Consider the following 144,179-nt stretch of genomic DNA (forward strand, 5'->3'; position numbering starts at 1 on the left):
AGAATATGCATAACAACTGTAAATAACTGCCAACAAGGCAAAAGCGGAACACGAACACAGAACAAGTTTACTAAAAAACTAAACATCAATAATTTATTTAAATATTAACGTCATAAAGAAATTATTTAGCTATTAACGTCAGGATATTGACACCCAACAGAAGAGACAGAAAAATATATTGTTCAGAAAACCAAAAATTGTAGGCTATGAAATCTTCCCAATGAAGCAACTCGCAACTTTTTTGGACTTTTTCATAATATCTGGTATTATAAGCGATAAACCTACAGAATATAGATTCATTAACATACTTACGGATCCTCATAATGGAAAAGTAAGTCTTCTATCATTGTCTCTTCATCACAATATCAAGGCTACTCTTCCAATTTCACATGTTCTACCAACAGCAGGTATCAATTAATTGGACATATAAGCATTAAGTAAGCAGTGACAAAATATTAAGCCATATTCGAAGTCTAAGGGTATTTTGAATTGAATATTTTTTTGTGCTATTCAAAATATTTCCTGCACCAAAAATAAGAATTTACACTTTAATAGTAATTCATCCCGAAATATCATACCCGCAGGGATGAATGTGTACTCTTTAAACCAAAATATGATGACTATATTTGGTATAATCAGCTGTCCGACACCAATATAAATTGTGCTGTCAACGGACAATTGCCATCCCAACAAAATTACAAGAACAACAGTTCGGAGCAAATTGCAATATACAAATAAGTGATTTTTGAATCTTCAATGATATAAAACAGAAACTACTCTCAATAACATTAAAAATATCGGAATATTATAACACCTCTCCCTACAAAATCGGTCCAGAAGTATCGATTAGTCTTTATAAAAACAGTTGAATGAACTCTGAAACATTAGCCACAAAAAATACTCTCAACAAGAATACCTAATCATTCATTAACATACAACCAATGGTTAAAATCATTCACTTTCATCGAATTTTTAAGTTACCTTATTTAATTTAAGTTCATTCCATCGGTGTTTTTGCATTATAATGTTATAAATACATGTTACACATGTTATGTTATAAATACATGTTTCATTCATAATACATAATAAACGGTTTTTTTCGTATGAATTTATATAAAAAAAGTACTTTTTTCTTGTGCGTGTACATAGGTGCGCCACCAAGGAGATTGTGTTTGATGGCATATTCGATTTGTCGCAAATTGTCGTTTAAAAGATATATTCATATACTTTTCCAGGCTTTTCAGAAGGAATGTTTTTTACATATGTAGTGTCAAATTTTCTATATGCAGAATCTACACATACCGTGTGATAAATTTCAAAATACGATAAAATGTATTTGAAAAAAATTAAAAATATATGCGCGGTCATGGTCAATGGACAATTGGACATGGACAATTTTTAATAAGGAAGTTAAAATAAATATAGCTCTACATATTCCTTTGAATTGAAAAATAACGCAGGGAGAGCGTACACCTCATAATCCGGATTATGGGAGGTTAGTAATGTTAAGGAACTCCGGCTACAGTAAATACATCAGTCGGTTAAAACAAATTAAATGTTAATTAAAACAATGGAAACACAACACAGTAACACATATGCCTGCCAACTACTTGCATCCAGAACTAATGACACAGTATAGAATTCTTGATTACATGTGTAAGTTCGGACAAAGCAATACGATTGTACAGGTTGTTATATATTGCACATAATAATCTGAGTGGATTACTTAGCTCATGTAATAGTTAATAGTTAAATAAATTATTGAACGCTCTAATTACAGTTTTTACTTTAGCAAAGCACTGGCAAACGCATTAAAGGTTCTTCCTAATCGAGAGTAAATTATCTTCCTTGATAATAACTATATATTCTGTTCAGTTTAGTAAATTGTACGCGTTTAATTTAGAATTGCATTAAATTTTTCTTTGTACTGACCCTTGGTTTGGTCCTTAATTATTCGTTAAAATGAACGAGCTACGGTTTATTGCAACCTTGTCTAGCGCATTTGTTTGCCGCCACCTTTAGACATCAGTAGTATTTTGTTGTCATTCGGACAGACAACGCCGCCAATATCGTTTGCATAGACAGGCATATTGTTGCCACAGATAATATCGTTACCAATCAAACTGGCAATAAATACTTGTTTATATATAAAGAAAAAACCCTTGTGTTTTGGTTTATATTTGCATAAACCTACGGTCCATTGCTCGACGCAATCGGTGCATTACTCCTACCGAAGGTCCAAAGGTCGTTTTACAACGTCACATCTTTCTCTTGGTTTGTTTCGCGCCAATAATTGGCTTCTAATTTGGATGCTTGCATTCGGCAGCATAAAAATCAAAACAAAAATCGAAAATAAATATGTTGCAAAAATCGTTTGTTAATTTTCTCTCTGTTTTGGTTCGTTTAAAACAACAAAACATTCAATATTTCGATTCGCTGATACTAACAAAACCTTCTTCAGTCATCGTCGTCGTCAATTTTTAGTTTGGTGTGCTTTACTACCTAAAGCAAAGATTGCAGTATTATTCTTTTTGTTTGGTCTGTCCGCTTTAATATTGCATATTGTTGTTGTTCCGTTTATTCAGTCAGATTCATTTTCTGTTTGGTTAGTCGCAAACAACAACAACATTGCTTAGACATCAATCAATATCATTGCTTGCTTTGCCGTCATTCTCTAATCAGCACTTGTTGTTTGTGCTTTGTTAGATCAGTGAACGAACATAACAAACGCAGGAAGAATATTTTTGTTATACCTCTTTCTGTCGTGTCCGTTTAATTTGAGTAGCTACACTACGTTGTTGGGTCACTGTTGCTTGTTATATTTGTTTGTTTAATTTTCTTATTGATTGTTATTTAGAAAATAGTTTTAATGAATTGTCCTGTATTTCTAAACTTAGAAGTAGAGTAGGATGATATATGTCTTCGGGCTCAACAAATGGTAAAAATCTACACAGCGAAACGTTCACAAGCGAAGAAAGGACTAGATCAAGATCATATCTTTAATGTTTCGAATATAATTTACTTGGTGTAGGCATCGACCGTAACCGCCCCAGAACACATCCATACCGGATAATGTAGCATTTGGCAAAACTGGTACATAATCAACTTAATTTTCACCTGAAACCCATGTAATTTGAGGTAAATTAAAGTCACCGAAGCAAATCAATTCAAATTTTGAAGTTTGTAACTTCGAGATATGTTTTATTAATTCTGCATGTCCAAGGTACTTTTCTACATCAGAATGTGGAGCAATATAGGGGCATGTTAAAATAATGAATTTACTTAAGTAATTTAATTTAACGAATACAAATTTTATATTATAGTTGTCAGTAGTTACTATAATGCGTTTAGAAGCAATGGAGTTATCATGGTACAAATACGAAGGTAATCTCATGCTATCACACAATTACAATTTTTGTTGTTGCAAAATGATCAGGCCTAATCCCTTCATTGTTGTTTTTTAAAAACGTTTGTTTATTAGTGGAGAACGATTGCAATGCTTATCAGGGGGTAAGGCGGGGAATACCTAGGTTTCGGAAAGAGCCAACAACCCTCATCAGTTCCCTTGTTTTTTTTGTGGGATATTCTCCCAAAAATAACTTCTATGACAAAAAACTTTTTTTTTACCCAAGTGACGAGATCGTAAGCTCAATAGAAGAGGAACCAAGGAATTAAATAAAACTAAAATTCTTTTGGGAAATCTTCTAAATCTTACGACCGCACTTATAAACATTTTCATCTTTCTCCACTTGTTATGCTTTCCTTTTACATGAACGAAGTAGCATAACCATGTAAGTTGGTTTTGTCTGTTACAACAAAAAAAAAAGTTCTCCACTAATACACAAACGTTGTTTTTATAAAAACAACAACAAAGGGATTAAGCCTAATCTGAAAAGTCATGTAAGACTTAATTATGGAATGGTTGGATTAGGTTTCTCTTGGGACAAATATGAAGACAATATCACGCTTCGTTTACTACACTATTGGTAAAATATTGTTATCCCTCACTTTTTACTTGAATATGAATTAAATTCGTTACAAGAAATTGTCCGCGTAAGTTTTCATATTAGTACAGGATCTATATAGAAGGTATTATGATGATTTTGACAACATTTTGCAGCTGATAATTCTTGGGTTTGATCCCAAGAACTAACATTGCCGAAAACGTTTCCTTAAGACGAATGGTTTGAAATCTCTATCTTTATATGTTTAAGCCCAAGAACACATAAATAAACTTGGTATACTTAAGATATGGAGCCTATAATAGTTATTTCTGTAAAATCTGCAACTTGTTTGAAAATACATTTTATTTCAAAAATGTCAAGGTAGAGTTCGTAAGAAAAGAGTTGCCATATAAAATTTAGCAAATGAGTTTACCTTTTTGTTTTGCCATGGGAGTTATTAACAGCTTTCAGAACTCCCCCGCCATTCTTATTTAATTTGTCTTTTCTGTGAATTTGATATTGATCAGACAAAATCTCAGTGTCACCAAAACCAAAACATTGAAGTCACAGCCAAAAGTTTTCAAATAAATATTTTTAAGCTTAGTATTAAGGCCTATAACGTTTAGGTAAAGTTAGGTCAAAGATTTAATTAGTTTTTGTTGCAAGCAACATAGGGGGAACTGTTAAGTTTACAGGGTTTGTTCCTTTGCTAAAACACCTTGAGGCCAAAATGAAAGATTTAATATATTTTCAAACATGTAAGATGGAACAATTATTTTAAAGAATTTGTATTGAAGAGTTGAGCTTAAACATTTTATAATCATTATCACTAAGATTCTGGTATTTTGGCTTTATATAATTATCAATACTTTCTACAGAAGTATTACAATGGAGTCTAGATATAAATATACTTCTGCAAAGGGCAACAACTATTATATCGTTTTGTTAGTGGAAGGAGAGGGCTCAGACACTACAATAGATGGAGGATCATAAATTGATGGTGATGCACCAACTGATACTGGTTGTATAGTAGAATAAATTTCGCATCTAGGAATCCCAATCGTTTCTGAAGAACGAACTCCGATGGCAGGACTTTTTACAGACGAAGGAATATGATTTTAAAATTGCGAATTAACTATTAACCATTCTTCATAATACAAATAGAAAACTAAATAAAAAAGTTTGCTACTTGAAAAATGTAGGATCAGACTTGTTTCCGAAAATGTTCCAAATTTCAATTTCAAAAAAATTGATGCGAATTTTCCTTTTTTCGTCTGCGAATTCTAATCGAAGCCATCACGAAATTCTTATGCTCTTTTCGAGTTCTTTTTCGAAAAAAAAAACGTTCAGAATCTTGGGCAATCCCACACAATTTTATTCCGTGTTCGTTCCGAATAGGATATCAGAGTCGGAAACTTGTGCAGATTTGTTTTCCGAATTCGGAAAAAATGTTAGCTGCTTTTTTAACACTATACGCAGACTCGGCTTGAAACAAAATAAAATTATAGTATACTTCTACGAAATTATTTTTACTATTTTTTATTTGTACGCTAAGTCTTAGTTTGTTGATATTTCATTTACGACTTGGATTGGAATTATTTATTAAGCTTTTGCTCTCTTCAATGTTAAAAATAAAAAATAACAAACTAAATAATTGAGTCTGCTACTTGAAGAATGCGGGATCAGCGTTTGTTTAAAATGAAAGTATTGCAACCAGGGCGGTGATACATCGAGTCAGCACCTGATTGTAATATTTCATATTAAAACAGGTAGTTCGTTGTTAACTTACATGCAGTAATAAGCACGAATAATAAACGTGACAGCACATATGTAAAATTCATTTCGTCTAATTTCACAGATTACAAATTCACTATTATTACATACATACCTGTTTCTTATATGAAATAATTTTGCTGTGGAAATTCAGGGAAAGCCTTCGATCGGGTAGACTACTTCTGTTTAAGGAAAAACTTTGCACTTTATATAAATTCAATATAAATATATGTTAATTGTTGTAGTACTATTAAAATTGAAAAAAAAAAAAACAGTTCGTCTATTTCAAAATCACCTTTTCCAGTGTCCTACTAAGACTAGGGATTCCTATGATACATACTTTATTATTCATGCTTATTACTGCATGTAAGTTAACAACGAACTACCCGCTTTAATATGAAGTATTACAATCGGGTGCTGATTCGATATGTCTTTGCCCTGGTTGTAATACGTTCATTTTAAACAAACGCTGATCCCAAATTCATCAAGCAGAAAACTCATTTAGTTTGTTATTTGATTTTTATTTTTAATGGTGATTAATTTGCAGTTAAAATAACAATTATTTTTAACATTGAAGCTTAATAAATAATTCTGGCCCAAGTAGAAAAAGTAGTAAAAAATTTCGTAGAAGTTTACAATAATTTTATTTTGTTTCACGCCGAGTATAGCGTTAAAGAAGCAGCCCAGCTAACATTTTTTCCCAAATTGGGAAAAAAATCTGCACAAGTTTCCGACTCTGATATTGGATTCGGAGCGAACACGGAACCAAATTGTGGAAAAAAAGAACTCGGAAAGAGCATTCGAGTTTTGTGACGAACTCGATTAGAATTCGCAAACAAAAAAAGGAAAACTCGCATTTTTTTTATTTGAAATTTGGAAAATTATCGGAAAAAAGTCTGATCCCACATCTTTCAATTAGCATACTTTTTTATTTAATTTCCTATTTGTATTATGATGAATGGTTAATAGTTAATTCTCAGTTTTAAAATCGTATTTGTAACTTTAAAGAGGGCTAAAGCTTAGTCTAATCTTGCAACTCTTGTAGCATCAAGACTTATTTTTTCTATGTCAAATAATTCGTACAAAGTTGTTGAGTTTGTTTCCTGTTTCGGTGAATTTAGAGTTGAAATTAGCAAGAATCCTTTAATTGTCTTAGTGCACAGTAGTGAAGAATGTAATTTCTCGTTCCTGTGACGTTTGTTGTATTAGTTTTTGTTTCCCTGTTCGATTGTCTGTAATTATTGTTGTACAGTTATTTTTATTGTAACAATTTAATGAAGTATTAGGTTGAGCCTAATTTCAAGCATGGATTTAACAATGGCTTGTTTAAACAAAGAGTGTAATATAACAAGTTTCCAGAGCGTCTAATTACATGTTGGTTGTGCGAGAAACATGCTCATTTAAAATGTGCTGGTTTAAATGACACACAGTTTGATTTCATTAGAAATAGAGAAAAAGGTCTTCGTTGGGCTTGCATCGATTGTAGGTAGATGTAGATGTCGATATTTATTGATTTACAAAATTTGAATGCAAAGATGGCTCCCCGAAGAGAATGAAAACTTCGGCTATTGCTCACGGTGATAATTTAATAAGTCTAAATTCACCGATTGTGGCTCCGCCACGCAATAATGAAGAAGACTTATCTTCTAATAATCAATTCGTTAATATGTATTCAATATTCAATTATAATATAAAATTTTTATCCGTTCAGTAAACTTAAGTAAATTTATTATTTTAACATGCCCATATTGCTCCACATTCTGATGTAAGATAGTACCTTGGACATGCAGAATTAATAAAACATGTCTCAAAGTTACGAACTTCATAATTTGAATTGATTTGATTTGGTGACTTTAATTTACCTTAAATTACATGGGTTTCAGGTGAAAATAAAGTTGATTATGTACAAGTTTTGCCAAATGCTACATTATCCCGTACGGATGTGTTCTGGGGCACTATTTACGATCAATGCCTACACACAAGTAAATTATATTCGAACCCTTAAAGAGAGAATTCTTGATCTAGTCCTTTCATTGCTTGTGAACGTTTCGCTGTGTAGATTTTTACACTACTACTCTACTTCAAAAATTTAGAAATACAGAACAATTTATTAAAACTATTTTCTAAATAACAATCAAAAAAAAAATTAAATTTTGCCAAAACTGATTTTAAACTCAAACTATTTATCTAAAATGAAGAGACAAATCCCAAGACTTTCTATAAATGTGTTAATTCAAGAAGAAGAATCCGACAATTCAAGAAGAAGAATGGTAGTGTAAAATTTGATAATAAAGTAGCCTGTTGAAAGCCTGTTGAAATAGCAGATAATTACACCAATATTTTCAATGATTTATTAGCTTCAGACGAGATATGCCGTATATATATATATATATATATATATATATATATATAATATATATATATATATATATACATATATATATATATATATATATATATATACATACATATATATATATATATATATATATATATATATATATATATATATATATATATATATATATATATTATTCGTTTCTTACATTTATATCTACATATATAAATGTAAGTTGTGTTAGTTACTACGCTTATAACTTAAGAACCGCTGGATTAATTTTAACGATTCACACAAATTCGGAGTTGTCTACTCTCCGAAAAGGATAATATCCAAAAAAATCGCGTAAAAATGTGATATATTAACATTTTCATTTTGACTTTTCAAATGTACAATAGTAATGTTTTATTTTGCATGATTTTTTTTCCATTTTGACTTACTTTTTTCTAATGTACATTTGTAGTGTTTTTTTATATTTTATTTTTGAATTCGAATATTTATACCAATTTATTTAATTGACTTGATTTCTTGAGAACTGAAATTGATGGCGGGTTACATGGAAGTGTAGTAGCAAATTATGTGGTGGCGAAACGGAATAGATGATATCGAAATAATTTAACGCGGTCACACCAAAGTTAAAAGATAATTACTTTTTCTAAATCGCTGAAAAATCATGAAAAAGAGATCTCATTGCAAAAATCAAAAAAACATTTTCAATGGAATCGAATTTTAAAGTAATAGTACATTCTATTGACAAACTTTGTAAGGAAGGATCTTAAAACATTTGCTGTAAAAAATCAGCGAAAAAGTTGAAGACTTTTTCAATTTGTTATTCTTTTTTTTTGTCAATTTTTTTTTTTTTTTTCAATTTGTATTATCATATTGAATTCAGTGGATTTTTTGTGAACAAAATAAAGAATAATTTTTCACTAAAAAAATTAAATAAGTGCGAAATAGGATGTTAACTGACATCTACCTTTCAACTCCAGGGCCTACATCGTGGGTTAGCTGAAAGATGCGAACACATTTAAACAAACAAAAATGACCGAAAAAGCTTAATGGGGCTCATTTCAAAGCGTGACAATGATCCGTCCAATGAGAGCTCAAAATGCAAAATTCTTTGGGAGAATAATAAGTAATATACCAATATTGAAATAAAAGGTGCAAAATAGTAGAGCGAATGGGACTTTTAGTAAGAAAAGGTTTTATATCCTTCCAGAAATTCTTCCCAAACATTCAAAATACCTAAAATCACTTTTGCAGGTCTTTATATCGATCATAACTCATGGATAAGGGAACAACCCGATTTCATATTTATATAACCATCTATGATTTAAGTTATTTTTGGGGTCTTGGCCGGCCACTTTTTTCATTTTTTGGCCCTTATTTGACATTTTTGTTTCTAAGGGGGTAGATAACCTCTTCGCATAAAATTTGAAATTTTCAGAGTAGGGCCCATATTGGTATTGACCAAATTCATCAATTGATTTGGCTAAAAAATTTTATTTATGCCACCCTGGGGTAGGGAACCATCATACAGATAATTGCCACATAGGAATTTATTTAAGTAAAGTCCCCACATTGGAGTATCCCCAAGTCCACTTTCACATCTAATGTGTGGTCAGAAAAGAAAATTTTGTATTCTATTGAATTTTTAACCCCCAAGAGAATATTGGTTGGGAACGTAGATTTGGGATGTGCATCCATATGAAATAAATTGTGGAAACATGAAGAAATTACAAATATAAGAAAGTAGCACGGGACCGAATATTTGTTTAATCATCATTGAATTATCCTATGATGAAAATATGGACTTTAAGGGGTCTCCAACTTACAATTTAAATGGCAAATAAAATTAATTCCCATCTTATCATTCTGCCCTCAATTATGAGGTGGATAAAACTATTTTTACTTATTTAAATCACGCGAAATGCTATGACATGCTATATTGTTCTGCTATATTTTTGATTTGGCCTCTATTTGTCATCTTGGATTATAAGGGGTAGAAGAAAGTTTTCAATGTAGGTCGATATTTCGGAGTAGTGCCCATATAAAGAAGGTACCTCCTAATTTAACCACATTTCAAAGAATTTGGCTAATAATGCGTATTAGGGGGGTGAAAATCTTACACTAAAATTTCAACATATCTACAAATTTTAGAATTTTTATCCATGTTATAATACCCTCTCAAGTCCACCTTTTGGCGGACAAACAGACTGACATGGTTAGGGGGACTTATGAGGACTCTAATGCACAATCTAAGTTGCTAATGGGTTTAAAAAAGTAATTAACTTTGGCTATTCTTAAATCATTCAGCCCTCAATTATGTAGTATACAAAATACAGCAAATTCCAAATTACTGCTCATTTGACTGGAAGATTTTGCTACGATTTTTACCATATTAAAAATTAATTTGATTCCTTATATGGCGATAAGATTGATATATACTTTTTAATAGATTTGTATAGCACATCCACACAGTTGAAGCCCACGGTTTAAATATTGAAGCCCACTGGTTAAAAATGGGTACAGGTATTTTAAAACACTTTAAATCGACCTGTACGTGAACACTTATATCAGTCATATCTGTGAATAATTATGCTTGGGAATATATGCATAATAGACAAAAACTACGGGCCGGCAACGCGGACCGGGCCAGCTAGTATCTATATATATAAATGTAAGTTGTGTTAGTTACTACGCTTATAACTTAAGAACCGCTGGATTAATTTTAACGATTCACACAAATTCGGAGTTGTCTACTCTCCGAAAAGGATAATATCCAAAAAAATCGCGTAAAAATGTGATATATTAACATTTTCATTTTGACTTTTCAAATGTACAATAGTAATGTTTTATTTTGCATGATTTTTTTCCATTTTGACTTACTTTTTTCTAATGTACATTTGTAGTGTTTTTTTATATTTTATTTTTGAATTCGAATATTTATACCAATTTATTTAATTGACTTGATTTCTTGAGAACTGAAATTGATGGCGGGTTACATGGAAGTGTAGTAGCAAATTATGTGGTGGCGAAACGGAATAGATGATATCGAAATAATTTAACGCGGTCACACCAAAGTTAAAAGATAATTACTTTTTCTAAATCGCTGAAAAATCATGAAAAAGAGATCTCATTGCAAAAATCAAAAAAACATTTTCAATGGAATCGAATTTTAAAGTAATAGTACATTCTATTGACAAACTTTGTAAGGAAGGATCTTAAAACATTTGCTGTAAAAAATCAGCGAAAAAGTTGAAGACTTTTTCAATTTGTTATTCTTTTTTTTTGTCAATTTTTTTTTTTTTTTTTTTTCAATTTGTATTATCATATTGAATTCAGTGGATTTTTTGTGAACAAAATAAAGAATAATTTTTCACTAAAAAAATTAAATAAGTGCGAAATAGGATGTTAACTGACATCTACCTTTCAACTCCAGGGCCTACATCGTGGGTTAGCTGAAAGATGCGAACACATTTAAACAAACAAAAATGACCGAAAAAGCTTAATGGGGCTCATTTCAAAGCGTGACAATGATCCGTCCAATGAGAGCTCAAAATGCAAAATTCTTTGGGAGAATAATAAGTAATATACCAATATTGAAATAAAAGGTGCAAAATAGTAGAGCGAATGGGACTTTTAATAAGAAAAGGTTTTATATCCTTCCAGAAATTCTTCCCAAACATTCAAAATACCTAAAATCACTTTTGCAGGTCTTTATATCGATCATAACTCATGGATAAGGGAACAACCCGATTTCATATTTATATAACCATCTATGATTTAAGTTATTTTTGGGGTCTTGGCCGGCCACTTTTTTCATTTTTTGGCCCTTATTTGACATTTTTGTTTCTAAGGGGGTAGATAACCTCTTCGCATAAAATTTGAAATTTTCAGAGTAGGGCCCATATTGGTATTGACCAAATTCATCAATTGATTTGGCTAAAAAATTTTATTTATGCCACCCTGGGGTAGGGAACCATCATACAGATAATTGCCACATAGGAATTTATTTAAGTAAAGTCCCCACATTGGAGTATCCCCAAGTCCACTTTCACATCTAATGTGTGGTCAGAAAAGAAAATTTTGTATTCTATTGAATTTTTAACCCCCAAGAGAATATTGGTTGGGAACGTAGATTTGGGATGTGCATCCATATGAAATAAATTGTGGAAACATGAAGAAATTACAAATATAAGAAAGTAGCACGGGACCGAATATTTGTTTAATCATCATTGAATTATCCTATGATGAAAATATGGACTTTAAGGGGTCTCCAACTTACAATTTAAATGGCAAATAAAATTAATTCCCATCTTATCATTCTGCCCTCAATTATGAGGTGGATAAAACTATTTTTACTTATTTAAATCACGCGAAATGCTATGACATGCTATATTGTTCTGCTATATTTTTGATTTGGCCTCTATTTGTCATCTTGGATTATAAGGGGTAGAAGAAAGTTTTCAATGTAGGTCGATATTTCGGAGTAGTGCCCATATAAAGAAGGTACCTCCTAATTTAACCACATTTCAAAGAATTTGGCTAATAATGCGTATTAGGGGGGTGAAAATCTTACACTAAAATTTCAACATATCTACAAATTTTAGAATTTTTATCCATGTTATAATACCCTCTCAAGTCCACCTTTTGGCGGACAAACAGACTGACATGGTTAGGGGGACTTATGAGGACTCTAATGCACAATCTAAGTTGCTAATGGGTTTAAAAAAGTAATTAACTTTGGCTATTCTTAAATCATTCAGCCCTCAATTATGTAGTATACAAAATACAGCAAATTCCAAATTACTGCTCATTTGACTGGAAGATTTTGCTACGATTTTTACCATATTAAAAATTAATTTGATTCCTTATATGGCGATAAGATTGATATATACTTTTTAATAGATTTGTATAGCACATCCACACAGTTGAAGCCCACGGTTTAAATATTGAAGCCCACTGGTTAAAAATGGGTACAGGTATTTTAAAACACTTTAAATCGACCTGTACGTGAACACTTATATCAGTCATATCTGTGAATAATTATGCTTGGGAATATATGCATAATAGACAAAAACTACGGGCCGGCAACGCGGACCGGGCCAGCTAGTATTCTATAAAAATTTATGTTAATTATGGCAGAAATTAATTGGACTGTTTCAAAACCACTTCTTCTAGTATCCCCTTTTATTCGTCCCTTTTTAAAGGAACCGTATGCAGCAGCTGAAAGCTATGCTGATTATGCTGGGATTATCAACACATAAGTGTATTAAATCAAAAATACATAGAGTTATGATGGATATGAGCGATTGGATGTTATTAAACCGACTTTTCGACTTAGGAGTTACTGGCTTCGAATAGGAATGTTTTTAATATACAAATAATCTTTCGGACAGAAAATATTTTATTTTTATTAGCCATTAAAATATAAAATATCTTGTTAGATAATAGCAAAAGCATGCAAAATGTCCAAAATAGTAATTAGTTAATTGGTAAAAATATGCAAAGTATTCAATCATGCGAAACTAATATCATCAGCAAAGAAGAAAGTCTGAGATGTTCCCAAGATTGACATTTAGAATATTTAAATTAATGAATTTAAAATTAATTGAATGTTTAAGGACAATAATGATTGAATTGAGACCATTTATCGAATAAAGTGAAGGTATTAAAGTTGATGTATGCGAGAATAGATGACATGCAATGTTTATACCCTATGCTACTCTTTTATTTTTACGCATACAATATCGGAGAGATAAGTAAATTTATGAGAGTGTCCACATTTTCAAGTGTCATCTGGTAATGTCGTGCAGAAATATCGCTTCTTAATCAAGGCGTGTCATATCTCGGAAAAAAAGTTACAAAATGCATCTTAAGACATAAATTCTGAAACAAAAGTAAAAGTTAACAAGTTAACAAGTAAAAAAGCTGTAAGTTCGGCCGGGCCGAACTTTTAATACCCTCCACTATTTGGTACAAATTTGGCAATTTCCAAAAAAAAAACCATTAAAAATTCTGTTAAAATCTTAAAAATACCGAATGCTTATACGACGACGTGGGCCTGCATAGGCAACTTTTGTCATAAATTATTACAATATTTAAATGCGAAACTTGATGAAAAATCTGTTTATAATGTAGCTAAAATCGTCAAAATACCGAATATGGGGGGTCCCGTTATATGGGGGCTATACGAAGACGTGGACCTGCACAGACAATTTTCTGGCATGGGCTGAAGTATCCATTACGAACTTCACATGCGAAATTTGAAACAATACCTGTAAATAATGTCGCTAAAATCATTAAAATACCAAATATCGGGCGGTACCGTATATAACTTGGTATATGATAACTTGAACCTACATGGCCCATTTACGAACTTAACCTGCCTACTGGGAAAATATACATGTGTGCAAAATTTTAGCCTTCTATCTCAATTTGTTCGAAAGATAGCGTGATTACAACAGACAGACAGACGGACAGACAGACAGACAGACAGACGGACATGGCTAAATCGTCTTAGAATTTTACGCTGATCAAGAATATATATACTTTGTTGGGTCTGACATGAATATTTCGAGGAGTTACAAACGGAATGGCAAAATTAATATACCCTCCATAGTATGGTGGAGGGTATAAAAAGCAGTAAGTTCGGCCGGGCCGAACTTTTAATACCCTCCACCATTTGCAACGAATTTGGAAATTTTCAAAAAATAAAATCCTTAAAAAATTCTGTTAAAATTTTAAAAATACCGAATATAGCCGTTATATTGGGGTCTATACGACGTGGACATACATATGCATTGTTTGTCATAAGCCATTACCATATTCAAATTCGAAACTGGAGCCGCACCGACAATTTTCTGTCACAGACTGTAGTTCCCATAACGAACTTCAAATACCAAATTTTAAGTAATTCCGGTTAATAATGTCGCTAAGATAATCAAAATACCGAATATAGGGAGGTACCGTTATATTGGGGCTATACGAAGACGTGGACCTGCAAAGACAATTTTCTGTCTTAGGGTGTAGTAACCATTTGGAACTTCAAATACCAGATTTGAAACAATTCCGGTGAATAACGTCGCTAAAATCATCAAAATACCGAATATAGGGGGGTTACCGTTATATGGGAGCTATATGAAAACGTGGACCTACATGGCCCATTTACGAACATAACCTGCCTGCTGGAAAAATAAAGATGTGTGCAAAATTTTAGTCATCTATCTCAATTTATTCGAAAGATAGCGTGATTACAACAGACAGACAGACGGACAGACAGACAGACAGACGGACATCGCTAAATCGACTTAGAATTTTACGCTGATCAAGAATATATATACTTTGTTGGGTCTGATATGAGTATTTCGAGGAGTTACAAACGGAATGACAAAGTTAATATACCCTCCATAGTATGGTGGAGGGTATAAAAAGCAGTAAGTTCGGCCGGGCGAACTTTGAATACCCTCCAACACTTGGAACGTATTTGGAAATTTTCAAAAAATAAAATCCTTAAAAAATTCTGTTAAAATTTTAAAAAGCCGTTATATTGGGGTCTATACGACGTGGACCTACATAGGCATTGTTTGTCAGAAGCCATTACCATGTTCAAATACGAAACTTGAAATAAACGTTGAACCGTGTAGCTAAAATCATCAAAATATCTTATATAGGGAGGTATCGTTATATCGGAGCTGTGCGAAGACCTGGACCAGCATAGACGATTTTCTGTAACAGACTGTAGTTCCCATTACGAACTCTAAATACGTAATTTGAAACAATTCCGGTGAATAGTGACGCAATATTGGGTGGTACCGTTATATGGGGGCTATTTGAAGACGTGGACCTGCACAGACAATTGTCTGCCCCAGGCTGTAGTATCCATTCGAACTTCAAATACCAAATTTGAAACGATTCCGGTGAATAATGTCGCTAAAATCATCACAATACCGACTATCGGGAGTTACCGTTATATGGGGGCTGTATGAAAACGTGGACCTACATGACCCAATTACGAACTTAACCTGCCTACTGGCAAAAAAAAGACATGTGTGCAAAATTTTAGCCTTCTATATCAATTCGTTCAAGGACAGCGTGATCGCTAAATCGACTTAGAATTTTACACTGATCAAGAATATATATACTTTGTTGGGTTTGACATGAGTATTTCGAGGAGTTACAAATGAAATGACAAAGTTAATATACCCTCCATAGAATGCTGGAGGGTATAAAAAGATTGTTTGCGTTTGCTGCAAAAATGACACATTTCACATACGTATGTGAAAACTAGTAAAGAACAAAGCCTATCCGGCCGACAATATTTGTCCTTTGCTTGAAGAGTGTCAAATCCTAAAATAATCAGTTTGGAGAAGAATGCATTTTACGTTATCGATTGAAATTTGTTTGAATAATCTAAACAATATAATAAAACAATATCACCGTGTAACAATGCTATTTTCCAATATTTAAAAAACAAGCTATGATTTCCGAGAAATATTTCTGCCATTTCTCGTATACTAAGTCGGTTTTATGAAACTGGTTCAGTAGTAACAGTTTATAACGAATGAAGGCCATGAAATACTTCAGCCTGTACTGATTTAAGAGTTGAACTGAATTGGTGAGAGAGCTATCATTGGATATAAGCTCGAGATCAGTACGTAGACGGGTAGTGGCAGCTGGTCTGCATGCCCGTAAGCCATCAAAAAAAGCCATTTATATCGGAAAATATCGGAAAGTCTTTCGGAAACGATAATACTAATTGGAATCTATCCCAATGGAAAAAATTTTATTCTGGGATGGTTCACGTTTAATATTACAGGCTCAGACATATATAATTTTACGGTGAGAAGACCAAAAAATGAAAGACTCAAGCCGTAGTGTTGCAAAGGTACAGTAAAACATGAGGCCCTGTTTTTCTTTCTATGGACTTGGGCCTATCCATGAAATACAGGAAGTTATGGATCGGTATGTTTACAAAGATGTGTTGGACATCACGTTGTTCCTTTTTGCTGAGGAAAATATTCGGCTTATTTGGGTGTTACAGCATTACAATGATCACAAACATGCATTAAAACTTGTCAAAGATTGGTTGCGGGAGTCAAAAATCGATGTTTTGTCATAAACAACATTTATAAACAATAAACAACATTTACTAAAGACTTAAGGGTGCCTGGGAAAGCATACTCAAGGATCAAATTGAGCGTGTTATAGATTCAATGCCTCGTAGGTGTGCAGCTGCTATCAAAAATAATGGTTATGCTACTGACTAGCCAAAATTTAATAATTTTAAAATAAAAAATCAAAAAGTTGCTTTAGTCTTGACCAAGCAAAAATTGAGTCTTTTTAGTTTTCCATACATTATTTTTCATTCAAAATTATTTTTGTATTTTCATTTTTAGTTTTTAAGTGAATAAAGAACCTCATTATGTATTAAAAGTTTTACCTTGAACATCATATCAAAGTAATGACTGAACCCTGGTTAAACGGACGGATTTTAAACTCAGAAATTCTGTAAAATAAATACAATATCTTTTGACGTGACATTGGAAGCAACGGTGGTGTGTACTTATAGCTGTTCCTATATGTTTTTTTTTTTTTCATTCGAATTATTGAATTTTGATTATTCCGTTAATATTAAGTTTATTGCCGTCGAAGTCAAAAACAATTTGAAAAAAAGGTCTTCAGAATACGCTCTTATATTCCTTCTTCATCTCCGCAAGTAGTTTTTAAAAAAGCATAGCCGGAGGATTTTAAAAGCCGTTTTACAAAAAGCTAAACCAGAGGATCTAATTTATATACTGGATCGTTTTAATATGCCAAACACGTGTGAACTTTTTTACCTGAGGATAAATACCATTCGTCCCGAAGACTTGCGCCAACCAAAAATTAAAATTAATTTTTCATTTCCTACTGGGAACAAAACTGCCCATGAGCCAAAACGAGAAATCATTATGCTTCTTAAAAACAAGCTATAAGCAGTTACGTGATCTAATGATAATATAATGAATGGCGCTATCGAAATTTTTACAAAGGTTTGATTAAAGCTAAATATGTGAAAAATAAACAATATAAGAAATATAAAAGGATCTGCTATTGACTACCGAAAATATTCCGCAGCACAATCTAAATATACTATTCTGAATAATATCTGCTATTCCAATTATCTCACCAAATCCAAAACAACTTTAAATCAGAATCTGAAATCTTTCTACAAATTTGTCAATTCGAAACGCACATCCCGTTATTATGCCGAAGCATATGATAAGACTTTATAACAAACTTGTTTGCAGATTTTTTCAATACATCTTTTTCTACTACAACATATAATTGCGATACCTACCCCTTCGAAATTAACTCTAACTAATTGCACTATTGAACGCACTTTGATATCTAATAGATTGACATATTTAAAATATTATATTATTTAACTTGTAACAACAATTTGAAAATAAACGTATTAGCTGTTCACTATTGTGATTTGACTTTGTTTAAATTTTAAACTGCAAAATCAGAGATTGACGTATTTTTGCCTACGTTTTTTTTTATTTATGTTCAAGTCAGATAAAAAACATATAGGGTAAGTGTGCCTAAGTTCGGCATGTCCCAGTAGTAGGCACTTTTTAGTTTTAAGCCCAAATAAATGAAACTATTATAACTAAATGTATTTTGTTTACTTCAAATATATTGTCAGCTATCTTTGTGTACAATTTCGCTAAGAAAAGATGATTTATTCTAATAGGCCCTCAACAATCCATATTCTTAAGAAAAGTACAATAAAGACGTCAAATCAGTTTAACTAAACAAAAATATAATATTTTAATGAATTAATTTATTATTTTTATTTATTATTCTTACAAAAAATTTGGTTTGCCGACTGTTGGAACAATTGGCAAGTGGTGCCGACTACTGGCAAAAGGCATTGTTTTAATAAAACTACAAATTTATTAAATTTAATAAAAAGTTATTAAAACTTTATTTATTATTGCAAAAACTATACAAAATTTCGAATCTGAATAAATTAACTTTGTAATAATTGAAATGGTGAGCGATTAAAAACGCGAAAATCATAAACGTGTTGACTACTGGTACACTTACCCTATTATTATTGTTTATGAATTTATTGAATTATTTAAAATTAATTGAATATATTTTTTATTTTAAATATATCCTCTTCTGCATAACAAATAATAAATTTTGCCGTTTTTACAAATTTTCATAGTGTTTGTTGGTTTAAGTCAGTTGAGATTTGTGATGGTTTTTATAGCGTTATTTAGTCTTAGTCAGTAGCGATTTATGGTGGTTTTTAAAAAAAACTTCTGTAGCGATTTTTACGTCAGTTGGCATCCCTGAAAATATGACTTCAATTTCGGACCAGATAAAATCCGAGTTGCATTATGATGAATTGCGCCGATGCTTTTCTGTTGCCTCTTACTTTATTACAAAATTAAGTGTGAATTTACAACTTTTCGAAAAACTAATTACGGAAATCCTGAACCATTGTATCAGTTCTATGTTACCTTCTTATCAGCACAGATTTCAGAAAAAGTGTCCAACAACAAACCTCCTTCCATTCACAACAATAGTCAATGGAGGATTTCTTTATTCTTTATTTATAAACGATCTACTTTCATCTATTAAATTCTCAAATATTTGGATATATGCCGACGATGTGAAAACATTTCTTATCTACAAGCTAAATATATAAACTAGTTTCATTAAAATGATTTGCATTCATTTGTTAACTTATGCAATTGTAATCTTAAGAAAATTAATTTTCTTTTTTATTTTTTTTTTTGGCTTAAGGCCAGTAGAATAAAAAATATTTAATTATGATAATATTCTAGACCCTCCCTGAGAAAGTTGCCAACTCTGGAAAGTTGCAAGAATATGCTAAATGTCTCATTTCTTTACAATGGGTGATGTTTCAGTCGGGTTTCTTGTTATCAATTTCAATGTTCCTCAACGTACTACCCGCCACTACGTACCACTGGCAATTCAATTCTCCAGAATGAGCTATGCAAATGCTGATCCTTTTACAAGAATGTCAAAAAATTTTAATGAATTTTATAATTTAATTGATTTTGCATTGGGTCTTAATATTGTAAAAAGTACAAGAATACATTTATAGTCTGTAAGAAAATATCCAACTAATTAAATAGGTTAAAAAAATCAGCTCATATATATAATCGACTTAGAATTTTACACTGATCAAGAATATATATACTTTGTTGGGTTTGACATGAGTATTTCGAGGAGTTACAAATGAAATGACAAAGTTAATATACCCTCCATAGAATGGTGGAGGGTATAAAAAGATTTTTTGCGTTTGCTGCAAATGTGACACATTAGGATTTTGCTCGATTGTGTCAATAAACACATACGTATGTGAAAACTAGTAAAGAAAGAACAAAGCCTATCCGGCCGAAAATATTTGTCCTTTGCTTGAAGAGTGTCAAATCCTAAAATAATCAGTTTGGAGAAGAATGTATTTTAAGTTATTGATTGAAATTTGTTTGAATAATCTAAACAATATAATAAAACAATATCACCGTGTAACAGTGCTATTTTCCAATATTTAAAAAACAAGTTATCGCAGAGAATGATTTCCGATAAATATTTCTGCCATTTCTCGTATACTAAGTCGGTTTTATGAAACTGGTTCAGTAGTAACAGTTTATAACGGATGAAGGCCATGAAATACTTCAGCCTGTACTGATCAACAAATTGTGAGAAAAATAAAAAATAACCATTTCAGAGTTGAACTGAATTGGTGAGAGAGCTATCATTGCATATAAGCTCGAGATCAGTATGTAGACGGATAGTGGCAGCTGGTCTGCATGCCCGTAAGCCATAAAAAAGCCATTTATATCGGAAAATATCGGAAAGTCTTTCGGAAACGATAATACTAATTGGAATCTAGCTCAATGGAAAAAATTCTATTCTGGGATGGTTCACGTTTAATATTACAGGCTCAGACATATATAATTTTACGGTGAGAAGACCAAAAAATAAAAGACTCAAGCCGTAGTGTTGCAAAGGTACAGTAAAACATGAGGGAGGGTTACAAATGGTGTGGCGCTGTTTTTCTTTCTATGGACTTAGGCCTATCCATGAAATACAGGAAGTTATGGATCGGTATGTTTACAAAGATGTGTTGGACATCACGTTGTTCCTTTTCGCTGAGGAAAATATTCGGCTTATTTGGGTGTTACAGCATTACAATGATCACAAACATGCATTAAAACTTGTCAAAGATTGGTTGCGGGAGTCAAAAATCGATGTTTTGTCATGGCCGGCACAATCATTGACCTAAACCTCATAAATAACCTTTGGAGTATCGTAGACAGGAAGATCAAGCGAGATTCTTAAAGAAATAAACAACATTTACTAAAGAATTAAGGGTGCCTGGGAAAGCATACTCAAGGATCAAATTGAGCGTGTTATAGATTCAATGCCTCGTAGGTGTGTAGCTGCTATCAAAAATAATGGTTATGCTACTGACTAGCCAAAAATTAATAATTTTAAAATAAAAAATCAAAAAGTTGCTTTAGTCTTGACCAGGCAAAAATTGAGCCTTTTTAGTTTTCCATATATTATTTTTCATTCAAAATTATTTTTGTATTTTCATTTTTAGTTTTTTTTTTTTAAGTGATTAAAGAACCTCATTATGTATTAAAAGTTTTACCTTGAACATCATATCAAAGTAATGACTGAACCCTGGTTAAACGGACGGATTTTAAACTCAGAAATTCTGTAAAATAAATACAATATCTTTTGACGTGACATTGGAAGCAACGGTTGTGTGTACTTATAGCTGTTCCTATATGTTTTTTTTTTTTTTTTCATTCGAATTATTGAATTTTGATTATTCCGTTAATATTAAGTTTATTGCCGTCGAAGTCAAAAACAATTTGAAAAAAAGGTCTTCAGAATACGCTCTTATATTCCTTCTTCATCTCCGCAAGTAGTTTTTAAAAAAGCATAGCCGGAGGATTTTAAAAGCCGTTTTACAAAAAGCTAAACCAGAGGATCTAATTTATATACTGGATCGTTTTAATATGCCAAACACGTGTGAACTTTTTTTACCTGAGGAAAAATACCATTTGTCCCGAAGACTTGCGCCAACCAAAAATTAAAATTAATTTTTCATTTCCTACTGGGAACAAAACTGCCCATGATCCAAAACGAGAAATCATTATGCTTTTTAAAAACAAGCTATAAGCAGTTGCGTGATCTAATGATAATATAATGAATGGCGCTATCGAAATTTTTACAAAGGTTTGGTTAAAGCTAAATATGTGAAAAATAAACAATATAAGAAATATAAAAGGATCTGCTATTGACTACCGCAAATATTCCGCAGAACAATCTAAATATACTATTCTGAATAATATCTGCTATTCCAATTATCTCACCAAATCCAAAACAACTTTAAATGAGAATCTGAAATCTTTCTACAAATTTGTCAAATCGAAACGCACATCCAGTTATTATGCCGAAGCATATGATAAGACTGTTATAACAAACTTGTATGCAGATTTTTTCAATACATCTTTTTCTACTACAACATATAATTGCGATACCTACCCCTTCGAAATTAACTCTAACTAATTGCACTATTGAACGCACTTTGATATCTAATAGATTGACATATTTAAAATATTATATTATTTAACTTGTAACAACAATTTGAAAATAAACGTATTAGCTGTTCACTATTGTGATTTAACTTTGTTTAAATTTTAAACTGCAAAATCAGAGATTGACGTATTTTTGCCTAAGTTTTTTTTTTATTTATGTTCAAGTCAGATAAAAAACATATAGGGTAAGTGTGCCTAAGTTCGGCATGTCCCAGTAGTAGGCACTTTTTAGTTTTAAGCCCAAATAAATGAAACTATTATAACTAAATGTATTTTGTTTACTTCAAATATATTGTCAGCTATCTTTGTGTACAATTTCGCTAAGAAAAGATGATTTATTCTAATAAAAATTAAATTTTTGTCTGTGAAGGCCCTCAACAATCCATATTCTTAAGAAAAGTACAATAAAGACGTCAAATCAGTTTAACTAAACAAAAATATAATATTTTAATGAATTAATTTATTATTTTTATTTATTATTCTTACAAAAAATTTGGTTTGCCGACTGTTGGAACAATTGGCAAGTGGTGCCGACTACTGGCAAAAGGCATTGTTTTAATAAAACTACAAATTTATTAAATTTAATAAAAAGTTATTAAAACTTTATTTATTATTGCAAAAACTATACAAAATTTCGAATCTGAATAAATTAACTTTGTAATAATTGAAATGGTGAGCGATTAAAAACGCGAAAATCCTAAACGTGTCGACTACTGGTACACTTACCCTATTATTATTGTTTATGAATTTATTGAATTATTTAAAATTAATTGAATATATTTTTTATTTTAAATATATCCTCTTCTGCATAACAAATAATAAATTTTGCGTTTTTACAAATTTTCATAGTGTTTGTTGGTTTAAGTCAGTTGAGATTTGTGATGGTTTTTTATAGCGTTATTTAGTCTTAGTCAGTAGCGATTTATGGTGGTTTTTAAAAAAACTTCTGTAGCGATTTTTACGTCAGTTGGCATCCCTGAAAATATGACTTCAATTTCGGACCAGATAAAATCCGAGTTGCATTATGATGAATTGCGCCGATGCTTTTCTGTTGCCTCTTACTTTATTACAAAATTAAGTGTGAATTTACAACTTTTCGAAAAACTAATTACGGAAATCCTGAACCATTGTATCAGTTCTATGTTATCTTCTTATCAGCACGGATTTCAGAAAAAGTGTCCAACAACAAACCTCCTTCCATTCACAACAATAGTCAATGGAGGATTTCTTTATTCTTTATTTATAAACGATCTACTTTCATCTATTAAATTCTCAAATATTTGGATATATGCCGACGATGTGAAAACATTTCTTATCTACAAGCTAAATATATAAACTAGTTTCATTAAAATGATTTGCATTCATTTGTTAACTTATGCAATTGTAATCTTAAGAAAATTAATTTTCTTTTTTATTTTTTTTTTTGGCTTAAGGCCAGTAGAATAAAAAATATTTAATTATGATAATATTCTAGACCCTCCCTGAGAAAGTTGCCAACTCTGGAAAGTTGCAAGAATATGCTAAATGTCTCATTTCTCTACAATGGGTGATGTTTCAGTCGGGTTTCTTGTTATCAATTTCAATGTTCCTCAACGTACTACCCGCCACTACGTACCACTGGCAATTCAATTCTCCAGAATGAGCTATGCAAATGCTGATCCTTTTACAAGAATGTCAAAAAATGTTAATGAATTTTATAATTTAATTGATTTTGCATTGGGTCTTAATATTGTAAAAAGTACAAGAATACATTTATAGTCTGTAAGAAAATATCCAACTAATTAAATAGGTTAAAAAAATCAGCTCATATATATAATCGACTTAGAATTTTACACTGATCAAGAATATATATACTTTGTTGGGTTTGACATGAGTATTTCGAGGAGTTACAAATGAAATGACAAAGTTAATATACCCTCCATAGAATGGTGGAGGGTTTAAAAAGATTTTTTGCGTTTGCTGCAAATGTGACACATTAGGATTTTGCTCGATTGTGTCAATATACACATACGTATGTGAAAACTAGTAAAGAAAGAACAAAGCCTATCCGGCCGAAAATATTTGTCCTTTGCTTGAAGAGTGTCAAATCCTAAAATAATCAGTTTGGAGAAGAATGTATTTTAAGTTATTGATTGAAATTTGTTTGAATAATCTAAACAATATAATAAAACAATATCACCGTGTAACAGTGCTATTTTCCAATATTTAAAAAACAAGCTAACGCAGAGAATGATTTCCGAGAAATATTTCTGCCATTTCTCGTATACTAAGTCGGTTTTATGAAACTGGTTCAGTAGTAACAGTTTATAACGGATGAAGGCCACGAAATACTTCAGCCTGTACTGATCAACAAATTGTGAGTAAAATAAAAAATAACCATTTCAGAGTTGAACTGAATTGGTGAGAGAGCTATCATTGGATATAAGCTCGAGATCAGTACGTAGACGGGTAGTGGCAGCTGGTCTGCATGCCCGTAAGCCATAAAAAAACCATTTATATCGGAAAATATCGGAAAGTCTTTCGGAAACGATAATACTAATTGGAATCTAGCTCAATGGAAAAAATTCTATTCTGGGATGGTTCACGTTTAATATTACAGGCTCAGACATATATAATTTTACGGTGAGAAGACCAAAAAATAAAAGACTCAAGCCGTAGTGTTGCAAAGGTACAGTAAAACATGAGGGAGGGTTACAAATGGTGTGGCGCTGTTTTTCTTTCTATGGACTTAGGCCTATCCATGAAATACAGGAAGTTATGGATCGGTATGTTTACAAAGATGTGTTGGACATCACGTTGTTCCTTTTCGCTGAGGAAAATATTCGGCTTATTTGGGTGTTACAGCATTACAATGATCACAAACATGCATTAAAACTTGTCAAAGATTGGTTGCGGGAGTCAAAAATCGATGTTTTGTCATGGCCGGCACAATCATTGACCTAAACCTCATAAATAACCTTTGGAGTATCGTAGACAGGAAGATCAAGCGAGATTCTTAAAGAAATAAACAACATTTACTAAAGAATTAAGGGTGCCTGGGAAAGCATACTCAAGGATCAAATTGAGCGTGTTATAGATTCAATGCCTCGTAGGTGTGCAGCTGCTATCAAAAATAATGGTTATGCTACTGACTAGCCAAAAATTAATAATTTTAAAATAAAAAATCAAAAAGTTGCTTTAGTCTTGACCAGGCAAAAATTGAGCCTTTTTAGTTTTCCATATATTATTTTTCATTCAAAATTATTTTTGTATTTTCATTTTTAGTTTTTTTTTAAGTGAATAAAGAACCTCATTAAAAACTGGAGAAATAATTACGATTTGTTTATTTTTTGTAAAAGTAAAAGTTTTACCTTGAACATCATATCAAAGTAATGACTGGACCCTGGTTAAACGGACGGATTTTAAACTCAGAAATTCTGTAAAATAAATACAATATCTTTTGACGTGACATTGGAAGCAATGGTGGTGTGTACTTATAGCTGTCCCTATATTTTTTTTTCATTCGAATTATTGAATTTTGATTATTCCGTTAATATTAAGTTTATTGCCGTCGAAGTCAAAAACAATTTGAAAAAAGGTCTTCAGAATACGCTCTTATATTCCTTCTTCATCTCCGCAAGTAGTTTTTAAAAAAGCATAGCCATGCATTAAAAGCCGTTTTACAAAAAGCTAAACCAGAGGATTTAATTTATATACTGGATCGTTTTAATATGCCAAACACGTGTGAACTTTTTTTACCTGAGGATAAATACCATTTGTCCCGAAGACTTGCGCCAACCAAAAATCAAAATTAATTTTTCATTTCCTACTGGGAACAAAACTGAGCCCATGACCCAAAACGAGAAATCATTATGCTTTTTAGAAACAAGCTATAAGCAGTTACGTGATCTAAAGCAAAACACCGACTGGTATTTATGATTTGAATGGCGCTATCGAAATTTTTACAAAGGTTTGGTTAAAGCTAAATATGTGAAAAATAAACAATATAAGAAATATAAAAGGATCTGCTATTGACTACCGAAAATATTCTGCAGCACAATCTAAATATACTATTCTGAATAATATCTGCTATTCCAATTATCTCACCAAATCCAAAACAACTTTAAATCAGAATCTGAAATCTTTCTACAAATTTGTCAATTCGAAACGCACATCCAGTTATTATGCCGAAGCATATGATAAGACTGTTGTAACAAACTTGTTTGCAGATTTTTTCAATACATCTTTTTCTGCTACAACATATAATTGCGATAACTACCCCTTCGAAATTAACTCTAACTAATTGCACTATTGAACGCACTTTGATATCTAATAGATTGACATATTTAAAATATTATATTATTTAACTTGTAACAACAATTTGAAAATAAACGTATTAGCTGTTCACTATTGTGATTTAACTTTGTTTAAATTTTAAACTGCAAAATCAGAGATTGACGTATTTTTGCCTAAGTTTTTTTTTATTTATGTTCAAGTCAGATAAAAAACATATAGGGTAAGTGTGCCTAAGTTCGTCATGTCCCAGTAGTAGGCACTTTTTAGTTTTAAGCCCAAATAAATGAAACTATTATAACTAAATATATTTTGTTTACTTCAAATATATTGTCAGCTATCTTTGTGTACAATTTCGCTAAGAAAAGATGATTTATTCTAATAAAAATTAAATTTTTGTCTGTGAAGGCCCTCAACAATCCATATTCTTAAGAAAAGTGCAATAAAGACTTCAAATTAGTTTAACTTAACAAAAATATAATATTTTAATGAATTAATTTATTATTATTATTAATTATTCGGTTTGCCGACTGTTGAAACATGCCATACCGCCAATTGGCAAGTGGTGCCGACTACTGGCAAAAAAGCATTGTTTTAATAAAACTACAAATTTATTAAATTTAATAAAAAGTTATTAAAACTTTATTTATTATTGCAAAAACTATACAAAATTTCGAATCTGAATAAATTAACTTTGTAATAATTGAAATGGTGAGCGATTAAAAACGCGAAAATCCTAAACGTGTCGACTACTGGTACACTTACCCTATTATTATTGTTTATAAATTTATTGAATTATTTAAAATTAATTGAATATATTTTTTATTTTAATATTTCCTCTTCTGCATAACGAATGATAAATTCTGCCGTTTTTACAAATTTTCATAGTGTTTGTTGGTTTAAGTCAGTTGAGATTTGTGATGGTTTTTTATAGCGTTATTTAGTCTTAGTCAGTAGCGATTTATGGTGGTTTTTAAAAAAACTTCTGTAGCGATTTTTACGTCAGTTGGCATCCCTGAAAATATGACTTTAATTTCGGACCAGATAAAATCCGAGTTGCATTATGATGAATTGCGCCGATGCTTTTCTGTTGCCTCTTACTTTATTACAAAATTAAGTGTGAATTTACAACTTTTCGAAAAACTAATTACGGAAATCCTGAACCATTGTATCAGTTCTATGTTATCTTCTTATCAGCACGGATTTCAGAAAAAGTGTCCAACAACAAACCTCCTTCCATTCACAACAATAGTCAATGGAGGATTTCTTTATTCTTTATTTATAAACGATCCACCTTCATCTATTAAATTCTCAAATATTTGGATATATGCCGACGATGTGAAAACATTTCTTAGCTTGTAGAAGAAATATATAAACTAGTTTCATTAAAATCGACGATCATCATCAGGGATTGAACTTAAAAACAAATAACATGCATTTAAATATTTTATAAACAATTAGCAAATACAAGTAATTACTTTTGTTATATTCTCAAAAACAATTTTGCTTCCACTTCACCTTACAGAGATTTTCAGACTAAACTTTTTTGTGTCTTTCTATTGTATTTCTATAAAATTGCGCACAGTGTCCTGTGTCCGATTTATAGTTCATTCTATTTTCTACAGGGGCATTAATTATATGAAGCATTTTCAACATGTATCTTCGCTTGCAATTGTTATCTTGTGTTAATATTTCAACATTTTTAAAGTTAGGAGTGTGTCCGGTTGTTGCACAGTTTGCGGCAAGTCTTTAGCTTTTTGGTCAGATTTATTACCACTTAACCGGAAAAACGAAAATTAATTATTTAAAACGAAAATTAATTATTTAAAATGAACACTTATAACTTCTTACAAACTCGGTGACTTCACTTCGTTGATCTTGGAGTCATATTGGATTGTAAACTTAACTTAAATTCACACATTTTTGTATCTATAAACAAAGCAAAATCAGTTTTCGATTTTGTGAAACGCTGGAGCAAGTCTTATGTAACAAAAAAAATTATGCATGTCAATTGTTGGGCCAATTCGGGGATACCCTTCGGTCATATGGGACCCTATTTATAAAAAATGCCTACTTTCCTACTTGCGATGTTTGAATTTTTATTTGATAATATTCTAGACCCTCCCTGAGAAAGTTGTCAACTCTGGAAAGTTGCAAGAATATGCTAAATGTCTCATTTCTTTAAAATGGGTCGGGTTTCTTGTTATCAATTTCAATGTTCCTCAACGTACTACCCGCCACTACGTACCACTGGCAATTCAACTCTCCAGAATGAGCTATGCAAATGCTGATCCTTTTACAAGAATGTCAAAAGATTTTAATGAACTTTATAATTTAATTGATTTTGCATTGGGTCTTAATATTGTAAAAAGTACAAGAATACATTTATAATCTGTAAGAAAATATCCAACTAATTAAATAGGTAAAAAAATCAGCTCATATATTCCCTTTGTTTTGTTTCCCCCCAATCTTCGGCTTCTAATTTGGTTAATAAATACCCTTGCAATGATATATGTATTTCGTAGTAAGCTCTAGCTCCGATAGCGGAACATTGTATACATAGGTCCACGTTTTCATATAGCGTCCATAAAACAGTACATCCCGATCTTCCGTATTTTGTATTTTCCGTTTCTTAATGGTTTTAGCCCCGGTGCCGGAACATTGTATATATAGGCCTTTGTTTTCGTACAGCCCCCACATATCGATACCTCCCGATATTCGGCATTTTGATGATTTTTACCACATTTTGCGACAGTTTCTAAAAATTGGTATTTGTAGTACATAATGGGTTCGGTGGCAGAATATTGAATATCTAGGTTCCCGTTTTCCTGTAGCGCAAATATAACGTTACCCACCGATATCCGATATTTTAACAATCCTAGTCACATTCAACCACGAAATTGTTTCAAATTTGTTTTGTTTTATTGTAGCAAAAGGAAAATTTGTGTTCTGTTTCGTTATCGCAGACAATAATTCTGTTTTAAGATCTGTTAATAAACCTATTAGTAGTATTTAGTGGACCTCAATACAAACACATAATTTTGAACTGACACTTTAAATCCAGATTGGTTTTCCTTTCAAGCACATGAACTTGAAGGAAATCGTCGATTAATGAACTTTAGAATGAATGCTGTAATTAAAATTTTATGAAAAAAAAAAAAAAAAAAAAAAAAGAATGAAGTAACTGTATGCATATCTTTGTGTGTATATTTATGCTTCAAAATGACAATGAATGATAAACAAACTTGTTTTTATCATGCAGTTGGGACCATCTCCATTATTCCAACATTTTTATAGCGATGAGGGTAGTTTCCGTTCCACATACTATTGAAGATTCAATGTCGGTGGTGGTAGCAAAAATCCATTTGTTTTGGTAATGCAATTGACTTCAATTATTACCGGACACATATGCTGCAATGTTTGCCAGCCAGATTACAGTGATTTTTTCAGATAAAAAGAGTGTTAAATCGTTATACACTAAAATTTTCCATTCTGCCGCATACAGTTTCACCGGTCCTATTTTCAAAATACAGTCCCGGATCATTCTGAAATTGTTGAACTTGTACGTTGTTGCATAGAGCGAAAAGAATTTGGAATAAAGTTAATAATACTGACAAAAATATTGGGCTACTTGCAAGTTTTGGTCTTTTTGCCAGAATGATATTTCTTGTATCTTTGCCTTCTAACGATTGCCTCGTTGTCAAACTTTTATCACTTTGCATTGAATTTTTATGTGTTGAAGCTTCATCTTGACTTTTTCTAAATAATGGAGCCAACCTGTGAATGGCTCGCTTGAATAATCCAGTGGATGTTTTTTTCTTCGGCGACTCTAACAACTCCGTCACCACCGGCGAAAACATTTAAAATTCTACCCAAAGGCCATTTCGTCGGAGGAAGATTGTCTTCCTTTATAATGAGCATATCTCCTGTCATAAGATTGTTTTGTCCTTTTCTTCTGTTTGTAACGTTGTAGCAGTTCTTGTAAATATTCCTCTGACCACCTTTTCCAGAGTTGCTGCTTAATTTGTGAAACTAACTTCCAGTGGGAGGTGCTGCCCATTTCAACGTATTTGCTCTGCTGTCTACTTGCGAATTTAGAGCTTTTCCTATTAGAAAATATGCCGGCGTCAGTGCATCAAGACTCTCTGTATCGTTAGATAGATGTGTGAGAAGCCACGAATTCAGGATAGCCTCAATTTCCATGATAATAGTTTCTAATTATTCATGTGTTAGTGATTCTGTTGATTTCACTGCAGCTTCCCATAAACCTCCGAAATGAGGTGCTCTTGGTGGAATAAAATGAAATTGTATAACCCTAGCACTCGCAGCGGAAATAATTGAATCTTGTACATTCTTTGCATAAATGCTTTCAGATAAACTATTTTTGTCTCCGACAAAGTTAGTAGCATTATTAGAAAATATGTTTTTGTAATGCCCGCGGCGAGCAATAAATCGTTTGATGGCACCGATGAATGATTCAGTGGATAAGACAGAGACCAGTTCTAAATGAACTGCCTTTGTTGCAAAGTAGCAAAACACAGCTACATATGCCTTAGTTGGTCGTTTGACCCTCACCTTGTAATGTATCCAAAATGGGCCGCAATAGTCCACTCTACAATTTATGATTGGTCCAGCAGGAACTCCCCTTGTTAGTGGCAGATTGCACATTATTTGATGATATAGTTGTGGTCGCGCTCTGGTACACCTAATGCATTTTAAAACAGTGGATCTTGCCGTTATTTTTACTTTGATTGACCAAAATCGCTGCCTTATTGTGTTCAAAAGTGCTTGGGGTTCACAATGCTTGTTCTCCTCATTAGTTATCTTAAACAGTAATTTTACCAGCGTATCGTTATATGGCAGAATTATTGGGTGTTTTGCCTCTAGGTGTAGCATAGAGTGTTCCAATCTGCCTCAAACACGAAGAATACCTTCTCGCGAATCTAAGCACGTATGCCACAATCCTTTGCAATTTCCTGAAGGAATTTTTGTGTTCTATTTCATATATTAAATTGATTTCTGCATTGACTATTGCTGTATTAGCTGCAATTTTTAACTTCAAATTATTATTAACAAGTAAAATAGTATCAGTCGGTTTTGCAGACAGATGTATACCCCCAGCCTTGAGTTATGAATGTGACAGATTTGGACTATATCGGCTACTTCTTGTACTTTATATGAGATAGGTGCACATTTTCGGAAATATGCGTCAGGTAACAGATATAGCGGACCGAAGTATTCCATTTTCCTTCTTCATCTAATACAGATAAAATATATTGGTATGTGCAAAATTTGATGGAAATTGAACATTCATATCCAATTTTATGCGAAATCATAAATTCTGACAAATTACATATTCATATCAGAATACTGGTTAAGAGAAATATTTAGAAATAGCAAGTTGTTAAGAATCACCGAATCGTTTTGCAAGTTATGACAATTATAAGTTGCCAGATCTTGTGTTGATGAAAATATTGAGAAGCTCCAAGTCTGAACAGAATCGGATGTTAATTTTGCGTTTTATGAGCTTCGTGGATACTCAAAATGTTGATCCTTTGTGGGGGAGGTACCAGAAGGAGTGGACCGATATATTCCATCTTAACACCAGACCTTGGGTTACATTAAATATTGGGATGTGTGAAATTTGAAGACAATCGGACTCTTACATCAATTGTATGAGAGTTTTAATTATTGAAAATATTGACCCTTTGTGGGGGAGGTACCAGAAGGAGAGGACCGATCTTGTCCATTTTCACACTTCACCTAGTACTGACGCAAATATTAAGATTTGCAACGTTTGAGCAAAATCGGATTATCGTTTCTCTTTCTGTGCAAAAAAAAATATTTTTTTTTTTCAATTTTTTTTTAATTTCATTTCATTTATTTTATACAATTCAATATAAATAAGCCAACATGGAAAATCTTATACTAACATATACTGTTGTACCAAATTAATCTAAAAAACTAAATAAATAACAAAAATTATCAACGAATAGTAAAATATATACAAAAAAAAATAATAATAATAATAATAATAATAATAATAATTTAAATTTAGTAGCAATTTAGTAATTAGACCCTCAGACACAACTCCTCTACCAAGCTGAACAACAGTTTAGCAAGGTAGAGAGGAAAAAGGCAAGAGGCATCAATACACTTAAGCGCTAATCATCACTCGTTTCCAACCGAGCGAATGTAGCTACTACAAGTATAGCAAAAAAATCCTTAAAAAAGAAAAGAACAATAAAATTATGTACTACGTGGAAAATAAACAACCATAAAAATGGCCCCCAGCCAATAACTAAAAAGAAATAACAAAAAATAACCCGCAACCAGAAACTCAATGAACAGACAAATATTCAAAACACCTCTTCTTGTACATATCAAAAGAACAGGTAAAATTACGAAGGGTCAGAGGGAGCTGATTCCACAATCTCACAACAAACGCCTTCTCACCAACTACAGACGAAAATCTTGGAAACAGCAATTGCGGATTTCGAGATGATCTACAAAACACAAACTTATTATATAAAGGATAATTAACGTTCCTCATAATTTTGTAATGACACAAGGCGGTATTCAACATATCTGTCAAATGACAGTCCAAGAAACTTAATAACATACTGTGTTACACGATCACTACGGCGCAACCCAAACACATATCTAACAATAGAGTTAACAAGTTTGCGTACGCGCAGAATTAGGGAAGCATTCGCCCCAGAGATGACTTCCAAACAATAGTTGACATGAGACATTAATAAAGATCTGGCAGCCATCATCCTAACACTAAGAGGCAAATGAGCTTGAAGACTATATAGCAAATCAACAATCGCATCCTTATTTCAACATAGCCGGCAGAATGCTTATTGGTCGAAGATTCGTCTGATGATAAGAACTCCCCTTCTTCGGCACAGGCACCACACGAGCAACCTTCAACGCAAATGGAAAGGTTGACGTCATAAAAATACAATTTACAAAATGCAGAAAGTGACTACAAATATAAGGGAATACGCATTTGAAGAACTTAATAGGTATGCCATCAACATCTACAGCATTTGACTCAATATTCCGCAAAGCACGAAACAAATCATCCATGTACACACAGTCAAATCTAAAAAAATCAAAAGCATTGGCCTCACTAACAACAAAATCACGAGACGAACCTAAATTACCAACACTACAAAAGTAATTATTAACAGCATTGACATCAATAAATGGGACATCACAACCATCATCAAGACAACCAAACGACCTGAACGACTTCCATATCTGCACACTACTCATACGACCAAACATTTCCTCATAAAATTTCCTTCTTTCATTACGCATGACAGCCTTACAGCGGTTTCTATACATACAAAATATCTGCCTGTTGCGAACCGTAGGACGCCTACGCCACTCCAGATAAGCCTGATCCCTAACGTAACAGGCCGACTTTACCACATCCAACCCCAACCAAGCATCATTTTTTGGGGCGAGAACAGCTGGTAGTATTAGGTACAAAAGACAACAAATTTTGAAACAACAAATCAAACAAAGCAAACTGTTGGTCAACATCACTTGTAAGATACAGAGGACTAAAATCAAAATTGCAAACATAATCTTCCACACCCCGCCCGTCAGTCCTACGAAAATCCAGGAACTCAATAACCTTTTCTTCAGGGAGTTCAACCCCTCCAAAAATTAATGCATGGTGGGAAATACCAGGGCACTGCCCCTGCGAGGAAAAATTCACAGTCAAGGCATCAGAGAGGTACCAAAAGGAATGGACCGATATATTCCATCTTAACATCAGACCTTGGGTTAACATAAATATTGGCATGTGTGAAATTTGAAGACAATCGGACCCTTATATCAAATTTTATAAGAGATGTAATTATTCAAAATTTTGACCATTTCTGGGGGAGTTACCAGAAGGAGTGGACCGATATTGCCCATCTCCGAACTCGATCTAAGTTTAACAAAAATATTACGATGTACCAAGTTTGGACCAAATCGGATACTCCCTTCGAGAGTTATCGTGCGCACCAGCCAGCCAGACAGACGGACGGACGAACGGACATCGCTATATCGACTCCAAATGTTCTGAAACGGATTTGGTCCAAAGAGACATAGGGTCTAAAACCGTTATTTCGACTAGGCACGTTTTGACCGTATCAAATGATATATACCCTCTGTAGCCATATGGCTGAGGGTATAAAAACACATTGAGAAGAGACTTCAGCCGGCCACAGCTCTTCTTTTCCATGAAGAAAGACAGGTCCATGAAACCATAACCGACATTAAGACAGATCTGCTGCTTTAAATCCTCGTTATAGAATATCGGCATGATAGAATAGAATATAGAATATTGGATGAGACGTGTTTCCATTGTTCTAGTAATGTTAATGTTTGGATAACTGATACTCTATTTGCTTAGGTTTAGGGTTTTATATAGAACCCACGTCAACTTTTTCCATTTGTCTTTAGATGCTCATATTCTTCCATGAACTTTATGTATTGCATTCTTCTTTCTGTAGAAGTCGGCGTTCCAAATTCATAAATCGATTATACACCATTGTTGTTAAAATGTTGGTTGTAATGGGATTCGCAAAGATTTTCTAAGGGAGACATTACTTTCTCTATTGTTTCTACTTCTTCAAGTTTCCATAGTTTTTCAATCTGCAAACCTAATGTAATTCGGAAATTGTCAGAGATCCAAATCACGATTGGGCTGTGTAGGTATGATTGTTGGTAAAACAAATGCTTCCAAATTAGTTGAAAATTTTGAATTATTGGACGTCAATAGACAATGAAGTATCTTTTGTTTTAAACTTCTTTTTTAGCCTTTCTGTCGCGATGTTCACTTGTGAACCTGAATCAAGTGCAGCCCCAAATTTGCCTGACATACCGTTTGTAGCCTTGATGATAACTCTAGTGGTGGCTACAATTACGTTCCTTTGGTCTTCCGCTGAAGCTGAAGAAATAGCAGCGATGTTGACTTGAATCGATCATTAAGGTTGATTTTTGGCTTGCGGCAATCGAAAATGTTTCAGATTTTCTTGGCAAATGTAGTAATGTGTTGTGCTTACTTTTACATTTTTGAAGTTATCAGAAGTACAAGTTTTTACTGTATGTTTAGACTTAAAACAATTTGCACGCAATTGATATTGATGCACTCATTTGAGACTTTCAGCTTCTGTCATTGCCAAGAATTGCCTATTTTTGCTTAGGTCACAATTGTTTTGAACCTCCACTGATGCTATTGACGACACAGTCTTTTTTGAACCTTGGACTAGTAGAAGGTTTTCTTATTGACTCCATCGATTCAAATTGTACTTCTAAGAATGCAAACAATTCCTTCATAGTAGGAACCTCTTTCGGTTTTGTATGGGATTGCATAAATCGTATGTACAGAGTAAGATCCAATTTCTTCAAAATTAACTGAATGTTGGGATGCTTTGCTATCAAGACGATGTGTCAATAACCAGATTGTTCAGAGCTAACATACATTCTCGTGTAGTGTCATCAAGTGCTTTGATAGCATCCGTAGATGAGACCCCTATTTGTTGATTCAGAATCCGCTCTACCAGTGTGGAAACAAGAATCCGTTTATTGTTATAATGTTCTTGAAAGAGCATCAATGCTGTCCTGTAGTTGTCCTCCGTTAAGGCTAGATGACTTATGAGTTTTCCAGCTTCGCCCGACAAATTGGATTTCAGGTACCACATTTCTTTTAACATTCGGAAGAGGTTGTTTGTCTACCATCTCCAAGAACAGCTCATAGAACTGACTCCACTTCAAACAATCTGCATTGAATTGAGGAATTGTTACCGTCGGTAGCGGTCATTTCCCAGTCGCGGCACAAATTCTACGCCGTCACTACATTTACCTTTCGGGACTGCTAGCTTTATGAGATTATGCTGGGCTGAATCTTCCAATATTTCGTAGCTGTCCTGATTCAAACCTATTTTAGATGGATCCGCGATCTGCTGCCATATTTCATCGTATAACTATACAACCTGATTCCACAAACTTTTAATGGTCTCCTCTTTGATCCCATAGAATTGCTTCGACTGTTTCGCTTCAACTGAGTCCAAACTCTGCAAATGGCGACTAAGAGCGACCATTCGAGCATTTATTCTTTTGGCAAGTCCCTCAACGTGGGAGGTTGTTGAGCTTGGAATTGGCGTGACTTTGGCAGACTTCAATTTATTCATTTCTGCCTCGATATATTGTACAGTTGCTCTAAACTTCTCACCGGTCGTTCTATGCAGATTCTCTGCAATGTACGAGTCATCTTTAGTCAACGACGCCACCATCATCATGCTTGGCCTTATAGAACTCTGCCGATCTTCTTTCAAGTGGGGCTTTCTTAATAGTTGCGATGAATTTCTCGAAGCTAACTCCCCTTTCCTCTTGTTCGACTTTAAGGTCTTGAAGATATGCCATTTTTGATATTTAAACTAACAAAGATTGTTGAAATTTTAATTTCCAAAGAAATTTGTGTACTACAGAAGGTTATCACGTCGGGGTCACCAAAAATGTTAGTGAACCTATTATTAGGATTTAGTGGACCTCAATTCAAACACATAAATTTGAACTAATACATGCACATGCACTTGAAGGAAATTGTCGATAAATGAGAATAAAACAATTGATTTTGTCAAAAGCGTTAATACGACAAACTTTCTTTATTGATGTTATTCTTTTTATTTGCATTATTTTCTTAACATAGATTTTAAAGTAATATTAATAAATGATATTTTGCATACTACATGCATTAATTAAATTTACAAACATAGCAAGCCAAGGATCGAATGGCAAGTGAACTTAAATTAAATAAATGCTAGATTAACAGAACTGCAAGAAAGTCAACGGCTATTATTTTTACCATTGTTTACTGAACTTTAGAAAGAATGCTGTGTTTGCAATTTAATGAAAACAATACTCAGAATTGAAAGATTGAAGTAACTGTATGCATATGTTTGTGTGTATGTTCCATTGCTTGGTACTTTATTGTTATGTTTGTGCATATGTTCTTAACAACATCATTTCTTGCTTGCTAAGGAAGAATATTTTTATTCATTCCTTTTTTTATCGTGTCCTTTTTAACGTGACTGTTTGACGCTATAAGACGACCTTCGCATGCAGACTTTGGAAAGGGGTTTCAATTTGCACACCCCTCAAATATCGTTTCGAGAAACACATATCTCGATTGAAGTCCGAATCTGTAACTGCAGATTCATCCGCAGCATTATATTACATATTATCGTTGTCATTTAGTATTGCTTTTTATTGACGCCAGGTTTGGTTCTTAATTACGGCCTTTAATTAGCGCGGTACTCGCTTCGGTTATTGCAACCTTGTGCTAGAGCCGTTAACGTATTAACGAGGAATTAGCTGTGGATTGTTTGCCGCCAACTTTAGACATCAGTAAGTATTTCGCTGCATTTCGGACAGAAAATATCCGCAACATCGCTTGCAAGCACATATCGTTTTGCCAAAAGTATTTTCGTTACCCCCAAACCAAACGGCCAATACATGGTTGCATATATGTTAAAAGAAAAAGTCTTGTGTTTTTATTTATATTTTTAAGTATTACCGTACGGCCCACTGCTCGACGTATTCAGCGTTTTGCTCTCTGAGCTAAACTTTAATAATTTTACATCACTGAATCACAAATATTTCGACTTTTGCCCAAATTATTTCTTTGTTATGCATTTTGATCAAGGACCTAGCAAATTCAGAAAAACGATTGAATCAAATAAATATTTGTATTAAGAGAATTGTTGGCTTTATATATAATCCTCCTTTCATAGGATATAAGACAATTTTACGGTACTATTTTTAGATATTGTGTTTGGCCCAACATACAGCATACACTCTTCGAAGTAATGTTTATTTCACGATTTGCTATTTAAATGCGAAGAAAAATTTTTGGATTTTTTTTCAAGCGTTTTGGTTTTTTTTGAAAGAAACTAAATGAATTAATATCAGCAATTTATGTCCCGCTAACCAAGGATAGATAAACATTAGAATGAACAAGTAAAACAGGCGTTAAGTTCGGCCGGGCCGAACTTTGTATACCCTCCACCACAATTAGTGTTTGAAGTAAAACTAAATATTTGTTTTCTTTTCTTTCAAACGGATGTAAACATTTTTTTTGAAACACCTTTCCTTTCTCATAACTTTCACAGAAAAAATTGTACACATAAGAAAATTGTACACATTAGAAATAAACACGTTTTAGAAACATGTTTGAAACGCCAAATCTGAAAAGAACCCTCATCTGTACATCAAATTCTTATTCTAACACAAAACATAAAAAATGGTTATTTTGTTTTTTATCTGTATGTTTTTTATTACCTAAAATTCATTGTCTAAATACAATCTAATTATTGCTATCTTAATTAACGTTATCTTATTTTACATTTTATTCTTAATATGGATTTCAATATAATTAAATATATAGAAGTCATACATGAATCGAATTCGTCATTCATTGCATTAATATTATGTTTATGATCAAACATAAATCTATATATTAATACAGATTACAGAGTAAACAATAAAATATTTTACTAAACTCTATAAAAACTAAATCTATTAAAAAATGTGTTTACATTCTATATTATAAGTATAAAATTCTAATTATATATTACTATTCCATCATGGTGGCTGTGAACTGTGGCGTAAGTGCTACAATTAATATTTAAATTTTCTTTACTAAATACCCAATCGATGTGCGTACCGTGATTCGTTGTTGGTATATTTCTCTCCAACTTTGATAATAAGCCCATTGAACGAAGAGCAGTTTCAATTGTACTAGTTCGACTACTTCTACAGATATTGAAATCCCCGACAATTACAATATTTGAATTATCGCCGAAACGTTCTCTAATATCACATATAGCTTCAAGTAAAATACGTTTGAAGTTGCATTCGGGATATGAAGAATTCCTGTAAAGTACTATAAGATACATATCTCTGAATTGGATGAGGGAATACTGAAATGATTTTCTGCCTCTGCTTAGATCTTTTTGACAAATAATATTTGCCTCAGAAAACTTTTCGTTCTTAATATAAATTGCGATACCCCTCTTATCTCTTACTCTTCCTTCAGTATGATTGCAATCTATTCGTGACAATATTGAGAAATTGTCAAAGAAAAGTTCTTCTTCCGGGTATGTCCACGTTTCCACAAAACACAATAGGTCACAATGCATTAGAGTGACATCACTAGAAATATCAGAATGATGAGCACTCAGACTTTGTATGTTTTGATAAAATATTGTGAAAGCGTTATTCGATGTGTTAAACTTACTATGCTGCAAGTGTATGGCTTTATGCAATCTAAGCCGTTCCAATTCTATTTTGACAACATCAGAGCTGCAGAAAGGTTTTGGTGGAGTAAATGTTCCAATAATGTATAGCCCACTTGCTTTAGTGGCTCTACTACAAGCGACATAGAGAGAAGCCCTACTCATACCTTTCCGAACATGAACAGCAACTTTTTCATAGGTTGCGCCTTGACTTTTGTGTATGGTTATACCTTCTGCAACTACCAATGGAAACTGTAAGCGTTCTATAGTTATTTGTTCATTCCGTTTGTACTGGAACGTTCGGCGGCACTTTTCAATGGGAGTCCACAATAATTCTGTGGGATGTGGTTTTTTTCTTCTCGCCATTCTTCCAACACTTTCATCAGAAAATAAGATCCAAAGCGTTATTGGTTTTGTTGAGTTTCTACCAAAATCAATATACTTCAGTATGCCAGTGGCTCCATTGACTAGGCCATCGTTGGTATCAATATTGATCGTCATCATATATTTTGCACTCAATTTTAATTTTAGTTCACTACAAAGTCCTTGCGTTTCTGAGGTCTTTAAATTGAGAACCGAACTTAAAATTTGATTCCGTTGACCGATAGCTAATGAATCTGACTTCAAAATATCGGATGCCTTGGAAACAAATTGTTCTGATGTGATTTGTTCCAATCTAAGGGAATTATAATTATCGGTTTCTTCGTTTGACAGGAATAAATGAATTGCTTCATTTGGTATCTCCGATGTTGGTATGACCCTTGACTTTATGAGCGAAACATCTTCTTCAGTCATTTCTCCAGTTGACATTCGGTTCAGTGCAAACGCGAAATCTTGGTCCTCCCTTTGTCGCATTATCTCTGTTAGCTCATTAAAGGAAAACAGATCCCACAAGCCACCCCCTGCGAGGATGTGGTATGGATTAGCAGTATTGGTACTAAATATCCATTTATCCCCAACTGGAGGCAGTTGTTTTAGATCTCCGAACAAAACTATAGAGATTCCTCCAAAGGCTTCAGTGGTTTTAAAAATCTGCCTCAGGCGTGCGTCAAGGAAACCTAACATTCTACATCCAACCATGGAGACCTCGTCTATTATGATCAATTTCAGATCTGTAAATTTAACCAAGAGCTTATTAACAAGATCACTGCTTAGTGGACGTAGCTCTCCTCGGAACTGGTTTACTGGAAGGGAAAAAAGTGAATGTAATGTCGCACCTCCAATTCCAAAAGCAGCTTTTCCGGTAGGAGCACTTAATAATACTTTTGGCAAATCCGGATTAGCGCCAGGTATAGAATTATATCTAAAAGTAACTGCCTGATAAATGGTTTTTATAAGGCGACTTTTTCCTACGCCAGCTCCTCCCGCAACATACTCATAAAATCGAACTTTCTGAACTATATTTTGTAAAAGATGTTGAAAATAAGACCGCTGTTTATTGTTCAGCGTTCTGATTAAATGCTGAAGTTCTTCGAAATTTACTAATGGTGGGAGTCTTACTAAGTGTACATTGGCTTCTGATTCCAGGTCATCTTCATGGTGGTTGTCAATGTCGAAGACATTTATATTTTCCTCTAATTCTGGAACAACCAAGGCTCTAAACTCCTCGTCTAAAAGTTGGTCACTTGTAATGTTATCGTTACTCGCATGGTCTTCACCACCATCACTGTCTTCACGAATACTTTGCAATATATCATGTAATTCACCATCCTTGAACATTTCAAACTGCTGTCGGTTCCTTTCAATTACATCCATGTAGATAGAGCAGGTATCTTCGTTGTTTCTTCCTATAATGTCTTCGTCTTCGTTACGCCATGGAAAGTATAACATAACCAATGTTCGAAAATAGTCGTCCCTGTTTAAGTCGGCCCTAAATGAGGGAAAACGAATTATAGCCGGACTTCTTCTTTTATATACGTAACCCGAATTATTTTTTAAGCGAAACAAAGCCCCGACATCATCAGGATGTTCCTCGTCATCTTCAAGAATATCTTCATCCTCCTCATCATGTTGACGATTCCTTTTGCGCAATGTCTTAGAGTATGTATAATGTGCAGCGAAATAAGCCAAACATACATCGCCTAGATTATCCGGTCTTTGAATATAATGCTCAAGTAAATTCGATACATAAATATCGGTTGAATCAGGAGAAAGATTTTGAAGCTCTTGCCTCGGTTTTAGTATGCGAACACGTTTTTCTGGCAAGAGAGTATTGACATAAACATCACTGTTGCTACACTGAGACAAATGCATTCCCAAGATATTGTAAGCTGCTTCTTGGGCTGAGACTTCGGATGCTGATATGAATTTATTACCTATATGCTGCAACTTTTGTTTTACAGAATAATTTCCTTCACGTATCTCGTTCATTGTTTCTTGCAACAAACGTGAAACACCCCGATTCGACTTGTTTATATAGTTAACTATATATGACACGCATGCATAAGCATCCAGAACAAATTGAATATCCATGTTTGCTTTGTGCATTTTTAAAATCCGCGAATTAAAAGCATTTATTGATCTGTCTTTGAAGGATCTTTTAAGAAAAATTTTAGGTTTTCTTATAGAAGACCTGATCGCCGCAAGATATTCATCTTTGTCCATATTAATCCGTGGGTCTGCCAAAAACTGATCAAAATTATTTAATCGTTCACATTCTATATCTGTTAACTTTGCGTTAAGCAAATTATAAATTTTGTCATAGTTGCACTTATGAGCTGATAATTGTTGCTCATCTACATCATCCGAAAACGGCAAAAGAAGTTCCGTATTAGACATTGGCGGATATGGTATATGAAATCTACAGAATTTTTGACCTCTTATTTCACGTTGGCATGCTCTTCCGTGGTTGTGTTGCTGGTAGTGGACTATGTCTTGGATTTCGCTATTAGACGAATCTGTAGAAACAAATTTATCTATAAAATCCGTAACACGTTGGAAGCTATTTCGATCTGATATATCAAACAAAGGGGCATTGTTTAGCCAATATATGCCGTGGACATGAGGAGACCCTCGCTGTTGAAATTCTATTCTCCAGTAGAATTTGATTACATTAAACTCGTCGAATATTCCACCATTAACCGTGAAACTTTTGAAGAGGTGTCTTATTCTGTGGTCAAAATACCTGGAACATGTAATTGGATCTGACCTAATTAGTTCGTACCGTTTTTGGGTGCTAAATGACATTGCCTCTTCTTCGGTAATATTCCTTCCTTCTGCAATTTTTACCAATATAACGATCAATTCTGGCCATTGTGATTCAGCAGCAGAAAGAGTTATAAAGAACGTTGGAATGCCAAATTGCCTGATCATAGCCAAGACCTTCTTTTTCTCTGCCTCCCAATGTGCTGGAGAAGACCGCACGCCTTTCAAAATGTCATACCCTTCGTCGTGCTGCACTATATTTTGTATGAACCGGTCATTAAGAGCATCCGTTGCAGTATAATTGCGAGTACCAAATTTCTTCCTCAAACAAGTAGAAATACTGTTCTTGATTTTAGAAAACTCTAATTTTTTATACGAGTATAAGACTTTGTCTACCCGCGCACATCTTCTATCATAACGCCGGGCTTCAGATTTTATCAATTTTGCTATTGTCGCTGTAGATTTTCTTTTAATACCACAGTATATAGTGGGAAATGATAGCTCTTCAGAGTCCTCATCTAATAGCAAATCCATGGGTCTATGGCCTTCACCAGGAGCTATTTCAATATTTTGAATTTGAACATTTTCGACTGGAATATAATCTAAGAGGGTTTCTTGGGGGTTATGTTCTTCAATGTGATCTTCATCTAAGTTAAAATCAATGACGCTCGATAATAGACTTCGATCTTCGGAATTTGCTATAAACGGCACTTGATCAGCAGGACCCATATTGGCCAACCATTCAGATGAAATACAAATTTCATGTTTCCTGTACAATTCGGTTTCAATAAGGTATCTTGCTGCTTCGAAAATTTTGCCGGGCCGAATCGTTTCAGACATAAAATAGTGTGTGTAAGATATTCTTCGCTTCAAATGAACCTGGATAACTTCAGTTTGATCGGACGTTCTTGGAAGGACGTTGACGGTGGAATCGAGTGAAATGGGGACATTTACTACTGCACCCCTTACAGCACACTGTCGATTATAACCCAATGAAACTATTCTCATAAAGGGAATTCGTGGCGCAACAAACCTTTCTTCCAGCGACGTCAAGCCCTGAAGTTCACTCGGAATAGCTGGAAAATGTAGACCTTCTGAGAGACACATAGAAGGAACCTTCCCCGCATTGATTATTTTGTGGCATGTGTTGCAGAATTTATATATATCGTTATCAGATGGAAACTGGAAAAAAACTGTACTTAAATTTGGGTATTTTTGTAGAACAAATGTTTTGCGGAGAGTCTTAATTTGAGTAACAAACCAAAGACCTCCACAACAAATACAAACTTCTGTGGGTCCGCTCTTGATAATATTGCAAAAATTGGAAATTATCCTAGCTCTGCACCTCAAAGTATCTTGAATTTGTTGTTGTGACCTCGATTCCGGCGACAAATTTCTTCTCCTTGCTGAACTTCTCAGAGCTTGTCTCATGTTTATATTTTCTCTGTTTGTAGGATTCATACGATGAATAAGGACGCGGCAACTTCTCATCCTGTTTTCTGCTTCTTGCATTTGCTTAGCAACTTGTCTGGTGACACGACGAGCTGAAGTGTTCCGCTCTTGTTCCATAATACGGAAAACTGGATTTCTTCGACGTACTCGGTGCATTGCTGTGTCTCTCTCTCTTTCGACTTGGCGGTATTCTTCATTTTGTCGCCGAATAGATCTTGCCAAAGAGTCCCTTTCTCGTTCCTCTCCACGATACGCCGGATCCATTCTTCGAATAGAATGGACCAAAGTGTCCCTCTGTTGTTCCTCCTCCCGGTAAGTTGGATCCATTCTCCTAATAGAGTGGGCCAAAGTGTCCCTCTGTTGTTCCTCCTCCCGGTAACTTGGATCCATTCTCCTAATAGAGTGGGCCAAAGTGTTCATCTGTTGTTCCTCCTCGCGGTATGTTGGATCCATTCTCCGAATAGAGTGGGCCAAAGTGTCCCTCTGTTGTTCCTCCTCCCGGTATGTTGGATCCATTCTCCGAACAGATCGAGCCACAGTATCCCTCTCTTGTTCTCCTTCCCGAAATGTCGCATTCATCCGATGGATAGAGTGTGCAAGTGTATTCCTCTCTTGCTCTTCTTCGCGATACGTCGGATCCCTTCTTCGCATTGAGTGGGCTACCGTGTCCCTTTGTTGTTCCTCCTCCCTGTACGTCGGATCCATCCTTCGAACTGAATGGGCCAATGTGTCCCTCTGTTGTTCTTCTTCCCTATACGTTGGATCCATTCTTCGATTAGCGTGAGCCAAAGCATCGCGCGCCTGTTCAGTTGCTCGATAACTGGAATTCATTCGGAGAATAGAGTGTGCCAAAATGTCCCGTTCTTGTTCCGCAGATCTATAGTTTACTGCTTGGCGCCGAGTTGAATGTGCTGCTCTATCCCTTTCTCGCTCATTTTCTCTATATTCAGGATCCTGTCTCCTTGTTGCTAACTGTTGAGAGTTTCTGAGCCGATCGTCATTTAAATTCCGTTCACGGTAACTGTGAAGATGTTGCCTCATAATTCGTTGACGTTGTAGTGCCGATTGTTTACGTAGTTTAGGCATAATTATTGATTGTCGAATTGGAACAGTTTTAAATCTGTATAGAAAACTTTTCAGTTATTTTCGTTGGTATTAAGTTATGTTTTGTTTAACGATTCGTTGTGAACTGATTTGTTAAAGTTGAGTTGGTTTATTATATACACAAATACTTACTGCCCAGGTAAGATGTTTTGTAAAAATCTGCGTAGAGTACCAGGTATATGAACCAAGTTGACGAGTGGGAGGGTTTTATTACCGCCAGGTATATTACATTAGTTTTATTATTATGGTTAACCTTTGTTTACTGGTAATTTAAGAGAGTTTTGATTATATAACCCACAGGTACATTTAATTATTATGTTATTGTTACCAAAATGCACTCTGTACTACCTGTAGAAACAGTACAAAAACAGGATCAAGCAAACAGAGGCAATAAAAATCACAACCATACTACCTGTGGCGATAAACTAAAATCTATTACCCTAAATTTGTGGCACAAACAATAACAACTTTTATAAACCATCATATAGGCGCTATACATACTCAAATAAAGTTGTTGCTACCGTAGACCTATAAATACAATGTCATACCCCATTGCAAACCCCAAATACTAAATTGAATATTATATAATGCTTAGCCACTGGATTAAGAACTTGTTACAAATTTCAAATAACAAATTTGGGCCAATTCCGTTTAAAATTGCGACTTACATTATCAAAATACCAAAAATCGGGAGGTACCGTTATATGGAGTCTAAAGTAAACGGGGACCTATACAGCGAATGTTTTGTCACCCGCTACAAACTTTTAATATCAATATCTTCATATCATCGGAACGATTCCGTGGAAATATGTGGCAACAAATCATCAAAATACTGGATACCAGGAGGTACCGTTATATGGGGGCTATATGAAAACGTTGACCTATACATATAATGTTACCCCCACTGGAGCTAGAATCCATTATGACTTACAAAGACCAATTTTTAGACAAATCCGTGGAAAAATGTGGTAAAAATCACCAAAATACCGAATAACGGGAGGTACCGTTATATAGGGGCTGTATGAAAACGTTGACCTATATATATAATGTTTCCCCAATAGAGCTAGAAGTCATTATGACTTACAAAGGCCAATTTTTAGACAAATCCGTGGAAAAATGTGTCAATAATCATCAAATTATCGAATATCGGGAGGTACCGTTATATGGGGCTACATGAAAACGTGGACCTATACATAAAATGTTACCCCACTGGAGCCAGCATCCATTATGACTTACAAAGGTCAATTTTTAGACAAATCCGTGGAAAAATGTGGTAAAAATCACCAAAATACCGAATAACGGGAGGTACCGTTATATGGGGGCTACATGAAAACGTGGACCCATACATATAATGTTACCCCACTGGAGCTAGAATCCATTACTACTTACAAAGGTCAATTTTTAGACAAATCCGTGGAAAAATGTGGCAAAAATAATCAAAATACCGAATATCGGAAGGTACCGTTATATGGGGGCTATACCAAAACGTGGACCGATATATCCCATTTCCAATACCAACCATCCTAGGGACAATACACACACTTGTGCCAAATTTCAAAGGTCTACGTCAAATAATGTGGGCTCTATCGTGATTTCAACAGACAGACAGACAGACAGACGGACAGACAGACGGACAGACAGACAGACAGACGGACATCGCTAAATCGTCTTAGAATTTTATGCTGATTATGAATATATATACTTTATGAGGTCTACGACGAATATTTAGAGGTGTTACAAACGGAATGACAAAGTTAATATACCCTCCTACCCATGGTGGAGGGTATAAAAATCTTAAGGATCGTTGCGAGAATAAAAGTGTGCACATTCTACATTAATGTGCATACTTTTATTCCCAATTAAGACGAAGTTTAATATACCTGGCAGTCAAAACTAGAGGCATCTGTATTCTGACCCTTGGGATACTTGAAGCCGGTGTAAAAGGATGAGATCCGATGACACAAATTACCTAGAGGCTTTTTTGAAGAACTTTGAGCGCGAAAAATCCCAAGATGTAAACAATTTGCCGCTTTCTTAACATACAAATTCAAAATCTTGGAATTGGTTCGCAATATAAAGACCTCTATGTACACATTTGCTCCATGACACGTATACTTTGAGACGCAATACTTTGTTATACAAAGGAACGGAAAAACAAACAACTAATACATATCTATCAAAAAAGCAGAACATACAAACCTAGGACCAACTAATTTTATTACTCTGACGCTCCAAGTTAAGGAAACTGGTGAGCGACAATCTGGAAGAAAGGGGAGCGTTCCCTCTGGTTTTAGGAATTACACTTACCTATCTGATAGAAAGCTTGACGTCAAGCGAAGGTCAAGTTATGGGGGAAATTCATCGGTCGACAACCTAGGAGCTGGCTGATACCTAGAAATGGCCACAAAGCAACAACCAAAAAAAATCTAATGGGTATTTTCTGAGTGCAACTTCTTGAATTACCATGCTATAAAAGACATTCTTCAGAAAACTCATAGGAACCAAAGGATCGCTCATTGGGACAAATTTGCAGATTCTACAATGTCAAACTACACCTTTTGGTTGTACAACTTGGAGAGTACTCAAATTGTGTGTTTTGGTCACTGACGATACAACTTTGTGTACAACCTCTTTGTACAACTTCATTTTGCGAGCAGTTAATTTTGAATCTATATGATGTCGGAAATAATTGTCTGTGCTATAATTGACGAAGGGTTGGAACAAGAAGAAGAATGTAAAAAAATGCAAGAAAAAGGAAAAAGTGGTCAAAGAAGTGGCTTTTACAAAAAGAACAAGTAAAAAAGCAGTAAGTTCGGCCGGGCCGAACATTGAATACCCTCCACCATTTAGAACGAATTTGGAAAATTTCAAAAAAGATAACATTCGCCAAAAATTCTGCTAACATCTTAAAAATACCGAATATAGCCGTTATATTAGGGTCTGTACGACGTGCACCTACATAGGCATTGTTTGTCACAAGCCATTACCATATTCAAATTCGAAACTTGAAATAAACGGAGAATAATGTAGCTAAAATCACCATACATAGGAAGGTACCTTTATATCGGAGCTATACGAAGACCTGGACCTGCATAGACAATTTCATGTCACAGGCTGTAGCTTCCATTATTTATTTTTTATTTATTTATATCTTCATTTGTAACACAGAAGCCTTCATGGCCTAAAATAAAGTATTACAAAGCATTACAATAATCCTGATAATGTAAACTAATTTTGTAATTGTTGTAATTTGAAACTACTACGGCGAATAATGACGCTAAAATCATCAAAATACAGGGAGGTACAGTTATATGGGGGCTATAGGAAGACGTGGACCTACATAGACAATTTTCTGCCTTAGGCTGTAGTATTCATTACGAACTTCAAACAAAAACGATTCCGTTGAATAATTTCCCTAAAATCATCAAAATACCGAATATAGGGAGGTACCGTTATTTGGGGGATATACGAAGACGTGGACCTGCACAGACAATTTTCTGTCTTAGGCTATAGTATCTGTTTCGAACTTCAAATGCCAAATTTGAAACAATTCCGGCGAATAATGTCGCTAAAATCATCAAAATACCGAATATCGGGAGGTACCGTTATATGGGGGCTATACGAAGACGCGGACCTGTGCAGACAATTTTCTGTCTTAGGCTGTAGTATGCATTTCGTACTTTAAATACCAAATTTGAAACAATTCCGGTGAAATCATCAAAATACCGAATATCGGGAGGTACCGTTACCGGAGTAAACCCCCATCCATTGCAGCTGAAGAACGTCAGCTGCCTAGACAAGCCAGGTAGTTTTGGCGCAATTACATTCAGGATGGTGTAGTCATCTCAATTCGTATTGGGCACGAATTGATGAAGATGTGCGTGACGCCTGCCCGGCGTGCGATACAGGCCCGCACAATACGCTACACCTCTTTAATTGCACAGCCAAACCTACCCAACTCACTCCAGAAGATCTCTGGCAACAACCCGTTAAAGTAGCCGAATTTCTAAACCTGGAGCTGGAACCAGATTAGCAGAACGCAAACACAAATATGTACTACTTCTACAACAACAACAACTAACTCGGCTTAACCAGAACCATATTGGAACATACACAAACTTAAGCGGAATTCTTAATAATTTAATTTATAAATAATTGTAAGTTGCTGGTTAATATTATAACGGTTAATAATTGATTATATTTTGTAACAATAGATTAATTCATTGAAAATAAATAGGAAGTATGTTACCGCAGATAGAAACACGGATGCAAATCGAGAGAACAGAACAGCAAATCTTGAATAAACTAATGGTTGATTATGGAACCAGAGCTGAAGTTCTCCAATAAAAAAATGTAAAATTGTTATATCTTCGGTTTATATTCACTTATGATCATGAAATATTACTTAAACAGTACAATTATTTTAGTCGATGGACTTTCTTATAGCTGGTCTTGTTATAACGTTTAAAGGCTAGTCCTTTTGGATATGATTCATGGCTTACTCTTACAGCTGGGTTTGTAGATAAATAGCGGAACGACCAGATTATAAGTTTTTTAACAATTCTATTTCAGACCTTAATTTAAAATCACTGTAGGCTTCGTAATTTATTATTCTAAGAATTTTGACATGACAATTACATAAGCTCTTCGAATAATTAGGAGGCCGTGCACATACTGGAGAGGTAATAAATTCGATTTCTTTCGTTTTCTGTTCTTGGTTGTAACAAGCAAACAAACTTGTTTAAGAGCATAGCAAAGCAAGCAAATCCAAAGATGTTTTCTTATGTTAGGAATGTTTTTGTTGCTTTTCTTCTTGTGTGCATCTGGGCACCAAACAAAACCAAATGATTGAGTCCTATCAAACAGCAAAATAATAATTATCATTATTTATACTTATGCAATATTTAGGAAAGCAATGGTCAACAACTTACCGCTAAACCAGACTGCACCCAAGCATTTTTATTTGGTGTTATCTAGCAAAGAAGGTAAACATGAAGGTCTGTAGTTGTTTCATATATAATTGAAGCTTTCATATAGATCTTGCTATTTTAAAAGTTACTTCTCATTCAATAATTCAATAATAATTAAACAAACAGAAATTATTTGGTGCCCAGATTTAACTCATGTCTTTTCAATGACGACTAGCAAAATGGCAGAAAAAAAATCGTTTTTATGTGAAGAAAATTGTATTGAGCTGAAATTAAATTAGAGGATTCCAGACTTTTTGCGAGGATCATTAACAAGGAATATTTTTTTTATTAAAAAACAGATACTCGCTTCTTCAAATATATATAATATTCGAATTCTTTTTTATGACTTTTAGAATTAAAATAAAAATATCAATAGAAAGATATTAATGCTAGTGCACCTCTGCAGATCCAACAAACTTAGCATAGATTGTAGCGTATTCTTGACAGAAATCTTTGCGATTAAAAAGCCATAGATCTATTGGTAAAAAGGAACAGTGAAGTTAATGGTCCCACGACTATATACGTCGATAATCAAGCGGCACTGAAGGCGGTACATTTTGGGAAAAGCTAGGGAATCCACCAAGTTATGTTGATTTGTATGCCTTCGCAATAATCCGGATAATGAAGCAGCAGATGGATTGGATCCGAATCAATTGACATCGAAGTCGAAAACTCGGTTAGACCATCCTCGTGTGATACACGAAGACTACTCCGGGAGATTTAAACAAAACTAGCTGGTTATAATCTACGGGAACAGAAAAAGGCCGCTCACGTCCATGGCGAAACCTGGCTGAAAAATTGTGGTGGGTGGGTAGCATAAGGTTCATGACTTCTAAGTGGAGTGACGATGACACCCGTTACTAGTGGATTGCAATTTATTATTGTTTTTCCAATCTGTTTCTTTCTTTTCTCAGATTTAGGATGAACACAATGGGCCAGCAGGTCTAGGAATTAATTAATTTAAGACAACTGTAATAATCAGAATCAGTTGGCTCCACATGAACGAAAGTTGGGTCGTATCGAGCTGAAGGCCACGGACAGCATTTATCAACATTCGCAGACCCATCGCAAAAATTGTAAATTTGTTCGATAGACTCGTTGGATTAGTTAATACGATACTAGCCTACATTCCAGGAAAGCCCATATACACTACCAAAGTCCCAGTTCCTCTTCTTCTGAAAGGGTTCAAAAATGTAGATCCGATGTAAGACCTCAGAAATTAGAGATTAATTAGTACTGATCGAATTATAATCACAAAAGTAAATTTCCTATCAGCAAAACACTTAGCATTGACCAGACCTTTAAAAATCTAAAGATGAAGTCCTGTTAAGTTTTACGCTCTTCAATTATTATTGGAGAATCCATTTTAAAAGTGCTTTTAATGGCTAGGCGAAGGTCAATATTGGAAAGTTCAATTTTCTTAATTTCTATTAATTATAATTAATTAAAGCACGATAAAACGTTTATCTCCAGACTTGATTGCTGAATTCCAATTCGTAAAAGTTACATTTGAAGTTTTTTGTAGGTCACAGCACATTGAAAGTGATAGAATGAAGGGTTTATTGACGATAGGTAGCCCCAATATTTAGTGTTTCACTTTTAGTGTTATTTTGTTTATTTATTATTTTTAAAGCAGCATGCTTTAAATACACCCCACAATCTGCAGAAAAATGTCACTATAATTTCAAAAATTCTGACTATCATATGTTACAGTTTATGGGGCTATACGAAAACGTTGATCTCTACAGACAATTATGCGCCAGAGATAATTCTGTTGAGATAATTCTGTTGAAAATTATAGACAAAAATTCATAAAGTACTGAATATTGGGAGGTACCGTTATATGCGGGCTATACAAAGGCGTGGATCTGTACTGAGCTAAATCGATGTAGAGACTTATGCTGATCAAGAATATATACTTTGTTGCTTATTTATTTTGATAAAATTAATATACCTTGAGGGTATAAAAATTCATCTATTAATTGGATTGTTTCGGGAACAAACTGACGAATATCTTATTAGAAGAATGGATTAATACCCGAATTACACTGGACACTGTCATTGCTTTTTTACTTTGGATTGTTGCGGAAAAAATGATGAATGGTTTATTAGGTTTACAGAAGAAGGGGTTAAATATCCAAACGTACCGCTGTTGTTGTTTTTGTTGCGTTCCTCTCTGGTCGTCATGATTGTTAACAATTTTGACATCTACAACATCACATTTCCTCTTACTTATAATTGGGCTTCCTTCGTTTGTGACTGTTTAAGGAACGTCGATTTAGAGAAACATTTATGCTATTTATTGTAATTGTTTATTGTTTCAATTACAAATTAGCAACTTTATTGTCTAGTTTTGCTTTAACGTTAATTTTTTAACATTAGGTAACTAGTTATTGTGACATTTCTTCAAAAGAGTTGCAAACATTAAGTTTTTTATTTCGTACCATTTTTTAATAAAGGAAAAAATCCACCTCCAGAATTTAGATTATAATAAAAGAAATAAGAAAGAAGCTAAGCTCGGCCGGGCCGAATTTGTATACCCCCACAATTAGGCATGAACTTGAAAAACTTCACAAAAAAATCCATCGAAAAATATCGCTCAAATAAAAACCTTTATATGGGGGCTATCCGAAAACGTGGTGCTGGATAATTTATTTTCTGTCATGGGTTGTAGTATCGAACTTCAAATACGACATTTGAAACAATCCCGATTAATAATGTAACTAATATCGTCAAAATACCGAATAAAAGCTGGTACCGTTATATTGGGGCTATACTAAGACGTGGAAGACAATTTTCGGTCATAGGTTGTAGTACCCATTACGAACTTCAAATGCGAAATTTAATGCATTTCCTGTGAATAATGTTGCAGAAATCCTTAAAATACCGAATATTTCGGGGTAGCGTTATTTGGTTGCTATACTAAAACGTAGACCTATGTAGACAATTCTCTTCCAGGGGTAAAGTACTCAAAGAGAACTCCTTGTGCGGATTTTCACAATATTCCATTAAAAAATGTGGCTAAAATCATCAAAATACCAAATATCGGGGGGTATACAATAGCATCGGCGACTCTATGATATCGTGGACCTATATATAAAACTCCCCTTCAGAGGGTAAATTACTCACAGATAACTTCTTGTGTAGGATTTCAGACAATGCCCATACAGACAATTCTTTTTTAGGGGATAAAGTACTCACAGAGAACTCTCATATATTTTCCGAAGAAGTATTTTTGAGTTTTTCAAACATTCTGCAGGGCTTAAAGTGAATAGTTGTCATTTGTCTGGACCTTCTGTATCTCATTATTGATACCATTATTGGCCAACACTATTACCAACAGAGATAAATTAATGTAATGAAAAAGAAGACCCTTTAAGTTGAGACGCGTCATTCGTTTTTAACTAAGACTGGACGCCTTCTAATCTCGCTGAGTTATTTGAGCCTAAAAAATTAACAGAATACATTCGATTCAATTTCGCCAAAGTATATCGCCGCCGATTCTTATAGTTCGGTCATACTCGTTCAGTTAAAATTTTCCAGCGGACACAATTTGTTAATGGACCTCTTTATTAATCCGGATTGCGTTTTAAGTTTTGCCACTCCCTTCCTCTGTCGCCAGTTTTAGTATTAGCGTTTCAATATTTTCTTCGACGGCTCGGAAATCTCTATCTAGATGCTTAACAGCTACAAAAAAGTTTGTGCCATTGTCTAAATAAAAATATCTACTCTTTCTTCTTTTCTTGTATAACCGTTTCAGCGCAGCTAGAAATGCTGATGTAAAACTGCTCACCGCCTTTGAATGTACTGCTTTTGTCGATATCGAAATGTATGATTTGGTTTCTCAGTTATTGAATAACGTCGTGTATATTGATTCCGCATAATTCACAGAAAAAGCGTAAATGGCGCCGATAAATTGACTACACATTCAGACATATCTTGACTGTCATGTCGAAATTTATGTATATTGGCTCATGACGATTCACCTTTTTCATACTATTTTTCATTTCAATTATCCAATAATTCCTTCTAATAAAATTTTACAATACCCGGTTATCACCATGAATTGTCGCCGCTTGTTTTCTTTGTGATTAAATTGCTTAAAAGTCAGTGAGGAATCGACCGCCTACTATCAACAAGCGGTTCCCAGTTAAATAAGAATTTTAAGATTTTAGTTTTTCTATTTCCTTACAATCGCGTCCGTCCCTCGAATTTCTTACTTTACTCGCACCATATTGCTCATATGAATGTTCTCTTCAATTTATTGATCGTATTCTGCTTTGAGTTCAGCATTGTTGCTTAACTTCTTCTCAGTAGTCATAATCAGTAATCGGCCATCGCTTTTTAATGTGAATCTTCAAATTTAATGTCTTTCTTGAATCAAAGTTCGATTTTAAACCATTTTTCAATCTCAGTCGATACTGTTGATTTGTAGTTCGCCCCGCAAAAGTCGTCATCTGGCTTTATCTGATTGTCTTCAAGATTCCAAAATCTTTCGAGAACCAGATAATATCCATCCAAACATATATGCACAAAATGTTAGTTGCGCTTGTGTGCGTTAGAGAAACTAGAAAGCGTGTAAAAATATTTCCCTTCTTGCTTCTGGACGTTATGTAAAAAGAAACAACCTCTACAACCTCTTTGTACAACTTCACTTTTCATAAAGTTTTTTTTGAGTTAAGACACCGGAAAAAATGAATGCTTTATAATTGACACAATACCTTTTATTTATTATTAATTTTTGAAATTCCATTTTATATACACATTAAAATCACACATTTGTTTGGATTTCGTATTGTTTTGATGTGCGAAACAATGGTGTTGCCTCATCAAAAATAAACACAAAATGAAATTGTATGCGACATGCCCACAAACGTTACAATCTGTTGGTACAACATGCCAAATATCAAAAATCAACCGAGACACACAACGATACTATTTTCAATACAACCTCTCCAAGTTGTACAACCAGTTGTATCGTGTGTGGCTTGCATTAAAATTGCCGCATTTGACTTGGTTATCGTTAGATTTGTATGTGCTTCAAAGCTGATGTTTCATCTCATATTGATTCCGTTATTCATGGACCAGACCGATTTTAAAATTTAATAACGTTTCAGAAATTTGCCATCGCCGATCACCTGAATTTCTCTATATTCTACTATATGTTCATATTGTAAACGCGTTGTTTATCCAATTTTCGGAATGTAACGTATGCATGAATCGGACACGCAAGAATTGGATACGCAATTCCTAGTTTAAAATTCATTGCTTTGATTTCTTCTACACATAGATTTTTGGATATTTTGTGCTAAAATAATTCGTAAATAGGTTTCACAGTTGTCGCACTGTTTAATTTCCAGTACTTGTAAATGGCATATTTTGAACAATTTGTAGTGCGTCATCCTTCAAAGCTGACTTTAAGCGGAACTTCATCTCTTGATCGGTAGAATTTTTATTCGAGTTTTTGTAGACACCAGGCGTGAACAGTCTTATGCCAGTGTTGTGACACACCCAGTCCCGGTAATTAACGGAGATAAAGTGGTAAATAATCTATGAGTATTGATAGTTCGCTTTCTGTGAAAACTTCACAATCTACTCATGACATTCAGGAATTATCACTTCCTACATTCCTACTGTTACTGACCATATTAGTGAAACCTAACCTTTCCAAAGACAATTATGAACATGTATACACTTTGGTGGCAGCCGCTGGCCGAAACTGGAGTGTTGTTGTTTCGGGTCAATGCGGTGTCGTAGAACCCGCTGCCGTGGGATTGCCATGGTTCTGTACGGTTTGCCAAAAACCATCCACCATAGATCAGTCTCGGTGCGAGGTAATGGATGCAGAGGATGGGTGCATTTTAGGAATTGTTCCCGTTTAACCCGGATGCGAGACTATAGCGATAGGGACTATGTTGCTTCGTGCTGTACCAACGTAGTCCTCAGTGAGTCCACCACCTCGTCGTCACCTTCCGAGTCGTCGTCAGAGTATGGAACTCCCCCGCAGTCTCCAGAACAGCAACCGTTACCGCAGCACTTAACGCCACATGTTGCTGTTCCAATTCCGAACAATGCATCATTCTTGCTGTTTAATTGCAACGGACTCCGAGGTAAAATTGATGAGATAGTGGATTTTATGAATCGGAGGAATATTAAGATCGCAGCGGTGCAGGAAACCAAGCTCAATGAAAATTGTAGCTTACAACGCTGCAATGGTTACAACGTATTGAGGAAAGATCGCACCAGAAGTGGAGGTGGGGGATTAGCGTTCCTGTTACACCATTCTGTTCAATACAGACCTATCTCGCTTGAGCTATTCTCTAGTGACCCGTACATGGAGTGTATGGGGGTAGCAGTCAAGTGTGGTACTGCCGAGGTAGAGGTGCTTAATGTGTATATCCCGCCGGTTAATAGCTTTGAACCGCGTTACTTGCCTAATATAAGCCCACTTTTGGAAGGCAATAACCGCCTGATACTAGGGGACTTCAATGCCCACCATGAGTTGTGGCATTCCGCCCTAGGTAATGACCAGAGGGGATCAGCGTTGGCAGAGTAGATTGACTGCTTCACATTTTGCACGGTAAACGAGGATGCCCCCACCCGAATAAGAGGAGAGTGTCACAGTTCGCCAGATTTAACCAAACTGTCACCCGCAGAGCATAAGCGGAAAAAGTGACTAGACCATCTGAAGTGTTGCAACATTGGAACCGATTTGAGTAAACTGTGGGTAACGGTAAAGTCACTCTCGAACCCTGGAAAAAAGGATGATAGGACAGCAGTCACATTTAACGACGTAACTGTGACTGATCCGAAGAGGTGCGCTGGCTGTTTTAACCGCCAATTTGTCGAGCACCCCGAGAGTGATAGGGCGAGGCGAAGAGTACTACGTCGTATAAGAGCTCTTCCCGCCGAGGATGTACCTCCACAGTTTACGATGGGTGATGTTGCGAATGTCATCCGAAACGCTAAGTCATCTAAAGAGTTGGGCCCGGACGGAATATCAATGGTAATGTTGAAGCAACTGGATACGCCGGAAGTTGAGTATTTAATCAAAGTCCTTAACTTGTCGTTAGCCACCCACATAGTTCCCGAAGCCTGGAAAATGGGCAGGGTGTATCAGAGGAAGCTATTCAGTTGCGAACCATCAACACGGTTTCCGTCCACTACATAGCACTACAACAGCATTGCACGCCATATCCACACACATCAGTCGAGGACTCAACCAGAACAGGCCGTGCCACAGAACAGTAGTGGTGGCTCTCGACCTATCAAAGGCCTTTGATACGGTCAACCATGCCACGCTGTTCGAGGACGTTGAGAACACTACCCCTTCGGCCAAGTTTGAAACGATAGTCAACTATATGTGTGGACGCCAGTCGTACGTGGAATTCCGGAATAAGAAGTCCAAGCCTCGTAGAGTGAAACAGGGAGTTCCCCAAGGAGGTGTGATATCTCCGGAACTGTTTAACCTCTACCTTTCCGGAATTCCGCGCCCTCCAGACGGCATCGAGATCGTAATTTATGCGGATGATTGTACGATCATGGCGTCGGGTCCTGTAGTTGATGACATATGTGTCAGGGTGAATAACTACCTCGCGGAGCTTGCCGCCTTCTTCCACGCGAGGAATATGAGAATATCCGCCACTAAATCGACGGCCACACTATTTACCACATGGACTGCGGAGATGAGAACACAGCTGAATGTGCAGGTCGAGGGGCATATAATTCCGACCATAATTTACATTCGATAGCATGTTCAAGTCTTCCGCGCAAGCCACAGCTATTTGCGATAAAATGAAAAGTAGGAACAAGGTCCTCAAGGCGCTAGCCGGCAGCACTTGGGGTGCGGATAAGGAAACCTTGTTGACCTCTTATAAAGCGATAGGTCGGTCTGTGGTTAGCTATGCGGGTCCAGCGTGGTCGGCGAATACAAGTGCAACGCAGTGGAAAAGTATTCAGACCTGCCAGAATGCCGCCCTGAGAACTGCAACGGGGTGCCTCCTCATGACTCCTGTGGACCATTTACATGAGGAGACGAAGGTTCATGAAGCCTATAAATCGGGTCTGAATAGCATTCATACTGATGCAGTCGCAGAGGTAGTTAATAATTACAGTATGAATGCCATACTCGGAGTCTACCCCCATCCATTGCAGCTGAAGAACGTCGGCTGCCTAGGCAAACCAGGGTAGTTTTGGCCCAACTACGTTCCGGATGGTGCAGCCGTCTCAATTCGTATTGGGCACGCTGCACTTGTTTAATTGTCCAGCCAAACCTACCCAACTCCGTCCAGAGGATCTATGGCTACAGCCCATAAAGGTAGCAGAATTCCTAAACCTGGACATTGAGGAAGAACCGGATTAGTCAGAAAAAACAACGGAACATGTAAAACTGCTACAACAACAAAGACAATTATCCATGGCTCCTGTCATGGAAATGGTATTTGCGTCCAGGTTTGCTCCAGAAACAACGTCTGAAGATATAAATTATCTATATATATAAATGTAAGTTGTGTTAGTTACTACGCTTATAACTTAGGAACAGCTGGACTGATTTTAACGATTCACACAAATTCGGAGTTGTCTCCTCTCCGAAAAGGATAATATCCAGAAAAATCGCGTAAAAATGTGATATATTAACATTTTCATTTTGACTTTTCAAATGTACAATAGTAATGTTTTATTTTGTATGATTTTTTTCCATTTTGACTTACTTTTTTCTAATGTACATTTGTAGTGTTTTTTATATTTTATTTGATGGCGGGTTACATGGAAGCGTAGTACCGAATTATATGGTGGCGAAACGGAATAGATGATATCGAAATAATTTAACGCGGTCACACCAAAAGAAAGATAATTATTAATTAAAAAATAATTACTTTGTCAAAATCGCTAAAAAAATCACGGAAAAGAGATCTCATTGCAAAAATTCTCAAATCGGGAAAAAATCGAAAAAATTTTCAGTGGAATCGAATTTTAAAATGATAGTAAGGGTCTTTAAACATTTGCTGTAATAAATCAGCGAACAGGTTGAAGATTTTTTCAATTTGTTATTCTTCTTTTGTCATTTTTTTCAATTTGTATTATCATATTGAATTCAATGGATTTTTTGTGGACAAAATAAAGAATAATTTTTCACTATATACAATTTTTCACCAAAAAAAAAATGAAATAAGTGCGAAATACGATGTTAACTGACATCTAATTTTCGATTACAGGGCCGACATCGTGGTTCAGATGGAAGATGCGAACACATTTAAACAACCAAAAATGACAGAAAAAGCCAAATGGAGCTCATTTCAAAGCGTGGACCTACTTCTTTCATGTGACAATAATCCGTCCAATGCAAAATTCTTTGGGAGTACAATCAGTAAAATACCAAATATAAAGGGTGGAAAATAGTAGAGCGAATTAGACTCTTAGTAAGAAAAGGATTTCTATCCTTCCAGAAATTCTTCACAAACATTCAAGATACCTTAAACCACTTTTGCAGGTCATGATATCGATCATAACTCACGATAAGGGTACATCCCGATTTCATATTTATATAACCATCATATGATTTAAGCTATTTTTGGGGTCTTGGCCACTTTTTTCATTGCTTGGCCCATATTTGGCATCATTGTCTCTAAGGGGTTAGGGAACCATCATCCAGATAATTGCCACATAGGAATTTATTTAAGTAAAGTCCCCACATTGGAGTATACCCAAGTCCACTTTCACATATAATGTGTGGTCAGAAAATAAAATTTTGTATTCTATTGGATTTGTAACCCCCAAGACAATATTGGTTGGAAACGTATATTTGGGATATACATCTATATGAAATAAATTGTGGAAACATGAACAAATTACAAATATATGAAATTAGCACGGGACCGAATATTTGTTGAATCGTCATTGAATTATACTATGATGAAAAATATGGTGGATAAAACTATTTTTACTCATTTAAATCACGCGAAATTTTTTTCAGTTGTTGTTGTTCTGCTATATTTTTGATTTGGTCTCTATTTGTCAGATTGGATTATAAGGGCTAGAAGAATGTTTTCAATATAGGTCGATGTCTCGGAGTAGTGCCCATATAAAAGTACCTCCTGATTTTACCATATTTCAAAGGATTTGGCTAAAAATGTGTATTTGGGGGTGAAAATCTTACACAAAAATTTGAACATATCTACAAATTTTAGGATTTTTTTTCCATATAATAGTACCCCCTCAAGTCCACTTTTTGGCGGACAAACAGACCGACATGGTTAGAGGGACTTATAAGAACTCTAATGGACAATCTGAGGTGCTAATGGCTTTAAAAAAGTAATTTACTTTGGCTATTCTTAATTCATTCAACCCTCAATTATGAGGTGTACAAAATACAGTAAATTCCAAATTACTGCTCATTTGAATGGAAAATTATGCTACGATTTTTACCATACTAAAAATTAATTTGATCCCTTACATGGGGATTAGATTGATATATACATTTTAATAGATTTGTATAGCACATCCACACCTTTGAAGTCCACGGTTTAAATATTGAAGCCCACGGCTTAAATATGGGTACAGGTATTTAAAAAGCCTTTTAATCGACAAGTACGCGAACACTTATATCATTCATATCTTTGAATAATTATGCTTTGACAAATATGCATAATAGACAAAAACTACGGGCCGGCAACGCGGACCGGGCCAGCTAGTTATATATATTTCTGGAAAGATCTGATTTAGCACACTTGTCTCTAAGACCAGTTTCATTTCCCAAAAAAAACTAATTCACTCATTTCCCACTTGCTATCAGTATGTAAGGGGGCTTAACACAAAGTCAACCCGTTTACATACTGATTTTAGAAAAGTGTTGTGGGTTTCTCCTATACTTCGTTAAAAACGAAATATTAAATATTAAAAAATATCGTGTTGTTAAAAAGGTCGATGGCTTATTGCAGTTTATGCCAAATATACCACTAATTTAATTGATCTAAATGATTTTCTTGATAAAAAGCTTATTGCTTTTTCCATTGAATTGGGTAAATTTAAACTGTTTGCAACTTATCCCTGGCCTCGTTTTGAGCCATTCCAAATCAATAAAATATGTATTTACAATGTGTTCTTCTTACCTGTATATACCTTTTTCTTCTGTTAATCCAGATGTTTCTGCTCTAAAGCAACGGCTTACGGCTGCAACTTTTAATGGAAGTTCATTTTCTTCAAGCATATAGTTTTCAAAAAAACCAGCTAAGGCCATTTCCGATGTTCCAGACAAGCACAATCCAGAATCCAGTGGCATTCCGCCCTAGGTAATGACCAGAGGGGGTCAGCGTTGGCAGAGTAGATTGACTGATTCACATTTTGCACGGTAAACGAGGATGCCCCCACCCGAATAAGAGGAGAGTGTCACAGTTCGCCAGATTTAACCAAACTGTCACCCGGTCTGATAAATGACGTGACTTGGCAACCCGTCATTTCTCTTGGCTCAGACCATCTCACGATAATCGTCTCCATCAGCAGATCGCCCGATTTCATAACCTCTGAACGCCGCACTTTCCTTAACCATGGGAAATCCCACTGGCCCGAGTTCAGAGAGTTCACGAACTTCGCTTCAGAGAACTGCCCAATCCTTCTGATGTTCGGGTAGCTGAAAGGATTTCCATCAAAGCTGCAGCCGCTCGCTATATACCTGCTGGTCGAATACCCGAAGTAAGACCAAATTTCCCAGCAGAGGCAGCGGTATTAGCGAATGAGCGTGATGAGCTCCGACGTACCAACCCTACTAATCCCAGAGTCAGTGAACTGACAGTGGAAGTCAACCGGTTGGTACAGGAGCATAAGCGGAAAAAGTGACTAGACCATCTGAAGTGTTGCAACATTGGAACCGATTTGAGTAAACTGTGGGTAACGGTAAAGTCACTCTCGAACCCTGGAAAAAAGGATGATAGGACAGCAGTCACATTTAACGACGTAACTGTGACTGATCCGAAGAGGTGCGCTGGCTGTTTTAACCGCCAATGTGTCGAGCACCCCGAGAGTGATAGGGCGAGGCGAAGAGTACTACGTCGTATAAGAGCTCTTCCCGCCGAGGATGTACCTCCACAGTTTACGATGGGTGATGTTGCGAATGTCATCCGAAACGCTAAGTCATCTAAAGCGTTGGGCCCGGACGGAATATCAATGGTAATGTTGAAGCAACTGGATACGCCGGAAGTTGAGCATTTAATCAAAGTCCTTAACTTGTCGTTAGCTACCCACATAGTTCCCGAAGCCAGGAAAATGGGCAGGGTGGTCCCGCTACTGAAGCCTGGCAAAGGCGAATCATACAGGCCAATTTCGCTTTTGTTGCCAGTAGCAAAGACTCTCGAGGCCTTACTCCTCCCCAGTATCAGAGGAAGCTATTCAGTTGCTAACCATCAACACGGTTTCCGTCCACTACATAGCACTACAACAGCATTGCACGCCATATCCACACATATCAGTCGAGGACTCAACCAGAACAGGCCGTCCCACAGAACAGTAGTGGTGGCTCTCGACCTTTCAAAGGCCTTTGATACGGTCAACCATGCCACGCTGTTCGAGGACGTTGAGAACACTACCCTCCGGCCAAGTTTGAAACGTTGGATAGTCAACTATATGTGTGGACGCCAGTCGTACGTGGAATTCCGGAATAAGAAGTACAAGCCTCGTAGAGTGAAACAGGGAGTTCCCCAAGGTGGGGTGATATCTCCGGAACTGTTTAACCTCTACCTTTCCGGAATTCCGCGCCCTCCAGACGGTATCGAGATCGTAACTTATGCGGATGATTGTACGATCATGGCGTCGGGTCCTGTAGTTGATGACATATGTGTCAGGGTGAATAACTATCTCGCGGAGCTTGCCGCCTTCTTCCACGCGAGGAATATGAGAATATCCGCCACTAAATCCACGGCTACACTATTTACCACATGGACTGCGGAGATGAGAACACAGCTGAATGTGCAGATCGAGGGGCATATAATTCCGACCATAATTTACGTTCGATAGCATGTTCAAGTCTTCCGCGCAAGCCACAGCTATTTGCGATAAAATGAAAAGTAGGAACAAGGTCCTCAAGGCGCTAGCCGGCAGCACTTGGGGTGCGGATAAGGAAACCTTGTTGACCTCTTATAAAGCGATAGGTCGGTCTGTGGTTAGCTATGCGGGTCCAGTGTGGTCGGCGAATACAAGTGCAACGCAGTGGAAAAGTATTCAGACCTGCCAGAATGCCGCCCTGAGAACTGCAACAGGATGCCTCCTCATGACTCCTGTGGACCATTTACATGAGGAGACGAAGGTTCTTCCCTTACGTCAGCATAATCATATGCTTTCGTTGCAGTACCTGCTTGGGTGTTATCGTGGGAGTCACCCTAACCACCATATGGTGGATAGAACTCACCCACCCAGGGGAGATCATGAAGCCTATCAATCGGGTCTGAATAGCATTCATACTGATGCAGTCGCAGAGGTAGTTAATAATTACAGTATGAATGCCATACTCGGAGTCCACCCCCATCCATTGCAGCTGAAGAACGTCGGCTGCCTAGGCAAACCAGGGTAGTTTTGGCCCAACTACGTTCAGGATGGTGCAGCCGTCTCAATTCGTATTGGGCACGAATTGATGAGGATGTGCGGAACGCCTGCCCAGCGTGCGATACAGGCCCGCACAACACGCTGCACTTGTTTAATTGTCCAGCCAAACCTACCCAACTCCGTCCAGAGGATCTATGGCTACAGCCCATAAAGGTAGCAGAATTCCTAAACCTGGACATTGAGGAAGAACCGGATTAGTCAGAAAAAACAACGGAACATGTAAAACTGCTACAACAACAAAGACAATTATCCATGGCTCCTGTCATGAAAATGGTATTTGCGTCCAGGTTTGCACCAGAAACAACGGCTGAAGATATAAATTATTATATATATTTCTGGAAAGATCTGATTTAGCACACTTGTCTCTAAGACCAGTTTTATTTCCCAAAAAAAAAACTAATTCACTCATTTCCCACTTGCTATCAGTATGTAAGGGGGCTTAACACAAAGTCAACCCGTTTACATACTGATTTTAGAAAAGTGTTGTGGGTTTCTCCTATACTTCGTTAAAAACGAAATATTAAATATTAAAAAATATCGTGTTGTTAAAAAGGTCGGTGGCTTATTGCAGTTGATGCCAAATATACCACTATTTTAATTGATCTTAATGATTTTCTTCATAAAAAGCTTATTGCTTTTTCCATTGAATTGGGTAAATTTAAACTGTTTGCAACTTATCCCTGGCCTCGTTTTGAGCCATTCCAAATCAATAAAATATGTATTTACAATGTGTTCTTACCTGTATATACCTTTTTCTTCTGTTAATCCAGATGTTTCTGCTCTAAAGCAACGGCTTACGGCTGCAACTTTTAATGGAAGTTCATTTTCTTCAAGCATATAGTTTTCAAAAAAACCAGCTAAGGCCATTTCCGATGTTCCAGACAAGCACAATCCAGAATCCAGTTTGTATACCTGTTGAAAAATGTCACTATAATTTCAAAAATTCTGACTATCATATATTACAGTTTATGGGGCTATACGAAAACGTGGATCTCTACAGACAATTATGCGCCAGAGATAATTCTGTTGAAAATTTTAGCCAAAAATTCATAAAGTACTGAATATTTGGAGGTACCGTTATATGGGGGCTATACAAAGGCGTGGATCTGTACTGAGCCAAATCGACGTAGAGTCTTATACTGATAAAGAATATATACTTTGTTGGGTCGAAAATGCTTAATATATTCTGAGGGTATAAAAATTCATCTATTAATTGGATTGTTTCGGGAACAAACTGACGAACATCTTATTAGAAGAATGGATTAATACCCGAATTACACTGGACACATCTACAACATCACATTTCTTCTTACTTATAATTGGGCTTCCTTCGTTTGTGACTGTTTAAGGAGCGTCGATTTATAGAAACCTTTATGCTATTTATTGTAAATGTTTATTGTTTCAATTACAAATTAGCAATTTTATTGTCTAGTTTTGCTTTAACCTCTTGGTTACGTTTCTTTTTTCAGATGTTTTTGCTCTAAAGCAACGGGTTACGGCTGCAACTTTTAATGGAAGTTCATTTTCTTCAAGCATATAGTTTTCAAAAAAACCAGCTAAGGCCATTTCCGATGTTCCAGACAAGAACAATCCAGAATCCAGTTTGTATACCTGTTTGAATTCAAACAGAAGAGCAAATTAATAGTGTGTAAATCTAAAAATTTTAGTCCTAAATCTATCGGAGGCCTCACAAGGCCTTTGAAACAATCGGAATATTACAAATAATACTGAGTTGAATCAATATTACTGGAGTGCAATAAATAAAAAGGCTAAAATTATTGTTCCTTATAAGGCTTCAACATCAATTTTTGCGTTTTTTTTTTTAACAAAATAAGAGCTTCTTCTCCTTATTCGAGTTGATAGTCCAATATCAAAGGCCAGAAATGGCCATCTAAACCGATTTTTTACAAAATGTTAAATAAATTTTATAAAATCAACTTTTTTAATTTGCCACTTATTATTTGGAGGAGTTAAACTGCCTGCAAACAAAAACTGATCTATGCAAAATTTTAGCTTCCTATCTTTATTCATTTTTTTTACTCTAGCGTGATTACAACACACGGAAAATTTTACGCTGATCAAGAATATGTATACTTTGTTATGTCTAAAATGATTATTTCGATGAGTTACAAACTTAATGACGAACTTAATATACCCTCCATACTATGTACGGTGGAGGGTATAATAATTTGGAAAAAAACAAAAACAGTACATTTGGCATTCTATTTTCTACGAATGCTATCACAATTAGTTTCGTCACATTTGTGTTGTGATCTCATGTTCGTAATGGAAAAATAAAATAAAATTTAACAACAAATATAACATGAGCATAAATTCTTAGTAAAAATTGCATTGTTCGGCACATATTTACAAAGTTAGATTTTTTGTGTATACTATATATAAGTGTGTACGTATATTTACGTACGCATTTTAGATAATTTTAGTTTTGTAGATTAATCTAATCAATTTTATTTTAAAATTGAATTCTTGGTCGATATTTTAAATTTGTAAGGATAAAATTTTCGATTCGTTTCGTCAGCTGAAAATGTGCAATTTCGCATCATAACTTACAGAGTTCTATTTGATATTTTTTTTAATGGAGATTTCATAATTAAGCTCGCGATTACCTCTGGGGTTCATGCTACTTAAGAACTTGTTTTTTCCATTGTATTGTTAATATTTCAAAATAGCTATAATAATAGCTTGGTTGTAACTCAGAACGATGATAATTGCTTGTTTTAATTCATATACATGAAGGCTTGGTAACCTATCAGTTTGATTGAAACACCTTGGTAAATGTTAAATTGTTTATTATTGTTATTGTAATGTTTATTATTGATTAAATTTCGGTTCATATTATTAAATTAAATAAAGTAACACAAAACTTAACGTAGTTCACAAGGTTTCTCTTATTTTAAACTTACTAACAAAACAGACTTCATGTTCACTTCAATAAACTCAATATACTTTTATGTTCACTTCTAAACATATATTAGGTTGAACTTCTATACAGCAACTGCATGTACGCCTCATTTTCGGCGTTAAGTGCAAGCTCGTCAATTCACATGCGCCTATGCTAAACAAGTCTTCGTATGGTCATGTTCAGTGGGAGACCATGTTCAGTTTTCATTCACATTACAATTAGTACATTACGCAACAATATATATAATGTAATGGAACACGAGTGCGTAGATGTATCAGCTGTTTCATATATAATTCATATGTATATGTATTACGATATGACATACCAAATACAAACCTATCTCAAAGATTTAAGTCAACATTGCACATCATTATTATGACATTGAAGAATGCGAAGATCATCATAGTTGTTAAATGACAATCCCAGGAGTCATTAGCAAAACTAAAAATGATCACTACGCAACGAGCAATTGAATAAAAGGTGCCAGAGATGAATTCCAGATAATAATTCACCTGCGATAACAGTAAAGATACGACCACTATCTTTCTAACATGAAAATGCATCAATACAATACAGACTCAGTAGCTGAAACAATACACGGCAAAGCAAGACAGTAACTTCCGATAAATTACAATACCACCATTACCGTGGGTATTAAACAAAACCCCAGAGAATGCCTGCTTGGAAACTGACGTAGTGAAGTCGGCGTGGGTGTTTATAGATCTTGCATACTTTTAATCGCGCAAGCGACCTGCGGATGATAACAGGAGCATTTTTTATATATATAGGATTTGTGGTAAAGCTATGATGAGAAATGAGAGGCGTAAGGAGTAGTAATGATATTTCGCCTAAATTCATGCTCAATATGAATTGAGGCAGCTGCACCATACTGAACGTAGTTGGGCCAAAACTACCCTGGTTTGCTTAGGCAGCCGACGTTCTTGAGCTGTGGATAGGGGTGGACTCCGAGGATGGCTTTCATACTGTAATTGTTAACTACGTCTGCGACTGCATCAGTATGAATGCTATTCAGACCCGCTTGATAGGCATCATGATCTATAGGCTCTCTCTTATATCGCTGGACCTCGGTCTCTCTCTCTCCTTCCTGACACGCCTGGGTGCGGAAGTTCTGTCAACAAGGTTTCTTTATTATCTAGCGCCCTGAGGGCCTTTTTCCTACTTTTCAATTTATCGCAGATAGCTGTGACTTGCGCGGACGACTTGAACATGATGTCGAACATGAACCCAAGGATTTTGGGATAGCTAGTGGTCGGAATTATGTGCCCCTCGACCGGCACATACAGCTCCATGTGGTAAATAGTGTGGTCGTTGATTTGGTGGCGTATATTTTCATATTCCTCACATGGAAGAAGGCTGCAAACTCCCCGAGATAGCTGTTCACTCTGACACATATGTCATCAACTATAGGACCCGACGCCATGATCGTACAGTCATCCGCATGTGTTACGATCTCGATGCCGTCTGGAGGGCGCGGATTTCTGGATTTCTCTGTAGAGGTTAAACAATTCCGGAGATATCTCCAAACGTTGGGGAACTCCTTGTTTCACTCTACGGGGCTTGGACTTATTTTTCCGGAATTCCACGTAAGACTGGCGTCCACACATATACGAGGGCGGTTCGGAAACTATCAATGAAAGAGAATAGTTAGTTGTTCAAAAATATTTTTATTTTTCAATATTATCTCCTGAAGCTTCGATACACTTAATCCAACGCTTTTCTATCAATTCTATACCTTGATTAAAATAGTTTTCCTTAAGTTCTTCAAAATAGTGGTTTACAACTGTAATTGCATCTTCATTTGAGGTAAAGCGCTTGCCAGCAAGGCATTTTTTTAGTTTTGCGAACAAGTAACAAGTCACTGGGAGCTAAATCAGGAGAATAAGGTGGGTGGTTAAGCAACTCGTACTTTAATTCGTTGACTTTAGCCATTGTTACAACACTCTTATTCGCTGGAGCGTTATCTTGATGAAAAATTATTTTTTGTGTTGTCCAATTATTTTTTGTGTTGTGACCAGCCTGTTGACTTCCACTGTCAGTTCACTGACTCGGGCATCAGTAGGGCTGGACCTCATCACGCTCTTTCGCTAATCCCGCTGCTTCTAATGGGAAATTTGGTCTTACTTCGGATATACGACCAGCAGGTATATAGCGAGCGGCTGCAGCTTTGATTATGTCCCGGAAAATCCAATTCGCTATCCGAACATCAGAAGGGTTGGATAGTTATCTGGAGCGAAGGTTTGTGTAATCTTTGAACTCAGGCCAATATGCTTTTCCATGATTAAGAAAAGTGCGGCGTTCAGAGATCTGCTGATTAAGAGGATTATCGGAAGATGGTCTAAGGTAATAGAAATGACGGGTTGCCAAGTCACGTCATTTATCAGACCGGGTGACACAATGGTTAAGTCTGGCGAACTGTAACACTCTCCTGTTATTCAGGTGGGACATCCTCGTTTACTGTGCGAAATATGGTTTACCGCGCAAAATGCCACAAATCATGATGGGCAATGAAGGTGGAGTCGATTCCTCGGTGGAACCGAATGAGACCAAAAGCTCATCTCGTTTAACGATGAAGAGGGGACGGTCGACAGAGGAACCACAACCCGAGGCTCCACCAGCTGCGCTATCTAAAAAGAAGGTAATGGTTGCTACGACTCAATAAGCTTCTGTAGAACTTAAGTCTACTAAAGCCAAAACTGAATCTACCAAACCCCAACCTTCGAACCAGCAGAAAAAGGAAATTTTCCCAAACTGTGTACCCGGACAACCTCCGTGTAGCAGTTATTGATCGTACTGAGCCGGAAGGCAAAATCAGCGAAAGTCGTTTAATGCTCATTGAGGACCGTCTGAAGGAGCTAGTTTTTCTAGGGGAAGATCCTAAGGGGCTGCACTGAAGGAATGAAGGTCATTTGCTGCGAAAACGAGGAGTCTAAAAACTTCCTTGTACCCGCAGTAGATGACTTTCGCGGACTTTGGGAGGAAAGCGAAATAGCGGCTGCATCCCTGAAGGATATACCCTGAAGAAAGGTATTATCAGCATTGGTGCCACCACTTTCGGTAGACACGGCACGTATGCTGATAATACTAGGAAAAAATCTCAATCTCTGTACGGACAACTGGCGATTAGTCTGTTCAAGTACAGATGGAGGAGGCCTGGTTATCAAGGTATCTGTTGATACTGCTGGCCAGGAATATCTTCAGGCTCATGGGGGAAACTGAATTTCGGCACGGGATGGATTCGACTCCGTCTGCCGAACTTCTCCTATCCCTCACTAAAACTGAAGTTGACATAGCCCTGGTCCAAGAACACTATATATTCAAAAATATCCTACTCTACCACCTACGGAGAAAAGGTTAGAACATGTATCGTCGCTAAAAAGAGTTTTAACTTAATTTTTCTTTACAATTTCAGCGAAGGAGACGCCACGACGGTTACGCTGGAGAAACGATCTGAAAGAATCCTCATTTTTGTCTCCCAATATCTATCTTATGAACACCCCAACCCGCCAGGCCAGGTAGTAGAAAAGCTGTTAACGGAGCTGGAAAGCAAGGGCAATCTCGTCGTTGGATACGACGCCAACGCCCACCACTTTCAATGAGGCAGTATGGATACCAATGCCAGAGTTGTGTCCATTTTTGATTATATCCTTAAACATAATCCCAAAATAGGTAAAAGAGGAAACGAGGCTACTTTTCAAAATGAACATAGGGAGGAGGTCATTGATCTCACCCTTACAAACATGGATAAATCTTTTACACTGAATTGGAAGGTTTCCGCCGAATGCTCCTTCTTGGATCATCGGAGGATAACATACCAAATCTCAGTAGAGGGACTGCATCAGAAACCTCATAGGAATCCAAGAAAGGCTCGATAGGACAAATACTTGGAGTTTACTGAGTTGATGCTGAAATCTACAAGTATTTTACCGGTAGCCACTGCCTCAATCATTGATGACTCCGTTATTTTAATAGCAAAGATTCTGATTGGTTGTTATGAGAAAACTTGTCCGCTTACCTTCCCTGGCAAAAGATGCCAAATTGTTTGGTGGTCTAAGGATATAGTTAAGCTCAGGAAAGTAAGCAGACGCTTATATAATAGGGCCAACAAGATAAAACTGAGTACGGACTGGGAAGCATACAAATATGCTTTCAACAGGTACAACAGGGAGATCAAGGGGGCTAAAAGGTTACCATGGGTGTGTTTTACTGAGTCTGTAGAAAATGCCAATGAAGCTTCCAGATTTCGTAAGGTTCTTTCAAAGGACCCTAAATCCATTGGATGCATAGAACAAGGAGATGGAAGTTGGACTGACTCTTTTCTAGAGACTCTCAATCTGCTAGCCAGCACTCACTTTCTCAACTGCACAGATGCGAGAAATGATTGACTGACAGAGCAATATAGTCAGCACTGTGGGGTAGTGGAGTTGAGTCTGATTGATAGGATTATAAGCACCCTCATAATTTTATGGGCGATAAACTCCTTTAAACCTTTCAAGTCTCCGGGACCGGACGGCATTGTTCCGCCATGTTACAACACGCATCGACGGTAATAATACCATTTCTGGATGTGATCTTTAGGGCTTGTCTACGCCTCTCTGTCATTCCATCACTGTGGAGGGAAATTACCGTCACTTACATTCCCAAATTATGTATTTCCAAAATACTACAGGCCTATCAGTCTTTCGTCTTTTTCATTGAAAACCCTAGTGAGAATAATAGATATTGAAATCAGATCTCAACTATCCTTGACTTCAATCAGCACTGATCAACATGCCTACACGAAAGGTAAATATGTTAAAACAGCGCCGCATGATACAGTGGGTTTTGTGGAGAAGAACCTGAACTACCCGTTCTTCACCTTGGCAGCCTTTCTCGATATAGAAGGCGCATTCAACAATGTTACACTTGAGGCAATTCATGGTTGCCTTATAAAACTTAGTTTACCACCACCCCTAATTGAATGGATTGATGTAATGCTCAGTAGCAGAATCATCAATTCATGCATTGGGGAGAGCTCTGTCAAGAAATCAGTTACTAAGGGTACCACACAAGCAGAGGTTATCTCACAATTACTCTTGCTTCTGGTGATAAACGATATCCTAAAGGACCTGGAACATGACGGAACAAAAGTAGTGGCTTACGCTGACGATGTGGTTCTGCCGATTGCGGTAGATTGGCACGATGCAGCGGACTCGGCGCGAGCTGGTATTTTTCAAAGGAGGTGGAAAATCCCAGATTTTTCGTTAGGTTAAGACTATCAACGGAAGCTAAGTACCTCGGTACTACCTTTAACCAAAAATGAAATTAGAAAAGGAATATCGAGGAGCGAGTGAAGAGATGCTTAATCGCTCTCTACTCTTGCAGAAACTCCATAGGTAAGAGCTGGGGACTTAAGCCACTTATAATCAAATGGATATATGAATCTGTAGTTCGACCAATTCTTACTTAGTTATTGTAGCAGTTTTACACGTTCTGTTGTTTTTTTTTTTTTTTTCGACTAATCCGGTTCTTCCTCAATGTCCAGGTTTAGGAATTCTGCTACCTTTATGGGCTGTAGCCATAGATCCTCTGGACGGAGTTGGGTAGGTTTGGCTGGACAATTAAACAAGTGCAGCGTGTTGTGCGGGCCTGTATCGCACGCTGGGCAGGCGTTCCGCACATCCTTATCAATTCGTGCCCAATACGAATTAAGACGGCTGCACCATCCTGAACGTAGTTGGGCCAAAACTACCCTGGTTTGCCTAGGCAGCCGACGTTCTTCAGCTGCAATGGATGGGGGGTGGACTCCGAGTATGGCATTCATACTGTAATTATTAACTACCTCTGCGACTGCATCAGTATGAATGCTATTCAGACCCGCTTGATAGGCTTCATGATCTAGAGGCTCTCTCTTATATCGCTGGACCACTCTCTCTAGATCGTGCATGTCCTTCCTGACACGCCTGGGTGGGGGAGTTCTATCCACCATATGGTGGTTAGGGTGACTCCCGCGATAACACCCAAGCAGGTACTGCAACGAAAACATATGATTATGCTGACGTAAGGGAAGAACCTTCGTCTCCTCATGTAGGTGGTCCACAGGCGTCATGAGGAGGCACCCTGTTGCAGTTCTCAGGGCGGCATTCTGGCAGGTCTGAATACTTTTCCACTGCGTTGCACTTGTATTCGCCGACCACACTGGACCCGCATAGCTAACCACAGACCGACCTATCGCTTTATAAGAGGTCAACAAGGTTTCCTTATCCGCACCCCTAGTGCTGCCGGCTAGCGCCTTGAGGACCTTGTTCCTACTTTTCATTTTATCGCAAATAGCTGTGGCTTGCGCGGAAGACTTGAACATGCTATCGAACGTAAATTATGGTCGGAATTATATGCCCCTCGATCTGCACATTCAGCTGTGTGCTCATCTCCGCAGTCCATGTGGTAAATAGTGTAGCCGTGGATTTAGTGGCGGATATTCTCATATTCCTCGCGTGGAAGAAGGCGGCAAGCTCCGCGAGATAGTTATTCACCCTGACACATATGTCATCAACTACAGGACCCGACGCCATGATCGTACAATCATCCGCATAAGTTACGATCTCGATACCGTCTGGAGGGCGCGGAATTCCGGAAAGGTAGAGGTTAAACAGTTCCGGAGATATCACCCCACCTTGGGGAACTCCCTGTTTCACTCTACGAGGCTTGTACTTCTTATTCCGGAATTCCACGTACGACTGGCGTCCACACATATAGTTGACTATCCAACGTTTCAAACTTGGCCGGAGGGTAGTGTTCTCAACGTCCTCGAACAGCGTGGCATGGTTGACCGTATCAAAGGCCTTTGAAAGGTCGAGAGCCACCACTACTGTTCTGTGGCACGGCCTGTTCTGGTTGAGTCCTCGACTGATATGTGTGGATATGGCGTGCAATGCTGTTGTAGTGCTATGTAGTGGACGGAAACCGTGTTGATGGTTAGCAACTGAATAGCTTCCTCTGATACTGGGGAGGAGTAAGGCCTCGAGAGTCTTTGCTACTGGCGACAAAAGCGAAATTGGCCTGTACGATTCGCCATTGCTGGCATCCTTGCCAGACTTCAGTAGCGGGACCACCCTGCCCATTTTCCAGGCTTCGGGAACTATGTGGGTGGCTAACGACAAGTTAAGGACTTTGGTTAAATACTCAACTCCCGGCGTATCCAGTTGCTTCAACATTACCATTGATATTCCGTCCGGGCCCAACGCTTTAGATGACTTAGCGTTTCGGATGACATTCACAACATCACCCATCGTAAACTGTGGAGGTACATCCTCGGCGGGAAGAGCTCTTATACGACGTAGTACTCTTCGCCTCGCCCTATCACTCTCGGGGTGCTCGACAAATTGGCGGTTAAAACAGCCAGCGCACCTCTTCGGATCAGTCACAGTTACGTCGTTAAATGTGACTGCTGTCCTATCATCCTTTTTTCCAGGGTTCGAGAGTGACTTTACCGTTACCCACAGTTTACTCAAATCGGTTCCAATGTTGCAACACTTCAGATGGTCTAGCCACTTTTTCCGCTTATGCTCCTGTACCAACCGGTTGACTTCCACTGTCAGTTCCTTGACTCTGGGATCAGTAGGGTTGGTACGTCGGAGCTCATCACGCTCATTCGTTAATACCGCTGCCTCTGCTGGGAAATTTGGTCTTACTTCGGGTATTCGACCAGCAGGTATATAGCGAGCGGCTGCAGCTTTGATGATGTCCCGGAAAATCCTTTCAGCTACCCGAACATTAGAAGGATTGGGCAGTTCTCTGAAGCGAAGGTTGGTGAACTCTCTGAACTCGGGCCAGTGGGCTTTCCCATGGTTAAGGAAAGTGCGGCGTTCAGAGGTTATGAAATCGGGCGATCTGCTGATGGAGACGATTATCGGGAGATGGTCTGAGCCAAGAGAAATGACGGGTTGCCAAGTCACGTCATTTATCAGACCGGGTGACACGATGGTTAAATCTGGCGAACTGTGACACTCTCCTCTAATTCGGGTGGGGGCATCCTCGTTTACCGTGCAAAATGTGGAGCAGTCAATCTGCTCTGCCAACGCTGATCCCCTCTGGTCATTACCTAGGACGGAATGCCACAACTCATGGTGGGCATTGAAGTCCCCTAGTACCAGGCGGTTATTGCCTTCCAAAAGTGGGCTTATATTAGGCAAGTATCGCGGTTCACAGCTATTAACCGGCGGGATATACACATTAAGCACCTCTACCTCGGCAGTACCACACTTGACTGCTACCCCCATACACTCCATGTACGGGTCACTAGAGACTAGCTCAAGCGAGATAGGTCTGTAGTGAACAGAATGGTGTATCAGGAACGCTAATCCCCCACCTCCACTTCTGGTGCGATCTTTCCTTAATACGTTGTAACCATTGCAACGTTGTAAGCTACAATTTTCATTGAGCTTGGTTTCCTGCACCGCTGCGATCTTAATATTCCTCCGATTCATAAAATCCACTATCTCATCAATTTTACCTCGGAGTCCGTTGCAATTGAACTGCAAGAATGATGCATTGTCCGGAATTGGAACAGCAAAATGTGGCGTTAAGGGCTGCGGTAAATGTTGCTGTTCTGGAGACTGCGGGGGAGTCCCATACTCTGACGACGACTCGGAAGGTGACGACGAGGTCGTGGACTCACTGGGGACTACGTTGGTGCAGCACGAAGCAACATAGTCCCTATCGCTATAGTCTCGCAACCGGGTTAAACCGGAACAATTTCTAAAATGCACCCATCCTCTGCATCCATTACATCGCACCGAGACTGATCTATGGTGGATGGTGTTTTGGCAAACCGTACAGAACCATGGTCCGGGGTTTTCCTCAAGCCCGGCACGGACCAAAAGAATCCGGAGCAAGCATTCCGGGATGTGCTGCTCCCAAAACAGAAAAATAAACAAACACGAACATGTATATACTGGGTTGGCAGCCGCTGGCCGAAACTGGAATGTTGTTGTTTCGGGTCAATCCGGTGTCGTAGAACCCGCTGCCGTGGGATTGATTCTTACTTAGTGGGCTATTGTGGTGGCAAGCTTTTGGCAAAGCTACATTCAGCAAAAACATTGATAAAGTCCAAAGAGTAGCATCGTTACTAATTACAGGTGCCTTTAAAAGCACACCCCAATCTGCACTTGACACCCTACATAACCTTAAACCCTTAAGTCTTTTTGTAGAGGAACAAGCTGCTAGGTGTGCCCTACGACTCAATGAACTTGATCAAAGGCGGAGTCAGTTCTCTTGGACAATATTCTTAAGTATGTTGAGGGTATGGGAGGTCGGGCTATAACCAGTGATTTTATATTACCCAGGCAACGTTTCCAAACACTGGACATCCATATACCAAACAGGGACATCTGGACCCGGAACACACCACCTTTTAACGGTAAAGCCCGCTATGCCGATGGTTCAAAGATGGAAAGTGCACGGGAGCTGGAGTCTTCTATAAAAGCTTGAATATACGGAGATCCGGAGAAATGCTATGGAAAAGTTTAAGACATCTGTCAAACTTTGTTGGGTCCGTGGTCATTGTAACATATCCGGCAATGAATCAGCAGATGAATTGACCAGAGGCGGATCTGAGTAGATCCAGAGATCGATAGCTCAGTGAACGATTGTGTCACTTCTTACAAGTATTTTTATCAATTAGCCAGAAGATTAAAATGGCTAAAGACAATACGCTGATCACAACGTGGATACACTTTCACACTCTTCTTAAACTTAAACTTAAACCTTTTCTCCAAATAGGATGAACACAATGGGCCAGCAGATCACCGAGTGGAGTGGCTGTGTTTTAAACAACTACGTATCCTTTAACCTAACCCTTATCATGTGTATTAATGACATCATGCAATCAGTTGTTGACAGCTGATGCTGTCTGTTTTTGTATGACATCCATGTTGTCTTCAGAGCGGTTGATAATTCATAGGTTAGATAATTGGTGAACTCTATTGCCTTTTCTCCTTCACCGTGGATTTCTTTTAATGGATTTGTGATCAACTGGAATAAAACTAAAGCTACATTGATCAATACCCATGGTAATGGATAAGTTTGGACACCGTGATTGTGGATCTTGTGGATGAAATGAACACGTGGACAATGAAGATGACTTACTGAGGTCTTCATTGGCCCAGCAGGAAGCAATTTCCCTATCGTTATACTCCTGTCTCCGATTTAAGCCACATCAATGCAACCACTCAATGTATCCGTTACATCTCACCGAGACTGATCTGTGTAGAAGCGATTATGACAAACGGAGCAGAACCATGGTCCGGGATTGGCCTTAACACCCGCTCGGCCATTGATAAAACATTTCGGGTAATGTTGCTCCCACATCAAAAAAACACGAACATGTATTTGCAGGGTTGTCGGTTACTGGTCGAAGTTTGGTTCCTTCGAGTCAATCTGGAACATAGAACCGACAGTCCAAGGGGTTTGATTCAAATTTAAGGGTGTTACGCTGTTAGTTACTTCTTCTGCTCTAATTTCTGAGTAATAAAGTAGTTATTTTCTGTTATAACTTCAATCTGCTGCACATCCCCATTGAAAAAAAAATCAAAGTCAACGGGGAAAAGATAATTTTATTATATAGTGCACATAGAAAAATGTAACCAAATTTGCCATCGAAGTGAAATAAGCATGCATACATATGCATCTTTATATACTACCGTGATATATAGGGAATAAAAAGGCATGAAAAAATGATTCATTAAAGTTTTTATGTTTTTGTTTAGAAATATGTAAGAATATATTAATTGTTGATACGCTAATGAATAATTGGTTTAACAAATGCTATATTGCAAATAATTAGGGCAGTTTGTGGATCATTATATCCGGGTGCGTATACGGATTATTTGCGTCGTTATGTTCGCATATAGCTCAGGAGAGTTGTTAAAAAAGAAACAAGTAAAATAGAATCTAATTTCGGTCGGGCCGAAGTTTAAATAACCTCCACCATTTGCAACTAACTTGCAAATTGTTATAAAAATTCTGTTGCAAAATGCTACTAAAATTTTAAAAACTCCATGGATCTGCACAGATAATTATCAGTCACAGAAAGTAGTATCTATTGCGAACACCATATTTAAAATTTAAAATAATTCCGATGAAAAGTGTAAATAGAATTTTCAGAACACCGAATACCTAGAGGTACCGTTATATGACGGCTATACGAAAACGCGGACCTACCACGAACTCCATATAATTCTGTTGATCAATATGGCTAAAATCTTCACAAACCCGAATATAGGGATATACCATACTATATGGGGGCTATACGAAGAGGTGGACATGTAGACATTTTTAGAAGTAGAAGGTGGTGCCCATTACGGTGTTCAAATACAAAACTTGAAACATTCTGGTGAAAATTGTAAAAAAAAAACATCAAAAAATACCCAATTTGCGGCGGTACTGTTATATGGGTCTTATATCAAAACTTTGAACTATATGTACAGTTCCCTGCATGGAGCTCTCCTACAAACCACGTGGAGCGAAAATTATAAAAACTTAATTTGTACTGATTCAATTTTATCAGAGTAAAATTTATAAAGTGGCCTTCGCAATATAAAGCCATATTCTAATACTGTACAAACCAGATATAATAATATACTTTGAGTTATGTAACAACCGTTTTCCGAGGATGACGAAAAATCGCAATATTTGGCTTTAAGTGGCGTTGCCGGTATGCTGGCGTTTAGCGCGGCTATGGCTCGTCGGGTGAGGGGTGGTTCTTGCCACTTGAAGACCTTTTCGGTTGAACACAAAAAAAAATATCATACCGGGCTTGCACGAATATCTAAAAGGGGAATATTATTAGAAGCCTGAAACATGCCTAAAAATACAAAAAAACTACACTTGTCTACCAAAAACTCAATCTTAAACTCACTTTAACCCAATTCTTTCCTCCGGAAACAGCTCTCTTGGCGGCTGTCCGACCAAGAGATAGCCCTCCCACCGAGAACACCTCTCGCCATGACGTCACCACTCCCTGACGTCCCAAATTTGACCCTTCACTTACCTCCGTTTAAACCATCCCTACCACCTTCTTAATGGCCTTAAGCCAACGACATCATCTTCATTTGGAAGTATACAATTTTATTACACCTATTGTACATTACATATTGATTTATACTATCAATCAATGAAAAAAAACAGGAAACGTAATTATTAACTCCATAAAAAAATTAATTCCAACTCTAGGCTCCTTCTCTTTCTTTTTCCTTTTCAGGGTTCGATGGCGGGTATCAAGAGTTAGGACCACTGACGGCAGCTAATGGACAAGGTTCTTCCCAAAGAGTAAGTACGTAATAGTATGAAGTTTAGCTTTATAACTACATTCCCGGTTCAAGATTAAAAAAAATGATAATTTATTTTCCAATTCCAGGCCAGGACAAACAAAAGGCAGTATGTCGACACCACAAAAACAATCGACGAGAAAAAAAAGTGGATACCTAACCTCGAAATGAGCTCAATTCAACGAGGGATCCTGCACTGCAACACCAGGCGAGTAAATCTTAAATTAAACTTCTTTTGTTTACCCCTTTTTATTTAAAATTTTACTTTTCTTTTCAGGAAAACCGCGGAATCTAATTATGTCGCCTCGTCGTCCGTCTGTCTGTCCGGAGTTTATAGTGACGTCTATAGGGAAGATACCAAGTCACGCTGGTATAGCAGTGACGGAAAATCTGCGCCTCCCTCGATGGATTGGATGGGCGATGGTGTGGCTCTTTACTCCAAAAATTCTGCCAGGACTTAATTTTTAAGATTTTTCTTAATTTTCTTTGTATTTATTAAGTTTTGTTTCAAGCTTAATTCAGTTTCGTTTTGTTTTAATTTTAATTCATTTTCATTCTGTTTAAACTTAATTCAGTTTTGTTTTGTTTAAACTTTAATTCATTTTCATTTTGTTTAAAATTTTGCCAAACTTTACGATGTTTATTTAGTTTTTGTATAACTATTAAGAATACTTTCAGGTTTAGTTCTTAAATGTTCACATTTTAGCTTTTTAAATTTTATATTTTGTTTTAAGATTTATATTTTGTTTTAAGATTTAAGCCTTTTTAGCAAAAAAAAAAAAGGTTTGGATTTTGTATTCTTTTCATTTATTTTGTTGAACACATCAAATTAATAAATGTAATTCCTTTTACTTATGGAATTTATCGCCAAAAAATGCCGGGTGTTTTACTTCGCTGGGAGCTGGGAGCCACGCATCCAATCTTCTTCGCTGATGAGATAAAAAGGAAAGAATTTCCTTACAATTTCTGCCAGGAAATTCTGGCTGCCATTTTCCTCGTTTAATTTGTCCATTTTCTTTTTAAATTATTCCCCCTTATTGACATTTAAGTCATTGGAATAAACAGCTGTTCCCTAATAATGGTTGACAACATTCTTCTTCTTCTTCTTCTGGCTATCAATTATTTTCATGGTTACCCCTTTTTAAGGCGCACACCACAAAGCCAACTATCCTGCTGATATCCTTATCGAAGGATAGGGGGAAAAAAGTGCGACATTCGATATAAAAATAAAAAAAAAATCATTGTTTATGATACGGCAATTGAAAAAAAAATCGATGTTTGGCATCCCTAACAATCGTGGTTTGGCATCCCTAACACTCATTTTCTGATTTTCCAAAATAAAATTTAATTCCGAACTGATTTATTTATTACAGTGTAAACGCTCCATTTTCGTCTATACGAACCTGGTATAAAGTTTACGTCATACGCTACGCGTTATCGTTTAGTCTGACGTAACGTAACTATCGATAGTAGTGATGTTTATGAATGAAAACAATCGGAGTACGATTGTATTGTAAATTTTTGGCGGATTAGCACGCGGACGGACGGACAATTTTGGAGCTGCAGAAATTATTAAATTTTGGGTAAGTAAAGTGAAAAAAAATTATAGTGAAATATTTAATAATTTAATAAAACAAGTGCCAGTGCCGGGTAAGTTATAATAATGTGTGCAATTAAAGTGATTTAAGTGCAAAAGAAATGAATGAAAATTATCAGTGACATACAGTGCGGGTGTATGTGATAATAGTAAATGGCAAATAGTTGCATGAAAAATTAATCCGTATAAATCTTAGAAAATAATAAAGAAAATTAAAAGAATACAAGGAAATATAATAATAAAGTGGTTTAAATGAAACAATTAAAATTAATTTCCTGAAATTAATTTAATTTCCTAGCCCAAAAAAAAAATTAATGATTTCCCTTCAATGTGTGTGTGTGTGTGAGTGTAAGTAAAAGTTGCATTTACAATGAAAAATTGCACTCATTAAGAAAAAATGTGACTTTGGCGGAAACAATAAGTTCGAAATAAATTCGAAGTGAGTGAATAGTGAATAAAAATGGAACAGATAAAGAAAATATAGAATTAAGGAATGAGTGATAAGTGCGAATGAAATTAAAATGATAATGTTGCCAAAAGAAAAGAAAATTGAAATGGTGAAAACAAAACAAAGTGCAAAAACGAATAAAGTGAAAAGTGAGGTGCAAAAGGAATAATTAATGATCATTGTCGGAAATTAATAATTACTAGTGAAAAATTAAGACAGACCTAAATTATGTGTGCAAATATTGTGTTTATTTTTTTTCTTTAAAGACAAAAAGTGCGAAAAATTGAATTGAAATGAACAAAAAAAATTAAAAAGTATTTTTTTTACTAGTTAAGAATTGTGCGAATCAATGTCTAAACAATGAATGAAAAAGAAAAGTGAATGAAAATGAAATTGAAAATAGTGTGAATTTAATGAAAATAAATTTTCTTTTAAGAATTTGGCTTAGGTAAAACTGAAGTGAAATATCCTGAATTTTGATATAAAAAATTAAATTTTAATAAAAAAAGAAAATTTTTACAGGAAAAAAAAAATAGAAAAAACTTATATATCGGACGGACGTAAAAAAAACAACTATTGTGTCTATTTTTAATAACAAAATGTGAAAAAAAAAAATTTCAGTGCAATAAAAATTTTTGCAAGATTTTAAAGAAGAGAAAAAAATTGAAGTGTCGTAAAAATGAAATAAACTATTAAGCAATGATATTAAAAAAATTATTGTGAATCAACGAATAAGTTACCGAAAATATTATATAAAATTGGGCTTCGGTGAATTTGATGTGACGAATAAAGTGAAATATTCTAAAATTTTAACGGAATTAAATTGAAAGAAATAAAAAAATTACAAAAATAAATTCTCTCTTCGTTTTAATTTAAATCATAGTCCACCGTTAGGACACAGAACTAATACTTATTTTCTTTTTCTTCTCTTTACAGATTTTTTTTGCACGAGTTTAGCCTGAAAGAAAGGTGAGTTGAGCATGGTGTCTTCTTTTTCCGTAGGGGTACCATCAACTAGGACCCCCAGCTTTGGTCAGAAAGTTGGATACGACATTACTCCAAATATACCTAGGTGTGTTTGGTTTTGTCTTCCCGATTTCAGACTCTATCTTCATAATTCGATGACTGACAGCTCTGCGACCTTGTGTACAACACTCTTCTGCCTTGTGCCATGGATGCGTATGGGTATACAAAGGAAGAGTGCACAAATGGTCAAAGACAGTCATAAATTGACTGCTCAGGAATCGTTAACATATTGTTAGAGTCCGTAAATTTGGGATGCTTCTATCGTAATCCAGCGTATTCTTTCTGACCTCTGCTGTTGGTGTCTAGGAGATTGGCCTCCTATGGAAACCAAGAAAAGTTTTCCATAATCTCACAAGACAACCCAAAAAGTTGCCCGAATTGGATATCTAATTCACAAAAGGTAAGTAGATATGGAAATGCTGAAAATTGTATAAACAAAAGATATTAATAAGTTATTTTTTATCTTTCCAGGCATTCATTACCTTTAGGTGGTGGAATTGGTCTGACCTGCAAAAACAGGAAATACAATGGATGGTAAGTTCGAGCAATCCTGTTCTACTTTTCTTCCAGCAGATGTACCATCGCCTGGACCTTCAGCTTTTGCCAGAATGTCGGATACGATGGCTTACGAATGCACTGAGGTGTATTTGTTTCTTTTTGTCTACCGGCTTCCAGACTCTAGCGTCGTAAGGCGAGTGACGGACTGATCTGCGACCTCGTGTACAACAGTTCCCTGGCCCGTGCCATAGAGCAAACGGCTACTGCGGTACCTATCGCGAAAGGGGAATTGCACTAATGGTCAAGGACAGTCACTACGTGACTGCTCCGAAAGCGCAGACATCAGCTAGAGTCGGCAAACCCGGAGTGCTTTGATTCGTACTCTGACTTCGAAATTCTGACTTCTGCTGTTAGAGTCTAGGAGATTGGACGCCTGTTCGAATGAAAAAAAACAGGGTTCCGAACTACACCATCATCCAAAATTCTAAGCGAGACCTAAGTGGGACTACGGTCGGCGCTAAGATAAACGTAAGATGTAGTTTTAATTCTCTTTCGTAGTTTTTGTAATTTTGCTCTGGAAAATGAGAAAAATTATGAGAACTCTATTTCTTATAACCATAAAATTTATAAAAAATTTCAGCCAAGCCCCTTTGTAAGTATGGCATTTCATTTTTAATTTCTTTTCTTTCTTTTGAGATGTTCATTTCATTACATTTATTTTTCCAACCATATTACCTCATGACATTTCACTAATTCCTTCTTTTTCCTTTACTTTTATGGCTAAAAATTGGAGAAATTGGGTTCAACCCTTACCCATACACTCAACTACAAATCACTTATGAAGAGAAAGCTGCCCTACAGCTTGTATCAGCTTAGGAATAATAAAGGACATTTCGTAAGTCGTAATTCAGGTTAGTCCTTTTAATATTATATCTTAAATAATACTAATGAAATTTGTTTTTTTTTTTTCAATGCAGGTATTACTTCAACTAAATTCGAACGGATTTCCCGGAACTCTTGGAAAATTCAGGTGAGTATTGGAGAAAAATGATGCAATTTTAGTTAAGCTAGATTTAGAATTCAATTTTATATACTTTTCGTGTAGACTTTGCGGATTAGTATTTCATCCTGAGATCTCCGCTTTAATTTAAAAAACTAAACTTCAATTAATTAAAAAAAAACACATGCTATCCTCATATATATATGCTTTAGACTTCGGTCGCTATATATATGCAAAAAAAAAAAAAAAAAATAACCAAAAGAAAAATTAGATTAATCAATTATTAAGCATTTATTGCTTCAAATCCTTAGCGTGAAAAACGCCGAGGGGATGCCCTTTAAGATCTTCGACTTCATAAAGGCATTTCCCAACTGGCTTAACAATGCGACACTTGAAAAATTTCTTGTCAAGTTTAGCATTATAATTATTTTTAAAAACACTTTGCCCAAAACTTCTTCGGAAAACTTCTTGCCCTGGGATGAACTTGACCTGACGACTTCTAAGATTATACGACTTCTCATGTCTCAAGTATGCCTGGTGCAGACTATTTCTTATCTTTTCTCTGATAAGATCCTGTTTTACCGAGTTTGGAATGAGTGTTGTCTCGGGGTCATTAAGAAGTTTAAGCTTCCGGGCTAGTTTGTAAAGGCTGGCATGGTTAATCATGTTAACTCCAAAGAGCGCAAAATAAGGGGTAGTTCCGATGGAACTATGTACAGAAGATCGCAGAGAACATTCTATCTCTGACAAATTTCGATCCCATTCTCGGTGATCTTCTCCCAAATACGCTCGAATTGCTGATAAAATTGATTGATTTACTCTCTCCGAGGCATTCGCTTGAGGAGAGTGAAAAGCGGTCTTTGTATGATTTATTCCAAAAAGCTTAACCATGTCTACAAATTCTTTGCTGATAAATTGTTTCCCGTTATCGGAGACAATTACTTCAGGGGTTCCAAATTTATGAAATACCTCACTGATTAAAAATTTCACTACGTTTTTGGAATTTGCTTTGGCCATGGCCTTTAATAGGACGAATTTTGAAAGGTGGTCTACCACAATAAAAATAAAACTATTTCCTGTTTTGGTTCTAGGATAAGGACCTAAGAAGTCTATAAAAATTCGTTGGAAAGGTCTTTCGGTAATTGTTTCTGCTCCCATAGGTGGCCGAAGAGTAACATTAGCTGGCTTTGTTTCTTTGCAAATTACACAATCCTGAACAAAATTCCTAACTTGCGTATTCAAGTTTGGCCAAAAAAAATACTCTTTAATCCTACGAAGTGTTTTGTAGAAACCTCCATGAGATGTTTGGGGTGGGCAGTGTGCGTTTTCTATAATTTGCTGGGTCATTTCATTGGGTACCCATAACTTCCAAGCGAAATCTTCGTTGAGGGGAATACCATCATAGAACTGAGTTCGCTTATATACAAAACCCTCAACCACTTTTAAATGAGGAAGTTGTGAAGAATTGCTTTCAATCGTATCTATCAAGGTTAAGTATTCATCTGATTTAAAAGCTGGTGAATCAAGGTCGATTAACGACTTAACGTCCAGAGAAATCTCCTCCATATCATATCTAGATAGCGTATCGGGTACTACATTTTGTGTGCCTTTACGGTGTTCTATCTCAAAAGAATATCCCTGCAAGTGCAAACTCCATCTGGCTAACCTTCCGCAAAGATCCCTATGTGACATGAGCCATTTTAGACTACTGTGGTCAGTTATTACTGTAAAGGGCATTAACTCTATATATGGCCTAAACTTTTTAATGGCCATCACCACTGCCAAACATTCCCTCTAAGTAACAGAATAATTCCTCTGAGCAGAAGTTAACTTTTGCGAGAAATACGCTATCGGATGTTCACCCTCGTCATCTCTTTGAAACAATACAGCTCCTATTCCTAAGTCTGAAGCATCGCACTGCACGTAGAATCTTTTGGTAAAGTCCGGGTGTGTAAGCACGGGACTGCTTATAAGAGCCTGCTTCAACTTATCAAATGCTACCCTGGCCTCTTCCGTGAAACTGAATCTTTTTCCTTTTTTGAGGGTCTCGAAGATGGGAGCCGCAATGGTGGCAAAGTCGGCTATAAACCTCCTATACCACCCTGCGGTACCCATAAAACTTCTCACCTGTTTTATGGTTTTCGGATATGCAAATTTTACTATAGTTTCCACCTTCGCCGGATCAGTTTTCAGTTTGCCACCGCCAACAATGTATCCCAAATATTTAAGCTCTTTGAAACAGAACTTCGACTTGGATACATTGATGGTGAGCCCTGCTTTCGCCAAACAATCGGCTACTTGCTCTAACAACCGTAGGTGGGTATCAAAGTCGGGCGAAACTACCAACAGATCATCCAGGTAGACAAAAACTCTATCACGGATTGCGCTGGGGATCACTTTGTCCATTAAACGGCATAACCTTTGGGCCGCATTACACAGACCAAAAGGCATGACCGTAAAATGATAAAGTGGTCTTCCGGGCACTGTGAATGCAGTTTTCTCTCTACTAGACGGGTCCAGGGGTATTTGCCAAAACGCATCCTTGAGGTCGACACTGGAGATAAAATATGTGTCTCCCAACCGACTGAGCAAACCCTCTATATGCGGCAATGGATAGGCATCCTTGACCGTAAGCGCATTAAGTTTACGAGCATCCAAACATAACCGATTTTTCTCACCCCTTCGGACTAACGTAACGGGGTGACTCCATGGACTTTCGCTCTCCTCAATTACCCCCAGGCCAAGCATCCTATCCAATTCCGCGTACATGAGCTTTTGCACAGCCGGGGACACCGGATAATGTCGATCCTTCACTGGAGTTGCATCGCCAGTATCGATTGAGTGGACCTCAGCATTCGTTTTTCCCAAACCATACTTGGCAAAGCATGGAAATTTATCCTTCACAATTTGCAAACGCGAACGTTGCTCATCGGACAATATATGGGTTTTCACATCACTGATCTCATCGGCTTCGTCACAGAGGCTCACCTGATGGAGGGACAACCCGTCAATCTGAGCAAAGAGGTGAAAACTACGCATAAAATCGACTCCTAGAAAAAGTTCACGACTCAGAGAAGGCACTAGATAGAAAATGATAGGTTTCTGCTGCTTATTGAAATTGACCATTGTAGCCACTTTTCCAACGATTCGATGTGGACTACCATCAGCTGTCTTTATAAAAGAATGAAAATGGATTACCTCCAATCCTGCTTTTCCTACAAAACTAAGGCAGTTCTTCCCCAAACAAGACACCGTAGCACCACTATCCAACAAACCTTCCAACTCCTGTCCGTTGATCGTAAGCTTTGTATATAGGCGAGTATCATCTCCCTCATACAATGTAGCCGATGCAATTTCTTTCCTAACTCTTTTTCTTCTCTTAAAGCGTTCTCTAGCTTTCCTCACTTTATTAGAAACCTCTCCAAAAATTCGTTCTTTAGCCTCATTATATTCCTTAATTCTAACATGGAGTGGTTTAATCTCCCTCAAATTCTTTACTGCTTCTGATTTCAATTTCTCTAAATTCATGTTCTTCAATACCACTATCTTATCACTAAGGCTATAACTATTTGATTTCTCTGGGGCTATACCGGGGTTGACCTCACCTGCCCCGTTGGAGGTGGGCCCCGATACTTGTTTCCCTGACATTTAGGACAATCTAAAACTGTTACATTCTCCTGTCCACATTTGTAGCAAAACAACTTGCGCTTCTCCCTACAATCTATCCAGCTGTGTCCCCACACTCCGCAATTCCAACACTTATATTTCGCCGGTGTACTAATCGCATCTACTTCCATCTCTTCTGGTATGACTTCTTCTTGCTGCCAATCAAGCTCATGTAGCCTCTGAGGAACGTTATATCGCTGCTGATGTTGCCTCTGGCTCCATATCAAGTTTTCTGCCCTCTTAACTTGGCGATAAAACTCCCCTAGACTTCTTATCTGGGCTGAGAAAATCATTTGGGCTAAAGATGGCTTCAAGTTACCCCGCATTATCTCTACCATGTCGTGCTCTTGATAAGGCGTTTTCTGCTGGGTCCGAAGCTTCAGCACGGAATTATAAAAATCGTCGAACGTCTCATGAGGTAGTTGCCGTCTGTTCAGAATTTTCATTTGTATTTGGAACTCATTCTCATACTGCTGGTACTGGTTCAAAAGCGCAGTCTCAAGCTCGCTCCACGAACGAAAATTGACAAATTTCCTTTGGTTCCAATACCAATCCAAGGCTGGCTTGTCTAGAAGCTGGTGGAACTTCGTCAAGAATTCGTCTTCCGGGCAATTGAAATCCCTCTTCAACTGTCCAACACGAAATATAAATTCTTGGACATTCACTGTCTTCTCGGTGCCATCGAAACGGATACCCCACTTGTCCAAATTTAGCCGTCCGCTGGATTCAGAGTAAAAACTGGCTGGAGGACGAAAACCATATGGATTGCCTCCTTCGGGCGGAAACTCCATGTTGCTAAAAAGTGGTGGTCTATATGCGGCAAATGCATGGGGTCCACACTGTGGTCCTTGTACTGGTGGTGGTACCGACAAATTAGGTTGTGGTGGTGGTTGTGTTACTTGACCAGCTGCTAAGGCACTGGGAATGGATGCTTGGCTGGGTATCTGCCCTTGGGCATAATTTGGTGCTGTATAACCTGCTGGAGGTGGCCGATATGACGGTATGGCATCAGGAACTCCCAGTAGACTCCGTACTTCCTCGCGCATTTCGCGCCGCGCTAATCCGACTGCAGTGTTAATAATTTCTAGCACTCCGGTACTGACTGCTGGCTGACCCGTAGGCACACCGGGTGCCAAAGATGGCTGTTGCAATCCAGTCAACACGCTGTAATTCGGGGAATGGACACTTCCATGTGACCAGAACGACGTGTTGAAAGAATTTGCGGCGTCTTGCAAAACCGACGGTATTGGAGGTGCTGTAGAAGAACTGGTAGGCATCGGTCCAGGCGTTGTAGTCGACACCGTATGCGTCGTTATGGGAACACTTCGAGTATAAGTGGTAACAGAAACAGTAGGAGCGGTCGTGACAACCGCACTGGCGACTACACTATTCTGACCTAAAATTGGCCTGCCAGTTGAGTCCCTATTTGTAGACCTAGTGCTGGGCATATTCCACTCTGTTGTTTCCTAACCTCTTATAAAACAAAATTCTTCCAAACTAAAAGAGAAATTAAGCTTTTGCCAAAAACTTCACTCAAATGAAAAAAAAAAAATTCAAGGTATTTCTATGGAATTCAGGCAATACCTTGAGGTTGAAAAAAAAATATATTTATAGAACTTTAAGTACCAGTTTCAAATTTAATAAACTTAATTTCCTAATCCATAAAATTTAATTCGATTTAATTTTTAACACACTCTTTCACATTCACAGGCCCTTTGAAAATTGACACGGCGTATCAACCCTTCAAGCCGAAATTGACTGAAAAAAATAAATAAATGCTAAAGATAGGTGGTGGGATAAAAGGTAAACTTAAAGGTAAGTGAAGGTCAAATATACTGTTTCTAAAGGAATACCAATTTTAAACTGTTTTAAAATATTTTCTACAGGGTTTCGGTGAGTTCTACTGGAAAAAACTGAGGAATTTAACTGGAATATGGAATAGGCGGCTTTCCCCAGACCTTCCTAAGAAATTCCATGACAATACGGCCCCTGGTCAAAAACCAAGATTGTCGCAGGACCAAAGGAAAACTCCGGTATGTCTGCGGTCCGCTACCTAATTCCGGGTACTGGAATTGTATAAAAAAGGAAATACTACTAACCTAAACCTACAAATTCGATTGAGACTAACAATTCACATTCGTGTAGCAGCGCGTCACCTGCCATTTTATAGGCTGCTTGAACGGGTCTCCACAAATGAGAACTGTTCGTCCAGACGAATTTGTTATTTGAAATTTTAACTGTAGATAAATATGAAACAAAATTAGTAATACTAGTGCGATTAGACGTAAATGCAAATTAGCACGACTAAGCCACTAGAAAGGAACAAGTTTCATATTTGTTTTTGAAAAATAAATGATGTCTTCTCGCGTCTTCGATGAAGCATCGCGCCAGGGACTCTTAATGTAACCTAAACGGGTCTCATCGAAGATATACTGAAAACACATTTATACACTATCACTAACAACTATTACAAACTAACGACATGTTTCAGGCCCCACGTTCTGGGCGCCATTTTGTAACAACCGTTTTCCGAGGATGACGAAAAATCGCAATATTTGGCTTTAAGTGGCGTTGCCGGTATGCTGGCGTTTAGCGCGGCTATGGCTCGTCGGGTGAGGGGTGGTTCTTGCCACTTGAAGACCTTTTCGGTTGAACACAAAAAAAAATATCATACCGGGCTTGCACGAATATCTAAAAGGGGAATATTATTAGAAGCCTGAAACATGCCTAAAAATACAAAAAAACTACACTTGTCTACCAAAAACTCAATCTTAAACTCACTTTAACCCACTTCTTTCCTCCGGAAACAGCTCTCTTGGCGGCTGTCCGACCAAGAGATAGCCCTCCCACCGAGAACACCTCTCGCCATGACGTCACCACTCCCTGACGTCCCAAATTTGACCCTTCACTTACCTCCGTTTAAACCATCCCTACCACCTTCTTAATGGCCTTAAGCCAACGACATCATCTTCATTTGGAAGTATACAATTTTATTACACCTATTGTACATTACATATTGATTTATACTATCAATCAATGAAAAAAAACAGGAAACGTAATTATTAACTCCATAAAAAAAAATAATTCCAACTCTAGGCTCCTTCTCTTTCTTTTTCCTTTTCAGGGTTCGATGGCGGGTATCAAGAGTTAGGACCACTGACGGCAGCTAATGGACAAGGTTCTTCCCAAAGAGTAAGTACGTAATAGTATGAAGTTTAGCTTTATAACTACATTCCCGGTTCAAGATTAAAAAAAATGATAATTTATTTTCCAATTCCAGGCCAGGACAAACAAAAGGCAGTATGTCGACACCACAAAAACAATCGACGAGAAAAAAAAGTGGATACCTAACCTCGAAATGAGCTCAATTCAACGAGGGATCCTGCACTGCAACACCAGGCGAGTAAATCTTAAATTAAACTTCTTTTGTTTACCCCTTTTTATTTAAAATTTTACTTTTCTTTTCAGGAAAACCGCGGAATCTAATTATGTCGCCTCGTCGTCCGTCTGTCTGTCCGGAGTTTATAGTGACGTCTATAGGGAAGATACCAAGTCACGCTGGTATAGCAGTGACGGAAAATCTGCGCCTCCCTCGATGGATTGGATGGGCGATGGTGTGGCTCTTTACTCCAAAAATTCTGCCAGGACTTAATTTTTAAGATTTTTCTTAATTTTCTTTGTATTTATTAAGTTTTGTTTCAAGCTTAATTCAGTTTCGTTTTGTTTTAATTTTAATTCATTTTCATTCTGTTTAAACTTAATTCAGTTTTGTTTTGTTTAAACTTTAATTCATTTTCATTTTGTTTAAAATTTTGCCAAACTTTACGATGTTTATTTAGTTTTTGTATAACTATTAAGAATACTTTCAGGTTTAGTTCTTAAATGTTCACATTTTAGCTTTTTAAATTTTATATTTTGTTTTAAGATTTATATTTTGTTTTAAGATTTAAGCCTTTTTAGCAAAAAAAAAAAAAGGTTTGGATTTTGTATTCTTTTCATTTATTTTGTTGAACACATCAAATTAATAAATGTAATTCCTTTTACTTATGGAATTTATCGCCAAAAAATGCCGGGTGTTTTACTTCGCTGGGAGCTGGGAGCCACGCATCCAATCTTCTTCGCTGATGAGATAAAAAGGAAAGAATTTCCTTACAATTTCTGCCAGGAAATTCTGGCTGCCATTTTCCTCGTTTAATTTGTCCATTTTCTTTTTAAATTATTCCCCCTTATTGACATTTAAGTCATTGGAATAAACAGCTGTTCCCTAATAATGGTTGACAACATTCTTCTTCTTCTTCTGGCTATCAATTATTTTCATGGTTACCCCTTTTTAAGGCGCACACCACAGTTACGTAAGGATCATCAACCTCTTCGTACGGTGAAGACTAATAAAGATTTTGCTTCAATAACGCAATAATCAATATCTGTTAAGATAATACGAGAAAAAATATTTATTTTCTTAACATTACAATTATAAGAAACTTTAAAATGTTTTGGGGTGTAAGATGAAAAAAGTCGACAAATAAACTAGCAATCTCTGAGTTATGATCTCATCATATTAAATGTTGGAGTTTACAGAGTAGCATATATTCCTTGCGGAAAAATACTTTAAAAAATTCAGCGCAGTACTCGACTTTTAAAACAGTAAACAGATCTATATTTTGTTTAATTGTCGGTACAGAGATAGATAATGCAAATTACGTTTCTCATAAAATGTTGAAAGACATGAGCCAATGTTGTCATTATGACGCAATATAGTGCTCGGTAAAAGAAAGTGAAGTTTGTTTTCCCAAAGTTACGCCTATCAATCCAAGCATGAGCAGAAATAAATTAAATGAAGAGTTTCTCAATCCAAGATTTATCAACAGGATGTACATAGGGACCGGATATCCAAGTTAGTTAGAATCCCTTACACAAATTAACGAAAAATAGCCTGTAAGCAATGAAGACACTTAACAAATAAATCGCACAGTTTAAAAAGATTTCAAGTTCAGAATTAGGTGAAATATATGAAGAAGTTAAAAAGATAGCGTTAACTATGACATTTCATTTTGCACAAATAGTTTTTCTCATTACGCTATCCCTTCTCTAAACATGATAATTATCAATGAATAACTCAGTGTCCAGAACATTACATTTTAGCCACGTTTCAGAAACATCACATTTAATTACGTTTCAGTGATTATTTTATATTCAGATAATTTAACTATTATTTTATTTCATTCGCCGTAGTAATCAATTTCCTTTTACTGCCTAAAAGTAATTCTAAATTTTGAATGAAAAAAAATTTTAGTTTAGGGAATTTTTTTGAAAATTATATATTATCCCAACCTCTAAACGTCATCGCATAAGAAAATCTTTTGGAGCAAGGTGAGTTTAAGGGCTACGCTCGATCTTTTTGAAATTTTTACCGCAGGTAGATATTTTTAATTTATTAAGGGAAACAATTTTTTGAGGGGGAATACTCGATTACCCGGTTATTTGACCCGAAAGTTTGGATACACCATCCGGTTTTTATCCGGTTCTACAAAATCGTTACCAACAAAATGGGTATAATTTGCACCTTTCTTCTCTGGGGTATGTCCAACACTGACTACGCGATCCTAAACTTTATTCTCTAAACTTTATAACTTTTTTAAGTAGCCGGAATTCGACTTTAAATTCAATATCAATAAATCTATATACAAAGCTATAAAGGTTAGATACTTATTAGTGGAGAAAATCGCAATTTCATGATTTGCAACACGAATATCGTCGGAACTAAAAGAGATATCATTGGTACCATTTCATCATATGGTATCATTTTAGAAAGGCCAGAGTAGACTACAATGAATGTTGCCGTTTTTAATATCCCATAATAGGTCCATATTCAAAAAGTTCCGCTACAAAAATAACAATTTTCTTGTATTACTCTAGAAATTTTCTTGTATTACTGCGACCCATCATATGACCACTTGTTAGATAGGTACAACCGGATAAAAACCTGTAAACCTGGCTGAATAAATCCGGATTAAGGAATAAATTCTAATTATGTGAGACAAATCAACACTGATATACTGATCAAGAATATTTATACTTTGTGGAGTCTAAAAGCTTTTTTCGAGGCGTTACACACGGATTGGCAAATTTAATATACACTCTATACTATGTTGGAGGGTATTAAAAGTATAAAGACATAAGCGAATGATATTCAATGAATGTTTTTAGTCTTTCTTTAAACATATGTATGTATGTATATTAATAGCAGGAACGTACCAAAAAACAGTATTCGGGCAGTGGGCCTCATTGTAAAAATAAGAATGTTCAAAAAGACGAAAATATTTCGGTATCGGAAATTGATTTTAAATATAGATGTTTTCTGTTCGGCTCCTGGAGAGATCTTTCATTGAGCGGTACTACCTTATCAACGCACATCGAACAATAATATTGACATGTACCTTTTGGAGTACCAAAGACTGACTGAACTTTCAAAGAGCTCTTGTTCTGCATCGTGGTACTTCTGACAAAGTTTTCAAAATGATCCTCTGGCGCCCTAAAGCCTGCATTTAGTCCCTTTTTCTTTAAACTTATATAAACAATGTTTTTCATACTTGCGTTCTTTCGCCATCGGTCTGCATACCACACCCTTCTATTGTGCTTTTTGGCAAAATATCTGGCACAGAAATTATATCGAAATCATTATCTTGAAGATGGCCTACAGCATACTCCTTTATGGCGTGCTCCAATTCTGCCAATTTCCCGAACAAGTAATAACTTTTGTGGCCCGTATAATTTCCCAAATGGTCCATACGAAATATGTTCATATATTTCGAAGCCTCGGAAAATTCTGTAGCTTTCTCATTATAATTGTTGGGTTCAAAAATTTCTATTTGTTTAGGTTCAGTTCCGTATTCTCGCAGTCTAGGGTGAGTTGAATTTGGTAGTTTTAAAAGTTCTGTTTTCAATGTGTCATATTCACAGACTGTTTTTAAATTGTTTACAAGTTCACGTAAAAGCTGAACATTATTATTGTGTTGCCGTAACACAACATTTTCTTCTATTTTGTCTAAGTATGATGCTGTTAACTTTTTCAGCTCTTCCGGAAGATATTTCATGTATTTGCTGGTAGAAGAAAATGATCGCACTACCATTTTTAAGCGTAAATGCCTTAAAAATTAATAAATTAATGCAAAAAAAATGGAATTACAAAACTCTTTACCTCATTGTCAGGAAACTATAAATCGATTTTTAAATAGTGTAAAAATGCGTATGATATATGATCTGCCCAAGAACCTGGAAGAATGTAATCTGGGTGTAGTTAGCAACATTGCTAACTATTGATAACTTCGGTTTTCCTAAAACTACTGGGTGATTCAGAACATTGAAATTTTATACATAATACTTTTTTTCAACGGTGCGATACCAAAAAACTGGAACCAATTTAATAACAAATTTAAATAAAATAAATAAATGTAGTTTGATATGCATATAAAGAAATTTTTGAGCGATTTGAAAATTTAGATAAGGCAACTGAGAGTTAATCGAGAAAATTGGTGTAAGTCTACATTTTTACGCTCTATAAGATCAGAGCACGGATAATGTTGAACATTTTCCATGATTCTGCTGAAAATACGACTAAAACGTTAGCTGGATCATAGCTACACCAAATGGTCCTTAGTTGAAATTATTTTAAGACTTAAGAATCGAAATCCCAGGTGTCCTCATAAAACAATTAACATTATGTGACTTGAATATTTTGAATAAATGACTGGAGTGAAATCGAAGTACGATTTTATTTAGGATTCCATATATATTAGCCACACACTAGCGTCAATGTATACACCACATTTTAAGACATAGCCCGTTTCTACCAATACAAAGACCCTAGAATCCCGGATAGAATTCAACAATCTTCAAAGACTTTCTTTGAATGTTTATGTGAATCGCACAAATCGAGTTGAGTAGTTTGCCAAAATTGTGATTGCACGAAATATGCCTTATTTGGAGGGAAACTAGCCGCAATTGGCTTTATTTTTTGTCCGGGCGGCCAGAATTTTGTCACAAAGCCGAAACCAAATTTCACAACACACATCACAACGACCGTTGATAACTGATCTGCAAGAAAGATATTAAAATAAGTTTACAATGAACTTAAGATATCCATGCACATTAGTACCTGGGGAAGTCGAAAAAGATACGCACAGCGCACAGTACAGGTAGTAGTAATCATGGTAGAAGAATATAGGTAGATGCATCAACGCTTGGGAACATTAATATGTCAAAATTTTTAAAATGTTTTATCAAAAATTAGTATATTTTTAAATGTTTTCTTATACGACGCAATTCGGTGGTTGTTATATTATGAATTTTTCAACAATTTTTACAAATTTAAATAATTTTTCATTCAACATTTTCAATTCCAAATTCGGTTTGACAGTTCATTGTCCCAGCAGCTGTGTCGATGCGACTACCTGTATTCTTCCACCATGGTAGTAATAAAATATAGGTGCGTGAAGTTCGCAACGACGCTAACTTTCGATAACAACGAGTTATCGAAATTCACAGTGTGACGCCCAATTTCTCTTTTAGTACCTTTTTTCAACGGTGTTGATGAAAAATAATAATAACAAATAAAATAATTATTTAATGAAATTATAAATCAAAAATTCAATGGGGGTAGTAAATAGTTCCATATAATAAAATTTAAGTCATTTCTCAATGGTTTCATGCGAAAGACCATTATCAAATCAATTCAAAAACAGCATAATTTTCCAGCTAGATCTTACCGGTGGTCAGGACAGAAGATCGGCTCTGGAGGCTTCGCTATACAAACCTCGTTCAAAACTAAATATTAGAATTAAAGAGGAGGTCTACACGAACATTTTCGTATCAATACTTAGTCCAAAATCAGTTTTTGGTAGAACAAAGTTAGAGATTTTCTGATTTCCAACTGGTGGTCAGGATAGAAGATCGGCTCTGGAGGCTTCCCTATACAAACCTCGTTCGAAACGAACTATTAGAATTAAAGAGGGGATCTTCACGAAATTTTTGTATCAATACTTAGTCCAAAATCAGTTTTTGGTAGAACAAAGTTGGATACTTTCTGATTTCCAACAGGTGGTCAGGACAGAGGATCGGCTCTGGAGGCCTCCCTATACAAACCTCGTCCAAAATGAACAATTATAATAAAAGTGGAGGTCATCGCGAGCGTTTTCGTATCAATACTTAGTCCAAAATCAGTTTTTAGTAGAAGAAAATTTGGAGATTTTTTGATTTCCAAGTGATAGTCAGCACAGAAGATCGGCTCTGGAGGCTTCCCAATACAAACTTCGTCCAATGCGAACTATTAGAATTAAAGAGGGGGCCTTCACGAACATTTTCGTATCAATGCTTAGTCCAAAATCAGTTTTTGGTAGAACAAAGTTGGAGATTTTCTGATTTCCAACTGGTGGTCAGGACAGAAGATCGGCTCTGGAAGCTTCCCTATACAAACCTCGTCCAAAATGAAATATTAGAATTAACGAGGAGGTCTTCACGAACATTTTCGTATCAATACTTAGTCCAAAATCAGTTTTTGGTAGGACAAAATTTTCAAACTTCTGTGATCAGAACGGAAATCTGGGTCTGGAATCCTCCATATAAAAACATCAAAAAAAACTTTTGTGATTGGAACTAAATGCAAGATTTAATTGAAAAATGTTTAGTACATTTTCTAACAAACACTTCGATTTAAGATTTAGTTGACAAAGGTCACCATGTACAGGGGTACGTTGAGTATCGGATATGCGAATTTCAACAATGGTGGACAGTGTTGTAAGACCTAGAATGCAGCGAGGCTGATCAACCATTACATTTGTAAACTGATGACAGAATTCGTAATCTAAAATATAAGAAAAATAGTAAGAAATTCAAAACTGACTAAAACATAGGTACTCAAATTTGTCTTATTTCTGAAACAAATGCCGGTGTGGATCAGGTCAATGCAAATTGTCACAATTTTTGAAAAGTATGTTCCTTATCCATTTATACCCTCCATTATAGTATGGAGGGTATATTAAGTTTGTCACTTCGAAATATACATTTTAGATTCCACAAAATATATGTATTCTTCATTGGCATAAAATTCTATGTCGATTTAGCTAACCTGTATTTTTCTACCATTGGTAAAACGTGTGTAAAAAAATACTGGTAGTCGCATCGACACATAGATAGTCGCTGCTGGGACAATAAATTGTCAAACCAATTTTATAGTTGAAAATGTTAAATTAAAAATTATTGAAAAATACATATCATAACAATCTCCGATTTGCATCGTATAAGAATACATATAAAAAATCTTCCTATTTTTGACAAAACTTTTAAAATTTTTTTCACATCTCAATGTTCCGAAGTGTTGCTTCTTCTACCATGGGTTCACCCGCCGAATCTATTAAGCCCAGTTAATCATCTATAGTCTAAACGTACCATTCATTGTACAATCGTGTGTTCTAACCATGGTAGAGAATATAGGTAGACGCGTCGACACAGCTGCTGGAACAATGAACTGTCAAACCAATTTTGGAATTGAAAATGTTGAATGAAAAATTATTTAAATTTGAAATGACGTCGTATAAGAAAACATGTAACAATCTACTTATATTTGAAAAAACATTTAAAATTGTTTGTCATATCAATGTTTCCAAGCGTTGATGCATCTACCCGTATTCTTCTACAATGATCCAAAGATAGGAGAGTGAATAGCACAATATCTTAAATATTTAACGCCGTCTTAAGAGCTGCTGTATCTGTCAACATCGAAAACAAATATAAATTATTAAGTAAATTAATCAATGATTATACATTATTAGATTTGTGTAGAATATTTAAATAAACCCGGATTCTTTAAACTGCAATATCAGTCTCATTGCAGAGTTGGCATATATTGCATTTTGTGAAAATTACCTTCCTGTCACCTTATCTAATCTAATCTCTAACTAATAATAATATAATATAATAATATACATTTATAATATACATTTATTGACTAATTTACTTAATGATTTATATTCTTCTACCATGCTTTGGAGTTAGAACACACGATATTACAATGAATGGTACGTATAGACTAAGGATGATGAACTCACTGGCATGGTAGAAGAATATAGGTAGACGCATCGACACAGCTGCTGGGCCAATGAACTGTCAAACGAATTTTGGAATTGAAAATGTTAAATGAAAAATTATTTAAATTTGTACAAATTGTTGAAAAAGGTCTTTTATAATAACCTCCGAATGACGTCGTATAAGAAAATATATAAAAATCTACTTATATTTGAAAAAAAATTAATTTTTTGACACGTCGATGCTCCCAAGCGTTGATGCATCTACCTGTATTTTTCTACCATGCTAACTGTGTTTAATAGATTCGGCGGGTTAACCCATGGTAGAAGAATACAGGTAGATGCAGCAACGCTTGGGAATATTGATATGTTAAAAAATGTAAAATGTTTTGTCAAAAATAAGTAGATTTTTATATGTATACTTATACGATGCAAATCGGAGGTTTTTATGATATGTATTTTCAACAATTTGTACAAATTTCAATAATTTCGTTGTTGCAAAATGGTCAGCCTTAATCCCTTTACTGTTGTTTTTATAAAAACAACGTTTGTTTATTAGAGAAAAACGATGGTAATGTGTACCAGGGGGTAAGAAAGGGAATACCTACGATTCGGAAAGAGCCACCAATCCTCATCAGTTGCCTTGTGTTTTGTCTGGGATATTCTCCCCAATGTTATTTTAAAAATAACTTCTATGACAAATAAACTTTTTTTACCCAAGTGACAAGTTTCTAAGCTCAATAGAAGAGGAACCAAATAATTTTTAATTTAACATTTTCAATTCCGAAATTGGTTTGACAATTCATTGTCCCAGCAGCTGTGTCGATGCGACTACCTGTATTCTTCTACACATGGTTTACCCATGGTAGAAAAATACAGGTTAGCTAAATCGACATAGAATTTTATGCCAATGAAGAATACATATATTTTGTGGAATCTAAAATGTATATTTCGAAGTGACAAACTTAATATACCCTCCATACTATAATGGAGGGTATAAATGGATAAGGAACATACTTTTCAAAAATTGTGACAATTTGCATTGACCTGATCCACACCGGCATTTGTTTCAGAAACACGACAATTTCACTGAGCTTTAGTCAGTTTTGAATTTCTTACTATTTTTCTTATATTTTAGATTACGAATTCTGTCATCAGTTTACAAATGCAATGGTTGATCAGCCTCGCTGCATTCTAGGTCTTACAACACAAAAATTTTCACATCCGATACTCAATTTACCCCCATACATGCTGACCTTTGTCAACTAAGTCTTAAATCGAAGTGTTTGTTAGAAAATGTATTAAACATTTATCAATTAAATCTTACATTTAGTTCCAATCACAATAGTTTTTTTCGATGTTTTTATATGGAGGCTTCCAGAGCCAGATTCCCGTCCTGACCACCAGTGGAATATCAGAAAATTGGAAAATTTGTTATACCAAAAACTGACTTGGAGAACATTTTATATGCCAAAATACTCGTAAGGGCTTCCACTTTCATTAGGCACTCACAGTTTTTTGTACGTTTTTATATGGAGGCTTCCAGAGCCAGATTCCCGTCCTGACCACCAGTAGAATATCAGAAAATTGGAAAATTTGTTGTACCAAAAACTGACTTGGAGAACATTTTATATGCCAAAATACTCGAACGGGCTCCCACTTTCATTTGGCATTCACAGTTTTCCGTCCTGACCACCAGTGGAATATTAGAAAATTGGAAAATTTGTTCTACCAAAAACTGACTTAGAGAACATTTTATATGCCAAAATACTCGTAAGGTCTTCCACTTTCATTTGGCATTTACAGTTTTTTAGACGTCTTTATATGGAGGCTTCCAGAGCCAGATTCCCGTCATGACCATCAGTGGAATATCAGAATTTAAAACTGTTGTTGTATCACAAACTGATTGCGATATTATATATGGAATTAATAACTGGGGTATGAGAATTCATAAACGAACAACATTTGTTTCTTTTATGGACTTTTTCATTCATAATTTTATAAATAAATTTTGTTTTCAAACCGGATCCAGGTTTTTCTCTGACGCACAGTTGAAGGAAAAGTATTAAATGTGAAATTTCGATGTTCTGAGACACCCTGTAGTTTTGGTGAAATTCGATGTTATCGATAGTTAGCAACGTTGCTAACTTCTCGCAGGTGGAATGTAATAGCATGTTTCCATTGAAAACCGAACAACGTTGTTCGCTCTCAGAATTAGGTACACGAATTAACCCGTTCATACGGCGCGATTCGTAATTCATAGTAAAATAATTCCTTTTTTCAAAATTTTGTTTGTTGATTTTAATGGGATTTTTTACTAAAATACATTAAATTCTCACTAATATGGATAGAAGAAATGATTATTTTTCTCCCAAAGATTTATTATAACATTAATTTTATAATTTTCATTCACGTCTCCAACTTTTTGTGTAAATGTTGACATTTTGAGCATATTTGTGTATTTTTCTATTTTTAAATTCTGCTGGAGAGACACTTGTCAAACATTTTTTCTGCCGATACAAACATTTTGAAAATATTGCCTGTTTTGTTTCCTGTTTTCTGTGGTCATTTTAACTCGTGGACAAAATGCGTACCTCGAATGAGAGAGAACAAAAAATTTACTTTCGTTTGAATGTACATACGCTATTCTACATTGTAGTTTTCATTCATAAATTTCAGTCTTCCCAAAATTTTTCAAAATTTCATTAAATTTTTCTATTTTCAATTTTAAATGTCATAATTAATTTTTTCGATAAATGTTCTCAATTGTTAGGGATGGGACATATATTTTTGTTGTTCTGAGAGTGATTTGATTTGAACAATGTTTAAATATGAGTGTTCGCTCAGGAAATTTTGTGTGAAGAATTAAGTAGTTTTTTCATAGTTAAGGGTCAAACAACGAATAGAGAGCGAATCAAGTGCAGTGGAAACGCCACATAAAACTTCATGGTATAATTGTTACAGGTAACAGCAATTAAGTGAGTAATTCTTTATTTTTGTCTTCTTCTTTCTATGATAAGTTTACAAAGCGAATGCTTAACATGGTATACTTAGAACTATTGTTGTCATGTTCTAACTTAACGGTGACGTATGTGATTTCGCTACATTGCGTGAATGAGAAGGCGGAATGTTTAAAATAAAAACAGATTGAAATTATGAGAGAGACTTGCTCACGGTCTCAAATGTTACGAAAAACTAAATAACAAGCAGGGATCTGTTAAATAATTTGACTAACAGAGATCATAGTATTCTATGACGATCATTTAAATAACTATTACTAAAATTTTATTTGTATAAATCGAGCGCTCAGGTACTGTTTAGAGCTTATTAATCTAACTATTAGTGAGTATTATAATTTGTAAAAAAAAATTCCAATATATACATATATATTTTTTAATTTTATATTTTTTTAGTTCAACCTCTATGGTTGCCAGGTGCTGATTTGTTGTAAAAATTAGGTAGTGTGTATTCGTTGGGGACATCCATGGCAGAAGAATACAGGTAGATGCATCAACGCTTGGGAGCATTGATATGTCAAAAAATGTTCAATGTTTTTTCAAATAAACGCAGATTTTTATATGTTTTCTTATACGAAGAGGATTTGGAGGTTATTAGTGTTTATCAACAATTTTTATTAATTTAAGTAATTTCTCATTCAACATTTTAAATTCCAAAATTGGTTTGACAGTTCATTCTCCCACCAGTTGTGTCGATGCTTCTACCTATATTCTTCTACCATGGGGACATCTGTGGCTGGTTCGTTTAATATACCAAAAAGAGGTAATATGATTCTGACCACGATATGTGCTTTTCCATTTGGTAGATTTCATTCATTAGTGAGTTTTCATGACTTTCGAGTTTTTCCACGAATTTCTTCTGTGGCTTTGGATATACCTACAAAATGGAACGACCCGGGCAGTGTTGCAGTATCTCTTTTCCTGTGAAATGTAGCTTTTGTTGATACATTTTCTTAAAATCTTGCGTTCTAGGATTTTTAACTCCTTGGCCGCTATTGGGGAAATAGAGAACCAGATCGGAAACCCGTACGGTAAGATAGATCTGATTGCAACTTTATAGAGAAGTAGTTTCGTGTTTTGTGGTAGGTATTTGCTTTTTAATAGACATGAAAACTTTACTAATATACCTTTTGTCTTTTGCATGACGGACCGTGCGTGTTCATTGAACTTCATAAAATTGGTGAAAGTAATACCCAGGTATTTGAGGGTGGTTTTGAAAGGAATCTCAACTCCTTCAAGAGATAGCTGGAGTTCTTTACTCTCTGGAATAACGTTTCTGGGGCATTTTCCTGAAGCGTTCCGGAAACATATTGCTACTGATTTCTCGGCATTGATTTTGACTCCACATTTTTGATAAAATTCATGAATGCTTTGGAGATGAGTTCTAGCGTTTTGTAAGGCGTTTTTGGACGAAATGTTGTGTGCATAAATTAAGCAGTCGTCGGCATATAAAATCGCTTGGGAGCCTTGGCTGACGTGGGGAAAGTCATACAGGAAAATGTTGAAAAGGTATGGGGCTAAAATACTTCCTTGAGGTACCCAACTTTTTACTAAGCCCGTTGCAGACGAAATGTTATTGATGTTAAATAAAAACTTTCGTGCACAGAGAAAACTTGCCATCAACTTGACCAGATATGGGTCTAGACCAATTTGGATTAACTTGTAAAGTACTCCTGCGTGACATACTGAGTCAAATGCTTTCTGGATATCTAAGGAAATTGCTACAGTTGACACTTGGTTCCTTAGGTTTGACGTTATATCACTGTGGAGCTTCAGTAGTGCATGTTGTGTGGAATGGCCCGATTTAAACCCAAATTGGTACGGTGAGATTGGACTTATTGTTAATTCGTTTTCCATTTTTTCTTTTAGGACTGCACCAAATAACTTCCCGATGTTGGACAGTAGTGATATTGGTCGAAAATTGCTCAAGGTGTTGTCATTAGTCATTTTCTTTTTTATGGGGATAATTTTCGCCAATTTCCAGAGTGATGGGAAATATCCATTGTTAATGCAGTTGTTGAATAGACATATAAGCAAATTTATAACATTATCAGAGAATTTTTTAACGAGAAAATTGGAAATTTCATCCGGGCCGCATGATTTTTTATGGTTGAGATTTGCAATTGTGATTTTTATCTTTTCAGGGTTGGTGAAGTGAAAAGAATCTGGATTGTTCAATGAGTTGAAGTTATCATCAAATGAATAGATGTGCGGTGGAGCGGCGTTGATACATGTTGTGACTCTAGAGTTAAGATCGTTTACAGGATTTGTGGGCAAATTTTCCTGAAATATTACAGAATAAAATTGTTTAAAATTATTAGCAATTTCTGAACTTTCTATAATGGTTTCATTTCCGATTTGAAGTTTTTGGCAAAATATTGATTTATTTTTGCCGGTAAATTGAGCAACTTTTTTAAATGCTGATGGTCCAGGTTTGATGGTTTTCAATTTATTACTGAACGCCTGCGCTGATTCAGTATTGATTAGATCTTGGATGATGATTTTAAGAAGTTGGATTTGCTTGGAAAGAATTGAGTATTCAGGGCTTACCCTATTGCCAGTACGGTGAAAAATCTTCTTTAGTTCCTTCTGCCATCTGTGTTTAACTTTAAGGAAATTCTGAACCCTGTCGGAGAAAGGCGGTTTATGAATATTTAATGGAATTTTTTGTGAATGGCTGTTATGAATACCAAGAACTTCGCTGTTAAAGTTTTTGATGATATTATCAATTGTCCATTTAATAGGTTCCTATTGGTTGGGTTGACATTAAATCCAGGTCTTGTCGAAAATCATTCCAATTTGTGTTTTTATATGAGGTGAAAAACTTTGGCTGTCTCAAAAATAGATGTGTGCAATGATGTGATAATACCAGTTTATTACTGCTATTCCAACAGGAGAGTTGTCATATATAAAGTTATAGCCATTAATCCACACTTTCTTGTTGTTCCGTAGATAGTATTCTTGAATAAAAACAAAAGCTATGTTCTCACGATGGAGCACCTTTTCTACTTCAAGTTGTTGTAGTGAGCGTACGTTGAGTGTAAGAAATAAAAATGTTTTATGCTCCATAAGTAGATTTTACTTTTGTGGGAAGCCTTAAGAATTCTTGCTTTGCTTCTGCATTTGACTTTTTTTGGAAAGTGTTTAAGAATATTTCAATTTCTTGTTCTAGAGAAAGTACTTTAGGTTCTAGAAATAAATTGGCAAGTTCAAGGAATTGTTGTATTAGAGGTGGCTTCTGAGAAAACTCTGATCCCTTTACAGATGTTTTAAAATTACTGGCAAACGTCTTACCCGGGGATATTATAGACATGTTTAGTGCTTCACTCACGTTATTTTGCGCGATCGATTTAGCTTCCATTGCGTTGGCGACTTTTTTCCGTCTGGCTGCGACATAGGCTTTATATGACGGACAGCCTCTCCAGTTGGCCGGGTGATTTACCGCAATTGACGCAGTAGGGTCCTGATGAATCTGTCGCAGTACGCTGGTACTCACCGGGAAGGTGTTTTTGGTCACATTTAACACATACATATGAACAGTTGCAGTTGCGGGGATGTGACCATGACCTTGACATCTGCGGCATTGAGGATCACGATCTTTTCTCTTCGGTTTTTAACATTTGATAATCTGTCTATTTATTATATATTATTATATTATTTTATGTGGGTAATCTCACTAACTTTTTTCCCTGGCATTAATGATACCAAAAAAGGCCAGTATCAATGTTTTTCTTTATAGACATAGGAGTCTTAAATTTTGAAACATTTGCCACTTTGTCAGGAACTAGACTGTCCAACTCATCTTTAATTTCCTGGAAGTCAGAAAATTCGTGGAGATCCCGGATCAGAATTGAATCTTGTTTCAGCTCTTTTGGCGTGAATGTATAGGAGTTTATTGTTTTTGCCCTCAGTATGACCATCATGGAAGCATCAACTTTTGGATCCGACAGGAATATTTTGCTCTTTGTCTTATTTATGTTTTTCATTTTTAATGAGGATTGTGGAATTGATGCTTTTAGTGACTCAATCAACGTCATCATATCATCACATTAAAGACAAAAATTGGCGGCCACCAAGATATTTTGTTTTTGTGTCTCCCATCTCTGGTTGCGCGGGTTTTTGCATTTTTATGCCTATGCCTTTTTGCAATGCCTATGTAAACGTCCGCTAGAGCACCTAAAATTCCAAATTTGTTAGGATCGTCAGGATTGTGATTCAATATTCGCTCTTTTAAGTCAGCAATATTTATGTTTACTGGTGACTGTGCATTTTCAAGACGTTGTCTTTTGCGTTCGTTTTTTTGCAGTCATTGGGTTGTTTGTTTGTTGTTGATAATGACGGAAAATAATTTGAAGTTAATGCAATAACTTCGGGTACGTCGTATTCCATATCAGGAAGGGTGTCAGGCATCTCCATTGCAATTGAATGCAAATCTGATGCAGTCAGATAAAAAATACTTTAAATACGCAACATTAACAGCTTTAATCAGCACGTCTGGTATGCTGTAGGGTTCACTAGGTTTTTTCAGGTAACAGCAAGTTCCAGCTGATTTGACTCTATAGTAATACTAGTGTCAAACGCGATATGACGCTCTGTGACTTAATTCCATTTCTTGATATGTAATAGATATACCCTTTTTTGATACAAAATTTCACTGCAGAGCAATTTGAACATATTGTTTGCCTAATAATAGCAAAAATCGCCGCTGTACTTAACAAAATGCCAAAGGCGATGGTTCGGTAACTTTTTTTGCGGTTAAGGAACAGCGACACCACGTTAGATAATATATTCGTATATTTCATGTTTCCTAAAACTGCAAAGTGTAGAATACTTTATGTATGTATGCTGTTTGGCTTCAACTTGAGAGTGATGTTGCCTTATCCGCGAATTTCTAGCGATTGCTTGAAGTGTTAAGAGATTAGGACAAACATCTAACAACTATACATTCAGGGGAATGATGTGAAAGCATTAAAATTAAATATTTTAAGAACTATTTTTCTGCAATTTCAATTTAATAATCCAAATTCCGAAAATGTACGTTTTTGAAATTAAAATAATTTATTGAAAATTAATTATTTTGTATACATTTTTGGACACATAACTCTGACACTTGTATTACTTACAAAAACAAATTTGTATGTGGTTGTTTTTACGATTGTTGTACAACAACACTTGCTGTTACCTGTATTCTTTTACTATGGCAAAGACATATAATATAATAAGATGGGACAATACATTGTCACTTTTATTCAATAGATGGCGTTGGTTGTCACGATATCGTGACATAACATTTTGTTATAACTTAACAGAGCTGACGCATTCTAAATGTTGTTGGCGATTTTTATCGATTCAAAGTACAAGGAAATGCTCTGGAATATATATTTGAGAGCATGTCTATCATACATTATTTTTTTCCGCGTATTTCCGCCATTTTTCGGCGATATCGGAATAACATATTTTTTTTGTAAATTTCCATTGCATTTCTGTTATGTGGTCTGCCATCTATTACCTGATAGAGAAAGTAAAGCCCATATGTATTTTGTCCAATCTTTATAGTTTTATGTCTTTGACCATGGTACAACTTTTTACTACGATAACCGATTTTCCCTTTCTAATGTGGCGTTTCCACTGCACTTGATTCGCTCTCTATTCGTTGTTTGACCCTTAACTATGAAAAAACTGCTTAATTCTTCACACAAAATTTCCTGAGCGAACACTTATATTTGTACGTTGTTCAAATCAAATCACTCTCAGAACAACGAAAAAATATGTCCCATCCCTAAAAAATGAGAGCATTTATCGGAAAAATAAATTATGACATTTAAAAATTAAAAATAGAAAAATTTTATGAAATTTTAAAAATTTTTGGGAAGACTGAAGTTATGAATGACAACTACAATGTTGAATGGCGAAAGTAAATTTTGTTTTCTCTCTCATTCGAGGTGCGCATTTTGTCCACGAGTTGAAATTTCCACGGAAAACTGCAAACAAAAGAGGCAATATTTTCAAAATGTTTCTATCGGCAGAAAAATTGTTTGACAAGTGTCTCTCCAGCAGAATTTAAAAATGGAAAAAACACCAAAATATGTTCAAAATGACAACATTTACACAAAAAGTTGAAAACATGAATGAAAATTGTAAAATTAATGATATAAAAAATCTTTGGGAGGAAAACAATAATTTCTTTTATTCATAAAAGTGAGAATTTCATGTATTTTCGTATAAATTCCCATTAAAATCAACAAACAAAATTTTTGGAAAAAGGAATTATTTTACTATGAATTACGAATTGTGCCGTATGAACGGGTTAATTCGTGTACCTAATTCTGAGAGCGAACAACGAAGCAACGTTTACTTCCGTAATGGGAGACAATTAGTGTCGATCGTCAAAATATCGTAATTTTTGAAGCAAAAATCGGAAAATCGGGTTTTTCCATTTTAAGAGTGAAAAATCGTCAAAATGTCGGTAAATCGGCAAAAATGGCAGCCCTGTCCTGGCCCTGGCCTGGCCGAGTGGCCATTATCCCTGGTTCGACGAGGCGAACAACTGGCGCCAAATTATCCAGTGATCGGTGTTGGTCTACCGAAGATTAAGATCCCCTAAAGCTGGGGTGTTACGTAAAACGTGCCCATCAGTGTTTCTCGGTTTGCAGTCAGGGCTTACTTGTCAAGTCCTTACCATGGTAGGGAGGCTATGCCATGGCGCACCTCGTCTCCTCCAAGTCCGACACTCACATGGAGAACAAAAATATAAATAAACACAAAACCAAACCCTCAACAAACACCAATGACACTATTGCTTCTGAGGAAGCAACGAACAAGGACTGGCTACTGGACTCGATTTTTAACTCGGGAGGTGACGACTCAATACTGAATAACAGTGACGTCATCCATGACAGAATTCACAAACACAGTAAAAAATTGTTCGCTCTCCTGGAAAACACAGAAACGCTGAGGCTCAGTCAGGAAGGTGTTCCTTCTGGCTTTGGAAATGACTCACCACTCTCTGATGAGGAACTTGACATCACGGCCATTTCCTCGTCTCAAAGGGGACTCCAGGAGGGATCATCGTCAGTCACCTCCGCTGTTACAAGCCTCGATCGGGGCTATAAAAGGACGGTAAATTACTGCAAGAAATTTATCGGCCAAGATCCCGCGCAGATAACGGAGAGAGAGAGAGGATTCTGATTAAGATGAACCTCAAAGTAATTGCAAAGTTCGAAAAGAACCACCCGCATTTACCAAGCTGTTCTCTTAAACAGGTTCTTCTAGCTCCCCTACCATTTGCTATCAACAGTAGGGTAGAGCCACCCGTGGTTCAATCCTCTGTTGAGGGCCCTGCGGAGGTCAGTAAATCTACCACCGACAACACGACCACTCCGGGTGATGTTCACGCGGTGGTGGTTAGTGCTGACCCTGCTGTGTCAAACCCACCTGCCAAGAAGCGTAGAAACAGGAAGACAAAGAAACCAGAGCCCGTGATAGCCGCAGCCTCGGCGGTTCTGTGTTTTCACAATCATCGACAAGGCTGAACCGGAAGGTAAAATCAGCGATAGCCGATGGCTGCTATTCGAAGATCGACTGAGGGAGCTTGTCTTTACGGGAGAGGGTGACCCAAAAAGAATGCAGTTTGGCAGCACAACCCTTTATAAGGGCGTGAAAGTCATGTGCTGTGAAAACCAGGAATCTAAGGATTACCTAGTCCCCGCAGTATCTGGATTTCGCGATCTCTAGCAAGGCTGTGATCTGGCGGCTGTATGCTTAAAGGACATCCCATGCCGTAAGGTATTGACAGTTTGAGTGCCACCACCATCTGTGGATCCGGCACGCATCCTGACAACACTGGGCAAGCAAAACCCCAACCTAGGAACAGACAACTGGCGTCTTGTCAGTTCAAGCACCGAGGGAGGTGGCCTGATCATTAAAGTATCTATGGATACGAATGACCAGGAGTACCTTCAAGCTCGTCGGGGAAAATTGCACTTGTCGCCGGCTGAATACGTTTTCGGCTAACGCCGTTGCAATAGGAAGAAGAAAACAGCAGCTACTTAGCATCATGCAGATTAATCTGCATCACGGCAAAGCAGCTGCTGCCGAACTCCTCCTATCCCTCACGAAAGCTGAAGTAGACATAGCCCTGTTTCAGGAACCCTATATATACAATATATAGGGTAACTGGACTAGGGAGTAGGCAGTACGTCTCTTACGCGGTCTCCAATGGTGATAAGGTAAGGACGTGTATTGTTGCCAAAAAGAGTTTAAATCTTATCTTCCTTAGCAACTACATTGGATGAGAAGTTACGGTGGCGAGAAGGAATCTAAATCCGGGAAGGTTCTCATTTTCATCACTCTCTACCTACCGTATGAGCGACCTGACCCACCTGGCCACGAAGTAGAGGAGCTGCTTAAAGATCTGGCTGACAAAGGGCATTTAATTATGGGTTGTGATGCCAACGCACACCACTTCCAATGGGGCAGCAACGATACCAATGTCAGAGGTGAGTTCATTTTTAATTTTATCTTGAAATATAATCTCAAAATATGTAATAGGGGCAACATTTCAAATCAAAGACAGGGGAGAGGTCGTTGACCTTACCCTTACTAACAATGACGAATCTCTTATACAAGACTGGAAAGTTTCTCCTGAGTGCTCGTTTTCAGACCACCGGAAGATAGTTTTCAAAATCTTAGTTGAAGGAATTCATCAAAATCCTCATAGAAACCCAAGGAAGGCAAATTGGGACAAATTTACGGAGCTGGCTATACCTAGGCTTCACTGTTTCGACAACATGGTCCTAACCTCAACCCTCAATATAGACAACTCCGTAAATGCGATAACGAATGCCTTGCTTGATTGCTATGAAAAAGTCTGTCCGCTAACCCACCCAGGCTGGCATTTCCTGCCTGCCAGTTTGGTGGTCAAAACATTTAGCCAAGTTAAGGAGGGACAGAAGACGATGTACAATAGGGCCAACAAGGCCAAACTACGTACGGAATGGGATGCCTATAAGACATCCTTTAACAAGTACAACGGTGAGATCAAGAAGGCCAAGCGCACATTTTGGGTATGCTTAACCGAGTCGATAGAAAGTGTCAACGATGCCTCCAGATTTCGTAAAGTCCTTCCGAAGGATCCTAAATCCATAGGAAGTATAAAACGGACTGACGACAGAATTGTAAGCATATCCAAAATTATGTGGGCTATAGACACATTCAAGCCTTTTAAATCCCCAGGGCCAGACGGCATTATTTCCGCTATGATCTAGCGTGTCTCAGCGTCAATATCCCCAATACTGGAGGAGAATTTCAAAGCCTGTCTGTTTCTATCCTACATCCCGGAATCATCCTTATATCCCCAAAGCGAGGAAACCGAGTCACTCACTTCCTAAGGACTACAGACCGATAAGTCTCTCATTCTTCCTATTGAAAACATTGGAAAGGCTGATAGACATAGAGATCAGATCTTTACTACCCAAGACCGCCATCAGCACTGCTCAGCATGCCTATGTGAAAGGTAAATCTGTTGAAACAGCGCAACATGATGTAGTAGGGATATTGAGAAGGACATGAAGTGTTCCTTGTTCACCTTGGCTGCCTTCCTCGATATTGAGGGAGCTTTCAACAACGTAACGTTAGAATCCATTCATGACTAACTATCAAAACTTAAAGTACCCTAACTCCTCATAGACTGGATTGATACGATGCTTAGACTTGCTGGTCACGAGGAATACTGAGGTCAGCGGTTCGGTGACTATATATGTCGATAGTCAAGTGGCACTGAAGGCCTTAAATTCCTTTACTATCAAGTCTAGGGCTGTTTTGAACTGCAGAAATGCCTTGGAAAACACTGGGTTGTCCATCAACCTCTGTTGGGTTCCTGGTCATTATAACATCCCAGGTAACGAGACTGCAGTCGAATTATCCAGACTAGGATCCGAATCAACCACAATTGAAGTTGATAACTCGGTTAAACCACCACTGTGCCATTTCATGCAGGTCATTCATAGACATTACTCTGAGAGAATTCAACAAACATGGCTGGACGAAATGGGTTGCACCATCTCCAAAAGAATCTGGCCCATACTCTCACGGAAGAGAACAAAGTCGCTACTGTCATTGTCGAAACCAGATCTAAAACTTGTGGTGGGTATCATCACAGGTCATTGTAAGCTGAGGGCAATGACCTCGAAATGGGACAGCGACGACATTGACTACTGTGTGATCTGTCAAGATGAAGAAGAAATCGGGACAGTCGAACACTTGCTCTGCCACTGCCCAGCATTCATTAATGTGAGAAACATACTGGTAACTAGTGGGAACTAGTGTCACATGATCTGTCTGCTTTATCTAACACTGACCCTATAGTAATCCTTCAATTAGCCAGAAGATTCAAGTGGCTAAGGACGACATGGCAAATTTGGTGTCAGCGATCGCGAGTGCTGTTGTTAATTTGTGATAGAGTAATCTGAATTGAAACAGTCGGAAGGACGAAACTCTGTACAATAATAATTCTGTTTCGCAAGTTTTTTTTATATCCTCCGTACGGCGGAGATTTTTCACGGTGATTATTTGTCGTGGCCGTCTTTTAGAGACATGTTCCCTGCGGTATACATCGATTGCAAATCGATCACCCCAGTAGAAAGATTGTTTTATTTACGCCAAAGTACTCAAGGTGAAGCTTTAGAAATCGTTTAAAAATCACTTTGGACTAACGATGGGTTTCCAAATTCATGGTCAAATCTAAAGGTCAGATATGAGAATAAGCGCATTTTAGTGAACATTCAATTGAAGGTTCTTTTTAATTTGGGTTCAGTCAAGAATGAACCAGCTGGAGAAATTAATCGCCTCCAAAGAGACGTCAACAATTGTATTACGGCCTTAAAGTTACACGAAATCAACAACAACAACAACATCAACAACATCTTGTCCGAAGTTTTTGAAGATGAATCAGGATCAAAGATTTCTGGCGACAAAAAGAAATAATCTTTGCCTGAATTGTTTCAGTAACAACCATAAACTCTCTCAATGTACAAAGAATAAAATTTGTTCAAAATGTAATCTAAAGCATCATACTCTTTTGCATCGAGAGTCTAAACAGGCGGGTTCCGGATCGATGGCTAATTCGGACTTCCAACCTAGTACTAGCCGGCAGGCTGCGCAAACTGTGGCCAATATTGAGTCGCGAGTGCAGAATTGTTTTGTAGTTACTCGAAAACAGGTTCTACTGGGAACGGCGATTGTTCAAATTGAAGTGAATTGTGTCGTTTTTGACGCTAGAGCTTTATTATATTCGGGATCTCAGGCAACATTCATTTCTGAAAATTTGCAGCGACGTCGTAATCTGCCCATGAAAAAAGTAAACGCAAGGATTCCGGTTTAAATGATGCTTTAGCTGGGTCTGCTGAGAAAAAGTGTACATTTTTGTTAAAATCGCCTCATAATGACAGTTTTGGAATCCAAATTTCTAATTTAGTTTTGGCAAGATTGACAGGAAAACTGCCTAGCTACACTTTGGATGTTTCAGATATCTATTCGCTGGGTATTGTACCTTTGGCTGATCCTAAATTTGCAAGGAGTGATCAGGTTGATATTTTGCGTGGTGGCGACGTTTATCCTCAAATTGTGTTGGATGGGGTGCATAGAACAAGGTCGATAAATCGGAAAAATGGCAGCCCTGGCTGTAACTGGTCTCTTCTGCTTACTCAGTTTGAAATTAGAAGAAAAAACGTATAAGGCAGGAAGCGAATGAATCGCGGAGGCGAACGGATCGCAGGAAGCGAACAAATCGCAAGAGCAGTGTAGCCATTTTAGCATTTTTGCAGCTAAATTTAGTATTTATTTTTGTATTTAGCTGCAAAATTTTCATTTAGCATTTTTCTTAGCTTTTTGTTATTATGAGTTTATCATTTTTTCCCCAAAAATGTTCTTATATTTCAGTACTTTCATATAAATCCAATTTATCTTAAATCTAAAAAATTAAATCACAAAAACATTTATTTTATTTTTGGATATGTGTATAAGAATTTAAAAACGCTTTAAATGAAAACCCATTCAAGGAATTGTCTCGTTTTACCATTTAGTAACGCAGAAGTTGGAAGAGTTTTCAGTGGCATGAACCTTATAAAAGTAGAAATTAGAAATAGAATGATATTACACACTATTAATTCACTTTTTTACATTAGATGCGGATAGAAAATATATATATTACACACTATTAATTCACTTTTTTACATTAGATGCGGATAGAAAAGGTTAAATAAAGGTTGCAAAAGTTTTGAGATTACAAACGATCTCATTCTAATCATCATTCGGTCTCTAATTTTCTAGTAGAAGGACTTAATACATTTTATTAAAATCATATTAAGTTTAAAAACAGATGTTGGACCCTATTGGCCCTCCTTCCGAATAACCTTCATGAATTTGGAACCAAATTTTTTTAAAAACCTGTCGTCTCTAAAAAAATTCCATGGTAATGCATATTTTTATAGAATTTGCCCTATAAGCTTAAGGAAAGATAGTCATACTAATGGCAGAACATTCAGAACAATATCTGTAAATTAAGGTTTCTCTATATGAATTGTTGTAAAAAAGACCAGAAGTGCGCCATTCGTGTATTTCCTAATTCGCCTAGAACTCACTTTCGGCATTTCGGTGGAATAGACATTTTGATATTTTTTCCACAAAAATTGGGACACATTTTATCCGTTATTCGGTGCCCATCCAAAATGCTTGGCAGGGCCGATACCGAAACCCACAGTTATGACGTGTCAGAAAACATTCATTTTTTGGTCCATTTAAACCCCTAAATATTTTGCGATTATTTCCAAAAACATCAGGTTTCTATTCTGACACTAACCCCACCTCTATCCAACATTTCGTGAGAATCGGACCATAAATGTGTCCTGCATATAATATCCTAACGATATAGTGTTGTAAGGTTTTTTCTCTCATGTCAAGAGGACATTCTGAATTGACAAGATCTGTCAAAATCAGTCTAGCTATTTTTGAGATGTAATCATTCTAGCGAATATATGTCGCTATATATCCGATATCTTCACTATCGACACTTACGAAACGGTCAGAATTGGAATTGGTATTCCCGGTTTAATGGGAATTTTTTTTATCACAAAACTTATGGTCTATTTCACCCGCTCAATATTATCCGATGACCATCCAAATTGGAAAGCTTTAGCCCAGTTCTAAGCTCTAGCCCCATGCTAAATTCCGCGTCGATTGTGACCTGTAACCTGATTGCAATTTAATATAGCTAGATCAGCTCAGCGAGATTGGAAGATCAATATATACTTTTCTATGTGGGAAGCCAAAATTTCGAAGTGTTACATAATTTTTAGCCCAATCAAACTTACAATACCCACAACACATAGTGTTGCAGGGTTTAAACACGTATTTATTTTTTGGTATTTTAATTTTTTTGTTTGACATTTTTTAATATTTTTTATGCTGTTTTAGATGCAACAATATTTTAGATCTGGTCACACTGCGCAAGAGGCTTCGGCTACGTTGGATATCGTACAACTGGGAAATAATTTAAATTGAAGTGCAATAACTCTATAGGAGTGAGTGTTTTCGTGTGACCAAAGGCGAATTCACTATTAGCGGGACTATGTTTTTTAGGATGGTGCGTATATTAGGATGGTTTAGGTAAATAATATAATATTATTTACCGGGCAAAATGTAGTGGTCACGTTACAAGTCCCTACCACTAGGCTACTGCAAGCTTTGCATCAAGTATAGATTAGTGAATGTATGAGGCGGCAAGAGCTGTAACAGCAGACAATGTTACAACAACAAGAATTCTAATCTACCATTGCTAAAATCTATAAATAAAACAACGCAATCACGATCCATAAAGTGGATTACAATGGAGGGGAATATAAAAATATGTAACGAGTTCCGATTCATTTGAAACCTGAGAGGTCAAACCACAATGTCTGGGGTGAAATATAAAATAAAAATATACGTAACATGAGAAAAATCTACATTCCCTGCTATAATACCCGCGCCAAAATCAGACTAAATGCATTGAAACAAGTAAAAGCTGATACAGCGTTTAGATTTTACCTATAGCCACATGTCTTTTGCATGGTTAGTGTCAAGAGACTTGCCTTGGAGGCCCTCCAACTCATAGTAGCAGTTACCTATTCTTCGCCAAACTCGGCATTTTATGAACGTAGGGGCTAGCTTTGCGTTGTAACCTTTTTCAAGGCTACTCTGACTAAAATTTCTTCGAAAAACTTCCTGTCCAACATAGCATGAGATTTGACGTGTTCGCAAACTGTATTGTTTCACGTTACGTTTCTGCTGCTTTCGCATAACTTCCATTGCTTTTGATCCAGCCAAGTCAAAAGTATCAGATCTATTAAAATTTATTGACCTACCATCAAGAGCATTCAGTCTCCTCAATAACTGGTATGTTGATCCGATCGTAATCATATGGTGGCCAATTGCATTGAAATACGGAGATGTCCCAATAGCAGTGTGAACAGCGGGCTTAACTTTTAATCCCAGTTTTTTTGATCAGGGTGAATATAGGCTTCGATGGCTGATATTATTTATATGTTTACCCACTCCGAGGCATTTCCCTGTGGTGAGTAAACAGCAGTATATGTATGCATTGAGTTCCATTATCAGAAACTACACATTCTGGAACTCCGAAAGTATGAAATAGTCCTTCCTCTAAATACTTCTGCTTCTGCCGTAAACTTTTTCACTAAACGGATGAAGCACAATTTCGAAAAATGATGATTGACAACAAATATCCCTATATTTTCCTGATCGGGATTTAGGATATGATCCTATAAAATAAGCGTATAGCTTCTGGAAAAATCATTGAGTGCTACCTGTCTCACCCATAGGTGGAATCATTATCTTGTTAGGATGCTTTTGCACACCTCTCAGGAGTTTACATAATTCTTGACATCCGAAACTAAATTTGTCCAAAATTAGTGTCTTCTAATTCTTTCTAGTATATTGTTTATTCCACAGTGGGAAGACAAAGAATCAGCATGGTGTTTTGTAATACCTCTGGTATCAAAGCACTGGGAATCCACAACTTCCATGCGCTACGGGATTACCCACAGCATGGTCGGTTCGCCTATATAAAAAACATCGATGATTTTTAAATCAGGTGTTGCATCACAATTTTTCCAACTCTTTTGAGCAGATTATAGTTTTAATAATTAACATCGTAATGGAGTAACTAAATACCTAGACGACATTTTTTGTATAATAAAGAAATCGGATATCAACACCACATTAAATATCCTAAATGCATTCAACCCGAGCATACAATTTACACACGAACTGGAGAAAAATGACAGACTACCCTATTTGGACTCAATAATAATCAGACAAGGAAGAAAACTTATATTAGATTGGTACCAAAAACCAACGGCGTCAGGACGATTGATTAACTTTTATTTTAAACACCCCCGACGAATAAAAATAAACACAGCGAGTAATTTTATCAAAAGGATTTTCAATATAAGTGACGAACAATTCCACTCAGCGAACGAAAGAAAAATACACCACATATTAAGCCAAAATGATTTTCCAAAAAGCACCATTGACGACCTAATTATACACGCAAAAACAGACCAAATAAAGGAGGCAAGACAAGAAAAGATATATAAAGCTGTTACTTACATCCCGGGATTCTCAGAAAGACTTGGTAAATCAAACATCTACAATAAGGACCACTATCAATTAGCGTTTAAATCTCATAATAATGTCGACAGTCTGTTTAGTAAAACAAAATCTAAAATTAAGAACGAGGACAAGTGCAATGTAGTTTATAGGATAACATGTAATGGGGACGACGCTGACGTATGCCAAAAGTCATATGTCGGCACGACAAAAACGAAATTAAAAACTAGACTTTCCGGACATAAATCGGATCAAAAAAGTGACAAGCCTCTCGAACAGAAGACTGCTTTAGCTGCCCATTGCACATTGACAGGACATAAACCCGACCTTAAAGCCGTCGACATATTAGCACAAGAAAATAATTACAAAAGACGATTTACATTGGAAATGTTACATATTATAAGTTTACCAAATGACAAACGAATTAATTATAAAACCGATACAGACCATTGTGCTCACATTTACAGAAGCCTAGTTCATAAACACCGACGAAAGAAAAATTAGTTTGATAGTGACATTTAAACTCAATAGACGAGCTTTTTACTTTAAAAATGTATGTTATTTATTGTGTTATATATTGTTAAAATCAGTTTGTAATTTGTGTTTTTTTGTAAAACAGATTCCTGAAGATGATTTCCGGAGGAAATCGAAATATTGGATGAATAAAAAAGGAAAAATTCAAAAATAAAAAACATAGTTTTTTAATGACCTTAAGCCAAGCAATTAACCAATAAGTAAAATAAATATAACAGGTCAACAATATACAACAACAACAGTTTTAAAAAATAATAATTTGTTGTCAGTGATCGCGAGTGCTGTTGGTAATTTGTGATAGAATAAACGGAATTGAAACAGACGGACGGACAAAACTCTGTAAAATAATAATTCTGTTTCGCAAGTTTTTTTTCATATCCTTGTACGACGGAGATTTTTTACTGTGATTATTTGTCGTGGCCGTCTTTTAGAGACATGTTCACTGCGGTATACATCGATTGTAAATCGATCACCCCAGTAGAAATATTGTCTTATTTACGCCAAAGTACTCAAGGTGAAGCTTTAGAAATCGTTTAAAAATCACTTTGGACAAACGATGGGTTTCCAAATGCATGGTCAAATCTAAAGGACAGATATGAGAATAAGCGCATTTTAGTGAACAGTCAATTGAAGGTTATTTTTAATTTGGTTTCAGTCAAGAATGAACCAGCTGGAGAAATTAATCGCCTCCAAAGGGACGTCAACAATTGTTACACGAAATCAACAACAACAACATCTTGTCCGAAGTTTTTGAAGATGAATCAGGATCAAAGATTTCTGGCGACAAAAAGAAATAATCTTTGCCTGAATTGTTTCAGTAACAACCATAAACTCTCTCAATGTACAAAGAATAAAAGTTGTTCAAAATGTAATCTGAAGCATCATACTCTTTTGCATCGAGAGTCTAAACAGGCGGGTTCCGGATCGATGGCTAATTCGTATTTCCAACCTAGAACTAGCCGGCGGCCTGCGCAAACTGTGGCTAATATTGAGTCGCGAGTGCAGAATTGATTTGTAGTTACTCGAAAACAGGTTCTACTAGGAACGGCGGTTGTTCAAATTGAAGTGAATGGTGTAATTTTTGCCGCTAGCGCTTTAATAGATTCGGAATCTCAGGCAACATTCATTTCTGAAAATTTGCAGCGACGTCGTAATCTGCCCATGAAAAAAGTAAACGCAAGGATTTCCGGTTTAAATTATGCTTTAGCTGGGTCTGCTGAGAAACAGTGTACATTTTTGTTAAAATCGCCACATAATGACAGTTTTGGAATCCAAGTTTCTAGTTCAGTTTTGGCAAGATTGACAGGAAAACTGCCTAGCTACACTTTGGATGTTCCAGATATCTATTTGCTGGGTATTGTACCTTTGGCTGATCCTAAATTTGCAAAGAGTGATCAGGTTGATATTTTGCGTGGTGGTGACGTTTATCCTCAAATTGTGTTGGATGGGGTGCATAGAAACGTCTTAGGGTCGTTGTTGGCACACTAAACTATTTTCGGTTGGGTACTCACAGGCCCGATTGCTAATCCAATCCCTGGATCATTTACGAATTTTGTTTCCTTTTGTACATCTGTCGAGATGGACAAACTTTTAGAAAAGTTTTGGGAGTTATAAGAACCACCGAAACTCACAGAATACAATCCATAAGAAGAATATTGTGAGGAGGTTTATGAAAAGACCACCAAAAGGTGGCCCGATATATGGTTTCGTTGCCTTTTAAGACTCAATTTGAGGGCGGAAAGGCTCTTGGTATATCCAGAACAAAATCATGTATACAATTTTTGCGAAACGAGGGGTCTTTGTGTAAGAAACCGGAATTTAAGTCCATATATGATAGTGTGTTGGAGGAGTACGAGTCTTTGGGTCATATGACAGAAGTTACACAAGATGGAGAAGAAACAAGGTCATTTTATCTTCCTCATCTTGCTGTCATTATACCCGAAAGTTCTTCTACAAAAGTTAGAGTTGTTTTTAACGCTTCGAACAAGTCCTCTTTAGGGTTGAGTGTAAATGATATTTTATACCCAGGCCCGATTCTTCTGAATAACTTGATGTTATTGATAATTCGTTGGCGATTTTATCGGTATGTCTTCAATGGCGATATTGAGAAGATGTATCGTCAGATTCGGTTAAATGGGGATCATACCAGGTTCCAGAGATTGGTTTTTCGTAAGGATCCTAAAGCTGAATTGAAGAACTTTGAATTAAAAACAGTGATGTTTGGTGTCAATTATGCACCTTTTCATGGCCATTAGAACTTTGCTCCGGTTGACATCAGATGTTGAAAAGGAATTGCCTTTGGCGGCTAAAATTCTGCGCCGTATGATGTACATAGATGACGCTCTAGCAGGTGCTCATGAATTGGAACTGGCAATTGAAGCTAGAGATCAGTTGGTTTGCGCTCTATCCTCGGCAGGGTTTTCCATGAGAAAATGGACTTTGAACAATTAACAAATATTGCAAGGGTTACATCCAGATCATTTTCTTTCTGAAAATTTTTTGGAGATTGAAGACGAAAGTAATACTAAAACTTTAGTTATAAGATGGAATGAAAAAAGTGACTTTTTCTATTTTCCGGTGAAACACATTGAAATGAAGTTGAATTTTACTAAAAGGGAGATTTTATCCACAATTGCCACTTTGTTTGATCCCGCAGGTTGGTTTGATTATCTTTCGTTGATTATTATCAAATAATAAAGATAATCCTTCGTTGAATAGTATTAGAATTCCAAGATGGGTTGGTTTTTAGCCAAGTGGCCAAGTGGAAATTCATTGGTTTTCGGATGCTTCCTAAAAAGTCTATGGAGCTTGTGTTTATGTTCGCGTAGTATCTGAAGATAGTTTCATCTAAAAATTGTTTCATTGCCTCGATTAGAGCTGTGTTCAGCGCTTTTGTTGTCAGATTTGATGGGGTCTGTTCGGATCGATTTGTGTCTTGATGAGAAGAAAACTAAATATTATTGTTGGTCTTATTCCATGAGCGTCCTTCCTTGGCTACAAAAGCCACCGAACTTCGTGTTTCAAAAATAGTTCATACGTGTTTCAAAAATAGTTGGGAAAATCAACTGGAGATATGTGAGAACAGAATTTAAACCTGCGGACCTGATCAGCCGAGGAATTCGACCACAATATCTTAAAGATGAAGCGCTCTGGTGGTATGACCCATCTTGGCTTAAAGCTTCTTGTAGCCAATGGGAAACAGACATCGCAGATTTTGGTACTTAGGAAGAGGGAAGAAATGTGAAAGTATATCATACCTACATAAAAGATTATGATAAAGTCCTGGAACACTTTTCTTTTTATTCAAGGGCGTTATTTATCATGACATATGTTTTTCGTTTCATTGCCTGTCTGAAAGGACAAAAATCTCTATCCCAGACAATGATAAGTTCCAAAGAATTCCAAATTACTAAGGAACGTTTAACTGTAGTATCTCAAAAGGTTTACTTCGTAGATGAATATTATTATTTATCGAATGGAAGATTGCTTTCACAAAAAGTAGTTTACTTAGCTTATTCTGCTTATAATTGTAAAATGTCACAACTTCTAGTGAATTTTATTCATCAAGTGACTCTTCATGGTAGTAATCAATTAATGCGGTCGGAATTTTGGATACCAAGAGCGAAAAACCTGACCCGATGGTCTATACGTCGTTGCCGAATTTGTACCATAATGGCTAAACAGACCCGAAATCCGTTGATGGCTTCTTTGCCGCTTTCCAGGACTATATTTAATAGACCTTTCACTCGAACTGGTGTTGATTTTGCTGGTCCCCATGATATCAATAATTATACAGGCCGGGCGTGTTTGATCACAAAAGGATAAGTTTGTCTATTTTTGTGTTTTGCCACGCGAGCCAACCATTTAGAAGCTGTAAGTGACTTATCAGCGGCGACCTTTTTGGTGGCATTTTTCCGTTTTGTTTCTGGGAGAGGTTGTCCAAAAGACATGTATTCTGAAAATGGGACGAATTTTGTTGGGGCACCCAAGGCAATAAGGACTGAATTTCGCAGATTTATTCTAACGGTTGACCCTGAATTTATTAAGATTCATTCGGCAAGGGGTATGAATTAATTTTTTAAACCAGCAGGAGCACCACATATGGGTGGTTTATGGGAAGCTGGTGTGAAATCATTTAAACATCACTTCAGAAGAATAGCAGCAAATTTAAAATATACATTTGAAGAGTTTTCTACGCTGTTAGCTCTTGTAGAGGCATGTTAAAATTCAAGACCGCTTTGTCCTCTGTCCGAAGATATAACTTCTCTTGATGTCTTGACTCCTGGGCACTTCTTGAAAGGTAGACCAATCTTGTCTCCACCCGAACCCGAAATAACGGAACCGCCGGAAACGATTATAAACCGATGACAAAGAGTTAAAGCTTTGAATCAACGCTTGTGTGTACGTTGGAAGAATGAATATTTGAAGGAGCTCACCAAACGGAACAAGTGAAAAAATCTCGATGAAAATGTTAAAGTCAACGATATGGTTGTTATCAAAGAAGATAATATTCCGTCTAATGAATGAAGATTAGGTCGCATATCTAAAGTCTTACCAGGCGTCTATCAGTTAGTGCGGGTTGCAGAGATCAAGACTGAACGGGGATTCATAATTAGGCCAGTAGTTAAACTGGTCGTGTTACCCTCTAATTAGAGTTATTTCGTTCATCATAGAATCATGGTTAAAGCTAAGAGGTATAATGTCGAAAATCGTGTGAACAAGAGACATATTGTTTGCCGAGTGTGTCTAAAGAATCATCCACTTCGGTTCTGTCGCATGTTCCTGGACATGGATTACGCCGAAAGAATGGAGATAATTTCCATTTATCAGCATTGTGCTGGTTGTCTGGCACACGATCACACATGGCGCACGAGAGTACCGGTAAGTGTAAGAAATGTGGAGATATGCACCATACCTTACTTCACAAACCTGGACCTCGTCCTTTTGGGGATTTGGTGAAGAAAAGTTTTCCTGGGGATGGACCTCATCACCCTCCGCATTCTTTTGCACCAATTCTCCTCCTATTCTTATTTTGCTGGAATGGCATTGGGAAGTCAGGACTGTGCAAGACAGGGGCTTTGTTTAGAATAGACTTTAACTCCTTAAAGTACTTATGAGCCTCCTCGGTCCATATGAACTTTCCGTAGAAAAGGGCGCTTGCAATTCGGTACAGTGTCTCAAAATCGCCGTTACGAGTCTTTTTAGTGAGGACTTCAAGGCGATAAAGTTATCCACAGGTAAACTACTTGAACTGCCATTACATTTGAATATCCAATTCGCTATAAATTGACTAACCTTATCTGGTCAGGAAGCTAAATCGGAAAATGTCGAAGGATTTCCATCTAGATTAATCTGACCGTAACCATTGTTACTTCTCACATTTTGCATGCCAGCGTTATTATTCCGAACTAGGGACGAAGCATCATCAGTCTTAGATTGATATTTAGGCGGACTAGACTAACCTCAACACTCCTTTCTACCATCGAGGGTATTTGACTTGCCAGGGATTGAACAAGTTGTGATGGGCAATCAGAATGTGTTTTGATATAAATGCTTATGCATACCTTATAAAATGTGTGCCTACACACAATCTCAGACAAATCAGAAGGATTCGAAAAAGTTAAGTTGTATATCGTACAGAAAGGAGAGTTATCAACAACAATTGCCCCACCATTCTGTAAATCGTCCGAACTACTATCGAGGTGCATTATAAATTCAATAAATTGTGAAACCAACCAAAACCAAAAATAAAAAAATAAAAATCAGGTAAAAATATAAAAAAATCTGAAAATCCTAACAAGTAGAGTGGGATAAAAAATTAAAAAAACAACTCAAATAAGTGAAACAAAGAAAATAAGAAATAGACAAAAGAATAGAAACAAATACACTGAAAATCGCCTATAGACATAGGTTAAAAGCTGAATTAAGATTGTGCAGAATTTGCACTGTTCTCAGCAACCGACTAATTTTTTTATTTCTTGTCGTTTCATGGTTTTCGAACTATTTTCAGAGCTTTCTGTTTCCGAAAGACTGAAAGGTGGGCGGGATGTTCACGTTCGTGCCGTGCCCTAATTTGGAAATCCCAGGATCCCACAGTCAAAATACATAATATCTCTCGTTGATCTGGCTACCCTAGACGAAGCTTAGGAAATTTTTTTTATTTGGTAGCTGAGATGGCGCAGTCGCTGAGATAGATTTAGCGATTATAATGTCCCTCAAAATAAGCTCGAAACTTTTTGATACAAAGCATTGCTGCCAAGCATTCTTGTTCGGTAACACTATAGTTGCGTTGAACTTGGTTAAGTTTCTTCGACATAAATGCCACCGGAAACTCATCACCCTCCGCATTCTTTTGCACCAATTCTCCTCCTATTCTTATTTTGCTTGAATGGCATTGGGAAGTCAGGACTGTGCAAGATAGGGGCTTTGTTTAGAATAGACTTTAACTCCTCAAAGGACTTATGAGCCTCCTCGGTCCATATGAACTTTCCGTCGAAAATGGCGCTTGCAATTCGGTACAGTGTCTCAAAATCGCCGTTACGAGTCTTTTTAGTGAGGACTTCAAGGCGATAGATAAAGTTATCCACCGGTAAACTACTTGAACTTCCATTAAATTTGAGTTTCCAATTCGCTATAAATTGACTAACCTTATCTGGTCAGGAAGCTAAATCGGAAAATGTCGAAGGATTTCCATCTAGATTAATCTGACCGTAACCATTGTTACTTCTCACATTTTGCATGCCAGCGTTATTATTCCGAACTAGGGACGAAGCATCATCAGTCTTAGATTGATATTTAGGCGGACTAGACTAACCTCAACACTCCTTTCTACCATCGAGGGTATTTGATTTGCCAGGGATTGAACAAGTTGTGATGGGCAATCAGAATGTGTTTTGATATAAATGCTTATGCATACCTTATAAAATGTGTGCCTACACACAATCTCAGACAAATCAGAAGGATTCGTAAAAGTTAAGTTGTATATCGTACAGAAAGGAGAGTTATCAACAACAATTGCCCCACCATCCTGTAAGTCGTCCGAATTACTATCGAGGTGCATTATAAATTCAATAAGTTGTGAAACCAACCAAAACCAAAAATATAAAAAAATCTGAAAATCCTAACAAGTAGAGTGGGATAAAAAAATTAAAAAGCAACTAAAATAAGTGAAACAAGGAAAATAAGAAATAGACTAAAGAATAGACACAAATACACTGACATAGAAGCCTATAGACATAGGTTCACTGTGGTTACAAAGAAAGAAGAAAAGAAGTTACCCTTCAAAGTTTAAACTGTGTAGTGTTTGATTATTTCAAAAATGTGTTTAGAATGTTTGAATGATGAAAATATTGGCCTACCACTCAATTGTATATATTGTATTGTGTTATATATTGTGTTTTTACGTTTATTATCGTTATCGATGCGAAGGAAAGAGTTGACAGGATAGTTAAAGATAAAAAGATAAATACCATATGGTAAACCCACATTTTATAACCCTATATTACTTTTTGACCCTTTGAATAAAACCCTTAGGATCCAACTCAGTTCATGATTACAAAAAATCATTGATTTACTTAAAAAATTCTCTATTGAAAGAAATTTTTTAATTGTATTTATTACGAAAAAATCCCTATTTTAATCCATCGTCCAGTTAAGGATAAAGAAAAGCAAGTAAAAAAGCTGTAAGTTCGGCAGGGCCGAACTTTGAATACCCTCCACCATTTGGTACAAATTTGGCAATTTTCAGAAAAAATAAAATCCGTTAAAATTTCTGTTAAAATCTTAAAAATACCGAATGTAGCCTTATATTAGGGTCTATACGACGATGTGGACCTGCATAGGCAACTTTTGTCTCAAGCTATTACAATATTCAAATGCGAAACTTGAAAAAAATCTGTTTATAAAATACCGAATATAGAGAAGTACCATGGGGGCCAAAAAAGGACCTGCACAGACAATTTTCTGTCATAGGCTGTAGTATTCATTGTGAAATTCAAACACCAAATTTAAAATAGTTCCGGTAAATAATGTCGCTAAAATCATCAAAATACCGAATATCGGGAGGTACCGTTATATGGGGGCTATACGAAGACGTGAACCTACATGTCCCATTTTCAATACCAAAAGTCCTGCAGACATAATACACATTTGAGTAAAATTTTATCAACCTAATTCATTTCGTTCGGAAGCTAGAGTGATTTCCACAGACGGATAGACGGACGGACATTGATAAATCGACATAGAATTTTATGCTGACCAGGAATATATATACTTTTTGGGGTCTAAAATGTAAATTTCGAGGTGTTACAAAGGGAATGACAAACTTAATATATCATCCATACTATAGTAAAGGGTATAAAAAGGAGAAAAAAACAAGTAAAAAAGCTGTAAAATTGGTACAAATTTGACAATTTCCAAAAAAAAAAAATCGTTAAAAATTCTGTTAAAATCTTAAAAATACCGAATGCTTGCCTGAATAGGCAAATTTTGTCATAATTTATTACAATATTGAAATGCGAAACGTGAAAGAAAATCTGTTTATAATGTAGCTAAAATCATCAAAATACCGAATATGGGGGGTACCGTTATATGGGGGGTACCGTTATATACGAAGACGTGGACCTGAACAGACAATTTTCTGGCATGGCCTGAAGTATCCATTACGAACTTCATATGCGAAATTTGAAACAATCCCGGTAAATAATGTCGCTAAAATCATCAAAATACCGAATATTGGGGGGGGGGGGGTACCGTTATATGGGGGCTTTATGAAGTCGTGGACCTACATGGCTCATTTTTTGACTTAGGATGTAGTATCAATTACGAACCTCAAATACCAAATTTGGAACGATTCCGGTAAACAATGTCGCTAAAATCATCAAAATACCGAATATCGGGGGGTACCGTTATATGGGGGCTACACGAAGACGAGGACCTGCACAGATAATTTTCTGTCTTAGACTGTAGTATCCATTACGATCTTCAAATGCCAAATTTGAAACAATTCCGGTGATTAATGTTGCTAAAATCATCAAAATACCGAATATCGGGAGATATAGTTGTGTGGGGGCTATATGATAACTTGGACCTACATGGCCCATTTACGAACTTAACCTGCCTACTGGCAAAATATAGATGTGTGCAAAATTGTAGCCTTCTATCTCAATTTGTTCGAAAGAGCGGGATTACAACAGACAGACGGACAGACAGAAAGACACATAGACAGACAGACGGACATGGGTAAATCGTCTTAGGATTTTACGCTGATCAAGAATATATATACTTTGTTGGGTCTGACATGAGTATTTCGAGGAGTTACAAACGGAATGACAAAATTATTATACCCTCCATAGTATGGTGGAGGGTATAAAAACACTTACTCCGACTGGTATAAATCCATAAGCAATAACAAAACAAATATCAAAACATATATTCACAATAATAAACTACTGTCAAGACGCGACCAAATAAAAATCATTCGCCTAAGGTTAGGACATTCTAGCGCAACGCACGACCATATCATTAACAAAGACATACAAAAGGAATGCACTTTCTGCAAATCTACCACATTTGATATGAATCACCTATTGTCAAATTGTCAACATGTCAAACAATATACAAAATCACTTTTCCCCAATATTAATTTAATTGATACATTAAAAAACCCTGATACCACAAAACTTGTGGAAGTAATACACATTTTAAAAAGAAGCAACCTTTATAATTACATTTAAAATAAATTAGTATTCATTCAGTATACTCAATTCTTCTATTATATAAAACAAACTGCCATACATCGCTATATATAAACTTTTTTAAATTTTATTCTATAAAAACTATGATATTTGTATATAAACCTTTTAGCTTAAGGCCTCAGCAGCTAGAGCTACTACAATTAATTATATTTGTAATCTAACTTATAAATATAATTGTTAATAAATAAATAAATAAAAACACTTACAAATATACTGGCAATAAAATAAAAACATCTGCACTGCTTGCTTGGGTATCGTTGGTCGTTTGGCACAAGCACCCACACGCGTATATATATGTATATAAGTTAACGACCGGAACATAATGCATTTTTAACAAACAACACAAAGTCAAACCAACCAAACGTGCCAATGCTAAATCTGCCGATTTAGCAACATCAAATTGTCGAATGATGTTCCCAGACGAAATATGATCCACACAGACAGCAAGAAGTCCAAATGAATTTGTATCCTCAGGTGCATGAGTGAGCTGATGGTGGGAAATGCAGATTAAGCAGTTTGGAAGTTTAGGTAGTTGTCATTAAGAATCAAAATTGTAAATTCATTGCAGTCGGTTTTGGAAATTCATAAATAAAGGTTGTGTTAACAACCATAAAAAAATGTATTTTTTTAATCTTTAAACATTTAAAAACTTAATTGGCGCCCGAGCAGGGACCCTTAAAAAAGGTCCTTATTCGTAAAAAACCCTCGGGAAAAGGGTTTTCCGGAAAAAAATTAATAGATCACGTAGTGAAAAAATTTTAAGTACAATTTTTAAGTGAACAGTAAAAAAATTAAAAAGGCAAAAGTGAACAAAAAAGAATTATAAAAAAAATAATAAAAGAAACAGTTTTCTACAAAGTGAATAGTAAAACAAAATTTAAGTGAACAAATAGAAATTATTAAAAATTAAAAGGAACAGTTTTGTACAAAGTGGAAAAAAAAAGAAATTTTTAAAAAAACATACAAAAATAAAGGGAAAAGAGAAACGTTTTAAACTAACAAAAAAAATAAATGATGAAAAAGAAAAAAAAATAAAAAAACAATTTAAAAAAAAAATAATAATAAGGAAAAAATATAAAGAAAAGAGAACCATATAGTGAACATTTATAAAATAAATAAAAGAAATACAAAAAATAAACTGTTAATAAAAAAAAAAACATAAAGAAAAAAATAAACAAACAACTAACAAAAAAAAATCACTGAGAAGCAAAAATTATTGAACAATCAACGAGAAGAAAACAACAACATCGAAATCGCTCAGAAATCAACAAATATCCAGCTATGTTCCAGATATTAGCGTAAGATCATAAGAATAAGTTATTATTTTGCTTAAATTAAAAGAAATAGAAAGAATTAAGATTGTACAATTTTTTTTTATCACACAAAGTTTTTGTAACACTTAAATATTCATTGTTTTGCTTCCTTATTCCTTAAAACTGATTGTCCTTTTATTACAATGCCTGACGAAACGATCAATAATCTTACGGACAGACTAAATAGAACACTGACAATGACCCAACCAACGTTACAAACAACAGGATCATCAACGGGTTTTACCACATTACAAATGGAACAGATATCTCTAATGATAAAAGAAGCTTTGCAGATATCGTCTGATCATTTGGCTGACGAGGGAGCTGATCACCCCATAGGCACAGTCACTGCAAGGTTAGAAGAATTAGATAAGGTTCCCGACATAGTTAGGTCCTTGAGAGAGTTTTCTGGTAGGCCGAGAGAGTTTAACTCTTGGCGAAAGTCCGTAGAAAGAGTTTTGAAGCTCTATGACTCGGTAAAAGGAACTGGAAGATACTACGCAATTCTTCATACAATTCGCACTAAAATCGTAGGTGATGCAGATACCGCCTTAGAGTCGTATCGGACACCACTAGATTGGTCACGCATTAAAAAGTGTCTTTCAATGCATTATTCGGACAAAAGGGACATTGGAACGCTGGAATACCAGATGATGACATTGTGTCAAGGTAATAGGAGTATAACAGAATTTTATCAAGCCTTTCTCTATTACTTGAAAAAGTCTCTTCCCTAGACCTGGAAGAAAGTAGCCTTCACGCCATGACAAACACCTACAGGGAAAAAGCATTAGATACGTTTGTAAGGGGTTTGAATGGAGATTTGCCGAAATTATTAAGCGTACGCGAACCAACATCCTTGCCACAAGCATTACATATTTGTCTCAAGTTGGACAATATGACATTTAGGAGAAATTATGCCCATGGACAATCCATCAGAAATAATGTACAAAAGGATAAGATCGGTGCGGCGACTTTTACAAATGGGAGAATATTTTATCCCGTACTTGCCTATGTTGGTGGAACACCGTCCTTGAGACCACCTCTTCCACCTAGACGTAATATGATCCCAAACCTTAACCGTAACCCAAACAATCATTTGAATTTTAATCCGACTTTAAGTCGCAATCAAAATTTAAACCATAACCCAAACTTTCGTCCTAAGGTTAATCCAAATCTCAATAGTAATATTAGTTTAAATCACAACCGTAACGTTCCTGAAAACTTTAGAAGGAATTCAGCTTTCACAAATAATCTTCAAAATCGGCGACCAGAGCCCATGGATGTAGATAATTCAATCCAAACCCGCCAGGTCGATTACATGAACAGACTACCTAACAATTTAACAGTAAAAAGACCAGCAACATCTTTTCAAATTCCAGCGAGTAAATTTCAGCGAAATTTCCATATAAATGCTGATTGTATGCCGAAGGAAACCTTCTATGATTACTATCGGCCAGAAGATGGTAATATGAGCCATCATAACCAGAACGTGGATTTTGAATATGATGCTAATTACTTTCATCAAATTCCTGAGGAAGTAACAACGCTCGAAAAGAAGGAAGAAGAAACTGATGATGTTCAGCTTGCTGTTAATTTTTTAGATTAAACTGTTCCTCATTACCATATTTCGAAGCAAAAATGGGGAACGACAAAAAATTAAAAATATTGCTAGACACTGGCAGCAATAAAAATTACATTAACCCAAAATTTATAAAAAGTCCGAAACAAAACGAAAGAAATTTTAAAGCAAAGTCCATTAAGGGTGACATCGAAATAACACAGCATAAATTTATAAAATTTATAAAAAAAAAGAATTCTCAGCTGTGATTCATACAGCCGAGGATTATTTCACCGTTAAGGGAGGTAGAAAAGTCCCAATTAAACAGTACATTTCTCAGAGCGTAAACAATATCGAAATTAGGACAAACCATCTTTCGGAATATAAGAAGAAGTTATTAGAGAACATCGTCAATCGGCACAAGAGTTTATTTGCAGACCCTGACCCAGACCCTGACCCGGACGAAAGCCTTACGTACACGACTAGGGTCGTAGGCGAGATAAGAACAACAACTAAAACCCCCGTTTATTCAAAAAATTACCCCTATCCAATGGCTTTAAGGAGTATTGTTGACGAAGAAATATCTAAGTTACTAAAAGATCAAATAATCCGACCATCGCGTTCTCCCTATAATTCACCAATTTGGATTGTTCCAAACAAACAAGATGAATCCGGAAAAGACAAATATAGAGTTGTTGTGGACTTTAGAAAACTTAATACAGTAACTATCGCAGATAGGTATCCAATTCCCGAGATAAATGACGTTCTTTCTCATTTGGGAGGAAATAAATATTTTACAGTTATCGACTTAAAGAGTGGTTTTCACCAAATACCCCTTAGGATGGAAGATGTAGAAAAAACTGCATTTTCTGTAAATAATGGAAAATATAAATTCTTGAGGTTACCGTTCGGACTTAAAAACGCGCCATCGATATTCCAACGTACTTTAGACGACATTTTAAGGGAACACATAGGTAAGAGATGCTTTGTTTATATCGATGATATTATTATCTTTAGCAAAGACGAAGATTCACGTTTTAAGGATCTAGAAGCCATTTTTGAAACACTTAATAGTGCAAATATGAAAGTACAACTCGACAAATGTGAGTTTTTCAAAGAAGAAGTGGAATTCCTTGGGTTTATTGTTTCACATAACGGTATAAAAGCTAACCCAAAGAAAGTTCAGGCTATCGTGGATTTCCCTTATCCTAATAATGTAAAGGAACTTCGATCTTTTCTTGGTCTTTCGGGATACTACCGAAGATTCATAAAAGGATATGCAAACATAGCAAAGCCACTTACGAAACTCTTACGAGGAGATGGGGGATTAATATCTAAAAAAGAATCAAGCAAGAGGAAAATAAAAATGGACAGTGAAGCGAAACAAGCTATTGACAATTTGAAAAATGCCCTTATATCCCAGGAAGTCATTTTGTCATATCCCGATTTCCAGAAAGAATTCCATTTGACGACAGATGCATCCAATGTTGCCATTGGAGCTGTGTTAAGCCAGGATGACAGACCTATTTCCCTCATTTCAAGAACACTAACAACAGCAGAAGAGAGTTATGCGGCAAATGAAAAAGAGATGTTAGCTATAATCTGGGCTTTAACCCATTTAAGAAACTATTTATATGGATCAGCTAAGGTTATAATTTACACTGACCATCAACCGCTAACTTATGCTTTGAGCAATAAAAACAGCAACGCGAAAATGAAAAGATGGAAAGCAATACTGGAAGAATACAATTATGAAATGAAATATAAACCAGGTAAAAGTAATGTTGTGTCTGATGCCCCCCTGGAACGAATATTAACTCTTTAACGGGAACAGTGCATAGTAGCGACAGCTCACCAGAAAAATTTATTCCTAGTGTTGAAGTGCCAATAAATGCATTTAAAAATCAAATTTTTCTTGAAATAAACGACACCCCAAATTACAATTTTCAAATAATTTTTCCAGGATATCATAGACATTCGATATCGGAACCAGAATATGATACTGAAAGACTTATTTCAATTTTAAAAAGATACCTTAACCCATCGGTCATTAATTGCATTAAAACTCCAGAGTTTATTATGGGAAAAATTCAAGAAATTTATCCACATCATTTTGTAAATTTTAAAATTCGTTTTACTCAACTTTTTGTAGAAGATATTTTGTCGGAATCTGATCAAGAAACGATTATAATAGAAACTCATAATCGTGCGCATAGAAATGCTGTAGAAAATTAAATGCAAATATTGGAAAAAGCATATTTTCCCAGTATGTTTTCTAAAATTAAAAGAATATTAAAATTGTGCTCCACATGCAAAAGAAATAAATACGACAGGCATCCAAGTCAACCAAGACTGAATGCCACACCAATACCAAACTACCCAGGTCAGGTTATTCATATTGATATTTTCTCAACAGATAGAAAATTAGTTTTGACGGCCATAGATAAGTTCTCGAAATACGCTCAAACCAAGATTCTCCAAGGAAAATCAATAGAGGATATTAGGAGACCTTTGAGAGATATTCTGTTTTTCTATGGAGTTCCCAAAACGGTTGTCATGGACAACGAAAAATCATTGAATTCTGCAACCATACTTTTTATGATGAAAGATGAATTGGGAATAGAGGTGTTTACAACTCCACCATATAAAAGTGAAGCCAATGGCCAAATCGAAAGATTTCACTCAACATTGGCCGAAATTTTGAGATGTCTCAAGGAGGAAGGTATTTGTAGGAATTTTGAGGAGCTTTTGGAACGATCCGTAAACGAATATAACAACTCAATACATTCTACAATCGGTAAGAAACCAGTAGATATGTTTTTCGGGAGGACTGTGGATTTTTCCCCAGGAAGCTATGAAAGAACAAGGGAAAATAATATTAAGATGCTGAAAAGGAAACAGGAAAAGGATTTAAACTATCACAACAAAGATAAAGACGAAATCAAACAATACATACCCGGACTGGAGATTTTTGTCAGAGTTAACAAAAGACTTGGAACAAAATTATCCGAAAAATTCAAACGAGAGCTAGTAAAGGAAAACAGACATTCAACTGTAGTGACCGAAAGTGGGAGGATATTTCATAAAAAACATATAAAAAGAACTAAATTTTATAACATTTACTTACAGATTATTTCTGCTACTTGGTTACTCTGTAGGAGAGTTCCAGATAATGGATTACTCTAACTCTAGACTAGTAGTGATCAATAACGGATCCGCGAAAATTCAGAACGGCGTGTTCAAACTTGTCCATACAGTTGACTTGAGGCAGTATGAAAACTGGATAGAAACATTAGAAAATGGAATTGACATACGTGACAGCAACAATGGCTTACTATTACCATACCTATCCTATTCCATATCCCAAATTAAATCCTGTCTATCCAGACTTAAATCCAAGACAATGACAAAAAGGTCTCTGTATTTTACTTGTAGCGCCTGGAAATGGTTAGCCGGTAGTCCGGACCACCATGATTTTGAAATAATAGAAGATAAAATAAATAACGTCTTAGTTAGCAATAACAACCAAATTGTAATTAATCAATTAACAATTGATAAAGTAAATCAAATTTCAAAGATTACCAATAATATTTCTAAATTAATAGAAAGTAAAGATATGGAAGAAAAATTGTTAGATTTTAAGTATAAGCTGGAAATTGTTAAAGAAGAACTGTCTAATATAGAATATGCTATTCATTGGGCCAAATCAAACATTGTAAATTCATTCATTGTTAACACTTTAAGAGATATTTTTTATAATGATAATATACCATTTGCTAATATGGATGAGTTATTAAATTTTTCAAAAGTCGAAGTCGCTTCAAATAATAATGAAATAAATTATATTGTCAATGTTCCTACAACTAACAATGACAATTTGCTAATTAAACCTGTAAGGAAAAATAATAAAATAGTTAAGACAATTTTTAAAAATGTTTTAAGATGTAACGACAAGATATTTGGTATTAAGAATGACTACAAAAATTATAATAAGATAAGTATTTGTGAAATTGATAATATCCTAGACATAATTCAATCTGAATGTATTCCAAATCTGCTAAGGAGTAAACCATCCCGCTGCACAACAACCAACGTTGAACACGTGGCACTAGTCGAAGAAACTGACGACAGCATGATATTACTGAACGAGTACAAAGGCCAAATAGAAATCGACAATTCAACAATAAATATAGATGGCACTTTCATAATCCATCACCTAAATTCTACAGTTCGAGTTGGAAACCAAACATATCTAACAAATCAGGTCTCTCTTACCAAACCTCTGCCTGCCCTATTGCAGCCAAGTAGTTCCAGTATTCAGGAACAAGTGATAACTTTGGAAAGAATGGAAGCAGTAAATGTTAACAATACCCACATAATCGATAGACTAAAAATCGAAAATAAAACAAACCTTTCCATCAACATTGGATTGCTAATAATCTTTATAATTTTGGCTACCATCATCTACTTAACAAAAAGAAGGAAAAGAAATGAAACTCCCAAAAATGAAAATAATTCACTTTAAAAATGAAAATAATTCAATTTAATTAAGTTAATTAAGTTTTTAAATGTTTAAAGATTAAAAAAAATATATTTTTTATGGTTGTTAACACAACCTTTATTTATGAATTTCCAAAACCGACTGCAATGAATTTACAATTTTGATTCTTAATGACAACTACCTAAACTTCCAAACTGCTTAATCTGCATTTCCCACCATCAGCTCACTCATGCACCTGAGGATACAAATTTCATTTGGACTTCTTGCTGTCTGTGTGGATCATATTTCGTCTGGGAACATCATTCGACAATTTGATGTTGCTAAATCGACGAGGTCCCCTCTCTAAGTTAATAAATATAGGGTGTGTGAAAAGTATGTATTAAAAGTAAATTAAAATTTACATTTTTGTTTACTATTTTCCTATTTTTTTTTATTCGACAGAGTTTTAGGAGTTTTTACGGTTTTATATATTCCGATTTGCAATTCGTTTCTTCATTAATTTTCACTTATTAATGTAAGCTTATAGCTGTAGTTATAATGAGTATTTTCTTGGAGCTTTTATTTTTTGATTTTTTTCAAAATAAACTAATTGTTGTCACTTGAATTTCATTATTTTTTTTTTTACTTTGAGCGTTTTTATTGATTGTTATCATGTCGCTTACTCCGTTAGATTTTTTCATCAGAGCTGCAGATTCACTTATTAAGTCTGAAGCCAACTTCAAGTCTCTTCGAGATGTAGACTTTCATATTTATATACTTGAGCTTCAAGCCAGTGAAGTTAAAGAAATATGGAATAGGGTAAAAGATATGTTTGATAAATGTCTCAATCATTTACAGACCACCATTGGTGCTGATGTGGAAGATATAACTTCGTCAGAGAGCAAATATTAAGTCGCTTTCAAGGCATATATTAATAGTTTGGGTTTAATAAATAAGAAACTTGCAGATCTACGAACGGTTTCAAAGAGATCCCCCGCCCCTATGGTTCAAAACAAGGTTGAGATGAAACAACTACAACCAAATTCAGACAGCTGTATTACAGTTCCACTCGTAGTACAGTTGTTAAAATTATTCCAGCTCATTATATTGTTTACAAGCGTACAAAAGCATCTTGGTGAGAATTTTCCAGAAAAAAAGTTATTCGTGATGGAAATTAACCGTGAGAGTACGATTTCGTGCTGTATAATTCGGAAAATATTGAAAAATTAGCTCGGGGTAAAGCCATTGAAATTCCAAAAAGTGCAAGAACTTACACGGCTACAGAAAGAAAATAGACTCAAGAGAGCAAAATAGTTGTTGCCCAGCAGTTTGTAAACAAACAAAATGATCGTGTTTACTTGCCAAAGAGGTCAGCTGAAAATGTGCACCTTCGGAACTCAAGCACCGGCCATGATGATGGTGTGGTATTAATCGACCGTGGCATCAGAATAAATGCCGAATATTATCGCGAAAATATTCTGAAGGGTGTTTTAAAGCCTTTGGCACCCAAACATTTTGGCCACCCAAGAATGGTTACAAAATGAGATTCCTCGATTCATTTCTAACGCACAATGGCCAACTAAATCTCCGCATACCAATTTTGGAAAGCAAGATTGTCACTAAAAAATATCAAAGTGTTGCTCACCTCAAGCAAGCGCTTCACCGGGAATATCGCAGAGCAACATTCGGGCTGCGTGTGACGGTTTCGTTGGCCGTTTGAAGGCCATAATTCATGCCAAAGATGACCAATTCAAACAGATCTAAACGTACTCTAAAATTTGATGCTATTTCCGGCATTTTTTGCTTTCATTCAATAATATTTTTAAAAACAAAGTGACTTTGTTATAGTTTTTTATCTCACCCTGTATGTACACGACGTGCTAGCATGTTATCACGATTTATCCCTTGCTCAATAGTCAAGTGATGAATTCATAAAGACTTTATCTTTAGCTAAATTTGAATTAAGAAAATGGACATCGAATAATCGCACGATCTTGGAAAATTTGTCAGCTGAACATTTGTATGACACCCAACTTCTTACCTTTGTAGAAGCTAGTAGCTCTAAGCCATTAGGAATTCGAAGGAATGCACAAACCGATTAATTCTTTTTTAATGTAGACCCCTTGTTCAAAAACCTAGTTACACTAAACGAGAAGTGTTATCCTGTATTGGTAAACTTTTTGACCCAGTTGGATGGTTAGGTCGCTTGATAATAATAGCCAAAATCATAATGCAACGTATATGGCAGGATAAAAGATATACATCCGTATCGTCACTCCGAATGGGAAAACATGGACTACATTTGCGGCTAATAGGGTGTGCAGAATACATGAGAACATACTTGAGGGATCCTGGTACCACGTGCGTTCGGAAGATAATCCAGCAGATTTATGTAGTCGTGAACAGTTCCCATCGGAATCTTTCAGAGTTATCCCCCCTTGATACCGATTTGGAGATGCGTGCCGTCAAGAGCCATGTAACAGTTTTCTCTAATTATACAGATATTTTAAAAAGGTTTTCATTACTGAACACGGCTATACGTGTAGTGGGATATGTCTTTCGGTTTTTCTATGAAACCGACCCTCTGAAAAAAGGCAAGCATAGTTTTGAAGAGAGAACCCCGTCATGTTCTGAAATCAATAGGGTTAAATTGCGTTTAGCGTTGTTATCCCAAAAGGTACATTATGCGGAAGAATGTAATTGTTTACTTAATAATAAACAATTGGATTCTAAAAATTCAATCTTGTCATTAATTACCTTTTTAGATGAGGTCGGAATTATGAGGTGGAATGGTCATTTATTAAGATCCCCTATTCTTTCCTATTCCGAACGTCATCCCATCTTGTTGCCGTATCACTGCAAATTTACGCATTTACTAAAACATGACATTCACATAAGGTCCATTCATGGACAAAATCAATTAATGTTGCGAATTATTCGTTGTGATGTAATCAGTAGATGTAAACGCTGCTCATTGTATAAAAGTTGAGTTTGTACTCAAATTATGGCAGCTCTCCAGCTTACCATATATCTTGTTAATATACGAGGTCCCCTCTCTAAGTTAATAAATATAGGGTGTGTGAAAAGTTTGTATTAAAAGTAAATTAAAATTTACATTTTTGTTTACTATTTTCCTAATTTTTTTATTCGACAGAGTTTTAGGAGTTTTTACAGTTTTATATATTCCGATTTGCAATTCGTTTCTTCATTAATTTTCACTTATTAATGTAAGCTTATAGCTGTAGTTATAATGAGTATTTTCTTGGAGCTTTTATTTTTTGATTTTTTTCAAAATAAACTAATTGTTGTCACTTGAATTTCATTATTCTTTTTTGACTTTGAGCGTTTTTATTGATTGTTATCATGTCGCTTACTCCGTTAGATTTTTTCATCAGAGCTGCAGATTCACTTATTAAGTCTGAAGCCAACTTCAAGTCTCTTCGAAATGTAGACTTTGATATTTATATACTTGAGCTTCAAGCCAGTGAAGTTAAAGAAATATGGAATAGGGTAAAAGATATGTTTGATAAATGTCTCAATCATTTACAGACCACCATTGGTGCTGATGTGGAAGATATAACTTCGTCAGAGAGCAAATATTAAGTCGCTTTCAAGGCATATATTAATAGCTTGGGTTTAATAAATAAGAAACTTGCAGATCTACGAACGGTTTCAAAGAGATCCCCCGCCCCTATGGTTCAAAACAAGGGTGAGATGAAACAACTACAACCAAATTCAGACAGCTGTATTACAGTTCCACTCGTAGTACAGTTGTTAAAATTATTCCAGCTCATTATATTGTTTACAAGCGTACAAAAGCATCTTGGTGAGAATTTTCCAGAAAAAAAGTTATTCGTGATGGAAATTAACCGTGAGAGTACGATTTCTTTATATTTGTCTGGAAAGCCAACAGTATTTAAATGTGTATAAATCGTTTGTGTCTCGTACCATCGCTCGTTACCGTGATTCTGGTAGCGTAGCCCGACGTCAAGGAAGTGGAAGACAGCAACAACATCACAAATAAAATAAAGAAGCTACTTGATAAAAACCCGCATCGTTGTGGCCGAAAAATGGCTCGTGCTGTATAATTCGGAAAATATTGAAAAATTAGCTCGGGGTAAAGCCATTGAAATTCCAAAAAGTGCAAGAACTTACACGGCTACAGAAAGAAAATAGACTCAAGAGAGCAAAATAGTTGTTGCCCAGCAGTTTGTAAACAAACAAAATGATCGTGTTTACTTGCCAAAGAGGTCAGCTGAAAATGTGCACCTTCGGAACTCAAGCACCGGCCATGATGATGGTGTGGTATTAATCGACCGTGGCATCAGAATAAATGCCAAATATTATCGCGAAAATATTCTGAAGGGTGTTTTAAAGCCTTTGGCACCCAAACATTTTGGCCACCCAAGAATGGTTACAAAATGAGATTCCTCGATTCATTTCTAACGCACAATGGTCAACTAAATCTCCGCATACCAATTTTGGAAAGCAAGATTGTCACTAAAAAATATCAAAGTGTTGCTCACCTCAAGCAAGCGCTTCATCGGGAATATCGCAGAGCAACATTCGGGCTGCGTATGACGGTTTCGTTGGCCGTTTGAAGGCCATAATTCATGCCAAAGATGACCAATTCAAACAGATCTAAACGTACTCTAAAATTTGATGCTATTTCCGGCATTTTTTGCTTTCATTCAATAATATTTTTAAAAACAAAGTGACTTTGTTATAGTTTTTTATCTCACCCTGTATGTACACGACGTGCTAGCATGTTATCACGATTTATCCCTTGCTCAATAGTCAAGTGATGAATTCATAAAGACTTTATCTTTAGCTAAATTTGAATTAAGAAAATGGACATCGAATAATCGCACGATCTTGGAAAATTTGTCAGCTGAACATTTGTATGACACCCAACTTCTTACCTTTGTAGAAGCTAGTAGCTCTAAGCCATTAGGAATTCGAAGGAATGCACAAACCGATTAATTCTTTTTTAATGTAGACCCCTTGTTCAAAAACCTAGTTACACTAAACGAGAAGTGTTATCCTGTATTGGTAAACTTTTTGACCCAGTTGGATGGTTAGGTCGCTTGATAATAATAGCCAAAATCATAATGCAACGTATATGGCAGGATAAAAGATATACATCCGTATCGTCACTCCGAATGGGAAAACATGGACTACATTTGCGGCTAATAGGGTGTGCAGAATACATGAGAACATACTTGAGGGATCCTGGTACCACGTGCGTTCGGAAGATAATCCAGCAGATTTATGTAGTCGTGAACAGTTCCCATCGGAATCTTTCAGAGTTATCCCCCCTTGATACCGATTTGGAGATGCGTGCCGTCAAGAGCCATGTAACAGTTTTCTCTAATTATACAGATATTTTAAAAAGGTTTTCATTACTGAACACGGCTATACGTGTAGTGGGATATGTCTTTCGGTTTTTCTATGAAACCGACCCTCTGAAAAAAGGCAAGCATAGTTTTGAAGAGAGAACCCCGTCATGTTCTGAAATCAATAGGGTTAAATTGCGTTTAGCGTTGTTATCCCAAAAGGTACATTATGCGGAAGAATGTAATTGTTTACTTAATAATAAACAATTGGATTCTAAAAATTCAATCTTGTCATTAATTACCTTTTTAGATGAGGTCGGAATTATGAGGTGGAATGGTCATTTATTAAGATCCCCTATTCTTTCCTATTCCGAACGTCATCCCATCTTGTTGCCGTATCACTGCAAATTTACGCATTTACTAAAACATGACATTCACATAAGGTCCATTCATGGACAAAATCAATTAATGTTGCGAATTATTCGTTGTGATGTAATCAGTAGATGTAAACGCTGCTCATTGTATAAAAGTTGAGTTTGTACTCAAATTATGGCAGCTCTCCAGCTTACCATATATCTTGTTAATATACGAGGTCCCCTCTCTAAGTTAATAAATATAGGGTGTGTGAAAAGTTTGTATTAAAAGTAAATTAAAATTTACATTTTTGTTTACTATTTTCCTAATTTTTTTATTCGACAGAGTTTTAGGAGTTTTTACGGTTTTATATATTCCGATTTGCAATTCGTTTCTTCATTAATTTTCACTTATTAATGTAAGCTTATAGCTGTAGTTATAATGAGTATTTTCTTGGAGCTTTTATTTTTTGATTTTTTTCAAAATAAACTAATTGTTGTCACTTGAATTTCATTATTCTTTTTTGACTTTGAGCGTTTTTATTGATTGTTATCATGTCGCTTACTCCGTTAGATTTTTTCATCAGAGCTGCAGATTCACTTATTAAGTCTGAAGCCAACTTCAAATCTCTTCGAAATGTAGACTTTGATATTTATATACTTGAGCTTCAAGCCAGTGAAGTTAAAGAAATATGGAATAGGGTAAAAGATATGTTTGATAAATGTCTCAATCATTTACAGACCACCATTGGTGCTGATGTGGAAGATATAACTTCGTCAGAGAGCAAATATTAAGTCGCTTTCAAGGCATATATTAATAGCTTGGGTTTAATAAATAAGAAACTTGCAGATCTACGAACGGTTTCAAAGAGATCCCCCGCCCCTATGGTTCAAAACAAGGGTGAGATGAAACAACTACAACCAAATTCAGACAGCTGTATTACAGTTCCACTCGTAGTACAGTTGTTAAAATTATTCCAGCTCATTATATTGTTTACAAGCGTACAAAAGCATCTTGGTGAGAATTTTCCAGAAAAAAAGTTATTCGTGATGGAAATTAACCGTGAGAGTACGATTTCTTTATATTTGTCTGGAAAGCCACCAGTATTTAAATGTGTATAAATCGTTTGTGTCTCGTACCATCGCTCGTTACCGTGATTCTGGTAGCGTAGCCCGACGTCAAGGAAGTGGAAGACAGCAACAACATCACAAATAAAATAAAGAAGCTACTTGATAAAAACCCGCATCGTTGTGGCCGAAAAATGGCTCGTGCTGTATAATTCGGAAAATATTGAAAAATTAGCTCGGGGTAAAGCCATTGAAATTCCAAAAAGTGCAAGAACTTACACGGCTACAGAAAGAAAATAGACTCAAGAGAGCAAAATAGTTGTTGCCCAGCAGTTTGTAAACAAACAAAATGATCGTGTTTACTTGCCAAAGAGGTCAGCTGAAAATGTGCACCTTCGGAACTCAAGCACCGGCCATGATGATGGTGTGGTATTAATCGACCGTGGCATCAGAATAAATGCCAAATATTATCGCGAAAATATTCTGAAGGGTGTTTTAAAGCCTTTGGCACCCAAACATTTTGGCCACCCAAGAATGGTTACAAAATGAGATTCCTCGATTCATTTCTAACGCACAATGGTCAACTAAATCTCCGCATACCAATTTTGGAAAGCAAGATTGTCACTAAAAAATATCAAAGTGTTGCTCACCTCAAGCAAGCGCTTCACCGGGAATATCGCAGAGCAACATTCGGGCTGCGTATGACGGTTTCGTTGGCCGTTTGAAGGCCATAATTCATGCCAAAGATGACCAATTCAAACAGATCTAAACGTACTCTAAAATTTGATGCTATTTCCGGCATTTTTTGCTTTCATTCAATAATATTTTTAAAAACAAAGTGACTTTGTTATAGTTTTTTATCTCACCCTGTATGTACACGACGTGCTAGCATGTTATCACGATTTATCCCTTGCTCAATAGTCAAGTGATGAATTCATAAAGACTTTATCTTTAGCTAAATTTGAATTAAGAAAATGGACATCGAATAATCGCACGATCTTGGAAAATTTGTCAGCTGAACATTTGTATGACACCCAACTTCTTACCTTTGTAGAAGCTAGTAGCTCTAAGCCATTAGGAATTCGAAGGAATGCACAAACCGATTAATTCTTTTTTAATGTAGACCCCTTGTTCAAAAACCTAGTTACACTAAACGAGAAGTGTTATCCTGTATTGGTAAACTTTTGACCCAGTTGGATGGTTAGGTCGCTTGATAATAATAGCCAAAATCATAATGCAACGTATATGGCAGGATAAAAGATATACATCCGTATCGTCACTCCGAATGGGAAAACATGGACTACATTTGCGGCTAATAGGGTGTGCAGAATACATGAGAACATACTTGAGGGATCCTGGTACCACGTGCGTTCGGAAGATAATCCAGCAGATTTATGTAGTCGTGAACAGTTCCCATCGGAATCTTTCAGAGTTATCCCCCCTTGATACCGATTTGGAGATGCGTGCCGTCAAGAGCCATGTAACAGTTTTCTCTAATTATACAGATATTTTAAAAAGGTTTTCATTACTGAACACGGCTATACGTGTAGTGGGATATGTCTTTCGGTTTTTCTATGAAACCGACCCTCTGAAAAAAGGCAAGCATAGTTTTGAAGAGAGAACCCCGTCATGTTCTGAAATCAATAGGGTTAAATTGCGTTTAGCGTTGTTATCCCAAAAGGTACATTATGCGGAAGAATGTAATTGTTTACTTAATAATAAACAATTGGATTCTAAAAATTCAATCTTGTCATTAATTACCTTTTTAGATGAGGTCGGAATTATGAGGCGGAATGGTCATTTATTAAGATCCCCTATTCTTTCCTATTCCGAACGTCATCCCATCTTGTTGCCGTATCACTGCAAATTTACGCATTTACTAAAACATGACGTTCACATAAGGTCCATTCATGGACAAAATCAATTAATGTTGCGAATTATTCGTTGTGATGTAATCAGTAGATGTAAACGCTGCTCATTGTATAAAAGTTGAGCTTGTACTCAAAT

General features: G+C 36.1%; 2 protein-coding genes and 3 long non-coding RNA genes across 8 annotated transcripts; 3 read left to right on the plus strand and 2 right to left on the minus strand.

Annotated features, from left to right (window-relative positions):
- Positions 1 to 50,552: 50,552 nt before the first annotated feature.
- On the minus strand, positions 50,553 to 62,235 carry LOC109613850 (uncharacterized). Its single transcript, XR_009343208.1, has 3 exons — positions 62,052 to 62,235; positions 50,905 to 50,946; positions 50,553 to 50,828 (listed from the first exon to the last, which is right to left on the minus strand). It is a non-coding gene; the product is annotated as an uncharacterized LOC109613850 (long non-coding RNA).
- Positions 62,236 to 65,250: 3,015 nt separating this feature from the next.
- LOC131804699 (serine--tRNA ligase, mitochondrial-like) lies at positions 65,251 to 95,368 on the minus strand. 2 transcript variants are annotated; one of them, XM_059127763.1, is made up of 3 exons: positions 95,213 to 95,368; positions 94,605 to 95,160; positions 65,251 to 65,445 (listed from the first exon to the last, which is right to left on the minus strand). In XM_059127763.1, the coding sequence occupies exons 1-3, from the start codon at positions 95,215 to 95,217 to the stop codon at positions 65,269 to 65,271; spliced, it is 738 nt and encodes a 245-aa protein (XP_058983746.1). In that variant the 5' UTR covers positions 95,218 to 95,368; the 3' UTR covers positions 65,251 to 65,268. The 2 variants fall into 2 exon arrangements, with proteins under 2 accessions (XP_058983746.1, XP_058983745.1); XM_059127762.1 differs by lacking the exon at positions 65,251 to 65,445 and adding an exon at positions 65,947 to 66,144.
- Positions 79,103 to 79,988, plus strand: LOC131804700 (uncharacterized). Its single transcript, XR_009343230.1, has 2 exons — positions 79,103 to 79,780; positions 79,869 to 79,988. It is a non-coding gene; the product is annotated as an uncharacterized LOC131804700 (long non-coding RNA).
- Positions 80,760 to 91,731, plus strand: LOC101899627 (uncharacterized). 2 transcript variants are annotated; one of them, XR_009343229.1, is made up of 8 exons: positions 80,760 to 81,362; positions 82,761 to 83,250; positions 83,322 to 84,259; positions 84,326 to 84,378; positions 89,725 to 89,829; positions 89,901 to 90,047; positions 91,139 to 91,206; positions 91,295 to 91,414. XR_009343229.1 is itself a non-coding variant. In XM_059127764.1 (7 exons), the coding sequence occupies exons 4-7, from the start codon at positions 90,050 to 90,052 to the stop codon at positions 91,664 to 91,666; spliced, it is 399 nt and encodes a 132-aa protein (XP_058983747.1). In that variant the 5' UTR covers positions 84,027 to 84,259; positions 84,326 to 84,378; positions 89,725 to 89,829; positions 89,901 to 90,049; the 3' UTR covers positions 91,667 to 91,731. The 2 variants fall into 2 exon arrangements, 1 of the variants encoding a protein (XP_058983747.1); XM_059127764.1 differs by lacking the exons at positions 80,760 to 81,362; positions 82,761 to 83,250 and adding an exon at positions 91,483 to 91,731 and having other exon boundaries at positions 84,027 to 84,259; positions 89,901 to 90,077; positions 91,295 to 91,413.
- Positions 95,369 to 102,315: 6,947 nt separating the features above from the next.
- Positions 102,316 to 103,842, plus strand: LOC131804682 (uncharacterized). Of its 2 annotated transcripts, none has more exons than XR_009343223.1 (3): positions 102,316 to 102,434; positions 102,506 to 103,618; positions 103,716 to 103,842. It is a non-coding gene; the product is annotated as an uncharacterized LOC131804682 (long non-coding RNA). The 2 variants fall into 2 exon arrangements; XR_009343222.1 differs by having other exon boundaries at positions 103,675 to 103,809.
- The last annotated feature ends 40,337 nt before the right edge of the window (positions 103,843 to 144,179 follow it).

The sequence above is a fragment of the Musca domestica genome, unplaced genomic scaffold (assembly GCF_030504385.1).
Source record: "Musca domestica strain aabys unplaced genomic scaffold, Musca_domestica.polishedcontigs.V.1.1 47, whole genome shotgun sequence".
NCBI lineage: Eukaryota > Metazoa > Arthropoda > Insecta > Diptera > Muscidae > Musca > Musca domestica.

What these genes read in the sequence shown, in the direction of transcription:
- LOC101899627 (XM_059127764.1), top strand. Translation starts at nt 90,050, where the DNA reads ATGTCTGCGGTCCGCTACCTAATTCCGG. An exon ending in GGTCCGCTACCTAATTCCGG is followed by an intron (nt 90,078 to 91,138) that starts GTACTGGAATTG and finishes TTTCCTTTTCAG; the next exon opens with GGTTCGATGGCGGGTATCAA. An exon ending in ATCCTGCACTGCAACACCAG is followed by an intron (nt 91,414 to 91,482) that starts GCGAGTAAATCT and finishes TTTTCTTTTCAG; the next exon opens with GAAAACCGCGGAATCTAATT.
- LOC131804699 (XM_059127762.1), bottom strand. An exon ending in CCGATGGCGAAAGAACGCAA is followed by an intron (nt 66,145 to 94,604) that starts GTATGAAAAACA and finishes GAATTCAAACAG; the next exon opens with GTATACAAACTGGATTCTGG.